This window comes from Pogona vitticeps, chromosome 4 (assembly GCF_051106095.1).
Source record: "Pogona vitticeps strain Pit_001003342236 chromosome 4, PviZW2.1, whole genome shotgun sequence".
Lineage (NCBI taxonomy): Eukaryota > Metazoa > Chordata > Lepidosauria > Squamata > Agamidae > Pogona > Pogona vitticeps.
In genome coordinates, this window is record NC_135786.1 from 49,543,637 (window position 1) to 49,687,815 (window position 144,179).

Genomic DNA, 144,179 nt, shown 5'->3' on the forward strand with positions numbered 1-144,179 from the left:
GCAGATTATTTGGTGATTCATATAAACTATCCACATGGTATCGATGTACAGCCTGAGGAATACAGATTAACATCAAAAGGGGTGTGTTTGACTTTTTAGTGGTCTAATAAAGGTACACCTTCTCTTGCATTTGTATTGTGTAAGGACCACATGGCCTTTTCCAATATTTTCTCAAATAATGAGTTTATTCTGAGTGAAGGAACTTAAAAACTTTGGTGTTTCTAAGTTCTACAGTAGATATGCAGTCATTCATTGCATCTAGCTTTACAGCAGGGGCAGCAGTTAAAACCAAGCTATGTAAAGCAATTTGTATGAGAAACAGCTATTCTGAGGCTGCATTTACAGAGTTGCAGAACCGCCATAGCTGGGAGTCTCCTGAGCAGCTGCAAATTAGTGGTGTGTACTTAACCATTTTTTTTGGCCAACGCTTACTGTAGTCTTGTAATTTCCTCATATCTTCCTCCCTCTCCAGCTGGTTTTCCTCATGACATAAGAAAAGAAAAATGGCTTGGTGCTTCAGAATACAGTAAAGGTTAAGCAGCTTCCTCCCACTCACCACCTTTCTCTCAGAAGTGGTACTCTTCTCCCACCACTTCCTTGCCGCAGTCATGGTGATTCCTTTGTTCTGTTCTCACCTAGAGCACCTCTGAGCCAGAGAACCTGTCACCAAAACACAGTTCTTTTTAAATTGGAAAGCCCATGGCAGGAGATATGTAGATGTCACACTTTTTCTTGAACTTTGAAGGAATAGCACAGTTACTTCCAATTTGAATTCATGAAGCATAAGTGACTGTATTCCTGAGTCAGAAGCTGAGAGAATGATCTGAGTCACATGCATAACAACCATTTATTGTTTCTAACAATCTACTTTATTCCACTTTCGATACTGTATGCAGAAGCAGCTTTTTGACAAGTAAAAGAAGCCCAGGAAAGGCTGTCATTAAGAATAAGGATAGGAAGCCCAAACTGCAGTTTTCTGCCAAGAAATTTTCAGTCTTCTTGCCCCTGAAGTACTTTGAGGGGGAAAAGGTGCTGATTTTGGTGACATACAGGAGGGGATGGAAGTTGCCTTGAGGGGTACTGGCCACAGACCTTCACTACAGGTGAAGCTTGAAATCACACACACCGAAAGGCTGTTTGCAGCCAGCATTTGAGCTCACCTTCAAGAAGCAGACCTGACACAGCTGTCTATCATGCATTTTTGGAATTCTCATTTATATTTTTTTCCCTGTAGTATCCAGAAAACATGGCCTGAAGAAGTGGACTTCACTTTCAAAAGTTCAATTTTTCCCTTTTTTTCTTTTGGTGGTCTAATAAAGTTATCAGCTACTCTTACGTTTTTTATTTTAAAAGCCATGCAGCCTTTACCTAACTTTTTTTGTAACTGCAAGCTATATTATTTTACAGGGGACTTAGAGCTTGACTACGTATGCTGGAGCAGGTTGGATAGAGCTAAATAGGGCTGCTTAAGGTCATGTGGGGGTCCAGGATGCCATTTGTTGTGATCCTTCCATTCACATAGCATAAGCACCTCAAGTGACCCTATCTGGCCACTTCCCATAAGGATACAAAACAAACACCCTTCTTGCCGCCTCCTCTCTCTTCTTCCTTTTGAGAGGACACGTACATTAAAAAAATCTAAAAGGTATAGCACATCAGTGCTGTCCTAATGGTTTTTTTTTTCTTAATATTTTTTCTTCTTTCATCTGCTCCTCCATGGGAGGAGGTAGATAAAATTTTTAATTTCCCAGTGTCATGGCTAAGCAGTCTTCATAAGCCTATTAATGATAAAATAAAAGTGGAAGGGAAAGTTAAAGCTTCAAGCTCTACTTTGGTTTAATCCCAGTGATTGCACGTACTGGAAACAGACCAAAATGGAGCAGTCCTATGCCATTAAAAAATAGTAGCACATGACAGGGATCCAGAAAGGTGCAGGTAGGCTGGTTCACACTGGCAATTATGTCATCTGATTGCTGGTTAAAGGAGTGAACTAGAGAGATACTACCAGTTCAATTGGTCCATGTGAACAGCAATAGAGAAAGGTACTTATTTTGCACTAAAGATCCCAAAATACCCATCCAACTTAGCATGGTTGCTGAGGTAACCTAAAAAGATAATGTTTGCCATGGTTGCAGATAGGATGCTGTGCAGATGCCTAGATGTAAATTTCTGTCTATTTTGACTGCATGTGCAGCTACCTCTGCCTAAAACTGAATTTTTCTTGACCATGTAACTAGGAATCAGGAAATTTTGTCTGAAAAGATGCAGTGGTGAAAAAAAAATCACTCATTGGAAATCTCCTGTTCTGCTTGTTGCTGTTATGTGCCATTCAGTCAGAATGGACTTACAGTGACCCTAATGAGGGTTTCAAGGTGTGAGATATCTCAGGAGATTTTACCAGTTCTACACCTCCAGTGAGTTTTCATGGCAGAGCCAGGGAATCGAACTCAGGTCTCCTGAGTCCTAGTTCATTATTCTTACAGTAGAATAACAGAATACTGATGGTGACCAGCCTTGTGTCGGTCCCCTTATCATGGTCAGATCACCACCTAATAAAATGTAACCTCGCAGTGGCTCCTATTTCTATGGTCCATCCTTGAAGGCTACTGGATCCTGTTGGTTTCCAGGATGTCATGAGAGGGGTTAGGGCGGACCTGGCTAGCGCTCCTGTCGAGGCTCTGGTTGACAGCTGGTCCACCGCTGCCACTAGGGCTGTAGACACGATCGCGCCTAAATGCTCTCTCTGGTGTAGAGCTCGGCCAGCACCCTGGTTCAACCAGGACCTCTGAGCGATGAAGCAATTTAGGAGAAGGCTAGAGCGTATGTGGAGAAAGAATCCGACGGATTATAACTGGATAGCTGTAAGGCTCGCAACTAACATTTACCTATCTAAGGTAAAGGCTGCTTGTCAAACATACTTCGCTAACCGGATAAGCGAAACCTCAAATCAGCAGGTGGAGTTATTCCGTATAGTGTGCAACCTATCTGGCATTGGTCTGGCTAGGCCTCCCCTTAGTTTTTCACCGGACCAATTTGCAGCGTTTTTAAAATCTAAAGTGGAGGCCGGGAGCTCTCTCCTTTTTTTAATACAGTGAGTCAAACTGAGACGTCCAGCGCACCGTCTTGCCCAGTAACTTTCAATTCCTTTCAGTCGGTGACGCCTGACGCTGGTGACAAGGTGCTTGATCGCTGCCGGGCCACCACCTCCTCCCTTGACCCTTGCCCAGCCTGGCTAATCAAAGCAGCCAGGCTGATAACAACAGAATGGGCCACACCAATAATAAATGGGTCTCTCCTTTATTTATTTATTTATTTATTTATTTATTTATTTATTTATTTATTTATTTATTTATTTATTTATTTATTTATTTATTTATTTATTTATTTATTTATTTATTTATTTATTTATTTATTTATTTATTTATTCAATTTATATGCCGCCCACACTACCCAGAGGTCTCTGGGCGGCATATAAATTGAATAAATAAATAATAATCTGCCCTCAAGGAGACACTCATTAGGCCCATAAAAAAGAAACCAAATATGGCAGCGGACGAAATTGGCAATTATAGGCCCATTGCCAATGTTTCTTTCATGAGCAAAGTGGTCAAGAGGGTGGTGGCTGACCAGCTTCAGGTCCAATTTGATGAAATAGATGCTCTGGATCCGTTTCAGTCGGGCTTCAGGCCGCGCCACGGTACAGAGACGGCATTGGTCACCCTGTATGATGACCTGTTGAGGGAGGCGGACAGGGGCAAAACATCTCTGTTGGTCCTCCTTGACATCTCGGCAGCCTTCAATACCCTCAACCACGGTATCCTCTTGGGGAGGCTCTCTGAGTTGGGAATTGGTGGCTCGGTGCTTGCCTGGCTCTGTTCCTTCTTGGAGGACCATCCCCAGAGAGTGCAGCTTGGGGAGAGTGTGTCGGCCCCGTGGAGTCTCAATTGTGGGGTTCCACAGGGGTCAATTATCTCCCCAATGCTGTTTAACATCTATATGAGGCCGCTGGGTAGGGTCATCAGGGGATGTGGAGCATCGTGTCATCAATATGCTGATGACACCCAGCTTTACATCTCCTTTTCACCAACTGCAGGTGATGCCGTCCTGTCCCTCATGCGCTGCCTGGAGACCGTACTGCAATGGATGCAGGAAAATGGGCTGAGACTGAATCCGGACAAGACGGAAGTTCTGAGGGTGGGTGGCCCCCTGGTTGGCAGCTTGGGTGACTCGCTCACGTTTGGGGGGGTGACCTTGGCCATGAAGAGTGGGGTCCACAGCCTGGGGGTACATCTGGACCCGACACTCACCATGGAAACACAGGTGGCATGGGTAGTCCGCAGCGCCTTTTTCTACCTATGGTGGATTGCCCGGCTGCGGCCCTATCTTGACACGGGGGCACTCACTACCTTGATGCATGCACTTGTAATCTCAAGATTAGACCACTGTAACACGCTCTACGTGGGGCTGCCTTTAAGGCTGATGAGGAAACTTCAAGTTGTGCAGAATGTGGCAGCCAGACTCCTCAGTGGAGTGAGAAAATACCAGCATATCTCTCCTACGCTGGCCATGCTGCACTGGCTGCCCATTTGTTTCCACATTGACTTTAAAGTTTTAATGCTCACTTATAAGGCACTAAATGGTTTAGGACCTCGATATTTGGCGGAATGCCTGCTCCCACCAAGATCTACCCTGATCACCCATGCGAGCCAGGAAGTGAGGCTGAGGAGCCTGACACCGAGAGGGGCTCGGAAGGAAAAGACGTGAAACTGGGCCTTCTCGGTGGTGGCTCCTCACCTCTGGAATAATCTCCCTCCTCAGATTTGTGCAGCCCCCACTCTGGGCACCTTTAAAAGTCAATTAAAAACATGGGTGTACATTCAGGCCTTCCCTCCAGCTAATACCTGATTTTTCTGTTTATTCTCGTTTTATTTATTTTCTATTCTATCTTTGTATTGTATGTATTATAGTATGATTTATGTAATATTTTGTATTATTTTATTGTTTATATTATATTGGAAGCTGCCTAGAGTGGTCTTATAGGCCAGATGGGTGGGGAATAAATCAAATAAATCAAATAATAAAATAAAATAAATAAATTAAAAGACAATATTTAAAGCTAAGAATAATGATTGTAAAGAGGTAGCTTATATCATTAAAATTATATTAAAGCTGAAACAATTATACAAAAACTGTATTAAAAAGGAACAAACAAAATGCCACTCTGAGAGATACTAAACACAAATAGTACTAAAGAGCCACTCAGAGGAATAATGCAATAGCAGCCCATCTGAAAGTCACCCCAAATGTAGCCAGTCACTGAGGGAAAGCTTGCCTGAAAAGAAAGGTCTGCCTGCTAGTGAAAAGACAGCAAAGATGGGGCCAGTCTGGCCTCCTATGGGAGGGAGTTCCAAAGTCTAGAAGCAGCAACAGAGAGGGTCTTCTCCTGTGTCCCCATCAGATGCACTTGTGAAGGTTGTGGGACCAAGCGAACGGCCTTTCCTGATAATCTCAACACCTGAGCTGACTCATAATGGGATATATGGTTTTGAGATAGCTTGGACCCAGGCTATTAAGGGCTTCATAGGTTAAAACCAGCACTTTGAATTGTGCCTGCTAAATGATCAGCAGCCAGTGGAACTGCTATAACAGGGGGGTTATGTAATGCCTGTAACCAGCCCCAGTAATCTGGCTGCTTCATTTTGGACCCATTGAAATTTCCTGACACTTTCCATTGGCAGCTCCTCATAGAGTCTCTTGCTAGGAAAGGCTTTATGTTGAATTCAGACCAATGGTCCATCTAGCTCTGCCTTGTCTGCTCTACCTGGAACTAGTTCTCCAGGGTATCAGCCCTCCCAAATCCTGTTGGAGTTGCTGGAGACCAAACTTGGGACCTTTTGCTTACATGCAAAACATTGGGTTCTAACACAGATCACTTGACTGCATGCAGGCTAAATACATTTGGGACTCTCTGCTGTTTTGGATATTCCTCTACAGGTCACACTTGTTGGAGAAATAGCAATCTTGCATGCACTAACACTGGATATCAGTGGGAGATATTTTACATCCTAAAGTGACTGTTCTTTGCTACTAATGTGATTGGTAAATGTCTACCTATCTCTGGCACCTAAGGCAAGCTTCTTCCTGCTGTTTCTCTGAAATACTATAATTTTTTTGTTAATAACCGCCTTCTTTTCTCTTCTTCCTCTGACTATCCTCTAAGAACCAAACATGGGGGCTCTCTTCCATGTCAAAAGATTTCATGTTACCCCTTTTCACCCTTCTAGCAGCACCTACTGATGGTAACTGTAAGTAAAGGTATTTCTTCTACTTTAAAATGCATTTATAGTGACTTTTACTCCAGAAAGAGCTACCCTTGTTTGTAATCAGGGACTGTTTGGTGAGACTGGGCTGATCTTTCCACATTTCTGTGTTTTTCTGCCATATACTCTCTCAACTCAGAGAATAACAAAATTTCTAGAAACCTTCACCACCCCTGTACTAAGGGTGAATAAAGGGTGTCCAGTACCCCACTGTAGTTCCCAAGTTCCCCAGTGTGGCCCCCAAGCTTTCTCAAAACCCATCATACCCTTAAAATAAGTGTCCATAAAATGCAAATTCCATCTCCTTTGAAGGACTCCGGTTTTCTATGGGAATATATTACTCTTCCTCCAAACTGTTTTAGACCTTAAGATGCTTTCTTTTGCAAACCAGGTATGGTTTACATTTTAAGGGTTTTATTTCAGGATGGGAGTGGGAGTGAAAAAAGAACTGTGTAGTCCCCAAAAGTCTGAGGAGGGTGAAAATGGCCTGTGTACTTTCAGGTGCTGCCGAACCCCACTATACATGACAAACCTCCTGCACTTTGATTAGACAGAAGAAGAAACTTTAATAGGTGCAATGCCATGGTGAGATGGGAAGTCATCTACCTGCCACTCTGTTCTTTTGTGCAATTATCAAAGGTGCTGCAGCTCTCTCTAATGCTGGGCCAAGTTAGCCTTCCCAGGAATCCATTCCTCCAGAAGATGGAAGCAGGCTAGAGGCAAGGATGATCTCAGCTTTCAAGATTTACACTTTCCAGATGTGGTTATTTCCTCCCCCCCGAACCACGAGATCCACCAAGTGGAACAAGGTGCAAAATACATATACGTAGAATTAAGGAATATGAATATAGGGGTGTGATTTGATATCAAAATCCAAGTCATTGTCTGTCCACACAAAATCATTCCGTCTCTCATCCTCCGTGTTCTCATTCAACATACTGTTGCTATTATTATTATTGCTATTATTTGGGAGGGAAGAGTCATTCTCTTGTTGCCTTTGTTCAGACTATTTGGAGTCTGATCTGTTCCAAACCGTACAAAGACCTGCCAGTTGCTGATACCACCCCTGCACTTGACAATATGAGTCATGAAGCAGAATAATTTCCATAGTCCTTATATGTCTAAATGCTGTTTTACACATGCACAAAGAGAGAGAGAGAGAGCACTTTAAGCCTTCCTCTCCCCAGTGTAGGTGCCAATGTCCATTTAATTAATAATCCTCTGCAGTGTATATTTATTGTTGATGAGCACAAGCTTGAGCTAATTAATAAAGTTAATTAGTGCTGTGCTGCAAAGCACAAAATAGGAAGGAAAGGATATGTATCTGGGAGAGAGAATAAGAGATGCAGAGAGTGAAAGATAAAAGGCCTATAAAATAGGAGCTGGCTTGTTCTCCCTTATTTATGTGCAACATGGAATTGAATATCAGCAGCTCGAGACAGGCTCCCCACCTGGGGATCTGACGCAGACCTTCAGGGGAAACATCTATTACACAGACAAATCATTTCACTCTTTCCTATCTCCATCAAAGGAGTTAGCACTCCTGCTGGGAACCCAGAAGAATATTTCATTCCTTTCCATATTAACAAGGCTATTCCCAGTCAGAATGCTCTTTTCCAGGGCTAATTGCTAAAATTATAAGTGCCAGGGTCTGGAAGTGTCACTCTTCGGGACCTCTCCTTCAGTTCTGTACATTTTTGTGTGTGAAAAATAGACCATGAGCCGCATGTGGGGCAGCCAGTGTGCATGTATGAGATATATATTTTGATGTTTTAATAGTAAGGTAAAGGCAGTTCGTTAATGAACAGAAGCTTTATTTATGTATTCATTTATTTTATTTATTTACTGCCTTTCACCCAGTTAAGGAACCCAAGGCAGCTCACAAATGTTTAAAAGATAAGCCAGTTAAAAATGCAGCAAATTGTTGCATTACAAATAATTAACATATATTAGTATTAAAATAATCAGTTAAAACTGTTTAAAATGTTACGTTCTTTGTGTTGTTGATGTGGTGGTGGTAGTGAGGGTGATGGGACGTATTTTTGGACTTAGCTGAACTTAGGTTTTAAAAAATAATTTCTGCTGAGTTCTGTTTCATCAAGGAAGCCATCTTCTTTTCATTTCCTAATGATTATGTATTAGTCAAGTGCACTGTCTTTCAGTACATGTTCAACAATGAATTGGATGGGGAGAATTTATATAATTCAGGAGTGACCATGGAGCAGAGCAAGGAGCCGCCGTTTCCCTCTAGCATTGAGCAACACCTCAATGGAAGGAGGAAATCAACAATAACACAGTAGTCTGAGCTTCATGGGCCAAAGGAAAAGGTGATAATAGCTGATCTCCCCAGTAAAGCCCAAGATCAACCCCAAACATTCTTACCACTGAGTTGCTGGAGAGGGCTCAGATGGTGTTGCTGTCCAGAGAGTGGGTGGTATAGAAATGGAAATAAAATTAATTTTTTTTTTTAAAAAAAAATCCTTTTCAGCAACTCCATTGGTTGCAGGGTAATACTTTATACCTCTAGGCTACTTCGGTTAGTCAAAACATCCTGGAAGCACTCAAAACTAACAAACCCAAACTATCCTGACATTAAAAAAAAAAAACTTTTAAATGTTTTCATGACCTTTGTGGTTTGTTTCTCCCCCCCCCCCCCGCCCCGGCTCAGCTGTTAAGCAGCAGTATATGCAGAGACAGCAAGCCCTGCTCCCATAAGGGAAGCTGGGTTACTGTCTCTCAAGATGTTGGCAGAGAAAGAAGAGGAGGCAGGACCAGATAGATTGCTGATGGAACAGCAGGAAAATGGCAGGGGGCAGGCTGTGGGAGGGAGAAGGTTTAGCTTTCCCTCCCCTCAAGCACAAACTTTTAAAAAAGAACAAACCAGTTCCTGGTTCGGTTTTTAAAAAAAGTTAGGATGGCTCATGGTTCGTGGGTAGCCATGAACCACAAACCACCATCTTTGTGGTTTATGCTCATTTCTATTGGTTATCACATGACCATTGCTCACATCTCATTTGAGTGTTGAACGTCATGTGCACCACTCTGGTGAATTAGTTATGCAATTATTTTGAATACATTGAGTCAATGTATCCAGAGGATTTTTTACAGATTACAAAGGGACTAACTCTCCAAATTGTGCATTTTATACTTGCAGCCATGTGGAAAAGCTCAATATTGTTTGCTTGGATGTTTTTTTTTATTTTATTTTTATTTTCCCAACATAAAATTTACAACTATAGAAAAAAACAGCATCTTATATATATATGTATCTATATCTAAAACCAGCACATTTTATAAAGCTAAGCCTGTTTACTAAAATATTTCTTCAGCAAGATCTTCTCCATATTATTCATTTACTTTTCTATTTATTATGAAACGTTTGTTTTCCACCATTCATAAAATAAATTCCCCCTTAAATAGACAATTGTTTTTTCTTGTCCTATTAATCTCTTTGTTAGTCTATCCATTTCTGCACGTTCTAAGATTATTTTTTTTTACAATCATATTGTCCTTTGGCAGATCTCCCTCCCTCCAGACTTGTGCCCATACTAATCTAGCTGCTGTCAGGACATGTGATATTAAATAGTAGCTTTGTGTAATTATTTTATTTGGTATTAGTCCCAATAAAAATTTTTTCTGGTTTAAATTCTATTTCTTGCTTAGACATTTGCTTAATCCATGTATAAATTTTAATCCAATATTTTCTTGCTATGTAACATGTCCACCATGCTTGGTATTAGGTTCCTTCCTGATTTTTACATTTTCAACATTTGTTCGATATGTTTGCATAGATTTTTGCAAGTCTGGAGGGAGGAAGATGGCATCTATAAAACATACATTTTCTTTATAAGAAGTTGCTAATGTCAGCTTTACATTTTTTTGCCCACATTTGTTACCATTTTTCTAGCTTTATAGTATATCCAAAATTGTTAGACCATTTTAACATTGTTTCCTTAACTTCTTCATCTTGTGTGTCCCACTGCAATAAAAATTATATACTTTTTTGAACTCTCCAAATTGTGCATTTCTTAGTTGCCACCATGTGGAAAAGCTCAATATTGTTTGCTTGGCTTTTGGAAGCACTGAAAGTATGTATCTTTTTTTTTTTTTTTAACCAGAAGGGCTGCATGGATATATTGTAGCTGTCAGATCTTAAATTATTCCACTTTCTCGCTGATAAGTATAAAACCCCAGTGGTTTATAATTCATTTGCAGTGGATGTTTTATTATATTTTAGAACCATCTGTGCTGTAAGTCTTAGTTTCTGGGGAAAGGTGGGATGCAAGTCAAAGACATACACAGAACTAAATGTAATTGTTAAGTTCCAGCTATACTAGGCCCACTGAAATGAACAACGATAGTCAGTCTCTGGGTTTAATCTAGTTGGGACTAAAAAGGATTTATTTCTTAAACATGGGAAGCAGAGGGAAAGTGCACTCCATGTCTTTATGTATAGTAAGGATATGCATATACATCATAGGCATCCTTCAGTCTTGAGAGATTATGGTATCGTGCTCTGTATGGAGGACTTGGAACAGCGTCTAGTGTGGCTGAGGAGGCCAATTCGAGAGTGACAATCCCTTCCACACTTAGGACAAATACAATCTGTACCCCGTCTAGCTCCCTGAGTTTGCTGCTTTCGTGACTGCCTCTTTGCCTCAGCCTGCTGGGTGAGGGTCTCTTCAAATTGGGAGAGGCCGTGATGCACCACATGCCGCCAGGCTGAACGCTCCGATGTCAGGGTTTCCCATCTGTTGAGATCCATTTCCAAGGCCTTCAAATCCCGCTTGCAGATATCCTTGTATCACAGCTGTGGTCTCCCTCTGGGGCAATTTCCCTGCACTAGTTCTCCATACAGGAGATCCTCTGGAATCCGACCATCAGCCATTCTCACAACATGCCCAAGCCAGCGTAGGCATCACTGTTTCAGTAGTGTATACATGCTAGAAATTCCAGCTCGATCTAGGACTACTCTATTTGGAACTTTGTCCTGCCAGGTGATACCAAAAATATGTCGGAGGCAGCGCATATGGAACGTGTTCAGCTTTCTCTCCTGCCGTGCATGAAGGGTCCAGGACTCCTTATGCATATACAACTGCATAAGGAAACACAGTAACATATACAACTGCAATCAGGAAATGTGCAGTGAGCAGTAATACTGCTGGAAAGCACAGTGTTTTAGGTATCAGGCTGGAAGTTCGATTCCCCAAAGTGTCTCCTTGACTGGAGCTGGACTTGATGATCCATAGGGTCCCTTCTAACTCCCCAGTTCTGAAATGATGACGACAATGACGACGGGAAAATGTCAGTTACTGTATGATGGCTGACATCCAGTAGTGAGTCACAACTAGACTGGGCCCATTAAATCAATGGAATTTACAGAGGAAATGATTCACCACATCATTCAATGGGCCCAATCTAGTTCTGACTGGCAACTGGATTTCACCAAATTTGTCTGTATTCATTAGTTATAGAAAAGGAAAGACTGGACACAAGAAATGAACCTCAGAATCCAAGGAAATAAAGTTCATGATTTAAAAAAACAATTGGAGATGCTTTCTTTAAATTATATGCTAATTGCAAATTCTTGGGTGTTTGGACAATCTGAAAGGGCAGTTCTACTCCTGCTAGTGGTCTTGGAAGCAACTGCAGCAACGTTTCTTTATGCCTTCTCTCCAAGGCTGGTCCAGGATATTTTGATGCTTGAGGCAGAGCAGCAAATGCCCCCACAACCAAAGTTCAGATGCATCATTGGAACAGGAGGCAATCGCATCTTCCTATCTCTAGCAATAAAAACACAATGTTAAAAAACAAACTTAATTTGCTGTCTTTTGATGACACCCCAAATTGGTTGCCTGTGGGCTTGCTCTTCCTGCTTCTTCTAAAACCAGAATCCTACTGTGCACATCAGGGCAGCTGCACATAATTTATGTTCTCTTGCCTGGCTGAGTGCCTGACTGGGACAAGACTGCTTCTATGACCTGAAGAAACGGAATATGATGATAGAAGACCAGCAGCACAGGTAGAGTCCCTTCCCCACTTGCCTGCCTATGACATACAGATCAAAAGGACGTCCTCAACCATGGGTTTTGGGAATTGACCAGAATTATGTTAGCACGGGACTGATCTAAAACTCAAATAATTCTTGCTGGAACAGAAATATTCTACCATTTCTCCCAGGAGAGCTCCAATACCTTTAAGCAATACTTTTAAGCAGTGATTTAGTTCAGCAAGGTTTGTAAAGTCCTGGGAGGCTTTAAAAGAAAATACCCTGTGCGCTCACCCTTCTTTTAGCTTTGTCATCTTCCTTTTATCACCTTTCATGCTCTACTTCCTTCCTGAGTGTTCAGTCAACCAACCTGTCCATCACTGACTTTCAGGTACAGATGGGTGTTGACTTCAGTTTCACTTCTTTCTGACAAGAAATTTCCAAAACTCATGAATTTGTTCATATGCAGGAAAATGGAAAGAGCCTGAGAGATTAATAAATTCAAATATGGGAATTAACAAATCTGCTCATCCAGGCTGTCCCTTTGTGTGCTTAGCTCTTAAAACATTCTTAAAACATTATTCCAGTTTTGAATCCCTGCATGTTCAGTTATGTTGGTAATGCTAAATTAAGATTGCTTGTCTCTTTTCTAACAGACTTCTCATCTTAAATAGTGACAAGATAGGAAAGAATAACAGTCTTTCTCCTGCAAGGAGTAGCTGTATCGATTGACAGTGCCCAGTGCAAATTAATGAGATTTTTGTTTCACTTCATTCTTTCATCAACATTTTTTATAAACTGCCTACTAAAACTGAATATATTTTTTTGAGTTTTAAAAAAATCAAGTGTGTGTGTGAAGAGATTGTTGTTGTTGTTTAGTCATTTAGTCGTGTCCGACTCTTCGTGACCCCATGGACCAGAGCATGCCAGGCGCTCCTGTCTTCCACTGCCTCCTGGAGTTGGTCAGATTCATGTTCGTCACTTCGATGACACTGTCCAACCATCTTGTCCTCTGTCGTCCCCTTCTCCTCTTGCCTTCACACTTTCATAACATCAGCGTCTTTTCCAGGGAATCTTATCTTTTCATGAGATGGCCAAAGTACTGGAGCCTCAGCTTCAGGATCTGTCCTTCCAGTGAGCACTCAGGGTTGATTTCCTTCAGAGTGGATAGGTTTGTTCTCCTTGCAGTCCAGGGGACTCTCAAGAGCCTCCTCCAGCACCACAATTCAAAAGTATCAATTCTCCAGCGGTCAGCTTTCTTTATGGTCCACCTCTCACTTCTATACATCACTACTGGAAAAACCATAGCTTTGACTATGCGGACATTTGTCGGCAAGGTGATGTCTCTGCTTTTTAAGATGCTGTCTAGGCTTGTCATTGCTTTCCCCCCAAGAAGCAGGAGTCTTTTAATTTCGTGGCTGCTGTCACCATCTGCAGTGATCATGGAGCCCAGGAAAGTAAAATCTGTCACTGCCTCCAGATCTTCCCCTTCTATTTCCCAGGAGGTGATGGGACCAGTGGCCATGATTTTAGTTTTTTTTTTGTGTTGAGCTTCCATTTGTTAAGAGATAGAGTCATTAATTCTTATTTTTGAATAGTCTTTTATTACAATCATCAGAAGGTCACCAACATATGGATTCTAAAAATATGTTTCAATTTTTGTGAGTATTCATTACAAGATACTTGCAAAGTTTCTGAAGCACTTCCATTTCAATCCATAGGAAACTAGAAGCGTTCATAAGCTGAGGAAGGGGTTCTGCTTCCCCTCATAATTAGGAGCTGCCAAACTGTGTATTCCCAGCCAAGGGAATTATGAAGCAACTTCCTTAAAAGTGGAGATATAAAACCTGTAACTGTAAAATTTAAGTTGCTGGCTCACATACAGCTGCAGACACAGAAATTGGTTTCTGAAAAATAATTAGAGCTTCCAAAGCTACGTTACACATGCACATGCACACACAGAGAGTTTGTTGTTTTTGTTGCACTAAATTCTAATTTTCTCCTAATTATTTTACAGTAGGCTGTGTATGAAAATTCCAGGGGGAACAGAGTGGAGAGGTGCAGGTGGCCCTACTTAATGAGGATAGCCCTCTGTTTGCAGGTCTGTCCAGTTGAAGTCCAGGGTAAAGAGAAAGGATGGTAAGAAAGGAAAGCAGGAAATAGCCAGTCAACATTTGGCATCTGCACAGCAGACTGGGTAAGTGTATATTGCACCTGGTCATGGCCATCCCAACTAGTGTGGGCTCAGGTATATTTTATTTCTGTTAATATACAGTTATAATACTGTAATAACAATTTCTCTGTGTATGTCTCAGTGCATGCAGATTTTCTTTCTTTCTTTCTTTCTTTCTTTCTTTCTTTCTTTCTTTCTTTCTTTCTTTCTTTCTTTCTTTCTTTCTTTCTTTCTTTCTTTCTTTCTTTCAGCAATTGCAGGTACTTGAAAGAGAGAAAATGGAAGAGCCAAAGAGATGGAGAGCTGGATGTTTTAAAACCTGCAAAGGTTAGAGCAGTTCCTGGCTCAAAAATATGCTTTCCTTTCTCTGGGGGAAAAGACATTTGCCTTTGGTTCAGCTTAGACTATCCTCTGTAAAAAGAAGGCATTTCACTCCCCCTCTTTCCAACAGATCAAACATCCCTTTTGCCCCAGGCCTGCACCTCTTCTGTGCAGCATATAGGACGTTTGCTGCTTCTTTTTCTACTGCTTTGTCTCCCCAGGCAGTTAATAAGTACTGTAATAACTTAAAGGTTTCTGGAGTGTTTGGAGCCAGAGTTTGACAGATTTTTAAAGGTGAGGAAAGCAAACCTAATGCACCGGTTTTGAATGAAGAATCTATAAAAAGTGGAGCCCCTCAGGCAGATAGTTTGTCTCTGACTTGTAGTCTTCTTTTAAGAATATATATTTATAAAAACAATGCTAAATGCAGCAAAGTTGCCAACCGTTTACCTCACACTCTCCTTCTCTTGCTTGCCTTTTCTCCCAAAATGCCTCATCAGCAAATGCTTCTGAATGGAATGGAATTTTTGCAAACTCCATTCCATTACTATAGAGGCATTTCTGCAAACAGGCATCGAAAATGTAGAGCTGTGAATCTGCCAAGCCTGAGATTCTGGTCATTTTAACATCAGTGGAATTGTCTTTCTGCTATTGCTTTTGGAGCCTTACATTGTTTAAAGAACAGCCCCCTTGGCAAACGAAAAAGAACATGGCAGCCCCAGGCTGTCAACGAAAGATAAGCAGAAGTGCTAATGCATTGGTGGAGGCAATGGTTTCCGAACAGTTGCAAATAGGTGCAGCTGTGCAGACAAGTCAATACAGTTTCTTGGAGATTATTTGATATAGGGTTAGATTTGGCCTTTGCCATATTATGAATTGCTTACTTTCTGGCCTTCACAACTACAGTGTTTGTACATTCCTAGCATAGTCCCACTAGCTTAGTTCTGTGAATATCCTAAACTAGAATCCCGTGAAATTTTAAGTGTGTGGTGAGATACTTGTGCCTATAGAACTAACTACTTTGCAACACTAGACCAAGCACACAGACTGAAATCCTATTGTTTGGTGTAGTAAGTTCCAGTAGAGTAGGGCCATTGAATCACTAGAGATTTTGTGAGTCAACTCCTCTATCTGTGCCACTGATTCATAAGGATCTCCTCATGTGCAGTTTACTGGGCTAAGTCGCAGGATTCCAGCTGCTGTATGAACAATGTTGTCAGATTGTAGGATGGCAGTTGAAGTTTTAAGAGAATTGCTGTGCTTCCCAGGGTCTCTGGACGGGTGGGGTTCAAGTCTCACTACAAGCCATAATGATGGAGACATTTTAATTTTAGTATATGAAGGGCTTTAATGCATGTAAATCTGCAGTGATCACTGCACCATCTGCAGTGATCATGGAGCCCAAGAAGGTAAAATATGTCACTGCCTCCATATCTTCCCCTTCTATTTGCCAGGAGGTGATGGGACCAGTGGCCATGATCTTTTTTTGTTGTTGTTGAGCTTCAGACCATTTTTTGCACTCCCCTCTTTGACCCTCAGCCTTTGACTGTGTGGACCACAACAAACTATGGCAAGTCCTTAAAGAAATGGGAGTGCCTGACCACCTTATCTATCTCCTGAGAAATCTATATGTGGGACAGGAAGCAACAGTTAGAACTGGATATGGAACAACTGATTGGTTCAAAATTGGAAAAGGAGTACGAGAAGGCTGTACATTGTCCCCCTGCTTATTTAACTTATATGCAGAATACAGCATGCAAAAGGCTGGACTGGATGAATCCCAAGCCGGAACTGTCGGAAGAAATATCAACAACCACTGACACCTCCTGTCAAATAGAAGGGGAAGATATGGAGGCAGTGACAGATTTTACCTTCTTGGGCTCAATGATCACTGCGGATGGTAACAGTAACCATGAAATTAAAAGACCCCTGCTTTTTGGGAGGAAAGCGATGACAAGCCTAGACAGCATCTTAAAAAGCAGAGACATCACCTTGCCAACAAATGTCCGCATAGTCAAAGCTATGGTTTTTCCAGTAGTGATGTATAGAAGTGAGAGGTGGACCATAAAGAAAGCTGACCGCTGAAGAATTGATGCTTTTGAATTGTGGTGCTGGAGGAGGCTCTTGAGAGTCCCCTGTACTGCAAGGAGAACAAACCTATCCATTTTGATGGATATCAACCCTGAAGGACAGATCCTGAAGCTGAGGCTCCAATACTTTGGCCAACTGATGAGAAGAGAAGACTCCCTGGAAAAGACCCTGATGCTGGGAAAGTGTGAAGGCAAGAAGAGAATGGGACGACAGAGGACGAAATAGTTGGACAGTGTCACTGAAGCTCCCAACATGAATTTGACCAAACTCTGGGAGGCAGTAGAAGACAGGAAGGCCTGGCGTGCTCTGGTTGATCGGGTCACGAAAAGTTGTATACGACTTAATGAGTAAACAAAACAATGCATGGGCATCTGTCTCCACCCATTCCCAACTGGCTCAATGGACCAGTGTCAAGGTGTTTGGGGGTGTGATGCTCCAAATGACATAATGGGCCCAAGTCCATGTTTGCATGTGCTCTCCTCTCAGCCCCTTTTCCTTGCTCCTGGTGTTTGTTTGTTTGTTGGCACACCAACATGCCCATAATGTGATTTAGAGCAAGGAAAGGAGTGGAGTAGCACCAACATGACTCATGAGCCTTCTTGTTGCTCAGGCCCTGGTAGCAGCACCACAAAGCCTGAAACAAAGCTCCTTTCTCCGAAATGTTATGTATCTGCCCATCCCCATTGGGCCTGACATCTCAGCTGTTGCTGACCTGAGAACTCTAGGTGTGAATGTTCCAGGCCTGATACTGTAGAATAATATAGCATCAGATATATATATTTTTAAAAAGATCTCTATTTTAAGATGGGTAATTTGGGTATTGTCAGATGAAATGCCCTGATTTTAAATTAGTCATGACTGAACTGAAAAAGGGCTTGTGAAGTGCACCGCTGCATCTCCCTCAGAAAACAACATCTTTTGGATGTTACTTGGTCAAACTGTTTCTTTTTTTTCTCCCTGTCCAGTATGAAATGCTTAGGGTATATGTTTAAATTAAATAAGGGAAGTAGTGCTCGGGGCTGGCTATTTCAGTTTAATCCAATATCTTTGCCCCTGCTTTAATTGCCATTCAAATGGCTGTTTGCTCCACAAGATGAGAGATAAAGACATCTTACATCAATGTAAGACAGACTAAGAAAACAATGTGTATGTGTGTTAGGGTGGGACCAGCCACTACAATTCCATTGCTGCCAAATTCTGCAATCTCATTTTATCCCAGTCAAATTTTGGCTTTATTTTGTCAAAATGCCAGAAAGATTCCTGCCCCTCATCCTTAGATCAGGAAAACATCTTGGGAACTAGAGCTCATGTACTCAGGCCTGACCAAAGATCTTTTGACACCTGAGCCAGTGACAAGATGGGATCCTTCCCTTGGGTGTACCTAAACCATTTCGACTGGCAGTTGAAGCTGGCACTAGGAGAGTGTCACCCAAGCCAAGGATAGTTACCATACCTATCACCTGCAGTCTGATGCAGATACCTCACTCTGCTTACTGGTAGGGCCTGCTTTGGAGTAGCTCAGGATTTGTGGCAAAGTACCCTTAACCCAGCAGCTGTGGTATGCATGTGATAATGTTTCTTGAACAGAAGCAAATGCTTTTCCATAATTAACAAATTACGGGGGATCCGGCCCTGCATATTAAACTACGGTAGTTTACTTTTTCCTCAGAAAAGTGTACTATGGTATGGTTAGCCTTTTCTTTATCATGCCACAGAGACAACCTGGTCAGGCAGATATTATCGCATGAATGGCTGTTCATTTCCAGGCTTAGACTACTGAAGTTCCCAGCACTGGGAATTCTATCCTCCCTTTGTAGCTGTTACGCATACCTGCAGCTTCATAAATAAAATATATAATTATTAAAATGCAGGGTAACTGCTGACTGTTTCCCGCAGTGTCACCATCAGCATGGACAGTTACATTTAACACAAACTTTTGCCAGTCCCACTCAAAGGAACCTGAGTCTCATGTGTATTTTTGTTTAAAAAAATGTTATCTGTCTTCTGCAGAAAAAAAAACACACATGCAGAGTCCCCTGATGGAAAGGTAATAACTTCCACACATCTCTCCAAGAAGAATTAAAATTCTCCTTAGTGCCAAAAGCCTATTGATTAGCCAAAGGGCTTCTGATCGAAATGGAAGAGCTCGGCATGGCACAATCCTCATGCCTGCTGTGCTGATCTCTGACAGAACTGCATGCAGTGCCTTTTCATTACTGTTTGCTAGAGAGTTCTTTCGATAAGGCAGCGGCTGACTTCTGAAGTGTCTGATAGACTGCAGGGAATTTTTGAGGAGTATTTTCAAGGAAGGCAAAACCAAACAAAGGATATTTTCTTACCCTTTTATTTCATGCAATCAATTTCTAATCAATCCCTTTATTCCATCAATTTTTTATTTGTGGAATCAATTAATCAATTTAGATCTAAACCAGTTATCTAGAAACCATGGCAAAATGTCAGCGCAGTTAGAGGTAAGTGTTGTCTTGTGTGCCACTTCACAGAAGATAGTCCCCTGCTTGAAGTGCTAGTTTAAGGATGAAAAACCATAGGAAAGCAGGACTTATTTAGTTGAGAAGACCCTTTTTAAAAAAGAATTCTCTTAGAAAAAGCATTTGTCCTTCCTTAAGAACTAGATTCTGCACTGATCATATCAGAAATGTCCCTGCCATCCAGTGTTCTGCTTCTTTCTCTCTGTACCACTTTGTATTTTTTTTTTTTAAATGAGTTCTTGGCACTTTTTGTCTCCCCCCCCCAAACCACTGGGTTGTTTTTGTGTGCCACTTTTTGTAAGAGGAGGGAGTTTTGTGCTATGGCACCTCCCAAGTGCTTCAGCACCAATAATCAACAACCAACAATGCACAAGGAAGTGCATGTTAACAGCAAAAGAAATTTGCTGGCAAGTTCAAGCACAGAACTGCAGCAGAGAAGCAGTTTCACGGCAGACATGAAAGTTAGGATGTGACTCCCAGTAAATTCTTGTAATCTTCTGTCATCAAATTTAAAAAAAAAACGTGAAATAAACAGAAACAAATACTGTGCCTGGAAGCGTTTTTGTTGTTAGTAGTAGTAAGCCAGAATCATATTGGTGTTTGTCTAAGGTTTGCATAAGTTGCTGTGGCTAATTGCCACAAATTGATGAGTTGCCAGAGTGTGTATTCTCTGTCTGCCTGGCCATGCGCCTGTTAGTACAGCCCAGATCCACAGTTAAGCACAAAGCCATGCAAATCTTATGCAACCACCAATAGGATTCAAACTATAGTAAACTTGAGTATTTACTCTTAAGCAGGTTTTTAAAAACTCATCGTATTATTTAAAGGCTGGCAGTTTATTCCCTCTTGTAAAAAAAACAACAACAAATAATCAAACCTTAGCTTTGTTCATTTTCTCCTTGAAATGTTGTTGTTCTTGGGACTTTGCCAAATGAAGAAGTTTCTTATTTCTAAAAGGTACAGAGGGTTGTTTTTATTGATACCTGTGGTTATATCTCTTATAGTTGAGGCAGATTTGTGACTGGAAGTTCCCTAAATCAAAGTCTCGGTATTAAAAATGAACATAGGTGGGATAACCTATGTGGGTTCCCCCCCCCATATTTGATCATTGTGGTGGGATAACCCATATAGCCTTATATCCATCAATAGTGAGCACATGGACAATAGATGGAGGAGGCAAGTGGACAATTGTTAGTATTATCCCCTTATGGTGAGATGTACAGTGTTTCTATATAAATTATAGTAACTATTTCTAAAATTTTTAGCTTTTTGTTTCTGATCATGGGGCATTCTTGGCAAAGATACTGGAGTGGCATTGACAGTTCCTACTCCAGGTGGATTGCGTTTAGTCGGAACTCTCCACTATGTCCTGTCCATCTTGGGTGTCCCTGCACGGCATAGCCCATAGCTTCTCTGAGTTACTCAAGCCCCTTCGCCACCACAAGGCAGCAATCCATGAAGCTATGGTTTTTCCTGTCGTGATGTATGGAAGTGAGAGCTGGACCATAAAGAAAGCAGACCGCCGAAGAATTGATGCTTTTGAATTGTGGTGCTGGAGGAGACTCTTGAGAATCCCCTGGACTGCAAGGAGAACAAACCTATCAATTCTAAAGGAAATCAACCCTGAGTGCTCACTGGAAGGACAGATCCTGAAGCTGAGGCTCCAGTACTTTGGCCATCTAATGAGAAGAGAAGACTCCCTGGAAAAGACCCTGATGTTGGGAAAGTGTGAAGGCAGGAGGAGAAGGGGACGACAGAGGATGAGATGGCTGGACAGTGTCTGCGAAGCAACCAACATGAATTTGACCCAACTCCGGGAGGCAGTGGAAGCCAGGAGGGCCTGGCGTGCTCTGGTCCATGGGGTCACGAAGAGTCGGACACAACTAAACGACTAAACGAACGAACGAACGATTTCTAAAATTGCACTAGCAATTATTGCTTGATGCTATCAAGTTGCTTCCAGGTATGGTGACCCATGGAATAAATGACCTTCAAAACCTCCTGTGATTAAGAGCAGCCTCCAAGGTCTTTGGTTCCTTTAGTGAGTTAATCCTTCTCACAGTCTTCCTCTTTTGCTGTTTCAACTTTTCCCAGTGTTACAGTCTATACCTATAACTATATTTTAACACTTGCTGATGGTCGGAGGAAGTGGACTTGATGTGTGCAAGCTTGCATTAAAGTATAACACCTAATCTTTAAGACACCATAATATTTTTGTCTCTTATTTGTACTTTTTGTTTGATATGCTTGCACAGACTGACATGGCTACTTCTCTGAATGCAGATTGAATATTACATTTTATCATTTTTGGTGACAGATTCCACCTTTTTGGTTATTAATTGTTGTTTTTTTGTTTCGTTTTGTTTGTTTTGTTTCTTTTTTTGAATAGCTGCCCTGCATTTAGTCAGTGTCGAACACAGTGTTATGACTTTACCTGACTTGAATTTAACTTCTGGGGCAAGCTGGAGCAAATATCCAGATCAAACTACAGCAACATTAATGAGGCCTCTCGAGCTTGCTGTAATTTGCACCTTGAGTGGTGGTCTCCTTCCCAGTAATTAAGCATACACATAAAAAAGAATAACACAAAACAGGCAGTCTGAACTCCGTGGCAATGGTTGTACATTTAATCAGCAACTTTCTATGACAGAGCCATCTTGAACATGGAATGGAAATTAGGGAATGTATCAGGTCCCTTAATTTCTCCCAAAGGAAGACTCATTTCCAGACGCTATTATGTACAGTATTTATACCAGTTTAATTCCATTAGTGCAAATTTAAACTGCAAATTGTGACTGATTTAGAAGTTGATGCTGGTTTTCCTGGTTGCACACCATTGTACAATCATTGTGGGATTTTTTTTTAAAAAAAGCCAGTGCTAACTTAACTGGCAGCAATTTGCCAGTTAATTTATGCTGTTGTTGGATTTACATCAATGGTAGTAAATAACAGGTTCCTTACCATTGATACAAGCCCCATTCCTGCCACATATCAGTTTTGTCTGCAGTTTGGCAGGGCCAAATACATATATTTTTTAACGGACAGATAATATTTTTTAGTATTCGGTCTAGTGACCTTTAGTTTCTGATCCATGTTCTATAATGTGCCATGTGGCCCTTAAAAAGCAATTTCAGCTTTCTCACTTAATTTCACATCCCTTTTCTCTCTAAATGTATCACTGGATGCATGCTCATGCCAGTAGCTACACAGATCAGCCAAGCATCCCATAGTTGATGAAATATGTTTGTAATTAACTTCTGGTTTGGGTAATGATCTTACCTTTCCTAATGCAGCCATGTGACATCTCGTGAGTCCAGCCATCTTTTTAAACCCAGCAAGGTTAATGACAAAGGCCTTTCCCCCCAAAGTATCTGACCCTTCAGAAGGCTATTACCTAAAGCAAGTGACTCTTTGGTTATGGTGACTGCCTCATTTCACCACCCTTGAAATGTCAGGCTAGATAGAAATGCTTTGCTGTCTTCTTCAGATGATGTATTTTAAAAGCATCCCTGCAGGCATTTATTGCCCAGTCCAGCCCAGAGCAGGCTGACCCAGCAGCTCACTTGAACAAAGTTACTAAATTCTCCATTTTCGTATATGATTGCTGACCTGGAAATTGATTGGTCTTCTACAAATGAGAATTTCTCAGAGATGCACAACCTCAGACAGATCCTGGAGAGAGCTGGGCCGCTGCAGAGAAAATGAGATTGAGAGAGAATATTTGTCTAGAGACTGTTGTAAGGGTCACTGATGAGAAACTCAATTTAGTCCTCATTTTAATCAAGAGTAATAAATATTAATACCAAATGCTTACAAGGCTCCATTAGCCTCCAAAGCACTCCACTGTGCTGATTAAGCTGATTAGCTCTCAGCACAAAAACCTTATGAGGCAAGTGAATATGATAAAACTTTGATCCCCGTTCTACAGATAAAAGCGGTGGATGCCAAACCTTGCAAAATATCACCATCATTCCGATGCCACAATGGTACTGCTAGCTTAGCCAATTTGTACATAGGAAGGGCTTGGCTCTCCCCTTGTGGTAGGTCAGGGTGAATTTTGTTCCCAAATAATTGGATTCTATATTTTAGGTGGAAGCTGCACTTAGATTAATTTAAACAGCTTGTGCTGTAGCAATTAGTGCCAAAGGGACTGGTCAAACAGAGTGACCAATGGAAGGGAAGCCAAAGTCAACATTAGATGGGTTTAACTATATTCTCTTTTTCTTCTGTTGCAGTGACTTTGCAGCACAGCTCCAGTTCTTAACAGTGAACACCCAACTGAACAGAAAAAGTCATCGTACTTAAGTCTCTGATGTGGAAGGAAGTGTGTCTTCTAATATCCTTTCTAACCACCTCACTTGCCCTAATGAATCAGCTTCCTCTGGGTTGAATTCTCTGAACAGTAATTCACATATTTCAGTATTTGATGGCGACAGATGCATTTGCTGAGTCTGCGATCCTCATTATGCATATGACATCCTCAGTAGCCTATATTCTCAACTCAAAAGAAATGTGTTAAGGCTATGGAAGTTTACCAGCAGGTTCACAGCTAACCATTTCCCATATTTTCTTTGAATATCTCACATCATCATATGCCTCTTCTACACCAACCTGTGTTCATTCTCAGTCCATTTTCTGAGGGTTGCTCCAATTTCAAAAGGCTGCTCTGAAACTTTAAAGCCATTTCTGGCTTGGGATCAGAGTACTTTAAGGACTCCCTGTCCCCTTGTGTACTGACCCAAAAATTAAGAGGAGGGCATTTTGTGAGTGAATTGATCATCTGAGGTAGAGATGGGCCCATTCCTGCTTCCTCAAACTGAACTTTCCATTTATGGGTCACCAAGTCACCTGGGTCCAGGATATTCATATACAAATATACAAATATCCTATCTTTAGTAGCAACCCCCCCCCAAAAAAAAACCCAAAAAAGGCTTTCTAAGAGACAACCCTAAACCTATGCTACATCCTGTCAAAGAGGTTTGCCTGGTAGCTTCTGACTATCCTTTATATGCTAAGCATAGACCTTTTAATTTCTTTGAGCTTTCAAAAGACAATTTTAATCCGGCTGATTATTTTCTGCTGCTTTTATGGTTATATAGGCTTTTGTTTATTATATCATTTTGTATTTACATTTTAATTGTTTCATTCTCTTTGTAGACAGACTGCGGAATATTACTGTGGGATGATATAAAAATGTTTATACATAGAAATGTAAAGTAATAAATAGTCAAAAATGTTTTATACCTTTTTTTTTCAAAAAAGAGAAAATATTAGATACATATGATATTTGCCTCATTCTCCAGTTGTTTAAAATGTTGCATTCCTTGGGTCACAAACAACTACACAATAAGCAGCAGTTCACATCAACATTTTTCAAATCCAAGATACTGTATTTGGAACAGCTCAACATTTTCCAAATTCAAGATATTTCTTAGCCTAGCAAATTCCTAACTGCTTTTTCGGGTTTCAGTGCATCAGAACTATTCTGATACCATTCTTTTTCATTTTGTTTTGTCTATCAAGCTGGGATGTTTGCCTATCAATGCCTCTCTGTGTTCTGCTCACTATGTATACTGTATACTCACTCAAAGAGCAAGATAAGCCAAACACCACTGTACAAGATGCTAGTAAATATACTGTAGGTGTTATCACTGAAGCACATCATATCCATGTATATACTTAGCTGAAAGGCAGCTTGGGAAGCAACCATTTCTAATAGTGCATATGTAGAATCCATATTGCTCTTGAGTATGTTAAATGTTTTGGAGTGTTGTCATTTATGGGGCATCTTTGAACCCATCTTGTGCTATCTGTATGAACATCTGGTAACTGTTAATGAAGTAGGGTGAGTAGAAGAGAAGCACTGGAAATACAAATTAGCATTCTCCCTAATGTAAGTTTTGAGTTCACTTTAAAAATGGATAAAATCAATAGAAATGCAACAAGTCTCATAATGCTTGATCTAACGGCTAAAACGTAGTGATCCTCAGAGAGAGTCCAGAGCTTGTAAAAGTTAATTTTTTTCGGACTACAGCTCCTAAATTACCACAGGTAACATGACTAGTCTTCACAAAGTCTTTAAAGACATCATATATGATAATATGGGAAAGTTAGTAGCAGTTTGCTCGTAACATTATACAGGAGGCAGCAACAAAAACCATCCCAAAGAAAAGGAAATGCAAGAAAGCAAAGTGGCTGTCCAACGAGGCCTTACAAATAGCAGAAAAGAGAAGGGAAACAAAATGCAGGGGAGATAGGGAAAGCTACAGAAAATTGAATGCAGACTTCCAAAGAATAGCAAGGAGAGACAAGAGGGCCTTCTTAAATGAACAATGCAAAGAAATAGAGGAAAATAACAGAAAAGGAAAAACCAGAGATCTGTTCAGGAAAATTGGAGATATTAGAGGAAAATTTTGTGCAAAGATGGACGTGATAAAAGACAAAAATGGAAGAGACCTCACAGAAGCAGAAGACATCAAGAAGAGGTGGCAAGAATACACAGAGGAATTATATCAGAAAGTTTTGGATATCCCGGACAACCCAGACAATATAGTTGCTGACCTAGAGCCAGACATCCTAGAGAGTGAGGTCAAATGGGCCTTAGAAAGCCTGGCTAACAACAAGGCCAGTGGAGGTGATGGCATTCCAGTTGAACTATTTAAAATCTTAAAGGATGATGGTGTTAAGGTGCTACATTCAATATGCCAACAAGTTTGGAAAACTCAACAGTGGCCAGAGGACTGGAAAAGATCAGTCTACATCCCAATACCAAAGAAGGGCAGTGCCAAAGAATGCTCCAACTACCGGACAATTGCACTCATCTCACACGCTAGCAAGGTTATGCTCAAAATCATACAAGGTAGGCTTCAGCAGTATGTGGACCGAGAACTCCCAGAAGTACAAGCGGGATTCCAAAGGGGTAGGGGAACTCAAGACCAAATTGCCAACATGCGCTGGATTATGGAGAAAGCCAGAGAGTTCCAGAAAAATATCTACTTCTGCTTCATTGACTATGCAAAAGCCTTTGACTGTGTGGACCACAGCAAACTATGGCAAGTCCTAAAAGAAATGGGCGTGCCTGACCACCTTATCCATCTCCTGAGAAACCTATATGTGGGACAGGAAGCAACAGTTAGAACTGGATATGGAACAACTAATTGGTTCAAAATTGGGAAAGGAGTATGACAAGGCTGTATATTGTCTCCCTGCTTATTTAACTTATATGCAGAATACATCATGCGGAAGGCTGGACTGGAGGAATCCCAAACCGGAATTAAGATTGCTGGAAGAAATATCAACAACCTCCGATATGCAGATGATACCACTCTGATGGCGGAAAGTGAGGAGGAATTAAAGAACCTTGTAATGAGGATGAAAGAGGAGAGTGCAAAAAACGGTCTGAAACTCAACATCAAAAAAACTAAGATCATGGCCACTCGTCCCATCACCTCCTGGGAAATAGAAGGGGAAGATATGGAGGCAGTGACAGATTTTACTCTCTTGGGCTCCATGATCACTGCAGATGGAGACAGCAGCCCCGAAATTAAAAGACGCCTGCTTCTTGGGAGGAAAGCAATGACAAACCTTTACAGCATCTTAAAAAGCAGAGACATCACCTTGCCGACAAAAGTCCGAATAGTCAAAGCTATGGTTTTTCCTGTCGTGATGTATGGAAGTGAGAGCTGGACCATAAAGAAAGCAGACCGCCGAAGAATTGATGCCTTTGAATTGTGGTGCTGGAGGAGACTCTTGAGAGTTCCCTGGACTGCAAAGAGAACAAACCTATCAATTCTAAAGGAAATCAACCCCGAGTGCTCATTGGAAGGACAGATCCTGAAGCTGAGGCTCCAGTACTTTGGCCATCTCATGAGAAGAGAAGACTCCTTGGAAAAGACTTTGATGTTGGGAAAATGTGGAGGCAAGAGGAGAAGGGGACGACCGAGGATGAGATGGTTGGACAGTGTCATCGAAGCGACCGGCATGAATTTGACACAACTCCGGGAGGTGGCGGAGGATAGGAGGGCCTGGCGTGCTCTGGTCCATGGGGTCACGAAGAGTCGGACACGACTAAACGACTGAACAAACAAAACAAGGTGCCAGATTGGAATGAAACCTAGAAGTAGAACCCTAATAACAAATCCAAGTGAGGATCAGAAAGCAGCACATTTTATCTATACGCTGTGCAACACATCTGTAAGCCCTGCAACCCATCACACCCACTGGTGTGTCCTTCTCTGTTTTTAAAATGAGAGAGAATAAAACTTACCTGAGAATAAACCTGATTCCAGCAATAATTAAATGAAAGTGGATGAGATTCTCAATTTATGCACAAATCTAGGAATCTGCCTTATTGGGTCAGAATGTCAGTTCATCTAATTCATCCAAGCAAGCCTTAAACAGGAGACACTAGGTAAGGACTCTAGGGATTGAACCTACAGCTTCTTGCATACAAAACACCCTGCTGTTACCACTAAACTCTGCCTAAAAGGTGATTTGGAGGTAAATGGACAGTAAATTGGCCATTAGCCTCTGTCTGGCGTTGCACGCCTCCAATAGCAGGCTACACCAGAAGCTGGGAACAAAGACATCTCTCCAATTTGCATGCTAAAGTAACTTAGATGTAACAATATTAACTCCAACATAAATTTTTTCCTACAACCCACAGAACACATTTGCATATTTTTCAAATTAATTGCAGCCAACGAAGTGGTGAGATTTAACTCCCAATGAAGGCAAACTGTATTTTGTCAATCAAGTGGGTAAACCCATGAAGTGGATTTCGCTTGGAAGCAACTAGAGGTGGGGATGAATATAAAAATGGATTGCTTTTTCCGACAAATAGAGCCGATTCATTAAATATTTGTTGATCCGTATTTGTGGGTTCCAGAAACCCCCATGAATACGAAGGGATGAATATTTACCCATTTTTATTCCTCCTTCATATTTAAAAACAAACAAACAAAAAGTGGCAGAAAGGCAGCCACCACCTCACACAGCCACCGAATATCACAGCCTAACCCCACCCCCTTCCTTTCCCTACCTTAGACCCCACTCCACACCACACCACACCACACCCACTGACACCTTCTTACCTTAATCGCTGCTGTCGAGGTCTTCTGGCCTCGGAGCCACACATATAAAAAGGGAGATGGGCTGCCCTTTGCAAAGATGGTGGCTGCAGCTTCATTTAGGGTAGGGAAGCTGCAGCTGCCATCTTTGCAAAGGGCAACCTGGATTCCCAAAGCCTGCCTAAAGGGAATCCCTTTGCAAAGACGGCAACTGCAGCTTCCCTACCCTAAATGAAGCCACAGCCACCATCTTTGCAAAGGGCAGCCAGTCTCCCTTTTTACACACTGTGGCTCCAAAGACCTGATGGAGACCTCGGCAGCAGCTCTTAAGGTAAGGGAGTGTTGGTGGGAGTGGGGTGGGGGCTAAAGTAGGGAAAGGAAGGGGGGTGCAGGTAGGCTGTTGGGGTGGCTGGCTGTGAAGTGGTGGTGGCTGCCTATCGGCTTCTGATCAGTTGATTGGTGGCCGTAGGCAGAATGGGCTTCTGTGTTGTGTGGTAAACTCTCCTGTGGGGACCCAATTTGTGGGTGAATAACTCGGATGTCCAATATCCAATCTTCACCAAAGTTGGCAGGTGTGTTGCGGAAAGACATAGGAAGCTCTGTTGTGATTCTGGAGTCTCTAAGTACCTGGGGGGAGCTTTCCTGGGAGTGTCCTGTTTGTGACTATATAACACCGGGGTCCGTGATCCAATGTTCACTAAACTTTCAGGAGTTGTAGGGCAGTGTCTGAGGAAGCTTCCCTGCAGATTTGGTGTCTCTAGGTAGTTGGGGCCCCATGTTATAGCCATTTAAAGTGCAGATAAATAACAGATCAGTTCATTGATTCATCGAAGAATATTCGTATATTCGTATCCGTTGATCCGATAACCTTGACAAATAACGGATCAAAACGAATCAACATTTTTTATTTGTCCCCATCTCTAGAAGCAACCATTCAGTGCACAGTAGTAACCTTTGTGCATCATCTTAAACCTTATATACTTGGAAAGAAAATTGTATGATGACCACTAGGGGTACCTCCAGTGTTGCACAATGCATTGGCCACTATTTAGCTATCAACCCTGTGAAAAACGGTGTCTGAAATTCTGGTGCTCTGGTTGCAGGATTCCTGTGCTAGAATACTTAAGTTCTTGTAAACTGAAGTGACTCCATTATCTTTGGGGGAGTTTGATATTAATTAGGACACTGGGGCAAATGCTCTTGTTTTGCTAAAGCTGCCTGGTATAACTGCATGGATTAGGAAATAGGCTTTCACTACTATTCCAGCACAGTAGGTGGGCAAGTAATTATGCAATACAAAGCTTTACTATTGCTTACCACTCTTCAACACTGCTATAATAATTAAATGCTCTTTAGGACTGCATGCATATGTAATGGAACAATCATGCAACTTCACCTGTAAAAGACAAGAGAAGCCACTCTTTGGCTTTCACACTATTGCCTTTATTTTATTTCCTTTGGTGAGTTCAGTATGGCCACCAAATGGATGGGTATAAATAAGGATAAACAGTCAGAATTGCAATTCTGTTTTGCTTTCTTCCATCTCTGTGCACTCCTATTTCCCTTCTTTGCTAAATCCCTTTCTGGCTTAGAGCCTTGCTCAAATCTTGCAGAGTCACCCTTATTCATTGGCCACATCTGTTTTGTGAGTGCAGTACTAACTGTGCTTCTTAAGCTTGTAGATTTGCAGAATACTGTAGGGCTTACTTTGGCATAGGGCTGAATTTAGTGTTTTCTTTCTTATGCCGGTTCACTGGCCTACTGGACTAAGCTGCTTTGTTTTGCCTTGTGTTTTTATCTTATTTCATTGTAGCTTTTTAAGTAACTGCCATTTTTATGAGCCTTCTAATCTGATTTTTCTTGTGAGATTGATAACTTCTTGGGGCTTTTTTATTGTGGATTGTATTATTATTAACCATCTTGGACACTTTTTAAAATGGAAAGGGCATATCATTAGAAAACCTGGGTTAGATTCAGATGAAGGAATGAAAACTGATGGCAGAAACAGATGAAACCATATTACTGAAAGATAGGACCAGTGATATGAAATTACTGATGAAGTTTAAAGAAAGTGCAAAAGCAGGATTACAGTTAAACCTTAAGAAGACAGAAGGAATTAATTACTTTAATGTGCTCAATGAAGAAACTGACATTATTAAGGATTTTCTACACTTTGGTTCAATCATCAATCCAGATGGAAGTTATTATGAAGAAATCAGAAGAAGATTGAAACTTGGAAGAATGGCTATGAAGGAGCTGGAAAAGATGCTCTAATGTAAGGATCTGTCTTTGGAGACCAAAATCATTCTTACTATATTATTCCCAATTTATTTTGCATGGATGTGAAAGCTAGACAGTGAAGAAAAGCTGGTAGGAAAACAAAGCATGATGTTGGAAGATAGCTTTCTGAATGCCATAAACTGACAGAAAGCCAAATGAGTGAGTTCTAGATCAAATCAACACTAGCAGGAAAAATGACTAATCTGAGGCTGTCTGCTTTGGACATATCATGAGAACATAAGGCTTACTGGAAAAGATAATAAAGCTAAGAAAGGCAGTAAGAAGTATGGAAGACCAAACATAACATGAGTTGACTCAATAAAGGTAGCTGCGGCTTTTTAAGTTTGCAAGCCCTAAACAGGGATTCAGTGACAGAACCATTTTAAAGTGATTAATTAATAGGACTGATGTACATTTGAAATGTCCTGGTAGCATGGAACAATAAGAGCAGATACAACTATAGCAAGAAAGTAATATACCAAGGAGAGTCTTCATTTAGGGCACTGGTTCCCAATCTTGGGTCTTATAGTCACTGATCAGTGGCTATACTAATCAGAAAAGCTGCAAGTTTTAGTCTGACAACATTTGGGCATCTAAAGTTAGGAAATGCTGCTTTAAGACAAATCTGATGGAACTGCCCTTCACCTAGGCACCTTTTCCTCCAGTGACTCAACTTCTCTTTCAGGAACTTCCCTGAACCTTTTGTATACAAGGAGATGGCTTTGTATTGGTTGCAAGCTGATAGCAGCTCTATCTAAGGCATGGTAGATTCTTCCATACCTAATTCCCCCCCCCATCCTGTCTATCAACCTACATTATCCGATCAATACGTCCTTACAACCGTAAATGGGTGATTAGTGCTAAAAGCAGACAGCAAATGGAAAACCTCCCTAGAGAAATTATCAAGAGTGACAAAGATAAGGTCTAAGGAGGACCTTCAATGCTTGGAGATAATGTCCTTTGCTTCTTTCACTGGGCACGTGTCTTTGTGAACACTGAACAACAGTAGAATTCAAGTTCTTTTGTTATAGCAACTAACCTTTCACCTTGTGCAACATAACCTTCCTGTTTTCACCTTTTAAAAACATCAGTTATGTTTTTGTAATCGCTTTTCTTGTTATCTGCTGTCAAGTCACTTTCAACATGGGGCAACCCTATGTATTAATGACTTTTAAATGGTTCTGCCAGTAGCCCTGTTCAGTTCATGCAAACTCAAGGCCATGGCCACCTTTACTGAATTAATCCATCTCCTGTTAGGTCTTCCTCTTTTCATGCTGTCTCCCAATGTTTCCCAGTGTTATTGTCTTTTCCATGGGTATTATCTTCTCATGATGCAGCTCACAGTATGATAAACTCAGTTTTGTCATTTTGGCTTTTAGGGATTGTTCACTTTTGATTTGTTCTAGCACCCATTTATTTGTCTTTCTTACCATCCATGATATCTGTAAAGCTCTGCACCAACACCACATTTGAACCTTATCCAGCCGTTTCTCTAGAGACATTTTTAATTCTTTGCCATCAGGCACTCCAAAAGAGAAAGCTGGGTGGGGGGAGCCATTATGTCCTAAATTCAATGATAATTTCCAGCTTAAGTTACTGTAGTCTGTTGAATAAGTGGGAACTTGATAGCTCAACACTTATGTAAACATTGATTTAATAGGTCTGCTTTGATGTAGACTAACATTGGATCTAGACCTATGAGTGTTAGTGAGTGCTTTCAAAGAGCAAAAGAAACATAGGGTAGATATTTTTTTCAGATCACCTTTAGTTATCTTTTATTTCACCGTTTAGCAATAGGCAACCAATCCTGTTCTACTCAGTATAAAATCTGAAGAATAAGCAAAAACTTACTTCTTCCTGTAGATAAACAAATAAACTGAAACTAAAACACAGAACAGAGAAGGGTCCAAAGGGTAGAGGCTAACTCGAGCCAATAGTTGTTGTGCTCTGTGAAGTCACCTCCAACAACCTTATGAATGAGTGACCTCCAAAAGGTCCTGTCCTCAACAACCCTGCTCAGCTCTTGTAAACTCAAGTCTGGAGTCAATCTAGCTCATATTTGGTCTTCTTTCTTTCCTATGGCCTTTAAGTTCCCAACATCCTTGTCATTACCAGCCAATCCTATTTTCTCATGATATGTCCAAAGTATAACAAAGTTTTGTAATTTTTTCTTCTAGAGAAAGCTCAGGCTTGATTTGCTCTAGGACCAACTTGTCTTTCTGGCAGTCCAGATTATCTGCAAATTTCTCCTCCAGCATTATATTTCAAATGAATTAATTTTTTTCTGTTAGCTTTATTTTAACTCTTCAGCTTTTGCACCTGCGCATAGTGATCAGGAATACAATAATGTGGGTGAATTGGACTTGATCTCCAGTGATACATCCTTACACCTGATTTTTTTTCCTCATTCCTTGATTGCTGCCCTTCTGAGTCTCAGTCTTCTACTTTTTTGGCTGCAATCTCCATTTGTATTGATGTTTACAGGTATTCAAAATCTTTAAGTTCAATTTCTTCATTGTCATGATTTGTATGTTCTTAATGTCCACTTGCAGTCCTGCTTTTGTACTTTCTTCTTTCAGTTTCATCAAAAGCCATTTCAAGCAATTACTGATTTCTGCCATTAAGATGGTGTCATCTGCATATCTTGTATTCTTGATATTTTTCCCAACAGTTTCAATCTTCCTTCAGTTGAATCATTTTGGCAAGGCCTGCCAAGACTTTGGATTAACAATCAGCCTGAAGAAAACACAAGTCATGAGCCAGTGTGTGGACTCACCTCCCTCTATTACCATCTCCACGCAAGAATTGGAGGTTGTTCATGACTTTGTGTACCTCAGCTCAATGATCTCTGACACTCTGTCCCTAGATGTTGAGCTGGATAAACACATTGGCAAAGCAGCTGCCATGTTCTCAAGACTCACAAAGAGAGTATGGCTTAATAAGAAGAGAATCCAAGGCTGCTTTTATTTCTGCTAAAGTTTGTTCACTGTCTAACTCTTCCAAGAGAGGCAGGCACTCGATGTTATTTAATGCCTCTTCAGTTACTACATTCTCTTAATAAGAAGCTGATGGCATATACCAAGATCCAGGTCCATAGAGCCTGTGTCCTGAGTACACTCCTGTACTGCAGTGAGTCCTGCAGAGCAGGAGAGGAAGCTGAACATGTTCCATATGTGTTATCTCCGATGCATTTTTGGTATCACCTGGCAGGACAAAGTCCCATATAGAGCAGTCCTAGAATGAGCTGAAATTTTTAGCGTGTATACATTACTGAAACAGTGACATCTACATTGGCTTGAGCATGTCGTGAGAATGGCTGATGGTTGGATTCCAAAAGATCTCCTGCATGGAGAATTAGGGAAAGTGCCCTAGAGAGAGACCACAGAGATTCTTTGTGATACAAGAATCTCTGCAACCAGGATCTGAAGGCCTTAGGAATGAACCTCAACAGATGGGAAACCTTGACATCTGAGCATTCAGCCTAGAGGCAGGCAGTGCATCATGGCCTCTCCCATATTGAAAAGACACTCATTCAGCAGACTGAGGCAAAGAGGCAGTCCTGAAACCAGGAAAATCATGGAGCTGGATAGGTGACAGATTGTGTTCATCAATGTGGAAGGGATTGTCACTCTCAAATTGGCCTTCTCAGCCACACTAGACACTGTTCCAAGTCCTCTATTCAGAGCATGTTACCATAGTCTCTTGAGACTGAAGGATGCCTACTCATAATAATTGACTTAAGTTAGGTCATCTACTATTGTCATTAACTTCCTTTCTCTTTCTCTTCCTTTTTGGTTGTCCTTCCTCAACCCAGTTCCCAGTTCGCACATGAGAAGTCCACTCTAAGTTGACCTCACTAAAGGGGTGCTAGAACTATCTAACTATTATATTGTTACCTTATAATGTTTTGTGTTCATCAGATATGCCAAATAGAATGAGGAAATAAATGATTTGGGACTGCAGAAGACTGTGTGGATAATAGTAACAGAGTACAGTAAAAAGCACCACCATAAGTAATGTAGCAGGTTTCTTTTCAACAATGTAATGAATAACAGGCTACTTTTCAAACATTGTAAGGATTAACTGGGGCAAATTGCTTTTAAGAAGTAACATTCCAAGCTATACTGTTTGGTATCTACATGAAACCACTGGAAGAGGTCAATAATTCATCAGAGGTGTCACTAGTATGTGGACAATATCCTCTCTCTCTCTCTCTCTCTCTCTCTCTCTCTCTCTCTCTCTCTCTCTCTCACTCACTCACTCACTCACTCACTCACTCACTCACTCACTCTCACACACGCACATGCACACGCACAAACACACTCATGCACACACGCACACATGCACACACGCACACACGCACACACGCACACACACACACACACACACACACACACACACACACACACACACACACCCCTACCTCTATCTAGTGATTGTTTTAGGGTGGAGGTGAGTAAATAAGCTGCAGTTTAATCCAGACAAGATGGAAGCACTCTAATGCAGAAAGCCAGGAGGACTGAATGGAGGGGTTCAGCAGATTTTGGATGGGATCAGACTCCTTCTGTGGGAGTTCAATCTGAGACTCTCAATTCAGAGCTCTCTGGTGGGGCACAGACAGCTCCAGTATCAAAGGCTATCTTTTATTGGTCTGGTATGCCAGCTGTAGCCTTATCTTGATAAAGTGAATCTCATTTCAATTACTCAGTGCTCTGATATCCAGATTAAATTACTGGAATGTGCTTTATGTGGGACTGCCTTTGAGAATAGCACAGAAGCTTTAGGTGGTACAAATGCATCAGCCCAGATGTTGGAGGCATTTATATCATGTTGCACCTATGTTCTGCCAGGTATGAAAGCTTCCTGTTTGTTTCTGAGCTCAACTGCTGGTATTGATCTATAAAGCCCAAGATGGGCTATCACCGTAGTGGGGTAGAAAAGGCTTTGACTTGGGGTCATGCTTGTTGGCCAACTTTGTGTTTTCTGCCCTCCTCCCTCCCTCTTTAAAATAGACTTGGATTAGGCAGCCTCCCAAACAGAGTTCTGTGCTGTGACAATTCTTCAGGTAGAGCAAAGTCCTTGATAAAATAGGACATACAGTTATTCTGCGTTTAAAACCATAAATAGTGTAAGACCAAGTTCAGGAGCTGAGGTCTTTCCCAGGGACACTTCTTTCATAAATAGGTACAGGCAAATAGAGAGATGGATGTCTGTATTGTCTCTCTTCGTGCCTTCCTTATTTTGTTTCAACTACCAGGCAAGATCTGTCCTGTTTCTATAGGCTTACAAGCAGAAACGTTTTTCCAAATCCAGACAGCACAGTTTCAATAGATCCCCTTTCCACTGTCCCATATAACGTCCTAATATTCCTCAGGATGTAACATGATGGTGGATTCATCTCAAATTCTGTCTGCATGTGAAGGCTGATCTTTGGACCATATTAAAATATCTGAAAGAGAAATATACATGCACAGGACATGTCTTCCTTTACAGATAGACCCCATAGCTCAAATTTTACAGAGGAGCACAATTTCCAAAACTCTCCAGAACATTGGCTTCCATGTAGGCCTGCATGCTGGCATTTTAGGCATTGGCCTTCTTGTCTTCTGCTCAGAGGCCAGAAGACTACAATTCCCACAATATCTCACCTAGCATGGGACTTGTGATCCAAAGAAGTAATTTTCCATCTCATCTTGCATCTCTTTGCCACTTTTAAGGTGCACTCCATTAAGGATAAAGAATGAATGCACTAAGTAGTAATATCTTTTTGGCTAAAATCCCGTTGCTTAGCATAGTAAGTTGCATAGAACAGGCTCAGTGAGTCAGTGTGGATTTGGTGATTCAACTCTTCCTTAAGTTTTATTGATTCAAGTGGGCCTGCTTTAGTTGTGACTTAACTACAACCAGCAACAGGATTTCAGCCCCACACCTTACACACATAAATACACACAGATATGTTCTTAACAGAAAGCCAGGATTGCTTGTAAGTATTTGCTGAATGTCAGTAACAAACTGCAGTTTTTTTCTGTACATAGTATGTGAGACGACCTTAAGCAAGTTCCTGGGTAGATAACTCCCCCTCATCCAAAACAGTGCTTTTTTTTTTGGTCTCCCAGGCAACCAGTTTATAATACTTTCTCTGAGCAGTTGCAAAGGAGGAAGATAAGATAAGGCTGATGTTATATAGCAATCAGATGGTGTCCAGCCACCGATCAGCTGTGTTGGAATACTTCTGCTATTAAATTTAAACTGAGGGATAGGGAGGGATAATTTGTGTCTTCAAAGGGGTTATGTAATAGGTAGCTTAGCAAGTTTAATGTTAACAAGATTCCACTAACCAAGGGCATAGATTTTATACCCATTCTTGGTAAGCAGTACATTTCTTTTAGCCTCTCTCTCTGTGACTGGGTGTGCCCACATGCTTGTGCTTGGTTATGCATCATATGAAGTATGAGTATCTAATTATCTATGACCAATGGCCTGAGAGAGTCTTAAGCTAAGAAAATCCGCATGTATCACAGGCTAGGTGTCAGTCAGTTCTGCTGATGTGAAAATATTCCATAACATTCATGCCTTGGTTAAAGGGATTTTCTCGAATGAGTAGACACTTGCAAGTTCACATCAAAGGGCACAGGAGTTCTGTACCAAATTTATTCTAGTGCCTCCCTCATTTTTTACCCATAAAAGAGACTCTCTCTTCAGAAACAACTCCTATCAAATGGCCTTGACACACTTATCTTTATCCCTGCCCCACAAACAGATGCTCAGTTCTGGCTGTGGGGCTTCAGACATTTTTTTTTCAAACGGAAATGTGGTTGTTGGAACTTCTTTTGTGTGTGGTTGTATCTGAAAGGAAATCTTGTTTTTGAAGGCTAGAGGCAATTATTTTAAAGCCAACTAAAGTTGGAATGACAGAGCTCTTTCGGTAGTGTACATATTTGTTTCTGATTTCTTTGTTTCTCCTTAAATAGGCTTTGTATTATCATTCTCTGAGTTCTGTAGGGCTGTATTATTTGTACAAATACTCCAAAGACAATGAACTTTGCAACAATATGATTTTTTTTCATATGCGAAAAAAGCAGGAACAGTGAGAAAATACAGCCCAAAATTGGATTGTATGCCCCTCAAAGCTGTACTAGAACAGGAGTTGCTTGTAAGAACAAGGTAGTATGAAAATGTATCTTTGAAGCAAAATATGCCAAGAACAAAGTTTCAGATAACATTTATCAACCGAGGTAGGAGATCCACAACCCAAAGGAAACAGGTCTAAGTATACAGTCTTTAAAACCCTAAAATACAAATATAAATGCAAATACTACATAGATCACAACATAGATTCATGCTCCCGATGCCCTTCGTGCAGAAACATATTGAAATTCTAAATCAAGGCCTTAACATCTTCAGGGGAATAGCTGTTCCTGCCTCTTTCCAGATCTCCTTCTCTCTCTCAGTCCCTTACTAAGATTCCCCAGCCACTAGGGATGTTGGCAAGCCTTTGGGCCTGAGTCCCAAGTCTGATTCTGAGTCTTTGGTACCAAATCTCAAGTCCCAAGCCCCACATCCGAGTCTCGATTAAAAGCAGTCTTCCTCCCCCAGAACTTAAGACTTAAGTCTGAGTTGACAATGGCTCCTGCAATCCCTGCCATTCAGTGGGGTGAAACAAATATTCCATAGGGGTTACAAAAGTGCAAAAAAGCAAACAATGTGTTGAAAGGGGGATCAGGAAGAAAAGAATACCATGAGCCATAAGGCAAACAAATCAAAGTTTCTCTAGTTGGAGCCTTGTTAGTACACCGCCCTGTACCATGGAAATGCAGGTCTCCCACTACCATGGCCATTGAATTTGTTGCAGCCCTCTAACATGGGTTGTACATGTGTCACAGCAACTTGTTAAATATTGACTGTCTGAAATTTCAAGGTAACATGCAATGCAAATCCCAATTTCACGCTCATCCATGCATCATGTAACTTCTCATGTATACTTAAATACATGAGGAGATATGGCACTGGCAGTCTCCCTACTCGTGTCAGAAGAACGGTGAATATATGTTTGAAAGCGTACACCATTCTGGGACTCTTACCACCGTCAGTATCGAGGTAGCCAGATCAGCCTACCTTCCACTCTAAAATTGGTGCTGTTGAATGCCAGATCTGCATCTAATAAATTCCAGATTATTTATGATCTTATTCTGGAAGAGGATGCAGACCTGGCATGCATAACTGAAACCTGGATTAGTGGGGAAGGGGGTCCTCCTCTGGCCCTTGTCTGTCCTCCCGGTTATGCTGTCCAGCACCAAGGTAGACTGGAGGAATGGAGGGAAGTAGCCATTGTATATAAAAAACACTCTGGAGGTGCTCTGCAGTGGTGAAGCCAGGTCTGGAGGCCCTCCACATGTCGCTAGGGGCCAGGGATGGTATTGGGATTTTGCTGGGTTACCGTGCTCCCCGTGACCCAGCCATCTCCCTACCAGAGCTGTTGGACTTTGTCTCCGTGGCACTGTTGGAATCCCTGAGGCTTTTGGTCTTGGGGGATTTCAACATCCATGCAGAGGCGGAGACAACTGGTCCAGCTCTTGAATTCTTGGAAACCATGGCTTCCCTCCTCCCACCTAGATCTACTCATATCACCCGATCTAGCCAGGAGGGGCGACTGAGGAGCCTGATGCTGAGGGAGACCTGGAAAGAAAAAAAATAAGACACCGGGCCTTCTCAGCAATGGCTCCCAGTCTCTGGAACAAACTCCCCCCTGAGATCCTTTTGGCTCCCTCGCTGGGCATTTTTAAAAACCAACTCAAGACCTGGTTATATAGGCAGACCTTCCCTCTGGGCATTATTTAACTTACTTCTTCTCTTCCTCTATTTTCAACTATAGTCTATTGTGTAAATGTTGCAAATTGTCGTTATATATTGTTTTTACTATGTGTATCGTGAGCAGCCCAGAGTAGACTATGTCTAAATGGGCGGCATATAAGTTTGATAAATAAATAAATAAATGTTCGATTAAAAGAGAGAGAGAAAACACTGCTGAATCACAAAGACGTGTATCTGATTTTTAACAAACAGGATCATCATCAATCCTTTTTCTCGGCAGCAATTCCGACCATTTTGTGAATTCTCTTCCTCTTTGCAGGTTCTTTGTTCCCTCTCTAGCCTACTTTAGCTTCAAAATAAAATGATGAAAAGTGTGTGCATGGACCGAGTCAAGTATAAGTTAAAATATATTTGTTCATTGCTTTGAATATTGTCAAGATCTAGGTATAAAATCTGTTAAATAACAGATACATGAAATGTGGAGGTATATGAAAAGGAAGACTTCCAACCTACCTACTTCCAGTCTGTTGTATGTGAGATGTATATTATAACTTGCTGGGTTGTGGGTGTGTGGATGCTTTCATAAATAGGGGCAGAATAGTTTGATCAAGAGCATGAATTGCTTGCAAACATTGAGCAAGCGGAGCTTTGAATGGAATAACAACATAACAGTACTCTTCCAGTTTACTCTGAACTCATATTTGTTTAACCCATCTCTGGTCACACATCTATGGAAACAGACTTGTGACTTGCTACTTCATCAAGTGTTGCTTAGCCCACACACTTTCAGAACTTGGAAAAGTTACTTTGGGGGACCACAGTTCTCAGAAGTCCTCAGGCAGCATGGTGCAATTCTGGCAGCTGCAACCACAGAAGTAACTTCCCCAAGCTTTAAATCTTTTGCCATCGACACTCTACTGTTTCAGTACTACTACAGCTCCGTATAACTATAAGCATGCATGCTGATGACATGGCTTGTATTATGGAACCAACTAGGAATGGGCTGAGTTGCTGGGAATTGTAAGGGATCCCAATGCAAAGATCATGTGCTGCACTAAGACAACATCCTTAGTAACTCTACTGCAAAAGGAGATCCAATTAGTCAATTAGTTGTGGATATAGGACTTTACTGCTCTATGGTTTGGTGTGGATACAGCATTGCATCAGAGTACCTAATAAGTAAAGGTCCAATCACAAATTTATATTAAAATTGTCAGCAGTTTTGAATATCCCCTGCTTTGGCCAAGTGTAAAACAAAGATTATGCAAATGCACTGAAGTTACATAATGGGGAAAATTATTGCATACACAGATGACTGCAATTATTGCCACATGATGGTTCTGCCAGGATTCCACTTTGCTAAATGTAACTCATCCCCTTTGTTTATAATGTGAATCTTCTGAAAACCCAAATGTAACTTATCATACCGTGCTTGGAAGTGTGATTCCCAAATGGCTTTTGCCTGGACAAACATAAATCAAGGGGGTAGAACTGTTACTGATAAAACACTCAGCATAGCTATAGCTATAATTTGTGGGCTGATAAGTGCAGCAGCCCGATTATTCAGAGATGTTGGTTGTATTGTCCGACAGAAGGAAAGTTCATTTCCCCTACTTTAGTAAATAAAGCTGTTAAGAGCAAGATGGAGTAGATCCTGAGCCAAGATAAATCAGAATGGGGATGCTGAGATCTATGGAGATGGGCTTATGCTAGTACATAATAAAGCTGAAGCTTTGATCACTTCTGTGCAGGGATGACTTTTGCCCAAGTCTCTGGACCCAGTGCACACACTCTAGCTTGCCCTTTACAGTAATGATGGGTGGATAATGAAGAAACAACAACAATTAGCAATCCATTACTTGAGCAACATAAAAGCCAAGCAAGTAAAACGGTTCCATTTTGCAAGTGGTATAGGTAATGAAAAGAAAATGCACACACCCCAATAAATCCAAACTCATCCAATTCATTTTATAGTTTTGCTGGAATCCAATTAACAAATGAACACAATTAGTCAAACTTTCTAAAAATGCCACTTATTAATAGTTACGTCGGGTCATACAATGAGGTCAAGAGGTGGCATAGTAATCATTCTGCTCATAAAACTTTAATTCAATCCAATGAAGCATTTAAAATTATGACCTTTATTTAAAATAATGCAAAAGTCACCTCCCAGTGTCAAATTGCTGGCCAAATAAAAGAGAAGCCCTACGTATTTATGAATCTTTAAAAATACAGAGTATGCATGCATACATGGGAGCATTGCAGACCCATCCCATCCCGTAATCATTGCCATCAACATTCTATATATAAATAAAAGCCAATGCATCTAAATGGGGCATCGCCCTCTGTAAATGTCTGAGATTGCATGAGAGCCTATATAGAGCATTCCCTGCTTCTTCAAATCTTTTGCTCTCCATTTGTAGGAGAGCAATAAAAGCTATAATGGAGGTGGCAGAGTCAGAGCACTCCTTTCTACTTCTTATTATTTTCCACATTTCAAAACAACTGAATAGGGCTAGGGGTGCAATTTGATTCAGAACTTATATTACATTTGAAATAACAACCAGTGTTCACACAGGGGCTGCAGATTAGTTTGGGAGTTAACTTCATACTGGATGCAATGCAATTCACATTCCAGTCCACAGCTCCCTTCTTTCTTTCCTTCCTTCCCCTGGTCATGCCTTTGCAGATTGTTCCTTCCTTCCTCTTGTCCCACCTCTACTGATCCTTTTGCAGTTTGCTGCGAAGCCACTTTCTCATTTAAAGCTCTAGACTACTACTTTTCTCAAAAATATTCTATAGAAAAATAACATGGAAAGGTATTTCACAGTCTAAGTGTATGGAAAAGAGTGATGGGTGGAAAGGTAAAGGTGATTTTAATTACACATTCAGACTTGTCAAATAAGTAATTAACAGCACAAAGCTTTTGCTCAACAACAAAAGGGTCTCCCCACATGATCTGAAAAGATTCAGGACTAGCACCCAATCCCACACATTAAAATCATGGTGTTTTGGTGTGTCTCCCCCTCCCTGGCCTGAACATCACATCCCCAACTGCCTGTGGCACCAAAACACCACTTGCACACTCCCATTTTTACAAACATGTATCACAACTAACCCAATGGGGGAAAGCCAGTTTGAACTGTTCTGGCTTGACAAAGGAGAAGTCCCCCAACAGCAGAAAAAATAAATCACTTTGGGAGCCAAAGGGCTGGACCTATTGTAATCAACCTTTGCATCATGTGATTAGTAAAAAAAAAAAAATACTTTGAATTCACCCATTTCCCCAAACCCCACAGTATTTGATCATGTAGTTGCAATCCAGAAGCTATTTAGAACAGTTCAGAAACAGCAAAACAAAGCCAAAGTTGCTCCCTATGACCACTGGAGGGCACAAGGGGGCTTTTTGAGTTCAAATGAACCAACTAACCAACCCACAAACAAGAATGTTGGGGAGCAGATGGGGAACTGGAAGGGTGGCAATTTTCTGAGGCCAAAGGCCCAGACCTATGGAATTTGTCCCCCTGAATTAGATGGAATCTCCAAAATAATTGGGCATATGGTGGAGAGAATAGATTTCCACCCCCTTGCTATCAAATACTGTTGTGACCTATCTTTGTTGTAATGTGAATTATTTAGAGATGGTTTGATGGTGAAACAAAAACCATTAGGCCTAGAAAAGAGCTGCCCCTAATAGAGATGACAATGTCTAGAACCTGTTTGTTAATGTGGAAGAATTCCACTGCCTACATTTTTTTGTTCTCTTCATATACATGAAGCTAAATGAACTCTCGTGGCTAAGTCTGAAATTGAAAATTTACCACGGTACCACTGTGTGGAGGAAATGGAACAGTGGCAGCAGAAGCAGCACTCACACAAAAGTACACCTGAACCTACATTCTCTGGCTGAACTGTCTGTGTGGTTAGTTCAGTCCCAGAGCAGACAAAAATCATGTGGCATTGTTGCACTGTCTTGCCCGCCTCTTTTCTTTCTATTGGTTAAAGCAAACTTCTCCTTTCCCACCTTATATGTGAACTGGGCAAATGTATGAATGATGGCCTTGTTCATGTAACAGGGAAATCAAGTTGTCTCTTATATCTGTATCTTGCTTTTCAGAACCAGGCTGGGGATTGTATGACTCTCCAAGTGTTCTTGAACTACAACCCAAGTCAGTCCTAGCAATCACAGCTAATACAGGATGGAGGGAGTTGATATCCCACCATATCTGGAGAGCCACATAGATATACACCATTGGCTGTGAAAGAGAACTAACCAAAGTGAGCTAGATTTGAACTCAGCTCTCCTCAATCTGAGTCCCACACTCTATCCATTCTTCTTCTTCCATTCACATTTAACTAAGCCTATCTGTTGCCTCAGGATCCAAGAGGATTTTTCAAGGGTGGGGATATATGGCTGGGATGCAAAGCGTGCTGCTCAGTATTGTCTGGGGCATTTCGGGGGGAATTGTCACCCAGGTATTAGAAGGAGGGACTTTGGATTTACTATCATTGCCACCTGTGGTGCTAATGAAGAGGAATGGAAGCTACTATCTGCTAATGGTGTGCTGCTGCCATAATCCTGATGCCAAATTTTGCATCCTCTGAAAAGCTTGAGAAATGACCCATGATTGGTGGTCAGGATGGGGAGAAAATATGGATTTCACTGGCCCAGCCCAAATTCTGCCGAAGAACTTTAGGGCAAGCTTTTATTCTGTCAATCTCTCAGTCACGTTGATATGTCACTGTAGGGGTTCATTTAGTATCTGTTAATGAAAAAACAAATTAGAGGTAACAAATATAAGAACCACTGACTTCACCTATTTTTTTTTCTGATAAAGTATTAATCCACATTTATTCCCATAAGGAAACAAATTCCAATTTTAAATCAAGTCCTTCTACTCAACATTTAGTCCTGCTGTAGTAAGACCTGCTAAATTTAACTCCTACTTGTTGGCACAGAACTGTTACTTTCTCTTCCGGGAAGCCATTTTTTTTCAAAGTATATCAGACAAAATCCAAAAAACAAAACAAAACAACACAAGACAAAAACATGTGGTGCCTTAGAGACTAACTATTATATTTTAATGTGAGCTTTTGTGGACATGTCCACTTCGTCAGACATATGGAAACAGAATGTAATGTTGAATCAAATCAACAAATGTTGAATTAAATATCAGTTTCATAAGTGAACATTCTAAATGTTCTGTTTTTTTCAAAGGTACTGAACTGGGTATTAGAATATAACTACATCAGACATTCAGAGGAGATTTTGTACCCTGGTTCCTTTTCTGTATGCCAGAGTGGACTTTCTTCTGATTCCTCTGATTCTTCTGACTTCTCCTCTGATTGCCAAGGTGCACCACATGCATATGTGTACATATGTTTGCATATATGTCATTAGGGTAGCTGCCTCTACCACTATTCCCCTTCTATACTCAACTCCCATGGGTACCATGCTCCTTACTCAGAGATATCAAACTGTGTGTTCCCTTGAGCACTGCTTGTCCTGAGAAAGCCTCCCTGAAAAGCAACATTTGAAATTGTCTTCCAAATGTTAACAGGAAGGGGACCAGGCTATTTTGGGTCTGGAAGAATTTTTCTGCCCATCAAATAGCTGAACATATTTTGGTTTTTCTCATATCAAAATATTTGAAGAACCCAATCCTCCACCCGAAAGAAACAAAGAAAGAACAGCAAACAGCCTGCAAACCCCAAAAACATACAACCTGGCTTCCTTTCTTATGCTTAGTTGCTTGGAATTCCTGTTTGTTTTAGAAAATATATTCTTTTGGGAAACACTACAAAAGTACTAACTCCAAGCAGATGTACATGGAGTGCATATGTAGGAAGCATCTTTGAAACATGATGCATTGGACCTCTGGGACATCAGAACAATGCTGGGGGGGACAGGTTGGTGGAGGAGAGGCAGCATGTTAGAGGTTACTGACAGGTGCCTCACATGAAATACAGCCTGTGGATGGATCAGTCCCCTTGGGTGCTGCCGCTTTGACTGCTTTCAGGAAAAGAAATATGTCGAGAGCATGTCTATACACGGCTTGAGAATTCTTCTGGAAGAGAGCTAAACAACAATTCCTGTGTCCACTGCTCCATGACAGGCATAGAAGGAATAAAGATGCACTTTTGGGAGGTTAGAACAGAGTGAGCAGCTTTTGGCCCCAGCCCTGCATTGAATGAATTGAAGTAAGTACAGATGAGCACTAAATAATTAGTTTAGGGAGTTCATTGCTACAAGGTATTCCAACAACTACTAACTTAGATGGCTAGTAATGATCATAACTACTAATGAACTGGATGTAGTTGCTGCAGATCAAACAAAATGTTGTATGTACAGATCAAGTGTCTCATAATTAGTGTACGAAATGCATTGCCAGAAGGTTTTACAGCGTCTGGAACCCAAAGCTTTTGTTTACATCATGTATTAGTTATGATGTTTGGATATCTCTAGCTATTATAGCTCATGCTTGTTATTGGCCACACTGGTGGTAGATTATCACATTATAGCCGCTGTCAAAAATGGTCGTAAATAGGAAGCCACAGGGATGTTGCCGGTCCTGTGGAATGCTACAACCTCATCCTAATGGCAGGGCTATGTAAGCAGCAGGGGTCAAGATTTGAATAGTGCAGTTAATGGCGCACACACCAAGGCAAGCCCTAGCTAAGCATTAGAGGCACCTTCTGAGGAATTCCTGGAAGTGATCATTCTTATGCTTTCCGACACTTCCTTGCCCAAGGCACAGCCCCTCCAATGCTACCAGTCTGTAAGTCATGTTTTGCAGCTTTTGTTAGCTTGTGTCAGTGGCAGCAGCTGCCACCACTTTAATACGACATTTTCCCTGGCTTTCTCACCAGTTTCAGCCTCTAGCCACCGAAAGAGACAAAATTTACATTTCCAATTCACAGGCAATCCAGTCCATTAGGTTTAACAAGTGAATGAACTTCATATGTAACCTACAGCAAGCATCAGCTCGGTGGCTATTCATTTTAACTGATTGCCTCGTTTGCTACATCTAGAAGCCCCTGGCGTGGCCATGGCAACTGGTTTTGCTTAAATGCAGCTGAACAGTGGAGTTAATTTTAGATCAGATGAGGAGGAGGCTGTGGAATGGAGAGGAAGCTACAGCATTGAATTTCCCTTTTTAAAGGAGTGGATTTTCTCTCTGCTGGTTTATTTGCTGATGGCCATGCAGAGACTGAAGGATAGGAAACTGGCAACGTGCATACATGCGGCTGTATAGTCTTTTGTAATACACAAGTAAGGCTTATGCTGGAAGCAGCCAATCTCAGTCTAGCAGTTGATCATTAGACAATTTGTGGCAGATCGGCAAGGATTTCTGATTCCCGGCTATTGAACAATAGAAAAGTCACTCCACCACAACATTTGTGTGTGCATGTATGTATGTATTACTCACCCCCACACATGTGGATATTTATATATGTTACAATAGAATGAGGAAAGTTTTAGTAACAAGAGGATTACGTCAAAAGACTGTGAGCTCCATTCAGTTCCGGTAATCCAAACTCCTGAACTGAGCTACCCCCCCGCCCCCCCCCCCCCCCCAGTATGTGTATGTTTGTTGCATCAGGCTCTAGCTAAGAGTTGCCAGAAACACAAGCTAGGGATACAGCTAGACCACTGGACAGCAAGGGAGTTAAAGTCACTGAAGCAAGACAAGGAGGCTACAGAAAAGCAGCATAAGTGTTTGTGTCTGTCTTCAGTGTGGTAGATATAACACAGAGCAGGTGTCCATTGCTTAACTCCCTTCCTCGGGATGAAAGTACAAAGAGCAGCGCCTGACACAGTGTTCCTTGATTTGACAGTACATTTCCTGACCTGTGGTATACATTCTAGCTGAGCTTCTATTATTGTAGTTTTGAATAACCCCCAAGCTTTCCAGGGAGATCTGACCCTCCTGACTTTCCCTTTCAGCATCCTTTTAATCAGACTTCTTCTTTATTTACTTCCTCTTTTTGAAGTTCAAACTTCCCTGTCAATTTCCCACTTACATATAGGCTGAATTTTACAAGGCCAGTATTTCTGATTGATTCTGTAATGATTACATCTCTTACCAGGCCATGAGCAACACTTAGGATTCAATCCAATGCAGACTCCCCTCTGGGCAGTTCCATAATGAACTGTTCAAGGGCACCATTTTTAGGGCATTTAGGAATGTTACTTTTTCATGGTCATTGCAGGCATTTATCCAGTCTGCTGTTGCTGCTATGTGCCATCAAGTTGCCACAGATCCATGGTGACCCTATCAATTAGTGACTTCCAAAATATCCTGGCTTTAACAGCCCTGCTCAACTGCAGTAAACTCAAATCTGTAGTTTCCTTTATGCAGTCAAACCATTTCATATTTGGTCTTCCTCTTTTCCTACTGCCTTCAACTTTTTTTTAGCATTTTTGTTCCCCTAAGCAAGTCTTCTCTTCTCATGATGTGCCCAAACTATAACAGCTTCAGTTTAAGAATTTTTGATGGCAGGGAAAGTTCAGGCTTGATTTGATCTAAGACCCACTTGTTTCATCTTTCTGTTGGTTCAGGGTATCTGCAAAGCTCTCCATCATCTCTATAATTTAAGCAAATCATTTTTCCCCGTAAGTTTTCTTCAGTTTTCACACCCATACATAGCAATCAGAAATACAATAATGTGGATTATCTTGATCGTGGTCTCAAATGACACATCCTTATGCATAATGACCTTTTCTAGTTCCTTCATTGGTGCCCTTCCAAATCTCAATTTTCTCCTGATTTCTTGACTTCAGCTTCTATTGTGTAGCCTGTATAATTAAAAATTGTAAACCGCCCAGAGAGTGCTTGTAGTGCTATGGGGCGGTATATAAGTCCAATAAATAAATAAATAAATAAATAAATAAATAAATAAATAAATAAATAAATAAATAAATAAATAAATAAATAAATAAATAAATACTATTTGGCTTGATGGTTAAACCAAGGTATACAACATCTTTCACTATGTACAATTTCTTCATTGTCAACATTAAAGTTGTGTGGTTCTTTCAAAGCCTCCCTGATTTTATGGTCCATCTCAAGACCACCATAAATATTTTTGCTGGGTGATGATAACTTCTTAGGCTAAATTGGCTTTCAGGCCCAGTATTGCCACCATGTACCTACAGTTTAATTTCTGTTCATAAATAGCCATTTACTATTACCTCTGGTATTCACAACACTCTGTTTCCTCTATCTAAATGAATATATGTGTCAAAATGGAAACACAGGAAGTGCTTTCTCCAGAGAATGGCATAGAATGGAGTAAGAATAGTGCAATGATGACTTTAGCGATTGATTGCTCTCAGATTACCTTAGAGGCTGAGTGTACAGGATAGAAATTTGTTGGCAGTGATACTGCCTCAGTTTCTTTAAAAAGCTATGTACAATTACACTGAAATGCTCCATTAAACAGGAGTCTTCTTTCAAGGATGCCGGTGACCTCTCAGCAAGGAATAAGGACAGCCATTGGATTCCTCCACACCCTTCCCCCTATTCTTCTGTCGCAAAGAAGATGGTGGGAAAAGAGGGAGAGGGGGTGGATGGAGGGAGAAATGCAGTATTCATGCAAGTCTGGAGCTGAAGATACTAACTTCAAACAAGCAGAACAGTGTATTGTGGTTCCCTGAGGCAGCTTTGCTGATACATCTCATTTCTATACTCGTGCTTTGGAATCATGAGTTGCTTGTTTTTCCATCTCCTGTTCCCACTTGGGAGAGGGAGGTGATTGCTTCAGGTGGCAGATGCTGGTAAATGTAGGCGAGGTGTTAGGGGAAAGGGTCCGAGCCGCCTAATCTTATCTGCTGCTTCCAAATGCACTACATGGCTACACGAAAACAGAATTGCCAGTCCAATTGGCTTCTGTGAATGAAATAGCAGATGTTGCATCATATTAATCGGCTTGATGCAGCAATAGGATGATGAAGAAATCTTACTAAATCACTTGTTTTGGACAAGACAGGCTGTCTTAACATCTTGACACAGCTTGTCACCTCCCCTGTTAAGATTTCTCACCTCCAGAATGAGAAGAGTGTTTTTTTTTCAGTTGAGGTTTCTGCAATTTGTGCAAAAATGGCTCTGTGCAAAACAGATGTCTTTTTCTCTCTGAGAAGCAAAGGACACAGCAAACACAGGAAGATTGTCTGCTAAACGCACAATCAACTCATCCAATGCCTCTTATTTTTTGCAAGTCCAAGCGACAAGGCAGCAACTATCACAGTTTAGCTGTGCAATTTGCACAAAAATATCTCTTAAATAAGAAAGCTTTGATCCAGACCCCTCTTTTAGAAAATATCTTGCCAGCTGAGAGGTAAGAAGAAAACTTTTGTGGTTTCTTTTTCTCATGTAGTAATTTCAATTACATGGAAAGTAATAGTTTACATCTCTAGGCAGTAAATTGTCATTGGCTAGCTCTGATAACATGTAGCATATTCTGTCTGATAAGTTCCAAATCTGAATCTATGCAGATAAATTATTATAAATGCAACAAACCTTTATGACAAATCATACTGTTGAATACTGTGTGACAAAAAACTGTAGTCCTTGCCCTGTGCCACATTCTTGATGGGCATTAAATCTTCAATGCTGGCTATTGGTGGGGGAAAAATCTACAATTAAAAGCCACCCATCTGATTAATGACATATGTACTAAAACCATAAGCAGTCACCAAATCACAGCTTAAATTTCAGAAATAATTATGATCGACAATTACAAATAAAGAGAAGTGTGATATGACCTGGGATATTTTCAGCAGTCTTTACTTTGTCACGCCAGGAATCACAAGGTAAGCCAGCTTATCTAGGGCTCCCCACCTTTGCCTCTGGAATTCAACCTAGCAACATGGAATAGCTGTGCTAGCTTCTACTACATTCTGAATTAATTGCATTATGATCCTATAGCAGCACAAGGCTACACCTGGGGCAGGTTTTATTTTAATCTTCACAGCTGCATTTCCTTGGACAAAAGCTATTGAGTGGTGGGTGTGGTCACATTCGACCCATGTGAATATTGGAGCAAGACTACCTCTTGTCTCTCCTGCCTCTCCTTTACAGTGGTGCCCCGCTAGATGACCTCGCAAAATGACGAATCTGCATGACAATGAGGTTTTACAATCGCTATAGCGATTCACAAAACAGTGTTTCCAATGGGCGATTTTCACTGGACTACGTTTGGGTCTGTGCCTCGCAAACCATTTTTCACAAAATGACGATTTTGCCACTGATCAGCGCTTCGCAAAATGGCTTCCCTATGGGCGATCTTCGCCAAACAACGATGATTTTTCCCCATTGGAAAGCATTAAACGGGTTTCAATGCATTCCAATGGGGAAACGGTTTTCACAAGATGATGTTTTCACAAGACAGCGATTTCTATGGAACAGATTATCATCGTCATGCAGGGCACCACTGTACTTGATTTGTTCTCTTTCTCTACACTTTGCAGGGTGCTGGGAAAACTTATCACTGGTCCAGGGCTCCTCAAATTAGGATGAGGGCCACATGCAGACCCAGGATCACCACACACACAGGGTTGTAGGGGAAGATGTAGTAGATCAAGATCACCCAGGGTCCCTCTGGATCATGTTTTACCTGCTGTATTTGTCCCAATATCCAGATTTATTGGTCAAACACATGGTACATAAAATTGCAGTCATTTAAACAACAAAGTGAACATCAGGAACTGGGCTTTTTCAGTTGTGATCCCACACCTCTGGAATAAATTTCCAGCAGAGGTTTGCCACCACCTTTCAGTTTTTAGTAGTTAAAACTAAATTCTTTAAAGCAGCTTTTTATTAGTGCTTGTTAACTGTGATGTCCAATATCATTTTAAGTTGTTTATCTAAAGATAAGTTTAGCTGTTTCGATGGTTTCGTGAATTGATTGATTTTATTGTTTGATGATATGTATCTGTATATGGCACTGTATTGTTCTTTATTGTTTGTATGCTTATGTTGTGAACCACCCAGACAGTGTTTTGCACTATGGGGAGGTATATTAATTTAAACTAACTAGCTAACTAACTAAGCCACCCACCCACCCACTCACCCACCAGTCACTTAGTCACTCACTTTAGAGCCCCACTGCTTCCCCAAAAACCTCTCTACTCTCTATTGCATGCACCCAGTAGATGGATTGATCAGCTTCAGCAACACCAAAGCACCCATGCAGAAGAGAAAACAGGAGCTCAGCTCATTTGAATCTCTGGCCCCAACTGCTCCTTGCTTTTGATTTGCAGTGCATTGTTCCTTCTCAAAGTCCTTTTATTGTGTTTGCTTTCCTACCTGTCTCTTCTTTCACCACGTCTACCTTTATGCTTGTCTGCCTCAGAACATCACAACAGATAAAAGTCACCAGCATCCTCTCTAGCAATTACTGCCAAAATGTTAAGATGAAGAAAGAGAGGAGGAGAAAGACAAAAATCAAGTGACTGCCCATATTCTTGGATAGAGATTTCTTTTCTTTCTTTCTTTCTTTCTTTCTTTCTTTCTTTCTTTCTTTCTTTCTTTCTTTCTTTCTTTCTTTCTTTCTTTCTTTCTTTCTTTCTTTCTTTCTTTCTTTCTTTCTTTCTTTCTTTCTTTCTTTCTTTCTTTCTTTCTTTCTTTCTTTCTTTCTTATGGATGCACGAAACCTATTGAGATTGATTAGCCAACATTGTGATTTGTAATTTTGCTTAATGCTATTAAAGAAAGGCATTGACCGCTTGTGCAAGAGAGCTTGGATGGATGCCAGGATTTTGCATAATGAATTCAGAGGATTAATCTCATTAGTTTCCCTCCTCCCTCTCCTGTTGCTACCCGTCTGAAGGCAGAGCACACATGCCAACTCACAAGGCAGCCTGAAATTGTGCCTGGATTGCATCTGATATCTCAGAGACCTTCCTTCCTGTGTTGTCAGAGAACAGTGTGACTCAGATGCACAGTGGTAGGTGAAGGGAACAATGGCAAGACTATTTGAGAGCCTGGGTGTGCAGTTCAAAAGCCTCTAGTAGCTGAATGGTACGGAACAAAGAAACAACAATTGTACCTTTCTATATATTTATTACATGGCTCCAAATGGATGTGCATGTGGGTAGACACAAGAGCATAAATTGGAACCATGTGGCGACAACATTTGAAAGCATACATGGCTACTTGCCATTCCCACTAAAGAACCCTATAGGTTATGGCAATATGGTAGATGGCTTTGTAATAAGAGCTCCAAGTGTGGGTGGTTCTTCTAGGATGTCGGAATGGAGACTAACATTACTGTGGATGAATGTCATCCTAGCCTGTGAGTCATGCTCTGAAGTGACATTCTGAAATGTGCAGCTAGAAGGAATAAGAGAGTAAGAGCAGGCTGGCTGACAGAAATGGTAATGTGGCTTTTCTTTCTTTCTTTCTTTCTTTCTTTCTTTCTTTCTTTCTTTCTTTCTTTCTTTCTTTCTTTCTTTCTTTCTTTCTATCTATCTATCTATCTATCTATCTATCTATCTATCTATCTATCTATCTATCTATCTATCTATCTATCTATCTATCTATCTATCTATCTATCTATCTATCATCTAAGAAGAACACATAATAGTACAAAATAAACATGGTTAAAAATTCAGAATTCAACAAAAACACAGAATAAAAATAATGAAATAAAAACTTTAAAATACATTTGATATACATAGGTATTTAAAGTGGTGGAATTAAATCATGTGAGGGCTAAAAGAATTCAGTGGACTCCAAAGGTGTAATATTTTGAAAAGCCTGCCCTAAATAACAAGGTTTTTAATGATTTCTTGAAAACCGCCAGCGAAGGGACCAGGCAAATTGCAGGAGGTAGTTCATTCCATAGCTGAGAAACAGTCATTGAGAAACAACCATTGAGAAGGCCCAGGTCCCTGCTTTCACCCTCCAAGCCTCTCTCAGGGTTAGCATCATCAGCTGGCTGGCCTGAGAGTAGGACAGGCAGATCTGGTTGGAATAAAGTGTTCTGGCAGATACTGAGGTCAGAAACCATTTTGGGCTTTGTAGGTTAGAACCATCACCTTGAAGATGGCACTGAAACAAGCAGTGTACAACAGCCAGAACTGGGGGGATAAGTTGGTATTTATTCACTCCACTCAGTAACCTGACCACCATGTTCTGGATATGTTGAAGTTTCCATAACAGAAGCCACTGGCAATGGTGAGGCTAAAAAATATTGTAAATAATAATAATAATAATAACAGTCTCATGGGCAGCCCCACATAGAAAGTGTTGCAGTAGTCTATTCTTGAGTGCATGGACCAGCGTGATGAGGAATCTGGTGTCAAGGTAGGGATACAGCTGTGCAATCCATCAGATATGGAAATAGGCAGATGAGGCCACAGATGCTGTCAGGGTGTCTGCTGGGTCCGGAAGGACACTCAGACTGTGAATCTCATCCTTAGCAGAGAGAGTAGCATCCCCAAGAGAAAGGGAGGCACCCAATCCACAGACAGCAGAAGCACCCACCTGAAGAATCTCTGTTTCATTCATCCACAATCTGTTATTTCCCCATCCGCTCCAGTACAACAGCCGGACAGCATTCAAGGCATGGGACAGCATCCATTGCCGAAGGATAGAAGAAGAGATAGAGCTGTGTGTCATCAGCATATTTTTCTTAATTTTTGTATTATTTTCAATGGAGTTAGGGTCACGGGGAGGGGAATTTAGGGTTAGTGGGGTAGGTGTGGATAGAGAAAGGGTAAAATTCCAGAGAGTGAGATACTACATCAACTAGTACAATTATACTACAAAATGAGATTTAAAAAACCAGCAAATTTTCCCAGTATTTCTATAGTTACTAATCAATCTGTCACCTGAGTGGATCTTCACATTCTTCTTTAATCTGTGCTTTCCAAGCTATCTTTCAAGTAATCAGTATATTGATTACTTGAGACTTCGAATCTCTGGATGACCTCCCCCAGTGGCCTCATATAACTTTTAAATAACATTGGGGAGATTATCAACCCCGGAGGGACTCCACAGTCAAGAAACCAACTCCCCAATAAAATTAGTGGCTGCTAATGTTGGAATAGTCCACAGTAGTAATTGTGACTGTTGTAGAGTTTTGAATTTCTACTAAAATTCCTTTTGCAACACAGTAGAAATACAGAGACTCATAGAGGAGAACAGCTACAAGTTCCCCAGAGTCCACCCCCTTCTCATTAACTGGCACTGAATGTCTCAGTAACTCACTCTGAGACATTTGTAGCAGAAAAAGTAAAAAATATTTCTTTACTTACAGTTGCTTGAAATTACAGACTTGTGTATATTGCTTTTGTTACTCCCCAGTACTTAGCAACCAGCCAAACAGATCAATAGCAAACAAACAACTGACACCAACAGACCTCAAGAGAAGGAAAAAGAAACACTCAGCAAAGAGGTGGGGTTTTCTTTGAATTTAAAAGCTGAAGGGAATGATTGGTTAGTGCTAGATAGACAGACAATCACCCCAGCCCAGAAATGGCACATTTACCATAGACTACATGCGACATTTCAACTAAAACTCCAACAGTGACTTCTTAGGGAAATGTGGCATAATGGAGTTGTCCCCTTTAGAATGCATTGGGATTCTGATGTAGAAATTGTACTGTTTTTCTGCATATAGTTGTGGTTTTCCCCCCATTGCAAGTAGACATTTATCCCTTTGTAGTTCCTGTAATGGTGTAACTAAGTTTACTAGAATCCACCGTACCAGGTCCTCAGTTTTGGGAAACTGGGGACAGAGCTCTAATATGTGGTGTTACAGAGAAAGGAAATCCTCATCCCTTTTCCATCTCCACTGTGATATACTGCATATGTAGGCTGAGATACTGTTGCTTAGTGTAAGTCACACTAGAGTAGAAGCATTGAGTCTATGAGGATTTGGTAAGTCACCTCCTTTGTAAGTTCCAATGATTCAAATGGACCTACTCCAATTGCAAATTATTGTGCTAAAGTAAATCACAACTAGATCAGGCCCTTATGAATTTATGGAACTGGTGCATGACTTGGTTCATCAAATCCTCACAGGTCTCATTCTAGTGCAAGTTATTACACTAGGATTTCAGCCATTGGGTCATTGATGCTGATGTAGAGGGAGGGGACAGAGTTGCACAACATCTTGCACCCCCCCACACACACAAACACAGACACACAGTTGAGAGAGCAATTGCAGAAAGGAAATGCAATGACAGCTCATGACTGGGGCTGGGGTGCTTTGCGTCCTCTGTCCTAGTCCATCAGCTGCCTATGAAAGAAGGCTTGCCATCTGCTCAGCCATTCATGACGCTCTCCTATTCCATTTTGCTTGACGGTGCTGTTAACTGTGATATCCTTCCCATAATGATTGGTATCTAAAGTAGTGCTGCAGTGAAAAGATCGCATAATTGCAAAATCTCATAACTATATATAGTGCACATCAGCCAAAAATTTCAGGTGTCCCTGAGAGTGCTTGACGGTGAGGCAGTACAGACAATTTGGTCAGGATCCTCTCTCTGTGTGTGCCCAAGAACACAAACAGCATCTCTTTAATGAGTGGCTGTTTGTCACTAGAATTTACATGCTTTTTTATTTAAAAAAAACACACACTTAAATAATCCATAGGATTCTGGCCATCATCTCTTAAATCTAGGCTTCCCAAAATATTTCTAGCAGCAAGGGAGAGGTGAAGGAAGAAAATCAAGGCAAATGATACTGAAAAAAGGAATTATCATAAACTGGGTTGTTCGGGGTTTTTTCAGAACTAGCCTAGTATTTCTTTCTGGCCAGGAACTGGCTAATGAGGAAGATTATTTCATGGCAGTATTCTCACACCAGCATCCTACATGTGTCTTTTTAAAAGTCAGCCTCATTCAGTTCAGTAGGTTTTACTCTATTCACATAAGTATTACAGACATCTGATACATCACTATATGGCAGCTTTGCTCAGTGCAGCCTGTAGAGTGGTTTAAATAATATATGTGAGGAATCCCTAAAATCCATCAAAGCTGAGGCATGGTCATGCCTATGGACAGGAACAAGACCTCTTATCTGTACCTGTGGAGCTGGTCAGAGGTCAGTGCACTCTCATGGCAGGCACTTCATCAACTCTGTAGCTGACACCATGCCTCTGTGGCTCGCTGACAATGCCCGGGGCAGTCACATAGCTGTCTGGGGCATAAGCTTGCACACTGCTGCCCAAGCCACTCTGCACATAACTGGAGGATGCACAAGGGGTTTGATTTCCCTAGGAGCTCAAGGGACCGCCTGGTGCTTGCAGGCATGGGTGAAAACAAGCTGAAGCTGCAAGCCAGGCTTTCCCCTACACTGACACGATGTGACAGTCTTGTCCCATTAGTGGCACTTCGTTCAGCTGTTGTCATGTCATATCCCATTAGTATTTGTTGTCGTCTGTGGGAGGAAAGAAGGACTAATGTGAAATGGCTCTCAGAATGTTCTAGTGAGAAAGTGGAGGAGACGGATACTACTGTATGTCTCTTCTATTTGAGACAGATTGGTTGTCTGGATAGCTACTCCTGTTTTACTGGATACCCCAGCAAAGCAACTGGAAGGCCAAAAGCAAACTATCCTGCAGATGATCACTCTGCTTACAGATGTCTCCACAACTGAAGGAAAGTTTGTCAGTAATGATCTAAATCAAATTTCTGCTGTCTGCATGTTTGGAGCACTTTATATTCACTAATAGAGTAGTCCTCACAACCCTATAGGTTTGCCCTGAAGCATAACTGCTTAGCCAGGGCACTAAGGCTATAACGCGATGGTCCCAGAAAGAAGTCTCAAAGTTAACAGGAAATGAATAGATCTCTGCCCGCAGGGTCTTTGATGATGCTGAATGAAAGACCCACCACCAAGTGGAAGATGTGGGATCAGATCTTCTCTCTTGATGCATCAGGGAAAGGGGTGTCTTTGTGGTGAAACCTCCCCAAAGAACAGAACTTTAGCTAGTGTGTGTGTGCGGCACACGGACACATGCACCCAATTGAACTCTTTTGGATTGGGTGGTGGTGGGCAGGAAAGGAGAAGTTTTGGATCTAATGAATCCAAGCTTTTTCAACCCTCCCTGACACAGAGAGAAATTTCTCAGAACAGTGGAGTGGGGTCTGTGTCCAACAGAAAAAGAAATAAGCCCTATGAAGAGGGTGAAGAGACAAATGTTGATGATACCAATATTTCTGCCTTGCTGGAAAGAGCACAACAGAACCACTTTGGAGCTTCTGGTATTCGGTGTTTCCTCCTTCACGCTTCCCTCCATTTTCAGACTGTATCCCTAAAAAGTTCAATATTGCTTTAGATGAGGTCCTGAACTAAGGACGTCTCCCATTATTTTATATAACCTGTTGTTGCACCAGCTCCCAAGTAACAGGAAGTGTAACTTTTAGCCTGTGTCTTGCAATGAGGGATAGAAAACTGAAGGGAGATGTGTTCAAAAATCAAATGAGCACAAATTGAACTTGCAAATGGGAGCAGTTCACCTTGAAATTTTGGGATGAGGCACCCCTACTCCCGGTTCACAAGGCACCTCTGCTTGCTAGGGAATTTCTCCTAACTGGAGGGCTCCTGTTCAGCCAGCCCTGTCCATTTCCAGCAGGTCATTGTCTTCCTCTTTTCCCCTGCTCCTCAGCTCTCTGTTTTTCCCAACTGGCAACAGTCCGTGGCTACTGAGCATCTTCAATCCCCACTGGGGTTTTATGGGAGTGGAGTTGGGAGTTGCCTTATTAGTTTTTATTTAATTTTAAAAATCTGCTTCTGCAAAATTCAAGGTTCTGAAAAGCACACTGATATCTCCCTCTCCTTAGTGCTCTGATTTTGACTCCTCTTTCTGCCAGGACTAGCCATATGGATTTGCTATTGAAGGCATAATTATTTTAATAGATGTAGGTTTAATGATTAGATTTCATGTCTGGGAAATGCAGAATAGATCCATGTACATTTTAAAGACATCTTTGTGCCACATATTGTTTTTCTTCTTGCTGGTAACTAGAAGTCTAGTTGCTAGACTTAGAGTAATGTCCTGGAAGCTCAATACAAAATTTGGCGAAAATTTTGAGAATTGTGTTCATGAGAGATGGATACTTTACCCAGTTCTTGTTGGACTGCAACACCCATTATCCCTGTTCACTGGCTGTGCTAGCTAGAGTGGTCCGGTGGGCCAGATAGGCGGGGTATAAACAAACAAACAAACAAACAAACAAACAAACAAACAAACAAACAAACAAACAAACAAACAAACAAACAAACAAACAAACAAACAAACAAATAAATAAATAAATAAATAAATAAATAAATAAATAAATAAATAAATAAATAAATAAATAAATAAATAAATAGAGATGATGGAGTTAACAGCCCAAGAATGTCTGGACTGGAAGACTCACACTCACTCACAGAACAAGTGCAGCTAAACAAGTAGAGATTAAAAAAACACAAAAGATAGGATATGATCTTAGGTATCTTACTGCATATGGGCCAGTCTTCAGGCCACATGGGACCTGACACTGCAAAAGGACTAGAGTTCAGTTTTATATTTAGCTGTTTGTCACAAATGAAATTCTTTTGATCAATGTGATGGAACCACTCACCATAACATATATTTACAGTTCCATCTCTCTAAAAATGTCAGTGTTTCACTGTTGGCAAAGTCATCTGCGAAAATCATTAGGAAAATTGGGAAAGTCTCTGTTTTATCAACAAAGAAGATCAAAGTGATTCTTTCAAGGAAGAAAATCCTGGAAGTGAATCCTCATTGCAACAAACATTTCCTGTGGGGAGTATATCTTCTCATCTCTGACGTAGGGGAAATCATTCAGAAGAGTGCCCCATACATTTCAAAATCAACAAAATCAAAGATTCTGTTTTGATTATTTATTATTGACCATATGAATCTCCAAGAAGGGAAAGTTATTTTTTTAGACTGAGGTTGGTGAACAGTGTAAAAGGCATGATTTGAGCTGTTCCATGTCCTCTAATAATTATGATTTCTGTTTCTCTCACTGTTCAGAGAGCATCACAACCGGGCCATTTACCTTTTCCTGTATGCCGTACACTTATATCTTCCAGTAAAGCATCTCAGCCTACTCGTGTCATCTGTAGACAGCATTATGTTACTTTCACGTAATTACATGTGACAAACCTTGTAGGTACATTGTATGAATATTTATAAAGTGCTGATATAGCAGGACAAGGGAGCAAGTCCTTCATGCTGCAAAGAGATGAGGGGCACTGTTACATTAGACAATATTGATTTCGCCAAGTATGTGGTAGGTCTCCTTTGAATCACAAGCTAACTTCTGGCCCACTGAAATAATCAGTGATGGAGGCAGAGGTGGCAGGAATTTTCCCAGGAACAGTATATTATTGCAAGCTATCTCTGTTTTAATACAAAGTATTCAAGGGTGGGGTGGGACATGGTGGCGCTGCAGGCTAAACCGCAGAAGCCTGTGCGGCAAGGTCAGAAGACCAAGCAGTTGTAAGATCGAATCCATGCGATGGAGTGAGCACCCGTCACTTGTCCCAGCTCCCGCCAAGCTAGCGGTTCGAAAGCATGCAAATGCAAGTAGATAAATAGGGACCACCTTGGTGGGAAGGTAACAGCGTTCCGTGTCTAAGTCGTACTGGCCATGTGACCACGGAAGATTGTCTTCAGACAAACGCTGGCTCTATGGCTTGGAAATAGGGATGAGCACCGCCCCCTAGAGTCGAACACGACTGGACAAAAATTGTCAAGGGGAACCTTTACCTTTACCTTTATTCAAGGGTGGCTTGATCTGTGAGGATTTTCTTCTTTGGATGATTGTTGATCTTCTTTGTCTGTAAAACAGAGATTTTCCCAATTTTCCTAATGATCTGTGCAGATGACATTTATGACAGTGAAATACTGACAATATCAGAGGGGTGGGACTGTAAATGTACTTAATGATGTGTAGTTCCATACCACTGATCAAAAGGAATTCATTTGTGATAAACAGCCTCAGTTTATCTTGTCGAAGTTGTCAAAGTTGGACTGAGTAGTAGAAACTATGAAATAATCTGCTATTGAGCCACATCCCACACAGTTTCCTGTTCCCTCTCAGTTTAGATGCAATCCCTTTAGTAACTGACAGAACAATATACCCCAGGAATGGTACATTGTTGCAAGCCATCCTTGTTGTAAAAGTATTTGAGGGTATTTCCGTCTTGAATTAAGCAAGCACCATTCACTTTACAAAATATCTGCTCTCTAAATGTCGATAGCTCTGATCTAGGGACCTGCATGCTGGAATACTACTAGTGTGTGTATGCGTGCACATACATACACAAGTGTATGTTGACTGAACTGCCATGACAAGCACCTGTACTTACAAGTTTACTAATATACACTACACACGAAGTTTGATGCTCTCAAAAGAATTATCCTCCTTTTCGGCAGTTTAGCTTGCCTGGATGTCTCGCTTCTTTGTACTGATCTGTTGTTGTTTTTTTCCTGCAGTTTCCTCCAATAGGACCAGAAAAGTATGCTGTGCTCCATATATTCTTCTTCCTTTTCCATGGATTTTCTTCCTCATGTCTAGGGGGAGACTTCAATATTAGAATGGATTCAGATGAGCTTATAAATGGGATGGCAGTTCCTGTGGGAGCTGTACCAACTCAAGCCATTGCTGAAAAGAGTTCTCACAAGTAGGTTGAAAAAAACAGAGCTGTAGGAAAGTACAAACAGTCCAACTTTGACAAGAGGTCAGCCAGTGGGGAAAGTACAATCTTCCTATGGGAACTGTACCTTCTCAGCTTTGATGTGGGGAAAATCATTCAGAAGAGTGCCCCATATGCAAAACTTAGCCATGTCGGAGAGAAGGAAAGCTTGAATACCCTTTTTCTGATGTAAAAGGTTTTTCATGTAAGATGCCATTTATCCATAAAGGTACTTTCAAACAAGCCTATTTCTGCATAAAGGCTGAGATGCTGTCATCCACATCAAGGATGGTTGTGCTGTTCCAATCAAACATGTCTGAACCAGTCCTTAGTTACATTTGGCTGAGTGCAGACAACCTATTTCTTGGCTTGCTGAGACATGGATTAATGATGTCTAAAACAAATTGGTCTCCCTCCTTTCTTTAGCACCCCAGAGGTATGTCCATGCTAGCAATTTCAAAAAAAAAAAGTCATATTCCTGCAGACTGTTTATTTCCATTTTTGAAGATTTAATTTTTCCCTTTGCAAGGCTTTGCAAGTCTAACACCGAGACAGGAAGATGAACTTTCCGCCATCTCTCCTCTAGTCCAAAGGAAAACAGGTGGTCTCCTTTTTGGTATTCATCTCATCTCTAGAATAAAAGGTCTAATTATTGAGCCAGCAGCAGGGCAGCCGCAGGGTGGCTGGCAGAAGCTGTGACGAGAGCTGCAATCTGTAGCAGGTGTTTGCGAGCCACCACCCACCTTCTCTTCCCAGCACTGCACCACTGCAAGGCCTTTCTGGGCACTATAGAGACATTTAAATGGGAGGGCACAGAGGCAAAATCCTGCTGTCACAAACAATCAGGCTGGAGCTGAGGGGAAGATGTGCCTATCTGGACTAAGCATCTGCAATGGTGGTTCCTCAGCCACTGTGCAAGGACAGCAAGTGAGTGCACCACATCTGTTTTATTTATGAACTTCATATCCGGTGCTGTTCATTATTTAATGGTTCATTTTGAAACCTTGCAAGTCATTTCGTCAGTCAATTATGTCATTAGATAGAGGGGACTACACTGAGTAATGAGTAGTGCCGTGGCAAAGTGTCCTGTTTGGAAGCAATCAAATGCAAACCCAAAACATTGCTAAGATTAATCACGAGAAGAACTTTGTCCATGCTTTTGAAGAGCAATCAAGCCATCAGTAACTCATCCAAAACTATGGAAAGACGTGCCAGGAAAACCCTATCCCTTTCCCCCCTTCTTTACCAAAAATAGAACAAAAAACCCATGCTGCCAAAATAATTAACACTTCTATGATTTACTGCATAGTAAGTTGCAACCAGAATAGGCCCATGTGAATCAATGGAACTTATAGAGGAGTTGACTCATTAGCGCCACTCTGATACAGCTGTCTTACTCACTAAGCATAGGACTTCATGATTGTTCATCTCTATATAACTTTTGTAATGAAGCACTCATAAAGGTACAATAAATACAATTAACAAAGTAAAATAGGGCAGCTCAGAACTTGGAAAAGGTGTTTGTGTGGGTGGTAGTGGTGGTTGGACTGCAATTCCAGTATATCCTAACCCACAGATGGGAGTTGTGTTCTAAAAAGTAACTTTTCCAGGCTCCAAGCTCTAAGGTTTATATGATCAAATCAGTCCCCTAGGCACAAATACATCTGGCCCTTGTGGCAAAGTGACTGGTAGGTCATAATTTATCCTAACCACTATATATGATACCTTCACTCCATGAACTGACTTGTAAGTTGGAGGGAGAGGTTTCTGGCTATTACTAACTCCGAAGGCCCATGCTTTACTCCTTAGTCTGCTTGTCAGATGAACTGCCTATCCATTAGCCAAACCAAAGCACTATGAACATGGGAATCTTTCCTCCTCTGTACAAAGCACACATCATGTTCAGAAAAATAGACAGTTCAGAGTATATGGTTCAGTATCATCTTGGTGGGAAAAATTCATTTTATTTTTTTGTTTCAAATGTGCATGTATTTTGGAATAAGCCTTTGAATTGGAGAAGTTCTGGGTCAGAAAGATCACAAACTGTTGAAGAGCCTTTCTCTTTACCATATTTGGAAACAACTGATAGTGCTGCATGTTAAACCAGAAGACCAGCAGTCGTAAGATCGAATCCACGCGATGGAGAGAGCTCCCGTCGCTTGTCCTAGCTCCTGCCAACCTAGCAGTTCGAAAGCACGTAAATGCAAGTAGATAAATAGGTACCACCATGGTGGGAAAGTAACAGCATTCCGTGTCTAGTCGCGCTGGCCACGTGACCACAGAAACTGCCTATGACAATGCTAGCTCTATGGCTTGGAAATGGGGATGAGCACCTCCCCCTAGAGTTGAACACAACTGGACTAAATGTCAAGGGGAACTTTTGCCTTTACCTAGTATAGCTGTAGGCTCTTGTCTTTCCATTGGACTATTCCAGTGACGTGGACGGGGGGGGGGATTTTCTGGTTGGGTAACAGCCTATCCTCCATATTATTTTACCCAGGCTTCATGCCCTGGAGAGGACACTCCAACTTCGCGTACAGCATCAAAACACTAGATGCTGTTCCAAGTCCTCCATACAGAGCACGTTACCATAGTCTCTCAAGACTGAAGGATGCCTATGATGTAGAAACAGACTTACATAGCTTGGGCACATACTTATGTGGCAAATGAGAGAGGCAATCCTATCTCACTCCAATCTATGCTTCCAAGCCAACTAGAATATCCCCCTGCTGACATTCTAAAATAACCACAGAAATCCTCCACAGCAATGCATGGCATCCTAACCAATTTCAGAGTAAAAGTGGGCATTGCAGGAGACCTCAGGTTTTGCTAGATGGCACACCTCGAAATCAAAACATTGCCCATTTAAGGATTTAGGTTTCCTTATTATTGAGGAGTGGGGATAAATATATCTGCACTAAGTAGGCCTTAAATTGCTAGAGTACAAGCCAGGAGCCCCAAAATGGTGAATTGGTGCCAAATGAGATGGAAACGGGTGTGATTTTCTGTCGGATCTATATCTCAGCAGTTCAGAAATAGCTGGTGACCCTGCAGTTATCCGTCTTCATTTTGAAGTCACATTTTAATCATGCTTCCTTCCATTCATTACAATGTGATTAAGAATTCTGTATGTGATATGTTGTTAAATCTTGTTAATTTATTTTAGATAAAATATTTCTAAGGATGAGTGCAGCTAACATACCAAATTAAGCTAGTAAAAAGGCACCCTTTTTCAAACTGCAAGCCAGGTTGTGAAACTGGCTTTTCAATGAAAGCATTACCTCACTACAAATAAATGAAAAATATTACTAGATACTGTAACTATCTTTATTAATTTACTCAGGAGCACCTCTGTCTTGTCCTGATTAAACTTCAGTTTTATAGTCCAGTATTTGCCCCCTCATTGCTTTGAATCTTCCCAATTTGGAACTGAATTTATTAAACTGGGATGCGAAGATGCAACAGAAACATCAACAACAAACTCTGAACTGACTTTATCTCCTGGTTCAGTGGTTAAGCTGCAGTACTGCAATTAAGACTCTGCTCATGATATGAGTTCAATCCTGATGGGCTCAGGTAGCTGGCTCAAGGTTGACTCAGCCTTCCATCCTTCGAGGTTGGTAAAATGAGTCACCTGGGGGGTGGGGAGGATGTGTAGCCTGAATAATTACAGTGTAAAATGCCCAGAGAGTGCTTTAATTACTATGGAGTTAATGTATAAGGGATGTGGTGGTGCTGTGGGCTAAACCGCAGAAGCCTGTGCTGCAGGGTCAGAATACCAGCAGTCGTAAGACTGAATCCACGCAACGGAGTGAACTCCCATCGCTTTGTCCCAGCTCCTTGCCAACCTAGCAGTTCGAAAGCATGCAAATGCAAGTAGATAAATAGGGACCATCTCGGTGGGAAAGTAAAATGGTGTTCCCTACTCACGCTGGCCACATGGCAACAGAAACTGTCTTCAGACAAGTGCTGGCTCTATGGCTTGAAAAACGGGATGAGCACCGCCCCCTAGAGTCGGAAACGACTGGACTGAAAATGTCAAGGAGAACCTTTACCTTTAATGTATAAGCAGCACACTTTGTTTTAGAGCCTTGTGGCGCAGTGGTTAAACTGCTGTACTGCAGCCAAAACTGTGCTCATGACCCGGGGTTCAATCCCAGGTAGCCAGCTCAAGGTTGACTCAGCCTTATATCCTTCCGAGGTCAGTAAAATGAGTACCCAGCTCACTGGGGGCGGGGAGGGCAATGTGTAGCCTGCATAATTAACTTGTAAATTGCCCAGAGAGTGCTTGAAGCACTATGGGGCGGTATATAAGCAACACGCTTTGCTTTTTGCTTTGTTTTTTATCTAAAGATAACCCAACTTTTATGATCACTGCCTTGATTTTTATTACTTCAGTGGTGACATCGCCTGCTCCTCTGAGACTTGGATGACACCCCCCCCCCTTAGGTACGTTAATCGGTGGCACAGCAGGGATGGCTTATGATTAGATTTACTAATCCCATGAGGATGCTTTCCCTGCCTTCTCCTTTCTTCTCCACTAGCTTTAGGTTTAGCAAACTCTTCCCCAGGAGCTGGGCCAAGATGTCAAGGAACCAACAGTGGGACTCCCTGTTACATACAGCACTGATGTTACCTGTCTGTCATGGGTTTGGAGGGAAAGTTCCATCCTATGGGGAGTGGAAGGCGGGACATCAAGAGGAGGGGCTGTACTGTATAAATATGTGATGCATGTGTGGTGAGAGTGAGATGCTGAGAGACACTGGGGTGTGACGAAGCAGCAGCTGGGAAGAAGAAGCTGTTGTGGGAGTCTGTGTGTCAGACAGGGTACTTCTGTGTGTCAGAGTACCAACCTGATAGGTTCAGGTGTCTGTTGGGTAGCCAGAACTGATAGGTTCAGGGTCTGTGCTTTAAGTTAAGGGTTCTGTGTGAACCAAACTGTGTGTGTGTGTATGAGTGAAACTAAGCCACGTTACTTTATCCTATTCACCTGATTGTTTATTTTTCCCTGTGTGTATTTAAATAAACCTTATTCTTTTTATTGTTTAAAAATCCATCCCTGGTCTGTGTGACTTATTAAAGGGAATGGTTGGTGGCAGCTTAGTGTAACTGTGTGACATATCCCAGTAGGTCTGGGTTTGTCACATTGATTGGTGTCCAGCGTGTGGGATACGAATGGTCCAGTTGTCCAGCGGTCCAGCAAAGCCTTGGCAAGTGTGCCCAGAGCAAGGGGGGTCTAGTCAGGGACAGCCTGAGGCGCGTAGGTAATCTTCTAGGTGTACCTCACGGGGAGGTGCGCTAGTAGAAGAACGTGCCAACTGGGGAGACTTAGATTAAGGTGCTCTGAGGCAGCCTAGTTTTGGCGGGAAAAAGCTGAGGCAAAACTGCGTAGTGACAGTGATCTAGCCTGCCAGCTGAGAGGCCCAGCAGAGGGGGGTAGGCTCTGACTCGATACTGTTGCAAGTTAGTGCTGAAGAACAGCAGCAATCTCTAGGGAGAGCTGGTTCTGAGGCAAAAAGGAAAAAAGTGGTCGTTTTATTTTGAGGCTTGACTTTTTAAAGCAGCCTGTTCTGAGGGGGGGTTATGCCCTTGACTCGAAGCCAAGTAGCAGAAATGAGTGAAGTGAAAGACCCCCAGATTGACCAAGGTTCTGAGGATGAATTTGGCTCAGTGCAAGGTGACAGCACAGGAGAGCAGAACCCAGAACTTAGAAAATTGCTCATAGCCCAACAGCATGAACTGAGGATGAGGCAATTTGAATTAGAGAGAGAGAGAGAGAGAATGGAGAGGGAAGAAAGAATGGAGAGAGAGAAAATTGCTCTGGAAAAAGAAAGAATGGCGTTTGAATTAAGAAAACTGGAACTGATGAACCAGAACAATAATAACAATAGGGATTCTGAGGGAGGCCAACTGTCTAAAGCTGACCTGAAGAAATTCCCTGTGTACCACAAGGGAGATTGTCCTGAGGTGTTCTTTTCCTTAGTGGAAAGAGCGTTTGTGGACTTCTCAGTGAGGGAAACTGAGAAGATGACCATCATGCGATCTTTAATCAGTGGTAGCCTGGCTGAGGTTTATGCCGAGATGCCTGAGGAACTGATGAAAGATTTTGCAGAGTTTAAAAAACTGGTGTTTGCCAGACATGGGATAAATGCAGAGCAGCTGAGACAAAGATTCAGGTCCCTCACAAAAAAACCAGAACAGACTTTTACCCAAGTGGGGGCCCAATTGGTGAGGCTGCTTGAGAAATGGCTATCGCAGGAGGGAACAGAGACCTATGAGCAGCTTAAAGACTTGATAGCACTGGAACAGTTCTATTCAGTCCTGCATGGGGAATTGAAATTCCAGGTGAGGGAAAGGAAACCGAAATCTGTGGCAGCAGCCGCAGAGATCGCAGATTTTATCTCCCAAATAAGAAAGCCCTTGGGTGAGGGGAAATCTGTGGGTAAACCCAAAGAAACCTACAGCAAGTACTCTCAGGGACCAGGGAAAAGCCAGCAAGGGGGAGGGGCCCATGGTGAAGGGAAGCCCTCAGACATGAAACTAAGACCTCAGATTTTGGAGGGAAAACCAAAACAAGATGAGAGAGAATCAAAATACACCAGAAAATGTTATTTCTGTCAGGGAAAGGGTCATCTAATCTCAGAGTGTGAGATATTAAAGCAGCTAAAAGGAATGGTGCCTCAGGAGTCTAGTGGGACCAAGCCAAAAGCTGTGTTCTGTGTCCAGAAAGAGCAAGGCTCAGTGTCACAGAGGGAGCCTGTTGCCATGGCTACTCAGTCTGGAACAGCTACCTCTGCTGATCAGGCTGAGGAAAATGGTCCTCTTGTGGAAGTAAAACGCTGCTTGCTGGTGAAAACAGATTCTCAGTTGTTTGAGACAGCAGGAGTGGACGTAGGAATACTTGACCGTCAGTATAGGGGGCTGCGGGACACGTGTTCCCAGGTAACCCTGTGCCATCCAGATATCATCCCTAGGGAGTTTATAATCCCAAATGAGAGCATGAAGGTGGCAGGGATTGAGGGGCAGGTAATCTCTCTGCCAGTAGCTGAGGTACCTGTCAACTTTCAAGGCTGGAGGGGCGTTTGGCGGCTAGCGATTTCATCTACTCTGCCAGCAGCCGTGCTCGTGGGAAATGACCTGGCTGAACATGTGAAACGGGTGCTAGTGATTACACGCTCACAAGCCACCACAGGGACAGTTCAGGGGGGTAATGATGAGCCAGAGACGGAAGCAGAGGGGAGTTCAGAAGCTGTGGTGGAAACCTTAACCACAGACAGCAGATTTGGACAGGAGCAAAAGGCAGACGCCACTCTCCAAAAGTGTTTTGAACAGGTGACTGACGCCCAGCTAACACCTGAAACCCCAGTAAGATTTCTGGAGAAAAAGGGGATTTTATATAGAGAAACCCTGAGGAATATCTCAAAAGGGGGAGATGGGATCAGAAGTCAGCTGGTGGTACCTGAAAAGTATCGCCCCATGATCTTACAAAGGGGGCACTCTGACATGTTTGCTGCACACTTAGGGGTGAAAGGGCCCCTTGATCTGATCAAACAAAATTGGGAGCAGATCACCCAGGATGACCCACAAGATGTGGTGACATACATAGACACCTTGATGAATGACCTAAGGAGAAATCTAGAGCTGGCAGCAGAAAACCTGCAAGCTCAGAAGGTCAGACAGAAAATATGGTATGACCACAAAGCTAGAGAGAGGCACTTTGACCCAGGGGAGGAAGTGCTTTGGCTTAGGCCCTGCAGAGAGAATAAACTGCAGCTCAAATGGGCAGGACCATATAGGGTCATTTCCAAGATGTCAGACCTGAACTACCTAATAGAGCAGGAGGAGAACCAAGCAAGGAGGGTGGTTCATGTGAATGCCCTAAAACCCTACTACAGAGGGGAACAGAGGGTTCTATTTGCTATAAAAGCAGCTGAGAGCGAGGAAGCTGAGTTACCCTTCTGGGAGGGTAGAGGGGAAGTAAAATACAACCCAGAGGAGGTAAAGATCAGTCCTGCACTCACCCAAGACCAGCAGCAAGAACTAAAAATGCTGCTTAGTAAATATCAACAGGTGTTTTCCAACAAGCCGGGGATAGTGAAGGGAGTGATGCATCGGATCCACACAGGGGATGCACCCCCGCAGGCAGTATCCCCATACCGAGTAACGGGACCCTATAGGGACAAGGTGCGGAAGGAGCTGGACGAGATGCTGAGGGAGAACATAATCGTCCCCTCTTCTAGTCCTTGGTCCTCTCCGATAGTCCTTGTGGACAAGCCTGATGGGAGCATTAGGTTTTGTGTCGATTACAGGAAGTTAAACCGTGTAACCACTCCTGATGCCTACCCAATGCCCAGGCTAGACAACCTGATTGAAACCATAGGGGGTTGTCGGTTCATCTCATCATTGGACCTGGTAAAGGGATATTGGCAATTAAGAATTGATCCCAGGGATCAAGAAAAGACTGCCTTTTGCAGCCCTTTTGGTCTCTATGAGTTTCGAGTCCTGAGCTTTGGTCTCAGAAATGCACCAGCCACATTCCAAAGGCTGATGGACCAGACCTTGGCAGGGCTCAGTGACTTTACAGTGGCCTACATTGACGACATAGGGATCTTCAGTAATACCTGGGAAGATCACCTGATACACCTGGAGTTAGTGCTGCAGAGGTTAAGTGCAGCAGGGCTAACAGTAAAGGCCAGCAAGTGTCAGCTGGGTAGCCCAGAAATAAAATACTTGGGTCACATGGTAGGGGGAGGAATGATAAAACCCCTGGAGGCCAAAATAGAAGCTGTTCGTGATTGGCCTAGACCCAACACCAAGAAAAAAGTCAAATCATTTCTTGGGTTGGTGGGCTACTACAGAAAGTTCATCCCGAGGTTTAGCGAGATTGCGGCTCCGCTGACCGATCTGACGAGGAAGAAGGCTGATGACCGCATCCCGTGGACCAGCGACTGTGAGGCGGCGTTCCAGAGGTTGAAGGAGGCGTTAATCAACTATCCTGTCCTGCGTGCTCCAGACTTCGACCGGGAGTTCATCATCTACACAGATGCGTCTAACAGCGGGGTAGGAGCAGTTCTGTGCCAGGAGGATGAGAATGGTGACCAGCATCCAGTGTCCTACCTGAGTAGGAAACTTCAAAAAGGTGAGAGACATTTGGCAACCGTGGAGAAGGAGTGTTTGGCCATAGTCTACGCGATCCAGAAGGCCAAGCCTTACATCTGGGGAAGACATTTTATTCTGTGTACTGACCATTCACCATTGCAATGGTTAAAGACAATGAAAACCCACAATAGCAAACTTATGAGGTGGGCTTTAAACCTACAGGACTATGACTTTGAAGTGAAGGTGGTCAGAGGGTCAGTGAACTGTGTTGCTGACGCCTTATCAAGAAGACCTGAAGAATGAAGACGGCGAAAGAACATGGACTATGTGTATATAATGATGACAAAAAGTAAAATGTATCTGGTTTTGAAATTGGTTTGTATGAATAAAGGTAAATGGATGTAATGTATATGATAAATGTTTAAAGGCCTATTTGCTATGGTTAACTTAGAATGTAAGTATAAGTAAGTATAATATTATATGTATAACTGTTGTTGTGTATTTTATACAGGTTGTTTTTTGGTGAAAAGCACGTTAGCTTTCCCCCTACAAAACAACTTATAAAGAGGGGAGGTGTTACATACAGCACTGATGTTACCTGTCTGTCATGGGTTTGGAGGGAAAGTTCCATCCTATGGGGAGTGGAAGGCGGGACATCAAGAGGAGGGGCTGTACTGTATAAATATGTGATGCATGTGTGGTGAGAGTGAGATGCTGAGAGACACTGGGGTGTGACGAAGCAGCAGCTGGGAAGAAGAAGCTGTTGTGGGAGTCTGTGTGTCAGACAGGGTACTTCTGTGTGTCAGAGTACCAACCTGATAGGTTCAGGTGTCTGTTGGGTAGCCAGAACTGATAGGTTCAGGGTCTGTGCTTTAAGTTAAGGGTTCTGTGTGAACCAAACTGTGTGTGTGTGTATGAGTGAAACTAAGCCACGTTACTTTATCCTATTCACCTGATTGTTTATTTTTCCCTGTGTGTATTTAAATAAACCTTATTCTTTTTATTGTTTAAAAATCCATCCCTGGTCTGTGTGACTTATTAAAGGGAATGGTTGGTGGCAGCTTAGTGTAACTGTGTGACATATCCCAGTAGGTCTGGGTTTGTCACACTCCCCCTGTCTATTTCGTTATTTTTTCCCCTTCCTTTCTCTCCTCTCTTGTTTCCCTGAAAAGGACAGCTTTGTGAATGGCTTCAGTTGGTGCAACTTCTCAGCCTCCACTTTGGGTACGCACAGTTGAACCAGTTCCCCAGTCCATGGATCCTCTCCCTCCATGAGCTCCCAGTCATCACAGGGCTCAAATACCCTCAGTGTGTCCACTTTGGCTTGACATGCTTCTCAATCCGGTTCCTCTCTAGTGTCCTTCCAACTGTCCTCCTTCTCAGCTACGATTCTTCCTTCTCCCCCTCTTCTCCCCCTCTAGGGGTCCTCCTCCACTTTCTATATCCTTCTCTGTCTTTCTTGTTTCTCATTCCCCTCACTCTTCTGGCTCTGATAAGGCTGTGGTCACACCAGCAAAATGTTCCTGAGTTACTCGTGAATGTTGACCTTTTTTTAAAGTTTCAGGCACTGCAAGGCCATTATCAATTCTCCCTCCATGCTATCTCTGAATCAAATCCAGCCTGCTGGGAGGCTATGACTATATTTTTTCCACACTTCATTGTGCAGTACAACCAACATCTCATTGAGTGTGTACTCCAAAACCAATTCATTTCCTTTGCATCTGGCATGTGGTCCCACCTCCCTCACCCGCTGTTGATTGACTCCCTTAATGTTTAAAAAATTAATTTTGAAACAGGAATGTAGGCATGTTGATATAGTTCTGTCCAGTATGGAGTATCAGTCCACCAAGTGTCTTTTGACCACTACTGCAGTGCACTGTGGGTTCTCCTTCATAGAAGGTAATGAAGTAGGAAAATAGGTCCATTGGTCCAGATAGGCGGGGTACAAATCAAACAAACAAACAAACAAACAAACAAACAAACAACAACAACAATAATAATAATGTTAACAGCAGCAGCAGCAGCAGCAGCAGCAGCAGCAGCAGCAGCAGCAACAACAACAACAACAACAACAACAACAACAACAACAACAACAACAACAACAACAACAATAATAATAATAATAATAATAATAATAATAATAATAATAATAATAATAATAATAATAATAATAATAATAATAATAATAATAATAATAAAAAAATGGTCCAAATCAGTACATGGCCAGCAAGGGTGTTTTGCCAGCACAACATCGTACTCACACAATTTTTTAAAAGGGGCGGGAAGGGAGGCAGAGAAAGGCACAAGAAAAGGAAGGGGGTATGTCCGGCTTGAGGGGTGTAAACAAATGGATTGCATCTAATTCACTCCCCAAAAAAGCAGAATGTTTTTTAAAAAAGTATGGACCACTATCACAGTGACCACAACATGTGATTATACAGGAAGCAAAAGATGTAAGAAAAAAGGGGGACATTTCTCTAGTGTGACCGCAGTCTGACATTGCTCCCCTCCATGTTCACCAGTGAGCCAGATGTGGGGAAGCTCTTCTTGGGTATTTGGAGGCAAAACAGTCTGCCAGCAGGGGCTAAGGTGTCTCTGCCTCTTTCCTCAAAAGTCCCCATCCATTTGAAGGGCATTAGCAGCATTATCACCAGCTGAAGCCTTGACAAAGGTATAGGAGTAGAAGCCAGTAAACAAACAAACAAACAAACAAACAAACAAAAACCAATACATACAATTTTAAAATAAGGTAACCATCTCTGTATATTGTTACTTAGTTGCCTTTTCCACCACTTCTTCAAACTTGGTCATTCATATAAAAGTTTAGACAGTGCTTAGCATCTAGGATGTTGCCTGCTTGTTTGTTTAAAATATTTTTACTCTGACTTTCTCCTTAAAAAATACCTAAGGCAGCTTACATTATTAAAAGCCAGTCTTTAAAGCTAAAAGCAGCACAGATACAAAAGCAAAAAGGATGAAACAGATACTACTCTAAAATACAGTAAGTAAAAGCAACACCAAAAACACATTCAAGGCAGTAAGGATAACAATACATTTAAAAATCCCAATCAGGCAGGCAGTCATTAAGGGAAAGCTTGCCTGAATACGAAGGCCTTCACCTGCTTGCAGAAGGACGGCAAAGATGGGGCCACCCTAGCCTCCAGTGGGAGGGGGTTCCAAAGTCTGGGAGCAGCAACAGTTGTGGCTACAGATGTCAGGTTTCCCATGGAAAAACTGCTATCTCTTTTCACCAGACTATAGGAGGTCCAGGCAGTGCTGAACTGAGGGATGAATGGAGTTGCAGTTCTGTAACATCTAGAAGCACTCTCTCACACACCATTCCTGGTCTATATGCACTGAGGTTTCTGCCAAGATTGCATCTAGTGGTGTGACCTCTCTGCTCCTCCATAATTTTTTTAAGTCATTTTCCTTCCCTGCCAGCTATGCAGATAAAAAAGGCTGTAATCCTGAATGCACTCACCTGGGAGAAAGCTCCATTGAACTCAATGGAACTTACAGGAAGTGGACTCCCTGCACCCAGCCTCCCCCCCCCCATCTCTCACTCACTTTCACTGTTGGAGGGGGAACCATCCATACAAGAGATACAGTTGGTGAGCTTTCTGTAGACGTATGAGACTGCAAAAAGTGACAGCTTCATCTCTACAGAGAACTGCCAAGGCTTGGATGCAGTCAGGTCCTTCCTGATTGTAAACATGCAATCTCTGTGGCTATCTCTCCTTGCTCTGTGGAAGGAGCCTACAGAGTGAGACATCGGGCTTTTGAAAGAACCAACATTGCTTTCTATGGCCAAACAATGTGAGATGGGGAGCACTGCAATTAGAATCACAACTGACTTAAGCAGTAAAAGATGGACGATTATCCTCTAACATCTTTCCCACTTCACACCTTGCAAATTAGTTTGTTTTCATTTGGTGAGTGGTGATCAGGAAGAGACCATGTGCTCTGTATGTTTATTGGGTGAACAAAGCAGTTCTGCAGAATGCAATCTCTGCAGCAGTAACACTTTTTATCATCTCTTAATTCCTCTGTGAAACTGCCTATTTCTCTCTCTCTCTCTCTCTCTCTCTCTCTCTCTCTCTCTCTCTCTCTCTCTCTCTCTCTCTCTCTCTCGTTCCCCTGAGAGCAATCTTACCTCATCTGGGTGGGTGGGTGGCAGCCAGCAGGAGTATGCAGTGAGAAAGCGACAGCTTTTGATCCTACCACTTCTAGGGGTTTAGAACCCTATGTATTGCAGAAGATTAGTGCAGTGTTTCCACCGTACTTTAGGATACAGAGGGTGATGGAGGGTGATTAAAAATCACACTTAAAGCTCAGCAAAGATACTGTGATGACTAATTCTCTAGCGGATGCTGCTGCTGTTTTCTTTCATAGAATCTAAGCAGTTTTTCCATTGCTTAACCCCCCTTGAATATGGCATTTGAAGTAATATGCAGAAGAATCTTTCTGACAGCACTTCTTCCTATGAGATCATATATTCTATTTTTTTAATAAAGGATTATATATTTTTATTTTATTTTATTTTATTTAGGAACCCACAGTTTTTGATGGGTTTGTGTGGAACCTGTAGGTCATATGGGTTGGTGAGAGGTATTTTTTCTGGGTTTGTGTTGTGTTGTTTTGTTTTTTGGCTAATCCTTGGTCTCAGATTTCTACACTAAATATTTGTATGAACACATCAAGGATTAGTAGCAAGGAACAGACTGTGATCCCTACTTCAGACCTGGCTGTTTGTGCAATTATTTCTGCCAAGAAAGTAGTTAGCTAGATTATGAATGGGAAATGAAGGCAAGATTGGTAAATTCTACCTGATGGAAGTGAAAATCAAGCCTTAGCTCTCTTCCACAAATAAAAATAAAACAAATTAGAATGTTTCTCTTCTCATGCAACCCTCAACCTTAAGGAAAGAATTCCTTTAGTAGAAATGGTTGGGATCCACTTACCAGCAGTGGTCACAGTCAGAACAAAGGTTGGTGGCATGAAAATATATACAGATAAACACACTACTCCCATATTCATGGTCTTACATATCCCTTCATCCTTTCACAAATCATCACTGTTTGCATACACAATCACACCATTCTCTCTCTCTCTCTCTCTCTCTCTCTCTCTCTCTCTCACACACACACACACACACACACACACACACACACACACACAGAGAGAGAGAGAGAGAGAGTGTGTGGCTTCTGTGCTGCATAATGAGAAAAAAGCTTCTAGGTATCCTGGAAAAACAATGTTTTTTCCTTCTTTAATGAAGAGCAGTGCAAACTGCCTGGGAAAAACAAGCCTTGTGGGCAGATGGCACCATGCCTATGCTGTGCATCGCCGAAGAAGCCCTTTTCTCACCACTGAACACAGAAACAGTGTGAGTTCCCTCTTCCCCATTGTCAGGCAAATGCTGAACACTGGCAAAGTAGAACACAGGAAGCTGCCCTTGTACCCAGAGTCAGGCCTTTGTCCATCTAGCCCAATATTATCAACATTGGCTGACAACAGCTTTCCAGTCTGGATTCTTTCCTGGCCCTGCATTGATACTCCAAGTGTTCCCTGGTGATCTTCCATCCAAATATTAACCAGGCCTGGCCTTACTCAGCTTCTACTATTTAATGAGATCAAGTAAGTCAAGGGTGATATGAGGGAGCTGCTCTATCAAGAGTCCCACCTCAAGGTGCTCCCCATGCCTTGAGACAGGTGGCTCCAAATGGACCAGGCTTCCTTCCCCCGTAGCAAAGGCCAGAGATAAGGGAAGCATTTGGGAATAGTCCAAGCCAGTTCAAGCCAGCTTTCAGGTGGTAGTTTTTGACAATGCCAGCTTCTCTCTCCCCTTGTCTTTGCCAAGGGGTAAAGCTTTGAGGAAGCTGCAGAATCATTGTTGGGCTTTGGTAGCATGATGAATTAAACATGCAAAAGACAGACCCCTGCCTTTGCTGTCACAGCATGCTGGTTGTAATAATCACTCCTATGTTCTGCCATGCATGGTTGTATGAGAAACAGAAGACTTTCAGATGGGTCTACACTTCTTTCCCTTCTGCCCCTTTTATCAGAGACCAATTCCCAGAATGCCTCCACCACTTCCTTCAAATTTCTCTTCAGAATTCAGCTTAGAAAACCACCTTCCTTTAATCCCTTAGTGCTCATTCCCCATGGAACATAAATCTAGATCTGACTGATTATATATTTTCCCTCCACATTTGCTTTCTTCCCTCTTTCTTCCATCCCTCTGTTGCCTCCCCCAGTGTTGGATTTTACATTTTTGTAAGCTCCTGGAAGCACACAGATGTCTTTTTCTTTGTTACTCTGCTAAGCGCAGCACACATTACTAGATATATCTGTTATTGCTATTGTTCCTATTGTTATGTAGATTTTCCCCTTATTTTTAATACCTCCTTTGTTCTAGAAAAAAAGAGTTAGTATCATTCTCTAAAACTCTCAGCATGTTTCCTGCTGCAAAAGTACTTCTTTTTTTAAAAAGTGGTAGCTGAGTTCACTAACTTGGTTCATCTTTGTGCACAGTTCCATGTGAAACAGCGATTGTTCACTCGGTAGGTGTCCTCTTTGGGCTGCCCGTGCTTCTGACACAGGAATCGTATAATGCTTTTTAATAAAGGAGCACTGTGTTTACTTTGGAAGTGAAGCCTATGTTTCCTTAGCTCCACCCAATCTGGGATTGTGCCTCTGAAAGAGATGGAGCAATTAGTGGATTACCATCTCAGTGGCTGAAAAGTGCCAGTTAATCAATGTCCCATTGGCAGCCCATTTATACCCCTGGCTGCTTAGGTTTATTTTTCACCATACAATGGACTAATTCTCTGAACACTGACATTTCAGGTGTGCTCACCCAAGGAGGTTTACTGCACTATAATTGTTAGTGACAGTGACCACAAGGACAATAACTCATAGGAAAAAGGTACCCTTGACATAATTGGGTTGATTCGTGCACTTAATGTATTATTGCAGTGGCTTTCCCCACAATAATGTTGGAATTAAAAATGATTAGGGAACTTCATACCAACAGACAATGGACACTTATGGAATCCATTTGTTGTGCTTCTCAGCTCCAACAGATTCCTTAAGCCTTATATTTCTTCTGCTATGTATAAAGCTTCTCAAATATCTCTTCCCCTCCAACAGATTCCTTAAGCCTTATATTTCTTCTGCTATGTATAAAGCTTCTCAAATATCTCTTCCCCTAAGGTAAATTCAGGAAGGGACAGGAGCAGTTTGGAAGTAAGGAATTCTATGAACTTGGACAAAACATCTTGTGTTCACAAGGCCAAACACCAGATTAAAAGAGTCAGCAGCATCATTACTAAACGGCACCTTAAATTCTTGCTATACAAATGAAGACCATCTTCAAGCCAGGAACCTAGGATGGTGTGCAGTCAGGACCATGGAGAGCACTGAGTATAGCCAAGCCTAGTAAGCAACACATTTCATTAATGATCTCTGGCTTCTATTTGAATAGTTTTTTTGTTTTGTTTTGGGATGATGTGACACTGATTTTATAACAGCTGCAGGGACCTTCTCTATGTTTAGGGACATAATTCAAAATTCTGGTAACAACCTGTAAATGCCAAGTATTTCGTGCCAGAAAAAATAAATAAAGGACTGTCTCCTGCTGCACAAACCTTTTCTCTTCTTCAGACTGTAACAGCTTCCCCTGAGAGTTTTGGAGTGTGAACTGTGTAAGGTGGACGGAGGAACAGAAGCTAGAGAAAGAAGATGGGAATCTAAGGTGGTTTTTTAAATGGTGTTAGCTAGGCAGGAAAAGGGGGAAAAGGAGGAAGGGGAGGAGAGAAAATAGCTGAGAAGAATGACTAGAAAAGCCAGCAACAATGTGAAACAGATCTTGTAAGAAGGAAGATAAGTGAAAGCAATAGGGTGGTAAAAAGGTGGAAGAAATGGAAATAGTTTTGAGGCAGTGAGACTCAGCAGCAGAAATGATCTATTGAACTGTAATTGTGATTGTCACCACCTTTAACTGTAGCATTGTATTTGTAATTTTCTGTGGTAAACAGTAATAACTATTGTATTACTGTTTGTATTTGTATAATTTTTTAATTAATATTTCTTCTCACTGAAAATTCAAAACACAGAGAGAGAGAGAGAGAGAGAGAGAGAGAGAGAGAGAAAGAGAGAGAGATGCTTTATATAAATGTATGTGTATGGTGTGTGTGTGTACATGTTTAAGATATTTATAAATATACATCTAGACTGACATATGCACATAGACAAATATATGACTATATTCTTTTTGGCAGAAACATTCTTTTGTGTAGGGTGGGTTCATGGGATTCCTAAAAAAGGTCTGCATACAGTTTTTGCACCTCTTTAAGATTTAGGTAGGCACATATAAGAAATATTCCATCACATCCCAAGATTTCAAGTCATATAAAGCTCTCCTGATTGAAACCAACACTTTGAATTGGGTTCAGGGATGTCAGTAGTACAAGTGAGACAGAATTAATGTAGTGATTTCTGCAGATTCAGCTACTGTTAGCACCACTGGAGCAGACGAGTGTGGGGTTTTCTATTTAGCTGGCAGTTTCACCTGTAATTTCAGGGAGAAGAAACTGATGAGATGTTCACACAGAGAATATTGTTTTATAGAAGAGGAGCTGATGTTGATGGAATTCCATCTTCTGGCTGGTGACTCTGTTCTGGGAAGGTGGGGAAGAGCTGTGAATCTACACTGCACTTCAAAAACAACAAAGACTCCTAGGATACCTGTGAGATTCAGTGATTTTGTTTGACTTAAGCATCTGGGGACTGTACCTGTCTTCTTCACATGCACCAGATGCAAAAGGATGATCTCAATTAAATCTGCTAGTCTTCATAGTGCCCCAGGCTCCATAACTGTTTTTTCCAGCAACAAACTAGTATGGCTACTGCACTGAAAAATGAGTTACTTTACAGGGGTTATCTAAGGTGTCACACATATTTTGGGAATGGGGTTCAGCAACTTAGATGGCTCTTGTAAAGGCATTGAAAACCATGCATGCATTCACAAATCCACCTCCAAAATTGAAGACACTGGTCCCAGTTGCCACTGCTATACAAGGAGAAGTCATTTGCTAACTGTACAAAGATGTCAGTGACCTTCGGTTAAAGATCTTCGGTAGGCTTTCCATTTTCAGAGCAGAAAATGGGGTGGAAGAGGTGTGTAAAGGTGCGTTTTCAGACTGCAATTCTCAGGCACACTTCTAGTGGAGTGTTCTCCATGAAGGGGAGGGGTCAAAGGTGAGCTACTCCTCAGACATTCAGACAAACCAGTGAGCTTTGCTCAAGTTGTGTTTGGCCTGCAGTTGGCCCAAACTTCGAGGCAGCACTTTACCCATCTACAGGTTTTGAAATAATCAATGCTTAAATGCTGCCAAATGAGCTCTTGTTCATTTTGATATGCTTCGGAGCTGACCATGGTACTAAATTAGCATCTAGTTAAACATCCCTCAGGAGAGGGGGAAGATCAATCAGTTGGGAAGGCGCATTGTGCAAGCAATAGATTAGCTAAAGAACGTCAAAATGAAAAGTGGGAAGGAAATGAATAGGGATTCCCTTTGCCCCTCCCAACAAGGTTGTGCATAATGTTCATATTTGTGAGGATGTTGACAAAGCAGCAGGCACATAGCTGAAGCCCAAGTTGTTTTGTCCACCTTTCTCAGTTCAGATTTCTGCCAACTTGTGCATCGCCACTCTCATCCCCTAAATAAAAAAGGTATCACTAAGGTTTCAGCCGTTTGCTCCAGCTGCCCTCCCACACGGCTGTGCTTGTTCATGCTTCACCTTTCCTGTACATTTCCATGGTTTGTTGTTGCTGCTAAGCAAGTATCCCTCCATTTGACCTGCGGAGGTAACAGAACATGTTAGAAAACACAATATGCTCAGACAGCACATTCCAACATATTGCACAGCCGCCATACAGTCCTGCCAGTTTCACTTTAGGTCAAAGATCCTGTGCCTTACTCAAGAGGAGAGGTTTGGCAATGGTTAAGTTCTCTTTTGTCATGGAGCAAAATTGACGAGAGAAGCTCTTTCGGTGAGAAATTAGAACTGAGGAAGTTATTCAAGTCTTTATCTCTTGCTTCAATTCTTTATGTTATATTTTGCTGTACAGGACACAGAGTTTTGGAAAGATTAGGTTTTGGGGAGTTAAAGCTCCCATATTCTTTCATAGTAAATCGGCATGCTGGCCAGGGAATTTGGAGAGCTGGAGTCAAAAAATAATTGTTCCATGTTCTGAACTAAATTACTTGTGGAGAGCTACTAGGGTTAAATCAAACTTGAAAACTCTCTTGGTTTAGAGCTTCTCCTTAGTGAACCATCCCTATTCATCTGCTACTGAGGTTTGGATGAATACTTAAAAAGAAAACAGACACTGGTAGTGATTGATATGCCATGGGAGAAGGGAGAGAGAAATTTAAATTTACCCCTTTCAGCTAGATATTAATATTAGTGTTTTTATTTAAATTGTAGTGGGTGTTTTATGGAAATGAAACCATATAGATAAAAAAATTACAAAACATGCTACACAAACAAATATGATACATAGCTTGGTCAGGACATTACAATCCAGATGTGTTCTTTTTAAATACTGATGCTAATGAAGTTTGCAGATAACACCCTTATACTATGAATTTCCACTGTCAGTGAACTTGTTTATCTTACCAGTTAGGCAACCTTACCCTAAAACCTTAATTCCATTCATAATTAAAGATGAGATGCAATTTAGGTTGATGTCCTGATTTTCTGCATGGCCAGCTCTCATCAGATCAGGCCAGTGAGCCCAGGACTTTCAGTTGTTCGGACATACTCAGAAATTGATTACTTTAACCCATTATTTAGTGTGGATGAGAAAGTGCCCTGTGTTTCAGATAAATGCTTTGTTTTCATACTGCACAAGGGAGCAAAGTGTGGCACTTACTGTAGTCCCTGAGCCTCCTCAAATCTCTGAGCCCAAAAGGCCCTAGATTTGCCCTATAAATGATGTTTATAGGGCAAATCATGTCCCCATCAAGGCTTCCAGGAAGCATACTTTGTGATCTGGGGTAAGGCTTTTTCCAGAGTGCTGAAGGGCCAGGGGTGTCAGAGGGGGGAGAGCACAGCCCTGTAAGATCTATGGGAAGACAAAAATGGCCCCTAGATCCTCAGAGATTACCCAGCTCTGTGTGTCATTGGGCCATGTGGCTTGGTAACCATATTGCTGGTTCATGTGTGTGTACATGTATGTAATCATGTGTTTTCCGGTCCAGACCTTTGAATCACTATATCCTCTCTCTGATCTGAGCTTTGATGGGGAAGCAACTTGCACTGTGGAGAATGTGTTCTGTTAGAACTTGTGCCTACTCTAAGGTAATGATCACCTACTTCTTGGCAGGCAGTACCCTCTGCTCCATTTGGTGCTTTTGTCTGCCAACCCTTAAGGCAATTTTTAGAGCACTTGGATGAGGGTCTTATAAGGGACATGTGTAGCACTTAAGTTCTGAATCAAAGCATTACCTTTTTGGAACACCACACTCAGGATCCACGGCCAACGTGACCAGTGTGTTCCAAAAAGCTAATATTTCTGAACTGTAATCATGATTGCAGGAGTACAATGGAGTTTGTTTCAGCTGCCATGTTGCCAAACACGTTTGATTTGGAATAAGCTCCATTTTGTCACAAAAAAAGGATAATAGGTATTTTAAAAGGTAAAAAAAAAACCCCACTAAAATTAGAATCTGTAACCATGGCTGTGCCTGCTTCCTTCTTCCCCGATTATAAAGCTTTTTAAAAAGTAACTTGAGCAAAAGAATGCTGAGCCCAGTAGCAGGAAGGCTCATGATGTCCTGAGCGTTGATGAGAAGCCTGTTTACACAATCTGCTATCCCCTTGGGTGGCCATTTTGAGGGACCCCGGGGGTCATTGATGTTTTGCAGACAGTAAAAGTAAGAATGTACCCCTTCTTAGGCAACGAGTGTGACACAGCGATTGGAGTATTGAACCAGGATCCATGACATTGTGTTCAAATCATCACTTGGGCATGAAGCTCACTGGGTGATCTTGTGCTGGTCGCTCTCTCTTAACCTGACCTCCCTCACAATATGGTCACGAGAATAAGAGGGTGTGAGAGAGGAGACCTCTGCATGTTGCCTTGAGCTAATCTGACAAAAAGCATCAAAGAAATGTTAAAAAAATAATAATCAAAGATGCAATATGTTGTTTCCTGCCCGCTTATGCCCTCCAATTCCTAAACAAGACTGCAAGAATATGTACACATCAAAAACATTCTAAGACTATTTAGAACTCTACAAGAGAAAAAAAAAGCAATATTGTCTGCCCCTCATCACAGAGGAAGCTTATAGTTAGTGATCTAAACTTGAATTGACCTGCTGGGAGTACACCCACCACTGATTTTAAATATTAGTAACAACACTTCCAAACAGGGTGATACTGTCTCCACATAAACACACAATTTCAGTCATCAAGCTCATTTTGCCTTTTTCTAAGGTGGACGTTTATCAGTTTCTTCCTGAAACTTGTTAATTACCTTTCAGTTAAGACCATGTACAATATAATTACAACACTGGAAACTACAATATAAAATATGTCGTAGGCAACACTGGTGAGAGGAACAAAGACACATGCTAACCAAATAAATGGCTACAAATTTAGGTTAAAAAACCCAAGTGAACAATAAAATTTCTAAGAACACTTCTGAATCAATGAGGGGGCTGCGGTGCTCCCTTTTGACAGTGTTCTCAAACAAGCACGTCAGAGCTTGCTTCTCTAACAGGAATTTTGCAGTACTGCGGCAGAAAATTAGATCTGTTCTATATAGGCAGGGGCAATTCTGTCAAATTGCCCAGAGTACCTCTGAGCCCGATCTGCCTGTAATGTGGACAGACTGGCATCCACACTGCTGAGGGCTGTAAAGTTCACTTCAATAACATTTAATTAGTCTTCAAAATATATGGGCAGTACTTGCAGATACGTTGACCATGAGCAAAAGCCATCAGCAAGTGGCAGCAGAATTTGGCACTTGATAATTGAATCACCTCCAACTTAGTTCCCATTCTGTTTGTGGCTGATGGGAGTTGTACTCCAAACCATCTGGAGGACATCAGGTTGCAGGAAGCTGTGGTAAAGTCTTCAGAATATTTTCAGGGAAAGTCCCATATAGGGAGACACACACACACACACACACACACACACACACACACACACACACACACACACACACACACACACACACACACACACACACACACACACACACACACACACACACACACACACCTCTTTTAGTCACCCAGTCAAAATACTCAAAGAGATATTACCTTGGCAGAGAAGGACTGCTGAAAGATGCTCATTTGTTACCTGAGTCATGAGATCCCTCTTGTGCTGTCAGACAGTTAAAAGCTATCTGTTGGCTGAAATCCTTTCACCACAAGTCACATTACATAAGGGTACAGATTTTTCAGAAATTTAACATTTTTAATTTCACCACCAAACACTCAAGTTTCCCCCCTGTGATCACTTTCATTGTCAGGAATCTATTGGGGTCTGTGAAATGGAATGGAATGAAAAGTCATTACTGGTTGAGGTGTTTTTCTTTTGTTTTTATTAAAGTCATCTGACTTTAGTGTCTATGGCCTAAATGCACATATTTGAAAGTGGTAAAATCAGAGCTCACAAACATCCAGAGTTACAAGTTCTAGCACTGAACATCCTAATATTAAAATTACACTACATTTCTGGCTAGGTCTACTCAGAGGTAAGTCCCACTGAATTCCCAGGTAAGCAGTATAGGACTGTGTCTTTCAATTACTAGCATCTGGTGCTGGAAGCGTCTCCCATAGGTGTGCTTGTGTATATAATTCTCTCCTCACAACCCTGACCAAATTGCAGTGCATAAAAGGGAACAGAGCTATTTTGACAGTTCATTCCCCTGTATTCCAAATTTTACATAAAGAGATTAAGCAGAAAGATTGTAATGCACATGTTATAAATGAACAAAGAAGGGTTTTCCTGCCAAGATATCTTTTAATCTGACATGGTAACTATTTAAGAGCTCCTCATACAAAGCCATGGCAATTTTTGTATATATGTGCTTAGATAATTACTGAGCATCTTCTATCCCAACAGAGGAAATGGGACAAACGCATTCTGATGAGAACATCTATGCATATTTTGAACATTTAGAGTGCAACCACATACATCTCTGCTCAGACATTGGTAGCAAGTGGGTTGCTACATTGGTGATTTTGCAGTAAAACTGACGAACTAGTGGCTCCTTAAAATTAGCAGTTTTACTCAGAAGTAAGTCTTGGCGGGGCGCTGTGGGCTAAACTGCAGAAGCCTGTGCTGCAGGGTCAGAAGACCAGCAGTCGTAAGATCGAATCCCGTCGCTTGTCCCAACTCCTGCCAACCTAGCGGTTTGAAAGCATGCAAATGCGAGTAGATAAATAGGTACCACCTCGGTGGGAAGGTAACAGCCTTCTGTGTCTAAGTCGCACTGGCCATGTGACCACGGAAGATTGTCTTCGGACAAAACGCTGGCTCTATGGCTTGGAAATGGGGATGAGCACTGCCCCCTAGAGTCAAACACGACTGGACAAAAATTGTCAAGGGGAACCTTTACCTTTACTTTACCTAAGTCTTGGTGGATTCAATTGGGCTTATTCTCAGGTAAATAAGTTTTGCTTTGTAGCTCCTGGGCCAAAGGTTTACCTATGCATCCATCCATTAGCCCATCCATCCATCTGGAAAATGTTGAGATCAGCCAAGGAAGAATGTGGCCATCAGCTATCCTAGTTTTGGTTCTGCTTGGGACTGGAAATGGATAAGAGAGCAAGGTGGCTGAAAGTCCTCTTTTAGGGAGAACAGCCTTTGAATCAAAAGGTTGCCCAATCAGAAGCTTCCTTTTGAAGGCTTCCTTCATTTGAGAGGCTGTCCAAGCCAAAATCTGATCTAAAGATGAAAAAACACATGACAGATCAGGAGCTGTGATGTTGTTCATCCATGTGAGCAGCACTTGACCAGCAGATTCAACCGTTATGTAGGTCACCTGATCACTGTCCCCTTCTCTTTAGTGAGGTGCCCTGTAATTCTGAATGTTTAATTTAGAACTTCTGTAATTCTAATGTTTAAATTAGAAAAAACATTCCTGATTTTATACAAATGTCCTCAGGCTCTTTCTGATAATGCATGTTGTCTTTCCTGTTGGTGTGTAAATTGTCAGGCTAACAAAGAAGCTAGAGGGATGGCGAACCTATGGCATGTGTGCCACATCTGGCACACACAGCCCTCTCTGTGGGCACACGAGCCATAAGTCGCCATAGAGAAATACTTACCCCTCCTTCGATCCCAGATTTTGGCACTCCCTTCTGCTGGTACAGGGGTCCAGCGGAGGGGTGCAATGGTGACCATGACTGGTCTAGCCCAATGGGGGATTGGAGGACCAGTAAGTATTAATTTCTTAATACCGCCCATGGGGTGGTGGTGGTGGAAATAAGCATTTAACCCTTGCAGTTCAGGAGCAGTTGTTTTTTCTAAACTAAAACCTCAGCATTCGGCTTTTAATTGCAGTAAAGTGGTGCCTCACTTTATGAGCGCTCCGTTTGATGACAAAATTGCATGACGTTGATGTTTTTGCAAAAGCGATCGCAAAACAATGTTCCCTATGGGGGAATTTCGCTTTGCGATGAGCGGTTCCCTGCTTCGGTAACCGATCATTGCAAAGTGATGATTTTCGCACAGCTGATCAGTGGTTTCAAAATGGCCACCAGGTGAAAAACATGGCTGCCCGCTGTTTTCTGGGATGGATTCCTCACTGCACAGGCAGCGAAAATTGCCGCGCTATGGAGGATCATTTCTGGACGGTGAGTTTGAAGCCTATAGGAATGCATTAATTGGTGCAAAAACTGTATGCAGACCTTTTTTAGGAATCTCATGAACCCACCCTACACAAAAGAATGTTTCTGCCAAAAAGAATATAGTCATATATTTGTCTATGTGCATATGTCAGTCTAGATGTATATTTATAAATATCTTAAACATGTACACACACACACCATACACATACATTTATATAAAGCATCTCTCTCTCTTTCTCTTTCTCTTTCTCTCTCTCTCTCTCTCTCTCTCTCTGTGTGTGTGTTTTGAATTTTCAGTGAGAAGAAATATTAATTAAAAAATTATACAAATACAAACAGTAATACAATAGTTATTACTGTTTACCACAGAAAATTACAAATACAATACTACAGTTAAAGGTGGTGACAATCACAATTACAGTTCAATAGATCATTTCTGCTGCTGAGTCTCAGTGCCTCAAAACTATTTCCATTTCTTCCACCTTTTTACCACCCTATTGCTTTCACTTATCTTCCTTCTTACAAGATCTGTTTCACATTGTTGCTGGCTTTTCTAGTCATTCTTCTCAGCTATTTTCTCTCCTCCCCTTCCTCCTTTTCCCCCTTTTCCTGCCTAGCTAACACCAGCGATTTTGCTGGAACGAATTAACGTCGTCATGCGAGTCACCACTGTATTGGCACTTTGAAATCAGTAAGTTGATTTTGTGTTGCTTTCAGAGGAAATTACTACCGAAAAGGGGGTCCGCCAAGGTTGCTTGCTGGCTCCGTTTCTTTTCAACTTTTACATAAACAACATTGTATCTGAGCTCCAAGGCCTTGATTTCTTTCCGCCGACAATTGGGGACATAAAACTTCCAATATTATTATATGCCGATGACATTGTCCTTTTTTCACTCACCCCGGTTGGGCTACGTAGACTACTGGCCAAATTAAGTACTTACTGCAACCATGAAAAACTAACAATAAATCACGCAAAAACCAAAGTGATGACCTTTGGGAACCACAGCAGAAAACATTCCTGGAGGCTTGGGGACTTCCCGATTGAGCAAGTGTCAGCCTTTCGTTACTTGGGTATTATTTTTAGCCCTCATCTTTCCTGGTCAAAACACCTGGACTCAGCAAGGCTTAAAGCCGCCCATGCCATCCAAGCTCTCCTACACTTTACAAGGTCTAAAGGAGGCAACTTGGTTCCGCCCGCTACTGAAATTTTTGCCAAGAAACTGATTCCCCAAATGACCTTTGGGGCCGAAATCTGGGGATACACAAACATTTCGACCCTAGACGCCGCACAGAACACCTTCATTCGCTCTATCTTGTGTGTCCCGCGGAGTACACCAGCCTCCTTACTTAGGGCAGAAGTAGGCCTTATCTCTGTAGCTGCCACCTGCCACTCAGCACTAGTCCGGTACTGGCATAAACTGTCCCAAATGAATGATACCAGTTTACCTAAGATCTGCCTTAGAGAACAACTGGCCAACCCCTCTCTTAAATCCTGGGTGAGTGCTGTGAAACAAATAACTGACTCCTATGGCATCGACTTAGATTCTTTAACCGCTCTTCCGCCCAAATGTGTGAAAGCTAGTCTCAAGGATACAATTCGCCTTTTTCATATCAGAAGTGACCTTTGCATCATCTCTAGCTCGCCCTATTCCTTTTCACTCCCACTCTATAAGTCAACTTTTGTCATGGAAAACTATTTGACCTGGATAACTACATTTGCCCTTCGCAAGGCCTTTACCGCTCTACGTTTTCAATGTATGCCTTCAAGAGTGTTAGAGGGCAGACACGAGAATCTGCCCTATCACCTAAGGATTTGTCCTTGCCACCTTGGAGAAGTCGAAGACATCACTCACTACCTTTTGAGATGTCCATATTACCACTGCCCTAGATCAAGGTTTTTGGCAAGTTCTCTGACTTCCATCCAAGACAGACCTAATCTCGCCCAGGTCTGTTGGCTCCTGGCTGACATTAACGCCAATACCACCTTAAACGTGGCAAACTTTGCCTTGGCTGCAATTAACATTCGAGCTCGCTTGTTCCCTGTACATTTGTCTTTTGATTCCTGCTTACGCCTTATTGTATTTTCTTTTTTAATTAACTATCTCACCTGCTGCTTATTATTTTATTTTAACGTATTTTAATGACTTATGTGTGTTGTGTGTGTGTTTAGTCGTTTAGTCGTGTCCGACTCTTCGTGACCCCATGGACCAGAGCACGCCAGGCCCTCCTGTCTTCTACTGCCTCCCGGAGTTGTGTCAGGTTCATGTTGGTTGCTTCGCAAACACTGTCCAGCCATCTCATCCTCGGTCGTCCCCTTCTCCTCTTGCCATCACACTTTCCCAACATCAGGGTCTTTTCCAGGGAGTCTTTTCTTCTCATTAGATGGCCAAAGTACTGGAGCCTCAGCTTCAGGATCTGTCCTTCCAGTGAGCACTCAGGGTTGATTTCCTTTAGAACTGATAGGTTTGTTCTCCTTGCAGTCCAGGGGATTCTCAAGAGCCTCCTCCAGCACCACAATTCAAAGGCGTCAATTCTTCGGCGGTCTGCTTTCTTTATGGTCCAGCTCTCACTTCCATACATCACGACAGAAAAAACCATAGCTTTGACTATTCGGACTTTTGTTGGCAAGGTGATGTCTCTGCTTTTCAAGATGCTGTCCAGATTTGTCATTGCTTTCCTCCCAAGAAGAAGGTGCCTTTTAATTTCAGGGCTGCTGTCTCCATCTGCAGTGATCATGGAGCCCAGGAAGATAAAATTTGACACTGCCTCCATATCTTCCCCTTCTATTTCCCAGGAGGTGATGGGACCAGTGGCCATGATCTTAGTTTTTTTGATGTTGAGTTTCAGACCGTTTTTTGCCACTTTCTACTCTTAAACATGTACACACACACCATACACATACATTTATATAAAGCATCTCTCTCTCTTTCTCTTTCTTTCTCTCTCTCTCTCTCTCTCTCTGTGTGTTTTGAATTTTCAGTGAGAAGAAATATTAATTAAAAAATTATACAAATACAAACAGTAATACAATAGTTATTACTGTTTACCACAGAAAATTACAAATACAATGCTACAGTTAAAGGTGGTGACAATCACAATTACAGTTCAATAGATCATTTCTGCTGCTGAGTCTCACTGCCTCAGAACTATTTCCATTTCTTCCACCTTTTTACCACCCTATTGCTTTCACTTATCTTCCTTCTTACAAGATCTGTTTCACATTGTTGCTGGCTTTTCTAGTCATTCTTCTCAGCTATTTTCTCTCCTCCCCTTCCTCCTTTTCCCCCTTTTCCTGCCTAGCTAACACCAGCGATTTTGCTGGAACGAATTAACGTCGTCATGCGAGTCACCACTGTATTGGCACTTTGAAATCAGTAAGTTGATTTTGTGTTGCAGTTTGGGCACTTGGGCTCAAAAAAGATTCACCATCACTGAGCTAGAGTTAGCTGCTGATTCAGTGTTGTTACTCTGCTCTAGCATGTATCTGTTGTTCACCAAACCTGTTGCTACAGTAGCTATCAAGTGTCAATACCATGAAAGAGGCTTAAATAGAAAGGCAGCTTTCCTTCATTTGCTGTTACTGAAAACATTTCACCTTAGGAGGGCTTGCCTTTGTTTTCCTTCAGTTTTCCTTGCAAAAAATTATCTTCTCTACAGTAATTCCTTTGTTTGTTCTGATTATATACTAAACTGTTATCACTCTTTCATGCTATGGTCCCTTTGCTAGATTCATTGCACATCTTAATGGAGGATATAAAGCTAACAAACAAAGGAAAAATCAAAATATGTGAATGGGAGCAGAGGGTGGATGAGCTCTTTAAACTTTTTGTGGGCAAATAACAGCTGTAGATTTATTTATGCTTCTGTGATCTTTGAGTTATAGCAGGAAACACTTCTGTGGCATGACTTTATGGTATGTCAGCAGTATGTGCTTACTGCACAAGAGAAATGACCAGCAGCCCCAAAAGGTCCTCAGACAGAGGCCAACTGGGAATATGTTTTAAGAAAGAATCATGGGAGGTAAACACAAAGCTACTCAAAATGAACACATATGTCAGCACATCGCCACCAAGGTCTTCATTCAGGAGAAGAGTAAGACTTCAGAGATCTACTATACTTATATGTGCAATTTAGCATGGTGCTTACACAGTGCTATTCAGAGCAGGAGCAGGCAATGTGCAACAGTTGGGGCCTCACTGGCACCTTCTGATCTCTACCCCCCCACGTTCCAACAAATTTGTTGCAGCAACAGCAGCAGTAGCAAAAAGAACACTAAAAGTGTTTCCTCTTTTTAAAATACAGTGGTGCCTCGCTAGACGATGACAATCCGTTCCACTGAAATCACTGTTTAGCGAAATCATTGTCTAGGTAAAAGCATTTCCCCATTGGAATGCATTGAAACCTGTTTAATGCATTCCAATGGGGAAGAATTGTCGTTGTCTAGTGAAGATCGGCCATAGGAAAGCCGCTTTTCAAACCGCCGGTCAGCTGTTTAAATCACTGCCTTGCGAAGCTTAGGTCCTGAAAACACCTGTTTTGCAAGTGCGGAGGGAGCTGTCAAAATCGTCATCTAGCAAAAATTGGTTTGCAAAGCAGGGACCAAATATTGTTCAGCGAAATTCCCCCATAGGAATCACTGTTTTGCGAATCACTATAGCGATTGCAAAAAGTCAATGTCTAGCGAAAAAACTGTCATGCGGGGTAACAGTCTAGCGAGGCACCACTGTACAGTGCACACTTCCTATGCAACTTATTCACAGATACATTTGTGCTTCTGGGAGCTTCCTAGAGAACAATTTAACTTGTGAACAAGGTGCTGGGGAACCTTGCACCTTGGGTTAAACGAAAGGCAGCTCTCCCTGTTGCCACCACAGAGACAAAATCATCATCATCGTCATCATTGTCATTGCCTTCATCATTGCTACCATAATTTTCAGCAGCAACAGCAGGGACCATAGTTGCAGAAATGGTTGATCAGGCAGCCTGGAGGCCCTGGGTTGTGACTTACATTTGTAACTTACAGGAAATGTTTTACATACACACATCTCAAAAGAGGATGAAGAAGGCTACAAATCTTTGTAAAAGCTACATGGCTTTACCATAGGTTATTTAAAAGCTTCCTATTTGATTTTAAATAAGATTTTAACAGGCAGACATTCAAAGAGAGAGAAAGCCTTCAGACAGAGAAGTGCCTTCTCCAAAGTAGGATACACGTCTGCCATAGATCAACCACAGGCTTCATTAGATCCATTTTCTGTGCCTGTTCCAGATTATTCCATGGCAAACCACCCATTCTTTTTCTGATTCTTCTAACATACATTTAAATTTCGCAGCAAAAGAATCAAGGTGTAGGAGCATAAGGCGCGGGGAGTAGAGACTCCATCGACTAAAGCAAACAAACAGCTGTTGGTGGAAATAACAGAGGAAGGAAGTAACAGAGTTTGAGGAGGTGGCCTAGCTGGGTTGCAGTGCAGCTGGAAAAACAATATGTAGCACTGTTATTCATCAGGGTTTGAAAATGCAAAGGAAACATCTTGGAAAATTGTTTCTGTCTTGTTCCCTCAAAGTGTTTTGTAATGAGCCTTGCAAGCCATGAAATTTTCAATACTACAGTGATTCTGCCTTCTCATTTCTCACAGTGTGTCTCAATGAATTAGCTGCCTGAATACATAACAACGGCCGGGTTAAAAGAGGCTCATGAATGCATGAGAGGTTATCTGTCTGGAAAGCCCTGGACTTTCCAAGGCCTCTTCTGTGCACTGCCTACCTGGAGACATTTTAAGCAGGGTAATATAGCGGCAGATCTGTTCCCACGGCTATACACTGAAATGCTGCTGGATTTCAGGGAATGGAACTTCACACTAGGAATTTGGCCATGATAAACTGCTTAGCTATGTCCTGAACTATGCATAATCTCTCTGCCCGCTTATTGAAGAAAAAATTATTCTTCAATTTGGGTCATAATTTGTGCGGGCAAAGAATCTGTCCAAGTGATGATCCTACAGTTGAAGCTAAGCTAGAAAGCATTCAGCCTATTATATATTGCTGACATGGGGAAAGGGGCAGGTGGCTGCTGTGTTCTCTTTTTACTTCTCAGATCACACGCCCTTGGAGGGAATGGACATTGGCAGAGGGTAAGATAGAAGGCACTATTGAATAGAACAGAATCAGTAATGTGTGAGCCATCTCCTTCTCTGTTTCCCTTTCTGCCTTCTTCATTCTCAGTCCCAACCTTCCATATTGCAAGGGGAAGGACAGCTCACTTTGGAAATTATGTTACGGGCTGCTGGCTGCCCAGTCCTAGCCTGCATGATCATCTGATCACTGTTCCCAGATCTGTTTGTTTCCTCCTAGTATGCATTCATGTTTTAATCTTCACACACTGCAGAAAGAACATGGTTAGCATGCAGCAGAAGAGGGTCTTGGGGATTAAACATTTCTGAAACATATAAACTATACTTTGGACACAGTGAATGATTGGCAGCCTGATTCTTCTATTACTTAAAGGTCTAGTCCTATGTACAGAGTATTATTTCTTCAGACAAACAATGGTGTCTTTTCTCATATCATAGAAACATGGTACCTTTCATCAGTGACAATGTTGGCTAGCATGGATGGCAGCTGCAGTCTAGCAATGTCTATAGAGTATGATCCATCCATCCATCCATCCATCCATCCATCCATCCATCCATCCATCCATCCATCCATCCATCCATCCATCCATCCATCCATCCATCCATCCATCTATCTATCTATCTATCTATCTATCTATCTATCTATCTATCTATCTATCTATCTATCTATCTATCTATCTATCTATCTATCTATCTATCTATCTATCTATCTATCTATCTATCTATCTATCTATCTATCTATCTATCTATCTATCTATCTATCTATCTAATTTATATGCAGCCCACTCTACCCAAAGGTCTCTGGGCGGCATTTCCCACTCCTATCTTGTGTATATGCATTGATTAAGGTGTTGTCTTTTCTTTTCTTCTTCTTAGCATGCTATCAATTCCAACTTTTGGCAATACTTTCCAGGGTTTTCTAGGCACAGAATACACAGAAATGGTTTACCATGCCCTGGGTCTTTTCAGCTTGCCCATAACTCCACTGGCTGAATCTTCTCCCAGGAGGCACAACAAGGAATCAAACTCCTGATACTAGACCATGGAGCTATCTAGCCAGCTTTGTTGTCATTTAGTGATGGTAAACTGAATTTCCTCTTTATCTTCCCACACTGCGCCCAGTGCTAGTGGCAGGGCCAGTTGCAGCCTCTCTCTCTCTTTCTTTTGCCAAGGGTTGTTTTGTTTTGTTTTTTTTGTTTTGGACTTCAGCTCTCAAAATCCACCAACTAAAATGTCTACTAGCCATGTGAGATTCTTGGATTTGTAGCTTAAAAAAAGAAAGAAAACTAAAATGTTCCAAGCTCTTGTGTGAGACCCCCTTTATAATGATTTATACTTGAAGGATTTTATCTAGAAAAGTACCCAAAGCATGTAAAAGGAGTGAGGATGATTCTTTTCCTCTAAAAGAGATCCAGAGGAAACAGCTACTGGTGAAGTTCATGTTAATTCTGGACCACTTGCCTATCTAATACAAATATATATGTCTGAATGTTCTTCAAATAGCAGGCTATTTAAGATAGCAATGAAGCACAGATTTTCCCTTCCTTCCTTAGACCATATGAGTGCTTATGATGATGCATAGATAAATGCTGAGTGTTTCATGTATTATAACAAACAAAAACCATAGAAATAGCTTTTCAACTGATGTAGGCTTTGGAGATTGGTATGGGCTACTTTCCATGGACATTATTTTGAGCAGTGGTTTCCGACCTTGGGTTCTCAAATGTTCTTGGTCTACAACTCCCAGAAATCCTGGCCAGCACAGCTAGTGGTGAATACTTCTGGGAGTTTTAGTTCAAGAACATCTTGGGAACAACTGATCTACCATAATTTTCTCTAACTTGTTACCATCCAGATTTCTTGAATGGCATGTTCTATCATTCATACCCAGTATTCTCAGTCATCGGAGATACATCTGGAAGGCATCAGGATGGAAAATGTTACTTAATAAATCTCTAGTGCCATCAGATCAAAATGGCTATTATTCACACTTTTAAGGTGTTTGGGTTTTTGTTTTGTAGGGCAAAGCTCAAAGTACTTGCAAATCCCATTTGATCCAAGAACAAGGATGAGACAAGAAAAAAACATGCATACCAAGGATAACGATAGCTTTGCTAAAATGCTGCCTCCAGGCTTTTCAACTGCCATTGTCTGCACCAAGCACAGAACTCAGGAGGGACTGGTGGAGGTCTGTGTGCTCTAACTATGTGAAACCAAAGACAAGTGTGTCTGATGCCTTCCTGCAGGCTATTTACCCAGCTCTGATTAATTCCTTGCAACCTGTAATTATTTTAGCTGCATTTGTTTTCATGCTGTGTGTACATTCCACTCTCAGTCAGATGAATGCTTATTTCTGTTGTTAAAGCCACTTTGGTTATATTGGTGGGAGGTGGGAAAGCCACCTAGCCTCTTTGTATGCCTCAGCAGCCTGCAGATGCACAAGATTGCAGGGAGCACATTTTAGCAGGGGTAGGTTTTATTTTGTTGATTCTCACTTTTTCTGTGATCATTCATCTCCTGTCCACTCTCTCTTTCAGTTGTCACTCTTTTGTTAACGGAATGTAGGCATCCTTCTTTAGTTTGCACATTTCAACCATTCAGCTGTAGCTAACTGGCAGGGTAAGCCCAAAATTTTGCTGCCTGAGACAAAGGATGGGAAGGACTGACCAATGAGCACTCACAATGGGATCACACCCTTCACCACAACTAAGGCACCAGAGGAGGTTTTGTAGCACATAACTCTCTTTCTCAGCATCTTGCCACCCTCTCAAGCATCTGCCACCTTGGATGGTCACTTCACTCTGCCTAGCAGTAGATCTGACCTGACTAACAGGTGTTACCTTTTGGCTATGGCCATGTTGGCTGCGGGGGATTTGGAGGTGTAATACAAAAAACTTTTCCAAGCTCTAGGCTTGATATTTAAAGTCTTAAAGCAGGGATGGGTGAAGCCCTCCAGATGTTGTTGGGCAGCAGTTCTCACCATGTCTTACTACTGGTTATCACAGAGGGGAATTATAGCCCAGCAACATCTGGAGTTCCATAAATTAGCTGGGCATCCGGATATTTAGCTCCAAAGGTTCCTGAAGGAGATGAATTATCTTGAGCCATTTCATTTTGGCTTGAGGCCTAGTTCTGGGACAGAAATTGCTTTAGTTGCATATATGAATTAAACCCAAAAATATCATTTACACTGGAAACTTGACAGGAGGAGTGTGTCCATTTTAGTTTTTCCAGAGCTCTCAGTGATTTTTAATAAATTGACAACAACTTTCTCAGCCATCTATCTGGGATGGTTTACAGTGGGTTCAATCCTTTTTAGAGGGGTTAATTTCAAGGTTGGTGCTACAGGATTCCTGTCTGATGCTATGGTCATTGGTCTGGCAGATTTTTCAGAGATATTTCCCTTTGTGGTACTAATTTAACATGGATTTGTCAGTCTAAGGATTCTGATGCCTGAACATGTCCTTAAGAGCCCTACAGAACTTTATAGATCTCCAGGGAAAAATCGGAAGCCTGTGTTCTTCCCAGTTCGCATTTTACCCCAATTAGGGGTTCCAGAATGAAACCAAACTATCATTGACAAGCATATCAATATTCATCTGAGTATTAAGGTATATGTCTTTTCATTGTTGCAATGATTCCAGGCAACATCAGCTTGTCTAATTCTACAAGCTTTATTTATCTACACTGTTTCTATATTCCATAAGCACACAATACCTCAGAGTTGTTGTAAACATACAAAAGTCTTATAAAGAAAACTGTAGACACAAAGGCTTATAAATCTGTAAAAACTAAACTTAAGTTGTAGACAAATGTTTAAGTCAGAAAAACATATTTCAATTGTAAGCTTTTAGCAATAAAAGACACAGACAAGAACTTAAATCATATTTGAATCTTAAAATAGAGAAGCTTATAGCCTAAAAGGGCACATTTAAAAACAAAAGACAGAGAATGCATCTCTAAAATATGAAAGTTCTTAAGAAGAAATATATATTTTAAAAAATAACCTCCTTAGCCTCTAAGCATATTAAGATAATACACAAAATAACTCTAAATGATCACCAAGCCAAGCCAATTTGAAATGGTGAAAAATCTATGATTATTGTTGCTGGTATCCAATATGTGTGGTGTGGCATGAAACATTGGCATGTGAGTTGAATGCTGAATTCCTGAATGCCTTATCTCTCTATATTTATAATTCATTCCATTGTTTACCTTTACCTTCAAATTATAAACAGTCTTCTTTTTTGCAAGTCTTGGAGGTGCATGAACTTAGTATTCCAATAATAATTTTTCAATAGGAAATCCAAAAGGTTCTGCAGCTTTTGTAATTCCAGGAGTCTGCAACTCAGTATCTTGCACACTGACACTATGCTAATAACATTATTGCATGAATATATTTTTGCAGAGCTTAAAGTAATAATGTTCTGGACCATTAAGCAGTTGATGTGCTAGGATACTATCACCCTAAAATCCTGAAACGCTAGACTATTTTGAACTCAAAATATTATAATCTATGTGCACTGTAGGTCTTACAAAACATCATTTTCATTTTTACACATTGTAACAAAAATAAGTTCATTATAGTGTAAACATGTTTAGCTATCAGAATTTTTATTTCTCAGTCACCTTGCTTGGAAAGCTGGTTAATTGTTTTGGAATGATTATAGTAAGCTACTGTTCAGGCCTCAATTTTAAAAGAACTTTCATTTTCAAGGCTATTTTTTCTGTAACTCCTTAATTATTTTAACATTCCATACACACAACCTTTCAAACCTTAATTACTATAACATACCAGATATGAGGCTGCCTTTGAAAAGTGTTTGGAAACTTCAAGTGGACTCAGCATGCTGCATCCCATGAGTGCTGCATCTCATGGCTATCCATAGGTGTGCAAAAATATAGCTTGAACTCCACCCTGGAATCTTAAATTTCTTTATTATTTTAACGTACATGGACAGACAACATTGTGCTATAATGGTGCACATGCAAATCACATTAACTAGGCTCTCTCTTCCTCCTCAACAGGAACATTCTTGCTGCATTCAAACAGTTGGCTAGGGCTAGTTACAGCAAAAATGTGAGTGCCTTGTTACATAACCGGTTTTGCCCATTAGCATTCTGTTGGTTGTGACTTACAAATATCTGAAAGACTTGAATCCAGCTCATCTGAGGGACTCTGTGCTCCTATACATACCAATGGAAGTTTCAAATCTTCAGTGGAAGCTGCTCTGTAGGTTCTGGCAACTACTGCAGAACATTTAGCGGGGAGTAGGGTAGAAGGGTTCTCTTTTTGACCCTTCCTAGGCTCTGCAACTCAAGATTTGCTGCTTTTCTGTTGTCTTTCTTACTCCCCACAAACATAACTATTCTGGCAGACTTTTAGCAAGTAACCGCTTGTGCTGTGAAAGGCATTTAAGTCAAAGGACATTTTAATGTGGTTTCAAATAGTGTTTAAAATCTTTAGTGCTTCCATTCATTTATTTCAGGTTGCATTTGCTTAATAAAGTTTGATTGTCACCTACCTTGAGTCCCATTTTAGGAGAAAGCCGGTATACAAATGAGATAAAGAAAAGAAGAAAAAATGATAAATATCTAAAGTTATTTATTTATTTATTTATTTATTTATTTATTTATTTATTTATTTATTTATTTATTTATTTATTTATTTATTTATTCTGCACCCATCTAGCAGCCTTGCTACTACTCAGTAAACATAAAGAAAAGCCAAACTCCACCCAATCTAAAAATGTAAATGAAGATATATAAAAAGCCAAGTCTAAAAGGAACACCTTTTCCCATATGAACCTGCCTGTCAACTGAAGCCTTCATTTGATGTAGCAGCACGTCTGCTTTGCAGTTCATGAACCCTCCTTGGTGGAATCTTATCTTGCCATGACACCAGACAAACCATTACAGTGTACACACTACACCTTGTCAGAAGAGAGGCTATGCATCACCAAAAAACAGGAGAGGAAAAGAGGATACACATGTGCATAAACTTTGCATGGCTCTGATTTTATATGTCTAGATGCAAATTAGAAAATAATTACAAGAATTTAAATTTCACAAAAGGCAAGCAATTTCCCCTATAACTCCTTTTCCATATATTCTTCAATCAATTTGCATGCCACTCCTAAAAGTAGTTTACTACTCATCAATGAGTTCCTCTCTTCTCCCATTTCCCTCTCTCTAGACTTCAGTCTTTCTAATAACTTCCAGTTCTCTCTCTCTCTCTCTCTCTCTCTCTCACACACACACACACACACACACACACACACACACACACACACACACACACACACACAAAATCTGGTCAAGTACATATGGAAACCACAATACAATTTCAGCACTCAAAACAGCTGATGTTTTCTCCGTGTGTGCAGTCAGAAGACTCACAAATCTACCCAGTCCTGAACAGAATAATAACCATTAGAATCCCTTTATCTGGGGAGGGCACTATTTGGATGACACCCCCTTAAATTTCTCTACCCATCTCTTGTCCTTGATTGTATTCCCTATTCCCTTTTCCTTGGAAAGGAGTGAGGCCAATGTATGTGTTTCCTCTCAAGCCAGTTTAACACAGTGTGTTCTAGCTAAATCTTCAAGCAGTGCCTGCAGTTATGCAGCAGAAGGAAGGTGGCTCCATGAGATAACAACCCTATTACTGCTTTCTGGCTGCATTGCGTCTCGAGCCAGGACAGTCTCCTGCCAGCTTCCCTCCATTCTCTTCCCATAATGGGGGCAGAGGCACTTTCCCAGTACCTCGTCTTGTGCCAGGCATTTTACCAGAGCCAGAGCAGACGATCCAGACCAAAGGAATCAGATGCCAGTTGTATTCGAATGACTCCAAAATGATGAACTATTCACAAGGGTATGTCAGTATCTACATCTGTATCTGAGATGACAAAAGGGGAAAGGACCACATCTCTGTGTGAGGAGCAGCTACACTAGTTTGCAGTAGCTTATAGATGCTGCCTTATTTCTGTGGGTTGATGCACACACACTTGTGTGCATGTGTGCTCAGTATGCAATCTTTTTTTAAAAAATTGATTTATTTTGGAGAACAATCAAGGGAATCTGAGGTTGTGGTCCAAAAAAAATGGATTTTTTTCAAGCTCTTGTGATTTCTTGCTCTCTGCGAGAAAATGCCTTTGCAAATGATCATCCAGCTATCAGAGCTGGTTCACGCACGACCCTTCTAGTACAGTTGCTGTTCAGCCTGAGGTAGAGCAGATGTCTGACTTCACAACAAGTCAGATCACAGTCCAACTCCACGCCCCCTGCTTATTCTGCAAAGTGGTGAAACAAAGTTGGAGGTTCCTGAACTAAGGCTGGATTAAGACACACTGAGATCCTGAACCATGCCAGGTTTCATAGACCACCTACCACTACCACAAATGTGTACTATCTAAACTGCATTTTAAGGGTATTTTAGGAAAATGCTTTTCTGTTTGCTCATAATCTGAGGCTCTGAATTGTAGTCTAGCCTGTATGTAAATTGGTCATTTGCCAGAAAATAAGAGCGACCAGATAGTGGGAACGGCACAGACATGTTGAATCACACTGGAAATAGTTGCTTTGCAATGATCTCCCTTAAAGTGACCCTTCTGCCTGTTGGGAAATTGCTCCAGCCTGGTCTCAGAAAGCGGTGGCCCTATGGCTGGACCAAGACATTCCACTTTGGGCACAGGTCAAGGTCAAGCTGGAGCACAATTCCCCATATATATGTTGTGAGATTGCAAAGAAATAAATCACAGCAGACCACTTCATAGGCAGTCCAAAATACATTCTATTTCTCCTTGTGATTGCCTCCTTAGGCTATCATAAGAAACACCTTATCCCAGGCATATGTTGATGGAATGTGGTTACTCTGTGTTCCAGGAGATGCCTACTATCCTATATTGCTGGATAGCTCAGTGGTATAGGTATCTGGGTGTGGAGCCAGAGATTGGGAATTCGATTCCCCACTGTGCTTCCATGACAGGAGCAGGACTTGATGAACCTTCCAGCTCTGTAGGTGTAAGATGATGATGATGATTGTTAATTCTCATGTTCCAGAGGTGAGCAGTGGCACTGGAAATGGACTCCAGGCAACAGGTATCCTAGGAAAACCCAGAATGAAAAGAAGACAAGAATATCCCTACTGGATCAAGACAAAGGTCCATCTGATATAGCACCTTTCCCCCCTCAAAGCACCTGATCAGATGTCTTCAGACAGTTGACAAACATGACTTCCAAGCAATAACCCTTCCTTGTTCTTGCTCCCCAGTAACCATCTGACAGTTGCATATTGCTTCTGAATAGTCTCATCAAAGGAACTGGTAGATCCACCAGTCATGAATGTGCCTAATATCCATTTCAAGCTCTCTAAATTGGTGGCCATCAGCACATTTGGTATAAGCAAATCCTATCAGTGCATTCCTTAGTCTGCCCTGAATGTACTGAACCTTTGCACCTGTTAAATAAATAGGTGCTGTGCCTTTAAATAGACAAACCAACCAGCTACATACCCCATCAAGCATTTTGAGAATAAAAACCTCTGTTTCAGTTTCAGTTTCAGCCCCTGTTCACGTTTGCACCCAAGTCAGAGGAGGATTTGGTTTAAAGCACTCTTTAAAGATGAAAAGTGATCAGCACCCACCAGTTTACTTGTTATAACCTTCGTTCTTCACCACATGAAACACAGAGAGTGGGCAAAGTGAAAATCCCACCTGGCCTTGCCAACCTGCCATCTTCAACGAGGGAACATCACACATTGCTTCAAGTGGGAAATATAAACCTGCTGCATGGGTTCTTCTCTTTCTTCCTCTTCCTTTTTACCCCTGCTAAAGAAGTGAGAGAGGCATCAAGAGCCCGAAAGAAAACAGGACGGTACTGCTGTACAGTACATGGTAGCTGAATCTCGTTGGTGGTTCCTTTTTCTGAACGTGGGGCAGAAGATGCAGTTCTCTGAGCATGAAGATGTTGAGTTCTTTATGCAAGCTGCTCCTCTGTGTTTGAGTCTGACTGTCTCTAGAACTACTTGCTTGCACCCGGAGGCTTGTCCCCCTCCCAACCCCACCTCCACGCAACCAGAGTTTTCTCCTTGAGCCTCCCTGCTGCAGTTACACCTAGGGAGAAATCCTACATCTCAGCCAATCCAGGCAACTCTGAAAAGTGGGGCCATAAATCAGGGCGCTGACTAGCCTGCCTGGCAATGACAGGCCTACCTGGTGTTTCTGTAGGGTCTCCTCACTGACAGATGGTGATAAATAGCTCAGGGAACCAGTTACTCACCACCGCCACTGCAAGCAGCCTACCTGGCAATCATCTCCTCCTCACTTTGAGGCAGCAGCCTTGGGGATGAGGAAACTCTGAAGAGGTGGCTCAGCAACCAAGGCTATTATATTAGCAGATGATGGGATTCAGATTTCCCTCTCTGCTTTTAGATGTTTTTTTGCAATTCACAAAAAGGCCAAGGTCGCAGTTCTATCTTTTTCATAATAATCATTGAGATAATGGAAATGAATAATACAGGGCAGCCCCAAATGGAGGCAGCAAGAGGCATAGCAACTGCACACCTGGGACACACAGCAAACACTCAAAGCATGTTTTCTGAATTGTCCTAGCGATAGCAAAATAGTTAGGGTTTTACTGTACAGGATGCATGAGGCGATCTGCAATAGATGTCTAAAACAGGGTCAAGCAGTTTCTGGTAGCCAGGGGTCACATAAGAATCACTCACCCAAAGCTGTCCCCTCCCATGAAAAACTGTCAGGCATTTTCCATCTCATGCTTTTCTCTTCCCAGTCATGATGGGACCGTTCTTCCTTTTACAAGGTACGCCTCTTTTTAGGAGCAACAAGCTAATCTGCACTCATTTCTTCTTTGTGGCTCTGAATCAGGCTGCAGGCGGAATCAAGTGCATGAGCATGACTAACTCAGCAGATGTGCTCCAGCAGCGCTGGTTTTGCCTTCCCTCCTCCCACCCCCACCCCCATCCTTTCTCCATGTCTTGGTGTAAGTAGATATGATAGGTTGTGGAAACTGACAATTAAATTACCTGGAACTGAGGACTCTGTCCATCTCTATTAACTCCAAAGCCAGAAAGAAACCAGTTCAGCAGATGCGGTTTGGCAGGCTCTGTAATGACAAGAGGGGATGCAGAAAGCAACTCTTTCATACACAGTGAAATTATGGACTCCCAGCAGGAAAACTTGTTTCGTTAAACAAAATTTTAAAAAAAGACAAAAAACCTGTTATGGCACCTTCAAGAGTAGCTGTTATATTTTAATGTGAGCTTTCAGGGACAAGTCCACTTCTTCAGTTATAAGAACGGGACTACATGGCAAATCATTTATACAGTTATACATGTTGTTATTTAGTCGTTAACTCATGTCCAACTCTTCGTGACCCCATGGACCAGAGCATGCCAGGCCCTCCTGTCTTCCACTGCCTCCCGGAGTTGTGTCAAATTCATGTTGGTAGCTTCAATGACACTGTCCAGCCATCTCATCCTCGGTCGTTCCCTTCTCCTCTTGCCTTCACTCTTTCCCAACATCAAGGTCTTTTCCAGGGAGTCTTCTCTTCTCATGAGATGGCCAAAGTATTGGAGCCTCAGCTTCAGGATCTGTCCTTCCAGTGAGCACTCAGGGTTGATTTCCTCCAGAATGGATAGGTTTGATCTCCTTGCAGTCCAGGGGACTATCAAGAGTCTCCTCCAGCACCACAATTCAAAGGCATCAATTCTTCGGCGGTCAGCTTTTTTTATGGTCCAGCTCTCACTTCATATATCACTACTGGAAAAACCATAGCTTTGACTATTCGGACTTTTGTTGGCAAGGTGATATCGTTTGTCATCGCTTTTCTCCGAAGAAGCAGGTGTCTTTTAATTTTGTGGCTGCTGTCACCATCTGCAGTGATCATGGAGCCCAAGAAAGGAAAATCTATCACTGCCTCCATATCTTCCCCTTCTATTTGCCAGGAGGTGATGGGACCAGTGGCCATGATCTTAGGGTTTTTTTTTTTTTTTTTTGATGTTGAGCTTCAGACCATTTTTTGCACTCTCCTCTTTCACCCTCATTAAGAAGTTCTTTATTTTCTCCTCACTTTCTGCCATTAGAATGGTATCATCTGCATATCGGAGGTTGTTGATATGTCTTCCGGCAGTCTTAATTCCGGCTTGGGATTCATCCAGTCCAGCCTTTCGCATGATGTATTCTGCATATAATTTAAATAAGCAGGGAGACAATATACAGCCTTATCGTACTCCTTTCCCAATTTTGAACCAATATATATATAACCATATTTGGGAATCACTGGGCTATTCACTATCTTTCAGCATTGCTTAAGGGTGCTGGTAGGATAAATACCATGCACAAAATTCTGAGAAGGAGGAGTCATACATGCTACTCTGAGCTCCCTGGAAGAAGGTCAAGAAGCAAACATAACAGATGGTAGAAAGGGGGCAGAAGTGCTTGCACATTGAGAGACCACAATGTTTTGGAAGGGAACACTTTTGCCTCAGCTACTGTACAGAAACTCATGCTATTGTTTTGTAGCATGCAACAAAAGGAGTAAGAGCACACCATTCTCTACAGCAGCATCGTGGCTAAATATCTGAAGATGAAGGAGCCTGATTTTCTTTGCTGCTCAACTGCAACAGCTCTGCATCTGCTAAAGTGAGGAGGGTAACCCTTTAGGGTGTTATCTCTTTATCCAACCAGGAACATAAAAAACCTGGCATATTTTTACAGCACCTGATCCCTTGCCTCGAAGGTGCTGAAAGATGATAGATTATTTTCTAGTTTGACAGACCTTTAATATCTGTGAAATTAAATCTTCCCCAATATAATGATTGCAAATATGAGTCAATTTATTGCATGTATGGCTATTTTTCAGAAATCTGCACAGCCCATATTGCTTCCTGCAAACCTGAAATGAATCGCAGGCTGGTTGGCCAGCTTTAATCCTGAGATGCGATTTCTGCAGGGTTTGTAGCTGGACATAACTTGTAGCAGAATTCTAGGCATGTCCAGTCATTTAGAAGTACAGTATATACTGTTGTGTTCAGTGAGAGTCACTCCCAGAAATATTAGGATGTACAGTATAGAACTATGTTTTTAATGCGGGAAACTAAGAAAGAGAAGCAGCTACAGAAAGTACAGTGGTGCCTCGCAAGATGAGTGCTTCATTTTACGATGAAATCGCATAACGATGAAGTTTTTGCAATTGCAAAAGTGATCGCAAAGCAATGTTTCCTATGGTGTTTTTTCACTTTGTGATGATCGGTTCCCTGCTTTGCTAACCGATTATCACAAAACGACGATTTTTGCACAGCTGATCGGCGGTTTCAAAATGGCCAGCAGGTAAAAAACATGGCTGCCTGCTGTTTTCTGGGACAGATTCCTTGCTGCACAGGCAGCGACAATGGCCGTGCTATGGAGGATCTTCACTGGACGGTGAGTTTCAAGCCCATAGGAACGCATTAGTCGGGTTTTAATGCATTTCTATGGGCTTTTAAAAATCGCTTTATGATGTTTTCGTTCTACAGCGATTTCGCTGGAACGAATTAGCATCGTAATGCGAGGCACCACTGTAATACAAGCTAAACGTTGTGGAAAATATTTGATGAATAAAAAAGCAAAAAGCAAAGTGTGTTGCTTACATACCACCTGTTCGTGTCTAAAGTACTATTTGGGCAGTTTACAATCTAATTATGCAGGTTACACCCCACACACACACACACATGAGCTGGTTACTCAGTTTACCAACCCTGAAAGGATGGAAGGCTGAGTTAACATTGACTCAGGTTGTGAGCAGAGTCCTGACTGAAGTACTGCAATTTAACCACTGCGCCAGGAAAATAAATTGGTTGTATCTATGAAAGAAGGAGAAAATCCTTCAGCTGATAACAATTTTGGTCGATGCTCATGCAGCGTTGCAGTTAAGAATTTACTTGCTTTTCAGTCTTTTCAGATGAGTAGAGAAGACTCCTTTTACTTGTTCTACCTGTAATTTGGGTGTGAAGAGGAAGCACAGAGACACTAGTATGTGAATTAAATTATGTCTTTACGAAAGCAAATCACACGTAGTGAAGTACAATGACCCCCTTGTGGTAAATTTTAAATTACTATTTGTAAAGACGGAATTCATAGATACAAAGTCCTAAAACCAAGTAGAGTAAACTCACTACATCAATGGGATTTATACGAGTATAAATATTGACTCACCATACGTATAGTAGTTTGGTTCCATAAATCAACTCTAATTGGGACTAGCAATTGGATTCCGGCCACTAACTTGTCATAGTTGTAATATTTATGTATTTATAACATTTATAGCCCGCCCTGTATCATCGGATCTCATGACAGGTTACAGAGCTGTATAAGATGTTTAAAACAATTTAAAATCAAGAAGTTTAAAATACAACATTAAAACATTAGGACTTTTGGATTAAAATCAGTGCAGGCCATGATCCTAAAGCCCTCAAAGCTCTAATAAGTAAATGTGTCTTGATTTGATTCCAATGTTGGTGCCAATTAAGAGCATTTCATAGTTAGGGTGCTATGGTAGAAAAAGCCCTCCTCCATGTTTCCACACAGTAAACTCTACCCAATGGTGGGACCCAAAGGAGGGCCTTTTAACTTTTTAGTACATGAGAAGGGATTATTTCATATATTTCTAAATTAATGATTAGTAAGATATAAGAAAATATATAAATCACCATGTAACTGGGAATATATGATGCATTCCAGGGGGTAGATAACCCCTACACACAGAGACTGACAACTGATTTTGTACCCACAGTTTCTGCTACAGATGTCACTAAGATCACTATAATTGTGCTAGGAAACATGACGTACAGTTTGTACCCTAAGTAACGTTTCAAGCCTGAATTCAATTGTTTTCCATATAGGCAAAATTATGAGAGATTCCTGTACTAACTATATTTGAGCCCGGTTAAAGTTCAGAACAGCCCCAAGAAGAAGCTTCTATAAGCTTACCTGCTTCCCCTGTTATATCATTTTACCGCAGTTATGAGTTACTGCAAATATAAATAATGCTTCTGGGAGAACGCAGGCTACAAATGCATGAGACAGTCAATTGAAATATTGGCAGGGAAAAAATGGCATCATTTCTGAATAAATTTAAACATAAAGAGAATATTCAGTGCCATGAAAAGCACAAAGGGGAATGCAGAAACAACCAAGGGGGAGGGAGCAAAGCAACCCAAACAGAAAACAATGCTCTTTACTTGCTTTCCAGGGACTTGCAGCCACTTACCACAGACCTGAAATGGGCCTGGCAAAATGGTTTGAAAAACCTCACTCTATACCCACACCGTAGCCTCTGGAAAGCACTGGGTTATCTTTCTAGAGCAACAACCCAAGGGGATTAGCCTTGTCCTTTTACCCTTACATGTGGTAATGATAGTACTAGCATGCTGTCAAGTTGATGCAGGCTTACTGTGACCCTTTCGAGGATTTCCTAGGCACAGAGTACTCAGACGTGACTTATCATCCCTGTCTTAGGGAGGTGCTCCAGAACTGCGCGGTTTGCCCAAGTCTATACAGGCATGGTTTTTCCCTGAGAAACACAGAGGAGACTTCAACTCCTAGCCTCTGGCTTTCAGGTCAGGTACTGTACACAGGTCAGGTACTGTACACGTGGTGGCGCTGTGGGCTAAACCGCAGAAGCCTGTGCTGCAGGGTCAGAAGACCAAGCAGTCGTAAGATCGAATCCACGCGACGGAGTGAGCGCCCGTTGCTTGTCCCAGCTCCCGCCAACCTAGAAGTTCGAAAGCATGCAAATGTGAGTAGATAAATAGGTACCATCTCGGTGGGAAGGTAAACAGCATTCCGTGTCTAAATCACACTGGCCATGTGACCATGGAAAGATTGTCTTCGGACAAACGCTGGCTCTATGGCTTGAAGAGCGGGATGAGCGCCGCCCCCTAGAGTCGGACACGACTGGACAAAAATTGTCAAGGGGAACCTTTACCTTTACCTTTACTGTACACATTAAGCTATCCAGCCAACATAAGTAATGAGACCACTCCCATCAACAAAGAATAAAAGAAATTGCACTGCAGAAGGTAATGAATCCTGCTTGCTCTCCAATCACTGTTATTATTGAAATTCTTTCCCCCCCCCAAAAAAAATTTTTAGGATGCAGGAGTTCTTGGACTACAGCTTGCAGAAATCCTACCCTGCACAGACAATGGTGAGAACTTTTTGGGAGCTGTAATCTACTGATTTAAAGATTTCCATCTAGAAAAATCCAAGATAGTTTGCATTAGGAAAATGCCACTAGATGCTAAACTGGTTTAAACAGCTTTAAAGGCAAATTGGATAAATAAGTCAGAAGTCAGAGCCACTGGTGGAAACCTGTTAGGATGGCTACATACCCTGTTTTCCCAAAAATAAGACCTAACCTGAAAATAAGCCCTAGCATGATTTTTCAGGATGCTTGTAATATAAGACCTACCCTAAAAATAAGCCCCAGTTAAGTGAAACCCCGCCCTGCAGCATTGTGCAGCACCCAGAAGAAGATGACATGACTGTATTTGAATAAACGTAGATTGTTGTACATGAAAATAAAATAAAACATCCCTTGAAAATAAACCCTAATGCATTGTTGAAGCAAAAATTAATATAAGACCCTGTCTTATTTTCAGGGAAACAGGGTACCAGCTCCAAGACCAGAGCCAGTACCTATCTTGTACTGTTTGTCGGGGAACAAGAGATGTAGGGTTAGGCTGTTCTCACATTCTGCTGGTAAGCACCTCATAGCCATTTGTTTGGTCACTGTCTGAATAAAATGTCAGACAAGATATATCACAAAATGTGTTCCTTTTCTTTTGCATAGTGCTATCCTTATGTTCAGAAGACTTTATTGTTTTGGGCTACAGGAGGGAGTTTTCATGGCTGAATATTTTGCTCCTTAAAGACACCGACTACTTTTATTGAGTGGACTTTGGGTCATCAAGATAGGGTTGGACGACATGTTTAGCCAAAAAGGTGTTGCATCAAAGGATAAGTGATATCTGTTTGTCATAGCACATCTAGTGCCTCTGACCATAGCTTCTCTCTGCACCTACAGTAATCAGTCCAGAAAGAATCACCCAACTGGAATATGCAAAAGCTGCCTGTAGTCTGTACTCTTGGCTGCAGCTGAACTTGTGGGTTGTCCTGGTACATACATAGGCATCCTTCAGTCTCGAGAGACTATGGTAACATGCTCTGTATCAGAAGTGTCCTCTCCAGAGCATGAAGCCTGGGTAAAGTAGTATGGAGGATAGGCTGTTACCCAAGCAGCAAATCCCCCCTCTCCATGTTGCTGAAATGGTCCAGTGGAAAGGCAAGAGCCAATACAACTGGTTCCAGCAACATCGCAGGAGTTGGCAGAACGACACGAACTGCCTTTGGGACTCCAGCTCTGGATTTTGCCTCTAGGTTAACTCCTGAAGCCTTTTCCATGAGTGGATATAGCCACAAGGCAGTGGAGGTTTGAAATTGGAGTTCTTCTTCTCCTAGATGGGCTGCCTTCCATGGGCTGCCTTCCATGGCTGACAAGCCCCACCTACCCGGCCTGCTCTCTAATATTGCGGAAGTATGATCCAACCCTTAAAACCTTCCTGCCTCCCTGGTATATACTCTGAGTGAATAAATGCATTTCCCAGTTCTTCACAGGAAGGGCTGGGATCATCTGGCTACATTTTGACAGATCTGGAAAATACCAGTTATTATAAAAAAAGCGCAAAAGTTGGCTTCCTCTCCTACAGAAATGGAGAAAAGACAGGGATTCTGTCCAGCCCACAGTCCTACTGTTAGGTAACTGCCCGTCATGGCAGGTGGTGGTGAATGGCAATAGCAGGCTCTTGGTTGTTCTCTCTGAGCTGTTTGCCCTTCTCTTCTATTGGAGGACAGAGCTGAGTGTATCCTCTGGTCTGTCGTATATGCCTGAAGCAAATCAAGAGGGCTTGTGGGCCCCATCTGGACCTGCTGAAGTTTCCTGACACTTTCCATAGGCAAACCCATATAGAGTGTGTTACAGTCATCCAGCCGGGATGTGACTAAGGCATGCGTTACTATGTACAGATCAGAGCTCTCTAGCAACGAGTGCAGCTGGTGCACTGGTTTTAATTGTGCAAAGGCATTCCTGGCCACTGCTGAAAGCTGGGCATCCAGGCTCAGAGGTGAATCCAGGAGGACCCCCAAGCTGCACACCTGTGTTTTCATAGGGAGTGTAGACCCATCCAGTACAGGCTGCATCCCTGTGCACAAAAGGATACAGGATACAAAATGCCACCGAATCAAAAGGATGCAGGAGAAAACACGGGAGGGAAGGGGGAAACAGGGATGAAATAATTTCTGACTTGTCAAGTTCCTAAGGAAATTGTGGCCTGGACAGGAAAGGAAAAAGTCAAAACTTAAAAGGACATGAAAATGACAGACTCATTAAGAAGTCATTAGTCTTTGTCAAAGGCTTCTTTAATTAACAAATGCCAGGAACTGCAACCCTGCCTTGCTGCCACTGCTGTGCAAAACCCCATTGTGGCACCTGAATGCAGCTAATTAAATGCCATTTAAATCTTCCCAAAAGCTGGCATGGGGGCCTGCTGTTCTGCCAGCTTCACCAGACTGCCTCAGAAGCCAACTCATTTTTCATTGTTTTCCTGAGGGGAATAGAACTTGCTTCTTCTTGAGGGCTAGAGAGGATAAAGGAGGAAGAGCAGTATTATGGGGGGGGTGGGCGGTATCTTTAATAGCACAGTCTTAAACATATCTGTATGTTTCACTGTCTCTGTTAGACTGAATTCTGAACAGAAATGTTTAAGAATGCTGTAGAAAGTGGGGAACTCCAGCTTAGTCTCAGTCAAAAATGACATCGCATATACAATCACAAAACTAAGCCAGGATCTATGCATCCCTTTTAAATTTTCCTCAATGTGAAGTCATTTCAAACATTTCTGGGGCCCTGAAGGATGAACTGTTATGGGGACCCCTTCACAGCCAGCAGCAAGGTCTGTGCAACCACTGTTATCTTCTTCAATGGACAGATCATCACATTTTATTTTACAAAAATGTGGACTAAAGTGGCTTCTGAAGTCCCCCTGGGATTAGGAGCCTTGAAGCTTAAGCTTCATTAGTTTCATAGACCTGCCCGTGAGTCACTTCTGTTGTTTTTGCATGCTGTCATCATTCACTCTGGATTAAAATGGCTGCTGTTCTGGTGTTCTTTGCCTTCTCAGCAACAGCAGGCACTATTTTTGCTATGGCCAAAACCTTATTAATTGCACCCACTGGCATAATGCGACTGGTATAAACCTTGTTGTTGATCTGTTATATCAGCCATATAGTTACACCTCTGTAAAATCTCATTTAGGGTCACTTGTGTTACACCACTGTAAAAACTCAAGGGGATTTTGGTCCCAGGAGAAATCCTGGTGCAAAGGGAAATGTATGTGTTGCACGGTGTAATTTCTGAAGCTTCTCCATCTGCTCTGATTTGGCTTTTCTTTTCTTTTTTCTTTTTGACATGTTTATCCCACCTTTCTCCAAGTGAGAGCAATGCTTGCCACTTTCACTCTAGCAAAAGTGTAATAATGGAACTGCAGGTCAGACAATGTAACTACCAATGACCCCCAAATAAAGAGACATTTTAAAAAGGAGGGAATACAATGGAGCTTTTGTGAAATCTTTTGTCTCAAAACAAACCAACCCTCTGTACAGTGACATAGTGGAGACAAGGTCTTGGACTTTCTGAATAGCAGGGATTATGACATCATCCACAAATCCCTACTAAAACTCTGTGAGATCATATGCAGTTCATACCATAACTGGGATGAAAATTGATTCTTCAACAGTATATTATTGCAAGCCACCTCTATAGTAATGCAAAGTATTTGAAGGTAGTTTGGGCCTGGGGTGGGCAAAGAGCCATTAACTTTACAAAAGATCTGTTTCTCATTCATTGATGTGGTACAATCCATTTCCCTGCTTTCTTTCTTTCTTTCTTTCTTTCTTTCTTTCTTTCTTTCTTTCTTTCTTTCTTTCTTTCTTTCTTTCTTTCTTTCTTTATTTATTTATTTATTTATTTATTTATTTATTTATTTATTTATTTATTTATTTATTTATTTATTTATTTATTTAACTCTCATTGATGGGAGGACTGGCTATGGCAACAGTCATGATGAGTACCTGTGTGTCCAAATTTACCACTACATTGCAACCTCACCCCACTCCCACTCATCATAGAATATGTGGCTCAGCCCTTTCTAGAAACCAAGGAGAGGCTGAATATACCATGCTTGCCAACACCACCAGAGAAACAAATAAAAATATTCCTCTTTAAGTTGCAGTCCCTGACCTTCTAATATGCTTAGCTTTACATGTGCATGGTTAGGAAAGATGAGTAAAAATGGAATGTACCACATCCTGTCTTTTAAAAGTGAACATATTGAAGATGAAAATGTTACAGAATAATAATCTGCAGATAGTAGAACATATTGAAGATGAAAATGTTACAGAATAATAATCTGCAGATAGTAGAAACATGAGGATGATGGTATGCAGTATGATTTTGTTAGCAATGGCTCAGGCTCCAACCAACAGGTGTGCATCATGTTTGTGCAACCACAATTCCCCAGAGCTGTAAGGAAAAAGTGGTGTCAAAACCCTGAAGAAGAACAGGTAGCCGCACTGAGTCATCTCGGGGATTCTTTTTTTCATGAAGATGCTGTGGCAGGATGCCAGTGAACATAACCTCTGTGACTGCTGCAGGGAGCATTCCTGGGAGGAATTAACAGCTGAATATTAGTTGCAGGGGAAGAACTTAATTAGCAGATTCAACAGAGATTCCAATTAAATAAGAGAGCAACGGGCACACAGCGTGCTTGCCTCGTGGCTTTTCCAGAGACGGCGAGCAGAGGCGGCATCCCCGATCCAGGGTTCTGAAAGGCCTCTGATAAGAAGCCGCCTTTGTGCCAGCCAGGAAAGAAAGGCTAATGGGATTACTGAGGCTAGGGCTAGCTATATTCTAAGCCAGGGGTGATGATTAATGAAGGATCTATTTTGCTTAGGAAGGAACTGGAAGGCAGGCAGGAAGGCAGTGTCTGGTGGTTTGGAGAAGCACAAAGCTGGGAGACTGTCATCACAATCTCTGCTGAGAAGGCTGCTGAAAAACGTCTTTTAAAAAATCACAGCTTAAACCCACAGGCAGCTACTAGCAAAGCCTTCCATCTGCCTAAAGGACTGTTATACCTTACTGACTTGAATGTGTTTTGGTGTTGCTTGTGTTTCTTAGTATGGCATTTGTTTGATCCTTTTTGGTATTTGTATACTCAGTGTTGTTAGCTTTAATTGTCTTTTAATGATGCAAGCCACCTTGGGTCCTTTTAAGAAGAAAGGTGGCGTAAAACTACTTTAATTAAACAAATAAAATAAAGGAAGGAAGGAAGTCTGTTAACAAAGGGGGATTGGAGTCCAGCAATCCAGTCACTCATTATGGCATATTGTAGAATGCATGTTTGTACTGTTTGGGGCTCCAGAGATCTCCTTTGAACATGTTTCTTATTAATACTTAGCACTGCCTCCCCAGGTTGCCCAGCTAGCCAGCTTATCCATCCTGCCACTCTGCTACCGCTGTTTGATCTCCCCAGAACAGAGATGAGGATGCATTTTAATAAGGGAAAGTGAGCTGGATTTCCCTTGCAGGTTTCCATGGGTCAGATGAAAGTGTAGGTGCAACTGTACCTGTTGATGTCAGGGTCCCCATGCTTGGCCTCCTAGTCCTTCAGACAGGTATCTTGCTTTGTTGTCTTCCTCTTGCATAAGTGAGGAAGGCACAAAGGAGAGTGAAGCAATTGCACCTGGCACCAGCCAAGAGTAGCCAGCTTTCCTCCTGCCGCCTACTGCAGAAGGTGTTGTGAAACACTCTCAGCTGGTGTTTCCAGATACTGCCAAGACGGGACCTTCTATTTCCTTGCATCAGAAAACCAAGAAGCTCTGAGAGTCTGTCTCACCTGCAGTCAGGTGGAGAGCACCTATAGAGCATACCTTTTGAAGAACTTGAAGCAAGCAACTTGGTCCAGCGACGTCCACTGCTTTCTCATTGAAACCTTAAAAGGATAAGCCTTCGAAGGATAAGCACTGCTGAGCTGTCAATCCTGAGCTGGGCTTGTGGGTCTTGGGCAAAGAGGCTCAGGGTTGTGAGTTTCTTCGCCAGTGTTTGGGCCTGATGCTTCTGCTCTTAGCATCATTGAGTCCTCATCTTCTGAGTCTCTGCTCAGGCCAATGTTGGATTTCTGGGTCATGGCAACCTCTCTGAATCATTTTCCTAAGCTGAAGAGACATATTTGCAAGAAATACTGTATGTAAATAAGAAATATGTAAATAAGCTGAATATAATTGACTGGACAAATTTAAAATACACATACTACAAGTATTTATACATGTTCTACTCCAAGTAGCCCCTGATTTATCTACTTAGCCCTGTCGTACCAGCTAAAACATTTTCTGGGTACTTCTGAAGAAGTAAAATGAAGTAATAAGTTCCCTTTCCTATTCCAATGCTGCAAAGGAGGGATGGCTGCTGGCAGGACCTTTCTTTGCTTCCCAGATATCAGAAAAAATAAGTATCAACATTCAGGTGTTTTGATGCAGGAATGTTGGAATGCCAGTGTTCCCTCTCTGTTGCTCAAACCACCTGCTTGCCCTTTCACTGGTTACTGTAGGGTGAGATTGGAAGTTTTGCATTCCAAACCCACCCTGCTCTCAGCCACAATGGACTATGGGACAAGGAGCCTGGGTAGTGCCTCTTGAATAGTCAGTCACTATGACTAGTTAAGGCTAAGTTAGACTGTGGAACAACAACTGTTGATGCTTTGGTGAGCACTCGCAGGCATCATTTTGGTGAAGGCAGTTCTCAATATGTCCCTTTGGTTTCAGGGCCTGGAGGAAGGTAAGGTACACCCTTTAAGAATGGCCTACTCTGAAGCCTCACCTTGAAACTTGCGAGGAACGGCAAGCTGATCTCTCTTAATAAAGGGCATCAGCCAGGGACAAGCTACTGTACATGGTTTGAAACCAAGGCACCCAGGAGGTTCACAAAAGGCATCCCTCAGGGGGTGGTCTGACTTTACCCTAGTCTGAACATAATCTGGACTTCTCTCTGCCTCCCCATAGATCTCAAGGAAATAAATAATAAAGTAGTCCATAGTTAATCCAATTTACATGTCTGGCCTGTTTATTTCAAGTGGGTGAGCAATCTCTTCCCCATGATTTGCTTTCAGATATATAATACCTCAAGTATTTCTTTAGCAAGGAAGAGCCCACCTTTCTTTTCAAAATTGCAGAGACTCAAAACAATCACACAAGGTGTGCTTCTGAAAAAGGGCAAACCAACCTCCATAGGAATAGAACTCAGCCAACTTAAAATATAGTTAATTTTTTTTAAAAAAAATGCCATGTGAAAAACTGTCACACAGAGCATAGCCAATCAAATCATTTGTTTGAAGTTGTTCAAAGAAGAGCAGACCAAACAACTTGTAAATGGAACACAAGAAGCTTAGTGACAAACTGAGACTATAGGCTAGATTGTGTTGAAAAAGAAAAAGCATGCATGAAGTGATAATTGCAACCAAGTGGTTTGCACCCTGCAGCAGGGTGTTTATCATGCGACCCATTTTGCAACAAGTACATGATTGGTCATGCAATGGACTCCTCACCTCAGAATGCAAACTTGGATGATTAACATTGTGTGCATGACATTTTCAATGGAATTCTGACTGTAACAGCCAATCAATCACCGCCTACAGAATTATTTACACAACGACTTTCCAAGCTAGTGAAAGCATAGGTATTGAACTGATTTTTCATACACAGTGGTGCCTCGCTTAGTGATTGCTTCATTTAACGATAAAATCGCTTAACGATGACTTTCAGAGCAATCTTGCACTCCATTTAACAATGGTTCCTATGGGCAATTTTTGCATAGCGATGCTTGGGACCATGCTTCGCATAGCGATGGCAGTTTGGGTCCCCCTGTTTCACTTAATGATGGTTTTGACAGCCTCATGTTGGCTGTTTTTTAAATGTTTAAAAATGTTTAAAAATGTTTAGAATGCTTGAAATCATAAGTGCACTTAATAAACCCTTTGTTAAACTAATTTGACTTTGTTCCGTCTCTTTTTAAATTTGTTGTAATTTTCCCCCCCATTGAGATGCATTGAATAGGTTTAAATGCATTTCAATTGGGGAACCATGTTTCGCTTAGCGATGTTTCCTATGGCGATTTTCGCTTAAGGATGGCAATCCATTCCCATTGGAATGGATTATCCAGTTTTCAATGCATTTCTTTTTTTTAATATTTTTTTATTTATTTATAACTATAACAAAAACAAATCATATACATAAAACATATACACTTACAACACAATAACAGTGTTCCCCACCACCATATACGGGACCTCTTGCCATATTCTTCTTTTTCTTCTTCTTCTCATTCTTCTTCTTCTATTGTCCTCCTCTCCAGAACTGCATAGATTCTTGATTTGGAGCTCTCCCTTTTCCCCTTATTAACACATATTCCAAAAATTTGCCCCATATTACATAAAAATTGTTCTTTTTCAACTCTCCTTTCTTCATCTTTAAATTACAAGTTAATTTATCATTTAATGCTATATTCCATATTTCTTTATACCATTCTTCAATTTGTAATTCAGTCTTTAATTTCCACTGTCTAGCAATAATCAATCTAGCTGCTGTTATTAGATTAGTTATCAATTCTTTAATCATTTTGTCATATTCCACGTTCTCATATATTGATAACAAAGCAATCTCAGCCTTACATTCTATATCTTTTCCACAGATACAACTTAATTCTTTAAAAATTTGTTTCCAAAAACTTTGTACCTTTTCACATTCCCACCACATATGAAAGTATGTACCAACTTCTTTCTCACATTTCCAAGAGACATTCGGATGACTGGTGTTAATTTTGTTTAATTTTACCGGTGTTAAATACCATCTTAAACTAAATTTAAAAAAATTTTCCTTTATTCTTACTGACATCAATCTTAAAATCCTCATTTTCCATATCCTCCTCCATTCTTCTTCATTTATTCTTTTCCCAATATCTTGTTCCCACACCAATTTCAATCTTTCTTTCTCACTTTCTTCTTCCTCTAAATTAAGAAGTGAATAAATTTTACTCACTGTACCTTTTACTGAGTCAGTCATCTGAATGTCCTCATATGAGAATAAAAATTGCTCAAATTTTGTGTGTTCTCTACCTTTATTATATTTATTTGCCCATTCCTTAGTCCATCTTTCCAGTTGTACATAGTTCAACCATGAAATAGTCTTGTTTTGAAATACTTGTTTCATTTGATCTATCGATCTCATTTTATACAGCCAATCTTTCAGTCTAATCACTTTTTCTTCTTTAAATAAATCCATATACACCTTCATATTGGTAGGAAAATCTTCTATTTCTGTCACTAATCCAATGCATTTCTATGGGGAACCGTGTTTCGCTTAGTGATGAAATCGCTTAACAGCAATTTTTTGGGAACCAATTATCATCGTTAAGCGAGGCACCACTGTATTCAGGAAAAAATGAGCTGAGTCTGGAGGTGTCATTTGAAGCAATAACGGTAGGCCAAGATGGGGTTTTAAACATCAAGATAGTTTCAGAATTGTCACAATGTCATGTGACATTTCTGTTTCAGGACACTGCGGTGAGCAAAAGAACAGGCCAGGGGCCACAAGGGCCTTAGTCCCCCTGTGACTCCTACCCACAACACCCCCAATTTAAACAACATTACATAAATGTAAAGCAAAGCAAAGTGTGCTGCTTATATACCGCCCCATAGCGCTTCAAGCACTCTCTGGGCGGTTTACAATTTAATTATGCAGGCTACACATTGCCCCCCCAGCAAGCTGGGTACTCATTTTACCGACCTCAGAAGGATAGAAGGCTGAGTCAACCTTGAGCCGGCTACCTGGGATTGAACCCCAGGTTGTGAGCACAGTTTTAGCTGCAGTACAGCGATTTAACCACTGCGCCACGAGTGTATTTGCCAGGTTCTTCCTGTCCCAAATGGCCAGGTTCTTCCCATGACAAAAGGAGAAAGGTACAAAAGCAGGATTGTATTTGAATACGAAGAAGGCAAAAGCATGTGAGTATGGAAGAACTATATAATTTTATTGTTGGTAGTGACAAAATTGAAATGGTTGAACATTTTGTATATTTTGGTTCAATCATGGAGATTGCAACCAAGAAACCAGAAGACAAACTTGGAAGGGCAGCTATGAAGGAACTAGAAAAGATCAACAAGTTTAAGGGTGTGCCACTGGAAGCCAAGGCCAAGGCCATCCACATAAATGTATTTCCACATTATTATGTGCATCTATCAAAAGTGGGCAATGAAAAATGCTGAGGAAAAAAAAGGATTCCTTTGAAAAATGGTGCTTGAGCAGTGCTTTGCAGATACCCTGGACTGCCAGAGAGTAGACCCTAGATCAAATCAAGCCTGAACTCTCTAGATGCAAAAATGACAAAACTGCAGCTCTTGTACTTTGAAGAGACAAGACTCTGTGGAAAAGCTGAAAGCAGCAGGAAAAGAGGAAGACCAAATATGAGTTGAATTGGCTCCATAAAGGAAGCCACAGGCTGGTGCTTGTAAAAGCTGAGCAGGGCTCTTGATCACAGGACATTTTGGAGAAGACTCTCTTTATCCATAGGGTCTTTTCATTAGTTGGGGGCAATCTGACGGCACTCAACAACAAGAGCATGGGAGATGCTTTTGTATTTATCCTTTGTGTTTGTAACACTTTTGGAGCCCTTTGCCATGCATTTGTACTACACATTCACAGAAATGTTCATACCCATGCCAGTTTCAGTTGATGCTGCTCATGCAGAGAATAATAATGAGCTAAATCTCACCATTAACCCCCTCCCCCTAAAAAAATCTTTTGTCGGGAAAGAGGAAACTTCTCTTGATTTCCTGACAACACATATGTCCTGTGGCCTGGTCTATGTTCATCCTAACACTGGCAGGAGGAGAAAACTGGTAGACGTAGAGGAAAAACAAAATCCACAGTTCATCAATGTTATGCTTTGCTCCTGGTTTTATATCAAGCGGTGTTCAGTAAGAAAAGGCAACCTCTAAAAGCAGCCCACCCATTATCGTATTGTTAGGAGCCAGCTAAGCCTGGAGGCTGAAGAAGCCGTCTTTCATATGGAAATGAAAGATTAAAAAAAGAAAAACACTACAGCACCACAACACGGTTTTAAGGTGGGATGTATCTGTGTGTGTCAGTATGGAACAGAAGGTAGACGGCATATTGCAACTGTATTCTCTGTCTCTGTCTCTCTCTCTCTCATAGGAAACTTTTTGTTAAACAGAAATAAATGACACAAAACAACAAAAATGAGACCTTCAAAGTACAATAAACACAGAAAAAAGTAACATTTGTGTGCACTGCTGTTTACTCTCCCCCCCCCTTTTTTTTTCTGGCTGTGCATCCAGTCCTGGATGCCTAGTAACATCAAACTGTGCTGTGCATACTGTCTCTACCCCAAGAGAAAAAGTTCTTTTCTGCTGACTAGAAAGAACATTTGCAGGGTTCTCATTATAAGTACACGTAGCCATGCGTTTTTGTCTGTTTTCTGAATTGTATGTTTCAAAGTACGGTGTGGCTCTACAATTTGGTAGCTTTTATGAGGAACGTAAAATAGGCTTGTTAGAAGAACATTTAGAGGGTTAACTAGGATACAAAGCATATATTAGCAATAACCATGCAATTAGTGCTTCTAACTCATGTTGCCCACAGTACATTTCTTCTATCCAACTCTTCCTTTCTCCTTTACATAATAAAAGTGTTTGCTGACAGACTTTTGTTGTGTGAATGCCTTCCTGCACTGGTTACTTCATTTTCCCTAACCTACATGCCGGTTGTGCTCATGCTGTTAGCAATATATTTTAACCTTAGCCCATATCTTGTTTTTCCTTCTCTAATCTGGGATAGTCCAGTATTAGTGCACATACCTAACACTCTTGCAACAGTTCTAATTAGACATGGGGTCAAATATAAAAACACATCAAGATATTCGTTATGTATCTCTGATTCATCAGATATTTGTTGCTTCTTATTCTTTGGGTCCAGAGACCCCAACGAATATGAAGCAATGAATATAACCCTTTTATACCCATTCTCTGGGGCATTAGCAGAGAGGGGTTTTCCCTTTGGGCAGCTTGCTAAAGCCTGCCCGAAGGGAATGCCACCCCCAGGGCTGGAGGATGGCTTGGTTCCCCTTTCCTCCTCTACCTATGCCCAAGCTGCATAAGAAGAAGAGGGAAGGGATCAAAGAGGCATGGAAGGGTTCCCCCCAGCTGCTGCAGGATTGCTTTCATCTCTGCTTTCCCTCAGGTCATTTGCTATGTCCCAGGGCGTAGCAAGAGGAGGGGGGAAAAAGACTGGATGAATGACTAATTGATTAGTTGTTCATCGGGTCACTGGGGGTTATTCTTGGTTTGTGGGCCGTCTGTCAAGTACCCATCTCTAGTTCTAATGTGAGCTGAATCTAGAAGGCCCTGTTGGAGAAATGGCAATAACGCATGCACTAACATGAAGTTTTTACAGTCTAATATGGTTGTTCTTTGCTACTAACATGATTGGTAGAATATGTTTCCATCTCTGGCATTTGGGGCAAGCCTGGTGTTTTACCTATGAGCTGCTGTCTTGTTCATTGCCCTCTATTCTTCCTGCAACAATTCTCTGAGAAGCTCGAATACAAGCTCTCTCCCTGTCAGGAGGCTCCATTTTTATCCTTTTTTTTTCACTTCTGACTGTAACTACAGATCCTAAGTAAAGATACTTTTTTTATTATTATTTTAACATACTTATATAGCAACTCTCACTTCAGAAGGAGCTAGTCTTGTGTGGAACATGAAGGATTTGGTGAGAGTGGGTTGATCATATTTGTGTTTTTCTACCTTATGTTCTGCTAACTAATAGAATAATCAAATTTCTAGAATTTTTTTTACCACCACCACCCCAACAAATCCTTGCTGGTATTATGCCTTTCCTGATAGTACAAGATCTCTGCCAACTCTGGATATTGAATGCATGTGGTTCAAATTATACACAAGCATTTTTCCCTAAATATCTACTGTATTTATGACTTATTTAAAGTATTTATGCCCACCAGGGTTCCCAAAATGATGCTAGAGTTCCCAAATGCCTAATGATATTCTGACTAATGTGAGTCAGGCTAGTAGGACTTAAAAAGAGTATCTCTATATTTTCGACTGCCCCTACTTTGGAGGGACCACAACTCAGTTGAAAAGCACAGGTTTTGTATCCAGAAGGTGCAAACTACTTCTATTAATACCAACAGACATATAAAAGATTACATGGGAAGTGTTATCAAAGCTCTCTGTTTGAGACCCTCTGCAGAATGTCAGAATAGGCAATACTGGCCTCGATAAAAAAACAAGATGCCTGGTATAAAACATCTTCCTATATTCCAACCACTCACTATTTAATACAGCTTTGAAACATTTTTGCAGGCTTCTCCTGGGCCTCCAACTCATGAATTAGAAAGAGATGTCTATGGAGGCAGTCTTGTTCTAGCCCATAACAATATTAAGTTTGAAATGTAACCATAATTATGCAATAACTATAGTTGGACCACAGGCTTATAAAGTACCCAGTTCAGCATTTGCCAGAGGAGATCAGGAGATGCAAATAAGATGGTTTCTCTCTGGAAGGCACAAGTGCCCTAACAAAACCTGAACACTGATATTTTGACAACATGGGGCTGTTATTGGGTCAGCGTTGCTGGGGGTCTCCAAGAACCAATCCTAGGCATGAGGATGTCTCACGACCAGTGCTCTATGGCCTTGCTGTTTGCCCAGAGGCTCAAAAAAGGAGGAGGAGAAGCTGGGTGGGGGCAGCAGAGGAGGAAGAAGCAAAGAAAAATTAGGTGCCGCTTCTAGCTGGTGAAGTGCTGCAGGTGGATAATGACAGATGGAGTAACTGTGGATGGAAAAATGAATGAAAGGTGGGGTGTCACTGAGAGCATCCTGGCCAAGGGCCCTCCAAAACTGGAAGCTGGTTTGTTAACAAGCATCAGTACTGAAGAAATACTAGGATCGGACCAAGACGTTTTGCTCTCTGAGACAAAGGACAAGCTAACATGTCACAGACAAAAACTTATAGAGGAATCTTTCTTCGACACTGATGATAGGACCCAGTGGCAGGTAGCACAATAAGCCAAATGAGGCACTGCCCCAACTCAGACTCAAGCTACAGCTAGCTAAGCTATTTACTACTGCCTGCCTGCCTAGCTGCCTACACACTAGAGGCAAGGGTTAGGGGCCACCAGTGTTCCGGTACTGCTGAACTACCTGTTTCACTGAATTCTCTGAGTGTACATGGGCTGGGGCTGGGGTTGGGGACAGTAAAGCAGCAGCAGGTAGCAGTCAATTATCGTACCAGCTCCCCCCACTGCTGCCTGTGTTATATCTCAGGAAACAGGGTCTTGTGCCTCTTATTGTGCGAATAATAAAAATGGTAGATTATTCATCAAAAAGTTTAGCCTGGTCTTGCCACAACCATATAGCCTGGGGGAAAAGTAATGTATGTGTACATCTCATTGATTTCACGGACACCAGAATGCACGCAACTTGCATGCTGGATTTTGGCCTTATGCAACAAGTCTAAGAAATGCGACCATCCTCCTTTCCTAGAACATGCAGCCAACCCAATTTCCATAGAAGTCCTCTAATTGAATTTGGCTTAACCATAAAATAATTTAAAAATGGACTCTTAAAAAGAAAGCACTCAAGCTATGAATACATCAGGCAGTGTAATCACATTAAAAAACAAACAGAATGCTAACATTGTGCTCTTATAAAGGGTTTATTTTCCCCCTGTACCAATTGCCTGGTCATAAATTTGATGAGGAGAAGGGGAAGGATGTAAAACCTCTACAATGCAAGGCATCCTCTGTAAAAAAAAGCACATACACTCACAAACACACTCACTCACCCGCTCAAGAAAGCAGCTGTGAGTCTGTGTTGAACTTTCTGTGTTCATATAAGAAGCTGCTCCATCCGCTCATCTTCACCCCAATTACATCTTCTCTTACAAGGCGGCTGTAAAGAATGAGAAAGGGAAGAGAACCCTATTCCTCAGTATATCCCGGGGGGGCTGCCAGAGGAAGACATGGACCCTTTGGAATTCATCTAACTATGGCTGTCCCTGTATTTTATAATACAGGCACTGATTTATGAGCAGCTTTTATGGTTGCTGTAAAACAGCCACAAAGTAATGAAATAAAGGAGCTGCATGGGAACATTCATCCCATTCCCTTCTTCCCATCCTGCATGTTTACAGCAACAGTATCTGGCATTAGATAATGTTATACAAAGCTCTTAACCCAGCACTCTTTTGTTCTTCATTAATCGCCATGGTCAAAGCAAAACAAGCAATCAGCTGGCAATATTTTATGAAAGTTGAAGTAAGATGATGTCTGTAAGTCAAGCAAGTATGAGACATGATGTCTGGGGAATGGAGGACACAACTATAACACTAGAGATCCAGGCAGGCTTAGACTTAGTCTTCAGCACCACTTCACCTGGAGAGTGAGACTTGTAAGAACTTGAAGATAGTTTGCTGTCCTCTGAAGATGCCGGCCACAGAGACTGGCGAAACGTTAGGAAGAACCACCTTCAGAACACGGCCAAGAAGCCCGAAAAAACCCACAACAACCAACTTGAAGATAGTTGGCTAGTAATCCAACCCAAACAGACCAAAATGTCCGAGGGCCAACTGGGCCAACACTAAGCCAGATGAATCTGGGCTAAACCCAAATCCATCCCACTTGATGGTTGTTGGAAATTATTGAGGACTAACCTTGTTCCGGTTTAACTCCAGTGTTGTGACTATATCCCTGGGCTGGGCAAAGTTTGGATCTGATTAAACTCAACTCCTCTTTCACCAGATACTTCTTCTTTCCCTTTTTCTGGCTCTTTTTCTAGTAGATCATATAGTCTCATTCTAATGTCTGAAGAAGTGCTCTTGATTCACAAAAGTACACATAAAATATAGCTGTTAGTCTTTAAGGTTCCACAATGTTTTTGTCTCCTGTTCATTTTGTTTTGTTTCTTCTTTTACATGCCTGCACACACTAATACAAGTATTACTTCAAAAACTTTTTAACTAGGTTTACATTCCAGGGCAGCTACTGCAATCTGCCCCACCACAGATTGCTGCCTTGTCATGGTGAAGGGGCTTGAGTAATACAGGGAAGCTATGGGCTATGCCGTGCAGGGCCACCCTAGACGGACAGGTCAAGTGGAGAGTTCTGACTAAACACAATCCATCTGGAGCAGGAACTGGCAAGCCACTCCAGTATCTTTGCCAAGAAAACTCCATGGACAGAAACAAAAGGCTAAAAGATATGACCCTGGAAGATGAGCTACCTCAGATCGGAAGGCATCCAACATGCTATAGAGGAAGAGCAGAGGACAAGGACAAGTAGCTCCAGAGCTAATGAAGTGAATGGGCCAAAGCCGAAAGGATGCTCAGCTGCGGACGGGTCTGGAAGTGAAAGGAAAATCTGATGTGGCAAAGAAAAATACTGCATAGCAACCTGGAATGTAAGATCTATGAACCTTGGGAAGCTGGATGTGGTCAAACAGAAGATGGCAAGAATAAACTTTGACATCCTGGATGTCAGTGAACTAAAATGGATGGGAATGGACGAATTCAATTCAGACGATTATCATATGTACTATTGTGGGCAAGAATCCCACAGAAGAAATGGAGTAGCCCTCATAGTCAACAAAAGAGTGGGAAAAGCTGTACTGAGATACAGTCTCAGAAATGATAGAATGATTTCAATATGAATCCAAGGCAGACCTTTCAACATCACGGTAATCCAAGTTTATGCACCAATGCTGAAGAGGCTGAAATTGACCAATTCTATGAAGACTTACAACACCTTCTAGAACTGACACCAAAGAAATATGTTCTTCTCATTAAAGGGGACTGGAATGCTAAAGTAGGGAGTCAAGAGATAAAAGGAACAACACGTAAGTTTGGCCTTGGAGTTCAAAATGAAGCAGGGCAAAGGCTAGCAGAGTTTTTTCAAGAGAACAAGCTCATCATCACACTCTTTTCCAACAACATAAGAGGTGACTCCACACATGGACATCACCAAATGGGTGATACCAAAATCAGATTGATTATATTCTCTGCAGCCAAAGGTGGAGAAGCTTTATACAGTCAGCAAAAACAAGACCTGGAGCTGATTGTGGCTCTGATCATCAGCTTCTTATAGAAAAACTCAAGCTTAAACTGAAGAAAGTAGGAAAAATCACTGGGCTAGTCAGGTATAATCTAAACCAAATCCCTTATGAATATCCAGTGGAAGTGAAGAAAAGATTTAAGGAACTAGATTTGGTGGACTGAGTGCCTGAAGAACTATGGATGGAGGCTCGTAACATTGTACAGGAGGCAGCAATAAAAACCATCCCGAAGAAAAGGAAATGCAAGAAAGCAAAGTGGCTGTGTGACAAGGCCTTACAAATAGCAAATAAATAAATAAATAAATAAATAAATAAATAAAAGAGAGAGAGAGAGAGAAGGGAAACAAAATGCAAGGGAGCTAGGGAAAGTTACAGAAAATGGAATGCTGTCTTCCAAAGAATAGCAAGGAGAGACAAGAGGGCCTTCTTAAATGAACAGTGCAAAGATATAGAGGACAATAATGGAAAGAGAAAAACCAGAGATCTGTTCAAGAAGATTGGAGATAGCAAGGGAAGATTTTGTGCAAAGATGGACATGATAAAGAACAAAAATGGTAGGGACCTTACAGAAGCAGAAGACACAAAGAAGAGGTGGTAAGAATACACAGAGAAATTATACCCGAAAGATTTGCATGTCCTGGACAACCCAGATAGTGTGGTTGCTGACCTTGGGCCAGACATCCTGGAGAGTGAAATCAAGGGGGCCTTAGAAAGCATGGCAAAGAACAAGGCCAGTGGAGGTGATGGCATACCAGTTGAACTATTTAAAATCTTAAAATATGATGCTGTTAAGGTGCTACATTCAATATGCCAGCAAGTTTGGAAAACTCAGCAGTGGCCAGAGGACTGGAAAAGATCAGTCTACATTCCAATAGCAAAGAAGGGCAGTGCCAAAGAATGCTCCAACTACCGTACAATTGCACTCATTTTACACACTAGCAAGGTTATGCTCAAAATCCTACAAGGTAGGCTTCAGCAGTATGTGGACCATGAACCCCAAGAAGTACAAGCTGGATTTCGAAGTGGCAGAGGAACTAGAGACCAAATTGCTAATATGCGCTGGATTATGGAGAAATCCAGAGAGTTCCAGAAAACATCTACTTCTGCTTCATTGACTATGCAAAAGCCTTTGACTGTGTGGACCAAAGCAAACTATGGCAAGTCCTTAAAGAAATGAGAGTGCCTGACCACCTTATCTATCCCCTGAGAAATCTATATATGGGATAGGAAGCAACAGTTAGAAGTGGATATGGAACAACTGATTGGTTCAAAATTGGGAAGGGAGTATGACAAGGCTGTATATTGTCTCCCTGCTTATTTAACTTATATGCAGAATACATCATGCAAAAGGCTGGACTGGAATTAAGATTGCCAGAAGAAATATCAACAATTTCAGATATGCAGATGATACCACTCTGATGACAGAAAGTGAGGAGGAAATAAATAACCTCTTAATGAGGGTGAAAGAGGAGAGCGCCAAAAATTGTCTGAAGCTCAACATAAAAAAAACTAAGATCATGGCCACTGGCTCCATTACCTGTTGGCAAATAGAAGGGGAAGACACGGAGGCAGTTACAGAGTTTACCTTCTTGGGCTCCATGATCACTGCAGATGGTGACAGCAGCCACGAAATTAAAAGACGCCTGCTTCTTGGGAGGAAAGTGATGACAAACCTAGACAGCATCTTAAAAAACAGAGACATTACCTTGCCGGTAAAGGTCTGCATAGTCAAAGCTATGGTTTTTCCAGTAGCGATGTATGGAAGTGAGAGCTGGAATATAAAGAAGGCAAACTGCTGAAGAATTGATGATTTTGAATTGTGGTGCTGGAGGAGACTCTTGAGAGTCCCTTGGACTGCAAGCAGAACAAACCTTTGGACTGCAAAGCAAACAAACCTGAAGGAAATCAACCCTGAGTGTTCACTGGAAGGACAGGTCCTGAAGCTGAGGCTCCAATACTTTGGCCATCTCATGAGAAGAGAAGACTCCCTGGAAAAGACCCTGATTTTGGGAAAGTGTGAAGGCAAGAGGAGAAGGGGACGACAGAGGATAAGATGGTTGGACAATGTCATCGAAGCTACCAACATCAGTTTGACCCAACTCCAGGAGGCAGTAGAAGACAGGAGGGCCTGGTGTCCATGGGGTTACAAAGAGTCAGACATGACTTAACAACTAAACAACAACAACAACAATGCAATCTGCAATCCTTTAACCCATCTTTTTAAAAAAGTTTTTTTTTTGTCTTTCTTCATGTACAGTGAAGTAAGACACCCTGTTTGATATTCAGTTCTTCTCATTTGAAGTTTTGTTCTGTAAGAAAGTGACAATGATTAGTAAGTAAAGGAACCCTGGGCTATAAATAACAGCAACATAAGGAACCATGTATTTGTTATGGCATTACACTTTTTGTAGTGAGTTAAGAACCCTTGACTTTACCTTTCAAGCTTGTTCTATAAAAGTGGCTATGGTTAGTTGGGAAGGAACCTGGGCTATGAAAAATAACAGCAGACAGCAACATAATTATTGTAGCATTTCACATTTGGTAATGACTTAAGAATCCTTGATTCAAATTTAATCCTTTGAGATGGATACCCAGCATATGTGTATAATCTCAATTCTTTTGTGCTGGAATTGTCTTGTCTGTCCTATGTAGAGTGCAGAGGGGCATTTCTAGCAAAGGATGACATAGATCACATTAGCAGAGGAATAATTAAAGGTGATGTTGATGTTGTGTGTGACATTGTTCCATTCTGTAATCATGTTGCCAGAGTAAATGTCAGAGCAGGGCTGGCATCTAGGTTTTTTTACTATATCGCTGTTGTATAGGTTGTTGTGTATCAATAGTTGCTTGAGATTGTGGGGTTCTCTGTAAGCAAGCATAGGCCTTACACCAAGGGTTCAGGAGAATGAAGTATATTTGTCAAGGATAGGTTGGAGATCATTTATGATGTGTATGAGTGGTTTTAGTTGTGGCCTGAAGGTGACAACTGGTAGTATTCAATTATTTTCTATTCTGGCTCTGCCTTCTAGTAGGTCGCTTCTGGGTATTTGTCTTGCCCATTAAATTGTTCCTTAATTATACTGGATAGGTATGGTAGTCTGAGAAATGCATTTTGTTAATCCTTACGTTTATAAGGAATTTGTTATCTTCATTCTATACCTTGAATCATTCAATAAATATGTGGAATCAGAAAGCAGAAGCTTGTGCTATAAGAATGAGGCATTCTTCAGTGCTTAAAGAATTCCTTTTTTAATTACACTCTGGCTGCTACATCGGCAAACAGAACTGGAGCAATTCGGTTTTCCTGCATCTTGATTTGCAGCCTATTTTATATTTCTGTCCAGTTTAGATGCTCAAATGGAGACTGTGGATTGTCTCAGTGCCAGGGTCCACACTGGCCCCTCAATGTGATGTAGTTTAATCTGCATCACTGCCCCACGTCCATTGCTCCCATCCTCTGCTGATCCCTGTCTCTCCTTTTATCATTCATTGTAAAGCCAGTGGACTTTTTAAAGTGTTGCACAGTTGCAGGGAAGAGACAATTTTCCAATGTTTTCCATAATGTACAAACATACACACATACCATGGAAAGCCAGTAGCTGCTCTGGTTTGTCAGATCTGCTTCTTTTTCACATCATTTTAAATTGTTCTCTTTTTTTTGTCCATGCAGAGATATAAATTAATATCTCAATGCAGTGATAAGGTGATCTAGCACTAAACTTGGTAGTTCTTTTTTTAAAATAGTAAATATATTTCAGGGTGACTAAGGAGAAATATCATGGTACCAGCTTAGTACATCACCAAAATGCCATTCACAGTCACCTCCCCCACCCGATCCCAGTCTTTTTTGACAGCAAAAGAACTGATCACACAGAAAAAACTCTGTTCGAATTGTTCTGGCTTGGGGAAAAAACAAAAACAACAACAACAACAACAACAACAACAACAACAACAACAACAACAACAACAACAACAACAACAACAACAACAACAACAACAACAACAACAACAAAACAGAAGCCCACTGCAGCAGAGGCAAAATTCTGCATTGGGAGCAAAAAGGGCTGGGTTGATCTGAATTGAGCTTTGTGTCATGTGATCATTTTTTAAAATAAGCAAATTTATCCATTTTATGCCTACAGCAAATCCTGCATTTTTTACCCAACTAGTAGCAGCCTCTGTCTATAAGTTTGATACATAAGTCTGTTGTAGTAAAAATAACAAAGAACCTCCTTGCATCTTAAGGACTAGCATGCTTAATTTCACATACATTTTGTGCACTACAGCCCAGTTCATCAAATGCATGTGAAGTGTATAGTTGAAGCTGGCAAATATTTATACACATACAAGGAAGGGACATGGGGGAGTGGAAATGTAAAAAGATCTTGGAAGTGATCATCTTGAAAACAGTTATTCAGCAGTCATTGAGAGGTGATAAACATATCCTAGCACAGCTTACCATAACATGTGGTGAATCACAAGTATGTGCATCTGTGAGAGTTACACTGCCGTCATGTGCATGTTAAGTATCCCTTGTTGCTTCTTCGCTTCAGATCCTTCCCCATCAGTGACAAGTGCCACACGGGAAATCTCAACAATGATTCGCAAGAGTGTGAGAAATTTCTTTTTACCTGCTTCACTTATATTGGATGCCAATGCTATTTTCCCCCCAGCATACCGTCCAGTTCAATATAGTGCCATTTCCAACATCTAACCGGCGGTAGAGTAGGGTGAAAGATATATAGTGACACTGTCTCAATACTGTCAGCTGTGATGGCAGCTCCAGAGACCTACAGTTCCCCAAAGTGCCATGAAACAATGGAGCAAAATAAATTCCGTATAAGCATTCATCAAGAAAAATTTGATTTCTATAGCACACTATTATAAATATTAGCAACCATGTGCATTTTTGAGGTCTAGAAGGCAGGTTAGGCACTCACAAAACTAGGAAACCTCTGAGCTATAAGTTCCAAGAAACATGAGCTTATTAGCTGAAACAACATCCCTTTCTTGAGTTCACCCCACTGTAATAAGTAGTCCAATTACACACAATGGCAGCCTACTTTTCTGGCGGGAATGGATGTTCTGCTGGGAAGAAGGTAATCCCATCACTGCCTCAGTTAACTTTTTGAAACCTTGAGAGATGGGGGAACGTGGCACAGGGTACTAGAGGTGAAGCTCCAGTTCCAGGTTAAGGCAGCCCTGCTTGCAGTCTGTGCACCTTGTGTGCAAAATTCCCTATGACAATCCAGTTCCTTTCCTAGATTGTTCTGAAGCTGAGCTCAGAATTGCTATCTTTCAGCCAGCATGGACAGATGTATGGGAGTTGTGTCCCTCAAAAGTAACTTTTCCAGGCTGTGTCTAGAAGTATGTTCTATTATATATCTTCAGTAACTGCCAATAGAATTCAAGTTTTGTACAGAATATATAGGGCAGAAGGGAGATTTAGATTTACTGGTTAACTCTCAAAGTGATTTATACTGGACTGGCAAAGGTTTCTGCTTAATATCAACAATGGGGGGGTGTGTGCTTTTTCTGCCAAGATTAAGCTACTGAAATGGGTGTGGGGTGTGGGGAGGGGAGTATGGAATAACCAGGAGTACACTTCAATAAAAGGAACGAGAGCTCAATTCATCTTAATTGTGGTATGGAAAACAATTTCTAAGGCTGTGAACTGCTCAGTGGTATAGGCAACTGTGTTCAATTTCCCACTGTGCCTCCTTGACACAGGCTGGACTCAATGATCCATCCCAGCTCTGCAGTTCTAAGATAATGGTGATGGAGAATATGCTCCGACACCTTGTTCTTCAGTTTTGATTTTATGTCCTTTGCTCCTCTCTTGGTGATGGACCATGATGTTCAAGTAAAAAACAGAGTCATTCTACAGTGATGTAGTGCCGGCATTCATCATGTCAGTTCGCATACCCTCATCCTTATGGAGAATCCTGAAATGTAAACAAATGTGTTGAGCCATATGTAGCATCCAATTTTAGTACTTTCCTCTTCATCGGGGTTCATATTTTGTAAAGTCGAAAGAAAATCCCTCCTTCCTTCCCCTCTATGATTGTTTTCCTCCTCCCCCTGCCCAATTTTCCAGAGAGCGCTGGAAAACTGGGCAGGGGCAGATTGCAGCATCAACCCAAGACAATTGTAGAAGAGGATGATTAATTAATACAGGACACAAAAAAAGGTCTGTACTCCACGGTTAAAGTATTTTAAATTATGGTAGAACATACTAGAAGCATCTCTATGTTTGCATTATCTCAGCATGGGATGGCCACTGCTGGAAATGACTCAATAAAAGCTAACCCCATCACTGCCTTGGACACTGCTTTAATCAGGGCAACCAAGTCAGATTACAGACAAGCCATTGTATGTGCAGTTTCAAACACTGTGTACCACAGAGGCCTGAATAAGGGGATCTTTTTAGGCTGCCCATATGCGGCTATGATAACCTATTTATTATCCAGATGATCCCATGAGAGCCTTAACAGTGGTGCAGCCACTCTTATTTTGTATGTGAAGCTAGAAAGCCTGGTTGGGCATTCTCTCACATCTTCCAAATGGGTCCTCATTGCAGTGTGTTATTTTTTTTAAAAAAAACACACACACTAGTTCATATGAATATACAGTGCAAAGCAAAATATTCCAATCATCTTATCCTTGGTGACCCAGTTATGTTTTCTAGTCTTCAAAAGATCATGTAATTACATGAACATAAATTAAGCAAAATTACACTCCACAACATATGAGGGTTTTACTGTGCTATTGTTGTTACAATAAACAGTACCCTTCAAGAAATATATAACCTGCCATTCTAGCTTCCCTAACACTGCTGTGTTTGCCAACTTTACCACAATTTTTTACTCAGACTCTGAAGAACAACTAATCAGTTGAGGGAGTGTTAGCTTTTCCCAGTTTGTGTAAAATAGCTATTCTCTGTGCTGTTCCATATGCCCTATTATTTCACCAACCTCCTTGAAGATTGTCTCTCCTTTCCTCTTTAACTGCCTCCCAAGGCCTCCCAAAGGCAATTTACACAATAACATTTTAAAAATAATAAAATATAATATTCTGCTAATGAAAATAGCAGCATAAAACATTGAGAATGATGCCAACAAGAATGTGATAAAATAAATTTATTCATTTAAAAGAACCCTGGAACATCCAGGTTGTTCAAGCCCATTTAGAGTGCTTGGAAGTGAGTCAGGACACACACACACGTTCTGTGTTCCAGAAGGCTGGAATCACCACAAAGGAAGGTATTAGTCTGAGGGAGATGTACCTCACTCTATAATATGGAGGCAAGGTTTCCTCCAACCTGGACTATGAGCCCTTTATGAGTCATCACAGAAAAGGTTCTTTCTCTTGGTTTTGACCAGTAGGCATGTGAAAAGGATACCAAACAAAGGGAATAGACCGAACCACCCCCACTCATCCTCATAAAGAACAAGCAAGCAAAAATGTAAGGAATGTACAATCTAATTAACAGCAACCCAGTTAATTAAAAAAAACAAGTGATACAAAGCAAATTTGAATTACCTCATGTTGACTTCTTATTGTTAACCTTCTACCAGAAGCTGGATGTTATCACAGCTAGCTTGGTTTGGGAGACAGCAGGTCTAAACAACAGTGTGGACTTGCATTCAAACCAGTCTCCCAGGTGCTGTCTGACCTGGTGGTGGCAGCAGCAATAACTTTTTTAAAAAAGTATATTCTTGGTTCACCTCAGGATTTCCATGGCTGATCTCAGACCTGGGTGGTTCAGGTATACCTTTACCTTCTTGTATGATAGAATTGCAACCAATTGACTCCCTGCCTACAAGACTACAGAGACACTCTGCTTGAGGCAGTAGTGAGTTCATATGTTCTTCCACAGAGCCTTGTTAAATCTAGAGTTGGCAATCTGGTGGAGATTTTATTGGACTATTAAAGACACACCAGAATCGATGCTGAGCAAAAGTCAGCATGAAGGATCTAGGAGGTGAGCCAGGGTGTGTCGGATGAGAGAATAGGTAGAAGAAGAAAAGTGGGCACAGCAGGCCTTTTTTTACTGAGATTAAGTGAAATTAAGTTTCTACACCCAGGCAGACCTGGCCTGACATTATTAGAGACAACCAATTTTTCTCAGCCTCACTGCCAAGGGAAGGGAGGCATTATCGACCCTTGCTTAAAACCAGGCACACTGGAAGCCCTGAATGCTGGGAATAAAGTATGGTAGCTCTGCCAGGGGCATAAAGGTGACCATAATTCAACAGTGTGCCGAGAGCAGGTGAGTTATGACTCTGTCCTACACAAGTGACAAGCCGGCAATCATTTACTTGGTGCTGCCGGTAGGTGATTCAGTTTATTCTTCACAAGGGAAAAGGAGGGGAGATTAGGCCTTGCTTGAGCTGGGAAAGGACTTTTGCAGCCCTTTCTATTTATTATCCTCCCCCTCCAACCTGGCGCTGCTTATTTCATTAAATCAATAAAAAACATAAAAAGATTTCTGCATGCGAATAGCAATGAGATTTGTCTTTGGGATGGTTTAAAAGCTTCGGAATTCATTTGTTTTGGCCTTGCCTGAGCTTGCTTCAGGGACAGCCAGAATTCCCTGGAAAATACCTGTGGGAGAAAGGATAAAGAAAAGCAAGGCTACGCTATTCTCTCTATAAATAAAGCCCCCTTTCTCAGGTGGAATTGACACACAGCTTGAATCATGTCCCAATTCTTAGAGAGGAGGTAAGGAGCATCTGTGGAAAGACTTCAATCTAATTTTGAATCCTCTCATCAGTTTAACAGTGGGTCTAGCAACTAGGGTTGCCAGATCAGTAACATCCCATTTCTTGAAATTCAGGGCAAAAATCATGATATCACAGGGCACATACTTAGGAGGGCACAGAATGGGTCCTTAGAGTGTCAAAAAGGCGAAGCAAGTAGATATTTGGAGCAATGATGGAACTGCTTTTGGGCCAACTGGTATAATAGGGTAATCCAGAGCCTGAGGGAGGGTATTACTTTTTTAGACAATGACCAGGTGGTGAAGCATGCGCAGGAGCTGCAGCAATTGCCATCATTCACATTGTACACTTCACATCCTGTGCAGCCTTACCTTTGGCACATGTATCAGTACTAAATGCCAGATTGGTAAAGTGGAAAACAATAGACATCCAGGGCTTGATCCTAAATGAGTCTGCTGATGTGGCTTGTATTATAGACATCTGGCTGGATGAAGCTAGAGGAATGTTAATCTCTTTTAAGTCTGCCAAGCTGGGTGCTCCGTGCAGCAGTGGGCAAGAGCTAAGGGATGAGGAGGTAGAGTTGCAGTGGCTCCTCTTGGTTCCACTCCCCTACTAGGTGTCATGCCCCACAGCTCTCCAGATTTGAGTAGTCTATCTGAAAGTAGGGACCTGAACATGTTAGAGATTCTGCTGATGGACTGCCCAGCCTGCCGCTCCAGTCTTTCTTTCTAAACTAGCTGAATTGGTATAAGAGTGACATTGATGTCCTCTCAGCTTGCTATGCTGGGGGACTTCAACATCCACCAATGAGACTGCCCTGTCTCAGAACAGAACCATGGATCTGTTCCAAATGGTATCTGCCCCATTCATACTACAGGGCACATTTTGGACCTGTTTGTTTGTTTGCTTGTTTGTGTCTTGTATTGGACAAGATGTTGATGATCTAGTAAAAAAATAATGGCTCAAATCCTGTTCTGTAAAATATGTCCACATAAGGCTGATGATGTCATCAGCAGACTTGTTTTTCAAATTAAACACTTCCTATTTCTGTTCCAAGGCTCCTACAACTTTTGTGTAATCCCTTTTGTTGTGGCAGCTGCAGGATGGGAGGAGGAAATCTTTCATTATAAAAAACTGCAACTGTCAGGTTGACTTTACGTGCAGTGGCCTCCTCAGACTCCCATGGTTTCCCAGTGATTATGTGGGAGTCGTGGGAATCTTGGAATAGAAATCTTTAATATTTCATATATTTAACTTTATGAAAAATCTTCCGTGGTAATGACATCATCATCCTTATACATACAAATGATATAGAATGATTTCTGCCATTAGGCTGTAAATACAGTGGTGCCCCGCATAGCGACGTTAATCCGTTCCGGATTAATTGTCACTATGCAGAAAGATCGCTAAATGGATCTAAAACCCCCATAGGAACGCATTACACTTAGTTTAATGCATTCCTATGGGGCCCTAAACTCATCGTTCAGCGATGTTCCTCCATAATGCCGCCATTTTTGCACCCTCGGTAAGCGAGGGCAGGGCGCGGAAACACTTGTGGTGGCCATTTTGGGCGTCTGGCAGCCATTTTGGAACTGCCGTTCAAATGTTCTGTAAACATCGCAATGCGAAGATCGGTAAGCGAAACACTTACCGATCATCGCAATGCGAGTTTTCCCTATCTAAACATCGCAATGCGATCGTAATTGCGACATCGCTATGCGGATTCATCGTTAAACGGTGCACTCGTTAAGCGAGGCACCACTGTACACATAATCTTGCTGGGTCACACCCAATTTAATTATTTCACAGCAATGTTGACAAACTGTACAGAGGCTGGGTCATATTTTGGGGAACTATCATTGCACTCACCTGGGTAGCATCAGCATGTCCCACCACCATTAATTAGACAATCTAAACTGCAGCAAATTAGGAGAGCCAAGTGACATGGTAGGAAGCTCATACCAAATGTCACATGGGATTAGGTTTCCAAACATTTCACTTTTTAAAAAAAGCAAGCAGTGCATTGTGCCTGTGGTTTCTATGGTCTTTATATGCATTAACTGCAATCTTTTGCCAGCTACCCATCATACAATATCAAACAATAAATATATCAAGAGGAAATGTAATCAAATGCATCAGATATCAAACAGAAATGGATAAAATCAAGTTGCTGACATCTATAGAAGAGTTACCACTCGGGCAGCACATTAGGTTGGTTCCTGGAGATGGGGGCTTATTTTTTCCCCTCCTGTACCATTTCTACAGTCTAAATGCTTTTCTACAGGAATATAATCCTACTGGCCAATATCACAAAGGGGTATGCTGAATCCTAACCCCTCCCAGCCTAGGGAAGTTGGAAGAAGTTTATGGCTGCATTTCCCCTACCTTTGTTGCCAGCATTGTGGCCTGAAATGGAGTTGGTTTAGCACTAGCATAATGTGATTTTTCCCTTGCCCCAGACCCTTTTTCACCCCCACCCCACCCCCATTGTATTGCTAGCAGGTCTTAGCCAGCAAAACAGGTTGGATGGCAGATCTCTCTGTCAGCATATTTTTTTAAATTGACTGACAGAAAAATGTGTGTTTCTAATTGCCACTCACTGTTGCCAACACATGCTTGATTAAAGATAGTTATACCCATCCTGCAACAGAAAACATAGAGCCGGGTGCAATATCTAGCATACTCTGGCACCCAAGGATGCTTCCACATTCCCAGTTATCCTTTGGAATTCAGTCCTTTCTGACATTAGTGATACAGTTCTTGTCTCAAGGAATGTATTATTTCTTAATGAGAAATAAGTACATTAAAATGCACATTTTTGTAAGAAAACACATTTGTTCGATTAAATGCAAATTGGAATTCTGGAGGTAGTTGCTTAAAGTTTGTGTAAGTTCCCATAGCTAATTGTGGCTAATTGACAAGGTGCCAGGATGCATCTTGGTCATGTAATCAGGCACATGGCCACAACATACCCTGGAACCTTGTTGATTAATCACACTTAGATGTGGCAAGTACAATATGATTCTGGCCATTGTCAAGCAAAAATTCCAGACTGATGTGGGAATGAAATAGAATAAATTTATGAACAGACACACATGAGACAGACTCGATCCATTTTTTATTACAGATACAGAGACGCTACTGGTATGTTAAAAACGAGGAACGAGAGGAACAGAAGGGCTCTCTTTTCAGCTCTTGTTTTTTCTTCAATATCAAAGCAAGCTTTAATCACTGTATTGGTGAAGCCATAGAAATGATATTGATGTCTTTAAATATTGTTGAAAAACAGGGCGTTTGCAAAATCTTGGGTGTGTCAATGGATAGCAGATTGGCTTATGATTTAAGTGACTTAGGTTGATGTCCTTGCCCCAGCTTTACTTCAAATTTACTATACGCTTTGGGACAAATTGCTCTCTCCCAGCCTCAGTTCTCAGACTGTAAAAGGGGGATAATAGGCAGCTACTCCACCATTATTTGGAGAATGGATAAAATCAACATTGTTGATGGATAAAATCCACATATTATAAAAGCAGTAAAATGTGACATTGAATAATGCTTGCCATGCTGCTCTTGACACAGCAGAACAGAGGAAGCCCAGGTAGGCAAGTTACTGTTGCATACACAGACTTCAACTAGTTACATACCCAGTATACGCATAATGTCTCTTCATGCAGCACACTCTCCATGTATTTGATGATCACACATGACAATCTATGCATGGGATGCATGGGGTGCACATTCATCTGTACATGAGATTATCTTTTTGCCAACTTTTTGTACTTCTGAAACATTAGCTAGGGTGAGGTGGCTGGTTTAGACAATGGAGCACTGGAGATGATAGTGGAGCCACCACCATCCTTTCACTGCCTCCTCAGCTACCACTGTTGCCCCCAACCAAGGACATTAGCTTGTTCCTTCAAATTGCCACTAGGGACGTGGTGACGCTGCGGATTAAAATGCAGAAGCCTCTGTGCTGCAAGGTCGGAAGACCAGCCAACGTAAGAGCGAATCCACATGATGGAGTGAGCTCCCATGGCTTGTCCCAGCTCCTGCCAACTTAGCAGTTTGAAAGCATGTAAATGCAAGTAGATAGATACCACCACGGTGGGAAGGTAACAGTGTTCCGTGTCTAGACGCACTGGCCATATGACCATGGAAACTGTCTACGATAAACGCTGGCTCTATGGCTTGGAGACGGGGATAAATACTGCCCCCTAGAGTCAGACACGACTGGACTAAATGTCGAGGGAAATCTTTACCTTTACCTTCAGATTGCCACATGCCTGCATCGACAATGCATCAATGTCTTGTTTCAGTAATTCAACAAGGCCAGGCTCCAAGTGTCCTTGGGGTGAAGGCCTTGTGGGAGGAGGGGGGAAAGAAAGAAAGAAAGAAAGAAAGAAAGAAAGAAAGAAAGAAAGAAAGAAAGAAAGAAAGAAAGAAAGAAAGAAAGAAAGAAAAGGGGGGGAAGGCTGTACCAAGTACAGGATGCAAGGACAATATTTCTGAACCAGTCACACATTCCAGGAGATAAACAATCTAAAATGAAGATTGGTAAACTCAGTAGATGCACAGTGCTGCCTGAGGGGTTGAATATATATATTTTTAACAGCTGCTGCTGAACCAAGATAATCTTTTAACCCTTTGTTCTTAGAGAATAGGTTCTGGATGATTTCACTCTCGTAAAAGCACAAGAAACACTGAAGTAGCAGAGAAAATAAAGTAGCGCCATCGCAGCTAAAATCACACCCAATTTAAACATAGATCAGAGTGTGCTTGTCCATGCAGCGATAGCATCTCAAAAATGACATGCATTAGTCATTTGCTGCTGTTAGCAATCTGAATACACAGTGCATTTGTTCTCCTGAAAGCAGTGCAATTGGTTTCCAGTCCAGCAAGGGGAAAGCTTTCTCTACTCCATGTTTAATGCAGTGGCTGCCTGTTGCATTTGGGAGCAGATGGGGAATGAAGAGAAAAGGTTCATGTTCCAATTTTTCCAATTACATTTGCAACATCGTTGGCACTTGCTGAGAAATTCCAAATGAAATGAATCATACATGCTGCTGCTTTTACTGGAACCTAAATCCCAAATTTCTTCATCACAACACAACTGCACACTAGTTTGCACAACCCCTCTCTTGCTGAACAGATTGCAAACTGTGCATCTGAATAACTGCATCATCACAAGTCTAAACCATGACTGGCCATACCGCTGCTCAGCTCCCTAAATGTCCGCTTGCCCTACCATGTAATGGTTTACACTCACTGCAGGTTATTCAGACATTTCATAGAGAAGTGCAAACCAGATACATTTTCTCAGCCTTTGGTAAAAATATTATTCTGACTGAACAGCCAAAGAATAGTAGCACCACAACATGTTAAATGATGTAGGTGGGGACAGTGAGACGATCAAGGGATTGTAGGCTCCCCATATGGATGATCCATATGCTAGATACAGCTAAGCACAGGAGGAAAATCACGGTCAAGATGCTGCTCTGGACTCTCTTAGAAACAATGAGAGAGAAAGCATTTTTGTGATGTCTGTGTAGGTACCTTGTGAATGATTTCCTGTTTATTCCTGCAGAAAAGCCAGATTGTCACATGGAAAATTAAAGTGTGTGTACATAAAGAAGTACAGAACAATTCATGGCCTGAGAAAGAAAAGGAGTCTGGAATGAGAGCTTCTCCCTGACAAATTAGTCGACACATTGGAATAGGAATGAAAGCAGGAACAGAAGTCAACACTTCAACTGCAAGTAGCAAAACTGTGGCCTGCTACAACGCTGACTGGAGGGCTCAGTGGTTTAGGTGGGAGTCCACTTCACCACTATGCCTCCTGTGAACAGATCGAGCCTGTGTGGCCTTGCGTATGCTGTATATTCTCAGGGGGCTCCTATAAGAAGGGAATGGTAAACCACTTCTGAGTATTCTCTACCTGGAAAAGCCTGAAAAGGGTCATTATTATTGTTATTAGTATTATTATTCAAAAATACCACGCACCGTCAATCAAAATTATGAAAACATTGACTGGTATTATATAACAGATACAAGTTTTAACCAAAAAAACCCCTAAGTATCTGTTAGATTTCAGCACAATATGTATGCTGTTCCTAATATTGCTGTGTTTAGTAGCTACGATGATGCTATTTCTGAGATCTACAACCGCTTATAATATTCTGTCATTTTTAAAATATTATTCCCAAAGCCCCAGTGACTATGGGAACCAGTGAAGTGTGTTTCATCCACAAGCAAAATGTTGCGATTTCAGGTGTAACAGATGCCCAAGTCGCTCCTGTCAATCACAGCGGAACCTCATGTGCATAAGCCAATGAGAGGACAGGAGAGGCAAAGGCACAGTTTTGTCAGTTGGAGAGTTAGCGAGAAGAAGGAAGGAGGTTTGCAGAGAGAGAGAGAGAGTCAGAGATAGAGAGAGAATTGTTATTAATAAATATAAACTGGTTAAATTGAAAATAAGCAAACACAAAATGATCTAGTGTGGAACATAAAATATAATATTTCAATGATTCTGATCTAATGAAAATGAATAAAGACCATCTGTGATTCTGAGTTATTCTTTCATACCCTTTAATAAAACTAATTCTGTTGTTGGCAGCAAGTATAAGAGTAACGTTCTTTACTGTGTAGATAAGAAAAATCCACTGGTGGCAGCGAGAGAGAAAGAAGGAACGTCGCCTGCATGGACCCTTGGGTTGAGGGAAACAGAGACACAGGGTGTATGTCACACCAGGTCTATGTATTTTGTTGGTTTTTCCAATTCTTTATTTTCATCTCTGTCATCCCCTGGAATTGCAGTGTCAATGATACAGATATTTCTTTGTCCTATTACTACTATGTCTGGTGTGTTATGTTCAAGGAATCTATCAGTTTGGGTCCAGAAATCCCACAAGATCTTGTCGTTGTCATTTTCTGACACCTTCTCTACCGGATGTTCCCATAGGCTTTTGGAGGTTATTTTTTGCATAATGACCTGTGCACTCATTTTGCCACTCTATCATGTTTAATTTTGTAATCTGTTTGTGTGATCTTTGGACATTCGCAGATGAGGTGTGACACTGTTTCATCTTTTCCTTGGCAGAGTCGACATTTGCTGTTAGCACTAATACCTTGAATCTTAGCTTTCATCACATTGGTTTGGAGTTCTTGTTCTTGTGCAGCAAAAATCAAGCCTAACAGTCACCAGTTTTAGCCATGCCCATGTTAAATAATTATTATGCTTTCCACCAATATTTCTCAGAGGTTGTCCATGTAGTGGTTTATTTTTACAGCTGTTCAATTTATTCTCAAATTGTTCCTTCTTATTTTGAGCCTTTGTTTCTGTTGTTTTCAAAATATTCTATATTTTCACTGCCTTAAATAATTTTTCTCTGCTTGTGCTGATATAATCATTTAGGCTTCTTCCCTTCCCCCCCCCCTGCATTTGCAGCAATCCATGGCCTCCAATCTTTTTGTGGTAAATATAATCTGTTCACATCACTTTTTGGGTATAGTGCATGTTCATTAGTTTCCATATTTTTGATCCAATTTTTCTAATTCATTTTGGGTCTAATATATTATTCCAGCTGAGTACAGTATCTAATTACTGGAACTGTCCATGTGTTTACACAGCTTTGATTGTATTTCCATCCATTTAATTTTGATTTCAAGATTTTCTGTAGTTTTTGATATATTACCTTTCTGTCTGTTCTTTAACATCTGCATACAGGATGTTATCTGCTTCTAGTATTCCAAGGTACTTATAATTGTTACCACTTGATAGTCATTTTTTTATATTGCTATTTTTAAATTCTATTCCATCTAGTTTTGGATCTTGCCACGGTATATAGACAGAGCTGCACATTTGTCAATTCCAAATTTCATCTGAATATCTTCACTAAATATTTGCACTATGTTTAGCAGTGATTCTATCTCATTGGAATGTTTTGCATATAGTTTTAGGTCATCCATATATAAGAGATGGTTGCTTTTCCTGCTTGTTCTGAAATACGGTCGCCCAATCCAGTTTCATTTAAAATTTATGACATGGGGATTAGTGAGATGTTAAACAGCAGTGGTGACAAAGAATCCCCTTGAAATATTTCTCTTTTGATGCTAACTTCACCAGTTTCTTTACCATAGGCCATTATGACAATTTTCCATTTTTTCCATATTTTTCTTGAGGAACTTCTGAACATTTTTTCTAATCCCAAAATTTTTAGGTAGGTGTTAATCCAGCTGAGTATAAATGAGTCAAATGCCTTTTTATAGTCTATCTAGATCATGTTAAGATTTGTTTTAATCTTTTTTGCATTGTTTAATATCAGTAAGTAGCTGATCTTTCATGCCTCTTGACTTTTTAAATTACCTATCTGTTCAAATTGAATATAGAGTGTTTTAAATTAAATAATTATATATTCCTGTGAAGAGCTTGAACACCATTGGAAGGCATGTAAATGGTCAATAATTACTTGGTTCATTGCCCTTTTGATGATATTTTATTATCAGGAATGTGTGGTCGGTTGTCATCTAATCTTCTGTTGTAGAATTTTGAAGTAAGTGATTAAATTGCACCGCTATACATTGATGGAGGCTTGTCAAATGCTTTAACCAAAATCCATGCAGCTCATCTGGACCAGGTGATTTCTAGTTTTTCACAGCCTTTACTTCTCTCTCAATCAATTCAGTTGTTATTACAACATCATCTGTATGTTTTCTTTGAGTTTCTTTACAAATATCTTTAATCCATGAGGCATTTATGTTATGTCCGGTTTGACTTTCCCAAATTTCATTCCAAAATTTTAGAACATCATCTCTACAAGAGCCTAATTTCTTTTGCTCTGAATTTTCTCCCAGTGATGTATAGAATAATTGTTGGCTATTTAGAAATTGTGTGTTTTCTCTCTATTGTTTCAAGTGTCCATCATATATTTCAATTTTCTTTGCTGTAACTGTTACCCTTCCATAATTTGAACAATTGTTTTCTTTCTAGGGCATATGTTTTGAATTGTCTGGCTTTTACTTCATGTTAATTTTTGAATCTTTCAAGTGTTTTAATTTGTTAATGTCTACACATAATTTGTTAATTTTTCTTTCCAGCTGAATTTTCCATTTTGGAGTGCCAGGAGTTTTCTAGGATTTTTGCAGCTTGATCCATGGGTATTATAGTAGCTGTGCTATACATGAGCTGGTTTATTTCCTTTAGCATGTTTGTTGGGATTGTTCTGATTACTAGACTTGCATCATCAGATATTTTACTGATTTATTTTGTAATTGGCGCAAAATAGGAAGCCTTTGTCTTTCGGTGTTTTGGCCAATATGGATTGCTATTTTTTCCCTCCGTGATGTCTGCCGCTCTGTGAACTCATTATTTCTGGGTTGTTCCATAAATTGTTCTTCTATTGATACATTTTCCCTACTATTTCATCTAGCTTTACTCTCCATTTCTATTCTATACTATGGTCATTATTCTATGTTGATTTTTCTTTTGCCACCTTTTCTAGTTCTTGAAATTCCAGATCTGAAAAAAAAACCTGGCTGTTGAGTTGGCCTTGTAAAAACATTTCATAATTTCTCAGTTTTTGGTAGGAGTCCGAGACTTGTGTTTACATTGTACCATTAGCTTTGCAGCAGCCTGTCCTGGTTCCTCAAAAGGGTCTTCTGAGCCCTCTAGCCCATTTGTCACCAGATCTGATGCTGTCTTTGTTGACTCAGGCAATGACCAATCCAGTATGGATTTTTGCTTATTTCCTCTCATCATGATCAATGGTTGGTGGACACAGTTTGTCTGGCTTCTCAGCTGAGACCTGTTTGGCTTAGGAGACCCTTCAGGTAGAGACACTACCGCCAGTATAACTCTGAACATCACTGAAGCACGCAATTCCCTCCCCCTTAACGAGGCCTGAGCCCATGGTGGAGGAGGAGGAGGAGGAGATGGAGGAGATGATGATGATGATGATGATGATGATGATGATGATGATGATGATGATGATGATGATGTGGTGCAGTTCTCTTCAGGTCTAGCCTGCACAGTTAACAGAGAAGGAAGATGGAAGGGAAGAGGAAATCTTATGATTGCTGAGATTCTCGTGGAGTCTGGCTGTCTCAGCATGGCAAGCCAGGTCCTTAGGTTCTTTCCGGTTTCCTTTAGATATCTCATCTCCAGCGCAAGGTCAATGGTATATCTGTGGGGAAGGGGGTGTCATTGTTTTTACAAATTGCACAAAATGTAGTTTGTGAAAAACTCCTGTCTGCACAAACAGCACAAAGAACCAATCAGTAGTTCATGCAACAAGGCACCAGCTATTGCAGTTTCAAATACAGCACATTTTACAGAAGTTCACAAACACCACTTGTGAAATTGCGCAGAACCTTCCACCACCCCATTGCTATTTCATGACAGCTCATGCCAAGAAGAATTTTTATCTTTATTTTATTTTGCCTCTTGCATAAGGGCAAATTAAGGCAGGGTTTCCATCCCGAAAATCATATATGCCGTGCTCCAACTTAAAGTGTTCATTCTTGTTCTCATTTCTGTTCTTACTTCACTTATCGGCTTTGAGTTTTCCAGGAAGTAACTTTCGTTCTACACTCCTGTTCCTTCTCTGCATATGCTTTTAATTCAAGGATGATTATAGAAGATCTAACCTATGGGGAATATAATCGAAGCTTTTGTGAAGCCATGCTAATATTGTAATAGTTATTGATGGAGTCCTCAGCAGTTCATCTCCATTCAGCACTCTGCATGTGGTTTGCTCACCCAGCTGTGTTTGAAACAAGGTCACCACATAGCCAGTGACACTTGATCAATAGTGTTTGGCTGTGTAGAACAGA

At 41.4% G+C, this 144,179-nt stretch overlaps 1 long non-coding RNA gene across 1 annotated transcript; it reads right to left on the reverse strand.

The window, feature by feature from the left end:
* Positions 1-73,280: 73,280 nt before the first annotated feature.
* Positions 73,281-101,003, reverse strand: LOC144588679 (uncharacterized). Its single transcript, XR_013544334.1, has 2 exons — positions 100,963-101,003; positions 73,281-80,172 (listed from the first exon to the last, which is right to left on the reverse strand). It is a non-coding gene; the product is annotated as an uncharacterized LOC144588679 (long non-coding RNA).
* Between the last annotated feature and the right edge of the window lie 43,176 nt (positions 101,004-144,179).